The sequence below is a fragment of the Pinus tabuliformis genome, chromosome Q (assembly GCF_031772625.1).
Source record: "Pinus tabuliformis cultivar Carrire ecotype Pingquan chromosome Q, CPIR1, whole genome shotgun sequence".
In the NCBI taxonomy this organism is placed as follows: domain Eukaryota; kingdom Viridiplantae; phylum Streptophyta; class Pinopsida; order Pinales; family Pinaceae; genus Pinus; species Pinus tabuliformis.
In genome coordinates this window covers 624,453,994-624,598,172 of record NC_142296.1, presented here as the reverse complement: position 1 = coordinate 624,598,172, position 144,179 = coordinate 624,453,994, and the positions used below count along the sequence as shown (strand labels likewise).

General features: G+C 36.6%; 1 protein-coding gene across 1 annotated transcript; it reads right to left on the bottom strand.

Moving 5' to 3' along the window:
- Window positions 1-43,084: 43,084 nt before the first annotated feature.
- On the bottom strand, window positions 43,085-134,416 carry LOC149220992 (uncharacterized). The gene is made up of 6 exons (XM_089387282.1): window positions 133,655-134,416; window positions 133,487-133,558; window positions 132,418-132,516; window positions 43,845-44,573; window positions 43,668-43,739; window positions 43,085-43,305 (listed from the first exon to the last, which is right to left on the bottom strand). Exons 1-6 carry the CDS (start codon window positions 134,402-134,404, stop codon window positions 43,195-43,197), a joined length of 1,833 nt encoding a protein of 610 aa, XP_089243408.1. The 5' UTR covers window positions 134,405-134,416; the 3' UTR covers window positions 43,085-43,194.
- Between the last annotated feature and the right edge of the window lie 9,763 nt (window positions 134,417-144,179).

Sequence of the window (144,179 nt, the reverse complement as noted above, 5' to 3'; positions counted from 1 at the left end):
CAATATCTGTTTTACTAAGTTATATAGTCAAATCTTGGAGATAATCAAGTCACAAAACCAAGCATCCATTATATATTATTATATTACCTTTTCTCCTTCTCACGTCATTGGTTAGAAGAAAAAAATGATAATAACCTAGGATCTTCCTTGTAGACATGCTTGGAATATGAGGAGGAGTTACATTGCACTAGTCTTTTGTTTGAAGATTTATTAAATAAATTTGACCTATCTCCTATTCTTCAACTCATCCAAGACATGCATAATAGATTGATTTATTTTTAGAAGAAATTTATGACACAACCTCTTGTTGAAGCTTCTACTTCAACAACCATTAGAAACCCCCCCAAACATAATATCCTAATGCCCTTCTGTCACGACCATGGTGCAACTTTCTTGAAAAGTACCATGAAGAAAAGACTTGTGCGGTTAAGAAGAGTGCACAAGAGAGAATCTTTGGGAAAACACCAATCCCATGGTTATTACCTTATATTGGGCAGATGACACCAAAGTCTTAATGGTTGAAACTAAGAGAATTTCTAGAGCTTGTAACACCAAAAATAATCCATCCAGGTAGGCTAATATCCCAAAAACCTAAAATTTCACTTCATCACATATGAATGTAAATATTCCACCTCATCCTCTTAAATTTATTTTCATTTTAATATTTTAAAGTAGATGGCCAGTATCAAGGCCGATGCTACATTTCTTGACATGTAAATAATTCCCAAGTATCAACGACAATTGGAAAAATTTCTTGAAGGGGAAATTCCTGCTCCTATGAATTTCCTCAAGAACTACCTCGAACATGAACCTATAGAAGGTAAAATATTCACTTTAAATAATTCTCAAAACTTTGTTAAAACCACCTTTTTTACATCTTGATGAGAGTATGTGATAAAATTTGCCATTGTTGTCTTATTGATGGTGGGTCAGGGCCCAATGTCATGCCTAAAGTAATTATGGGGGAATTAGGTGTACATTATTCTCATGAGAAGCCCAAAAAGATGGTGACTTAAAATAATTATTAGTAGACAACTATAGGTGAGATTAAAATTGTTACATTAGTATTATGTGATCGACTTGAAATTTGGATGACTTGTAACATCTAAGTTATGGATATACTAGTGATCAATTATTTGGTTATCCTTGGTAGGGATTGATAGACCAGGATAGGAGGATACTTCTCATTAGATGGTAAGCACATGATCCTCCCCAAGGAGGGAAAGAACATCATTAAAATTTTCCTCAGCCCCGTTTCAATTATATAGAAGAATATTTGGGTGTTTATTCTCTTTTTACTTAAAAAGAGTCTCCTCCCTTTTCCGCTGTAAACCAAGATAATCAAGTATGGCATATACACTTCGATGGTGCATCCTCCAATGAAGGAAATTGTTATGGTGTCATTTTTTATTTGCCTCTTGGTATGATACACCAATTTTCCTTTAAACTTGAGTTTGTACACAATAAGAACATAATTGAATTTGAAGGTCTACCTTTAGGCATTAAGTAGGCCGTAAAATTGGGTTGTAAGCATTTGACTTGTTTTGGTGATTCTCAAGTAATTTTTAACTTGATTAAAAGGGTCTAATCTCCTTATAAAAACTTATTCAAGAGATAATCTCAAGTTGTCTAGATTTTTTTTTATGAATTATTCTCATTTAATATCATCACTCATACTCATAGAGAATTAAACACTTTGTCAAATCGCTTAGCTATGTATGCCTCTAATCCCAAAAGGAAACATTTAATTGAGAGACTTGATTGTATTTTACAATTTCTATACCAACCTCATTTTACTAATAGCAAAGAAGATTGACAAGTTTTTTGAGATGATAGTATTTTATCTTTCGTTCAGGGGTACCCTACTGCTAAGAAGGGAAACATTTCTCCTAAGGACAATAAATATCTAATAGGGATTTCTCCTCTAGATAATTTTTTTCCCCTAGCGATGTATCTAATACAAAGAGAGACCTTAGAAGTAATAAAAAATAAAAATAGGGGAAAATGTGTTTGTGAATATTGGGACGATTGAAGAACCAAATATCTTACAAATTGGTCCGCAATGTTTAGAAAAGGAAAAGGAAAATTTCTCCAACCATTTCTGCAAGTTTTGTCGTCTTTTCTTGGTCATACAAGGATCTACGTGGTTTTGATCCTGGTGTGATTCAACAAGCTATTCCAATTAAGGAAGATGCCAAGCTTGTCAGGAAAAGTCTGAGACGAGTTAACCCAACTCTTGAATCTACAATTAGAAATGGGTTTGAGAAGCTTCTATCTGCCCATATGTTTTCCTTGTTAAATATTCCACGTGGGTGGAAAACTTTGTCCTAGTCCGAAAGAAAATGGGAAAATTTTGATTATGTGTCAACTATCACTTTTTGAATAAATCAAGCATGAAATATAAATTTTTACTTCCCAACATGGATTTGATTTTGTAGAAAGTTGTGGGGTCTCAGATTATTTCCCTTTTAGATGGGCTATCTAACTATAACCATACATGCCTAGAAAAATATGGACAAATATAAAACCACATTTACTATGAGGTGGTGTACCTTATGAACACATGTCCTTTGGTCTTATGAATGTAGGTGCCACATATTAGATGGATAAAGAAAAACCCTTCAACGATCTGGTCAAGAAAATCATCCATATTTATTTGGAGAATTTAACCATTTATTTGAAATGTTGAAAAGAGAACTTTGATCATCTTCGATAGGTTTTTCATATGTGTATGGAATATGGTATGCCATTAAACCCAAAGAATTCTATTTTCAATGTTACCTCAGCTAAACATCTTTGGTGTATTGTTTCTGAAAATGGAATCAACATTGAAGAGAAAGAATCAAGGAAATTAAGAATTTTCCATTCCACACATCTAAAAATGAAATCCATTTTTTATGGGAGCAATTAACTTTGTCTGAGGGCTTATTAACATTTTTTCCAAAATAGTCAAGCCCATTCATAATATATTAAAGCATGATGTAGAAATTTAATGGGGTGATGTAGCCCATAAGGCTTCAATAGCCATTAAAGAAGCTATATATTCAACCCATATCTTGGAAAAAATAGTTTTCGCCAAAGATTTCATCATATATACTAACGCTACAAAAGAAGCAATTTCAAGGATTTTTCTACTAAAAAATGATGAAGGTGAAGAGCACCCTATATCATTCATGATTCAAAACTTATCAAATGATTAATTAAAGTACTCCTTGATTGAAAATGACATCTATTAATTAGTGAAAGCTATAGATAAATATAGACATTACATTATTGGCAAAAACACAAAGATAATGGTCCCATTACTTGCTATTAAGTTTCTACTTTCTTAAACATTCTTATATGGGAAATTGGCACATTTGTTTGCAAAAATAGTAAAGCATAGTATAACTATCATAACATCAAAACAATTAAGGGGATTTCTCTTTCACTTCATTTGGACTAACATCCTGAGCCTGTAACACCCTCCTCCCACATCTACCCAAGTAACTGGCCAACCGGGGTAAACATGTGATGAGAGCCTACTATGATTGGATTTAATGTCCTATGTGACCTTAAGGAAGCGGAATCAACGGAAACAAAACATACATACCTTCCACATCAACTACAAGACTCGTAGGAATCATTCCAACCACTCAGGTAGCTAGCCCTTGGGTCCCACTGAAGCTTTTCACCAATTGACCTCTGGAAGCTCTCATGCTATTGGCCTGATAGCATCCAAGAGTCTCTAGAACCTCTCATGAAAAGGCATGTCAGTGTCCAAGGACTATTTTTCTCAGTCTTGTGCCAATGTCCCTGGGATTTGAGCCACTTTTTCAAGCTGAGAGCCCAGGTCACTTCCTAGAATGGAATGTGCTATCACCAAAAAATTGATCATCTAGCCTAATTTACTAGATGGATCAAAGTACACCTTGTAAGGCCATTTTTACCATAGTAAAATTGCTTTCATTGTGAGAAATTACTTAATAAACCACCATTGTTAAGTAATTTATAATTAAACCCATGAATAATAATTAAATGAATCACTATTTATTTATTTTTCTTCTAGGAATAATTAATTAAACCATAGTTCAATTAATATTCCTTGTCATATTTGACCCAATTATGAAAAACCAAGAGATAAATTACTAATTATCTTATTTTTCTCTAGGAATAATTAATTAATCACCAAGTAATTATTATTCCTTGTCAAATTTGACTAAATCCCTTAGGAATAATTAAATAAATCATTATTTGTTTATTATTCCTTAACCAATTTCTTGAGATGATAAATAAATAATTTATTTCTTTATTATTTCTAAATAAAAGTTTAAATACTTTTTCCCTCCTAACCAAATATAATAAAATATTCCAAGTGGTTATTCCAAAAATGGGGTTAATAATATTTTATTATTGCTCATTATTCAAGGATAACTCAATATTCATTATAAATAGAAAGGTTTTCTATTCATTATTCACTTTTGATTATTTTCATTGTTGCATCCACTGTTGTAACTCTAATTATTATCACTGTCATGCACCATTTTTCTTCCATTTGAGTTCCCATTGAGCTCAAACATTTTATTTGTTGGGTTTACATATTATAGAGGAGAGAGACTCTACATAAGCTGAAGACGTTGGAGGATAGCCAAGACCCCATCCCATAGAGGGGGACTAGTAACATTTATTTGTTCCCTTCACAGGTGTTATAATAAAATCTATTCTTTGTATATCCGGTTTCCATTGGATGATTAGAGTTATTACTATTTCATTTCGTTGTTTAACTATGATTGTGGCATAGATCAGGACTTTGGCATGTTTTGTTTCTATTAGATGTTGCATATGTACAATGTTTAATAGCCATTCATATTGTTGAGATTGTTTATCATCCACAATCTTAAGTGTTTTCTTTTCATATGTCTTTGAGAAGAAAACACTACAACAAAATTGGTGACTCCACTGGTTTTTTACTTCAGATCCAAAAACCTGGGTGACCTTCAGTTTTCAGCTTATGGTTTCTCCTTTTTCAGTCTCTTAATGTTGTTTACTAGTTTTTAAACCCTAGATCTTTGAGACAGAAGCCTCAATTCAATACCCCTAGATCTGTCAAATTTTTGACTTCTGAAAGTTTTCTGGTCTTTTCCGCAGGTCACAGGAACCAACCACGACAGAGATGACAATTTTTTTTAGACTTACCAACTGGGAATCAAGGAGAAGAATTCACACTTTTCTGCACAAAAATTGTGATCTGGAGGTCCAGAGCATACCTTTCAGCCCAAAAAGTGTGACCCCCCTTGAAATTAGGTCAGCACCTGCGATTTTTAGGGTTTTTGAGTTTTTGTCGGATCTATTTTTGGGTTTTTCCGAGAGCTATTTGCTAGGTTGTTTGACCTCTATCTCATCCCTCTTAGGCCTTTATCTATGCAAATTTACTCATCGAAATCGAATTTACTTCCTTAGCGCTTCTAGTACACTTCCACCTTTATAGGAGGTGTTCAGCTGAGTAAGAAGTCTGAGTTTCTATAGCGCTTTCAGCCATATTTTCCAAATATCTACCCTTGTGTTTCAGATCTTCAAAGATAGGTTGTTTCCATACATAGTTTCATATTAAACCTTGTTTGGTCATTGGCCTTAGGATCCCATCAGTTGCCCTAGGTCTTACACCCATCTTCCTATCTTTTTACATCGATCATCTTCTCTGGTTTTTTGTTGTAGCTGCACCAATTTCCAGTAGTCAAGTGTCATTTGATCCCAATCACATCAACACTTAGATTTCTTGACCTTTTTAGTGTGTTTTTAGTTGATTTCTCCACCAACGAGCACAGTGTTTGCAAACCCAGTTTGGGTGGGGTTTAGTCAATTGATTTGCTGTTCATTTTCAGCAATATTTTTTCTTTTTTCAAACACAATCTAATCTTAATTAATAAACACACTTGCACACAAAAGCACACCTTAAGCAAAGTGTGCTTGGTTTACTCCACCAAGCCAAGACTTAAGATAATAAATTTATCTCCCCTCACAGAGACAAGGGCATATTGTTGATCTCCCTTCACCATTTCCACGTCACTTGTGTCTTACCACCATTGTGCCACCAAGGTGTTTGTCACATAGACTCTTAAGCCTTCATCCCAAGTTTCCACTTGGGCATATTACTCCTCCTTAGAGGGTTCAAGTTGATAGTCCCCTGAGTCCCCATACAGACTCTTCTCCTAGATCATTCGATTCCTCATTTGATTCTGAGCCTCCTTCACTGCATATCATCACCATGTCTGGACCCACAGCTGGTGCAGGAACCCAACCTGGTGTTGGCTCTGGTTCTACTCCAGTGGTCACATCTAGTGGAACAGTCTCAAGAACCATTCCGGCAGCCCCCATGCTCCCTTTTATGGTTGGGTTAAGTCTACCGGATTTTAGCCAGTTGGTAAATGATCCAATACACCACGATGTTGGTTGGCCTGCTATGCCGACTAAGCTTCCCTTAGACATCCCACAGTTTGAAGGTAATTTTGGAGAGGGCCCTACCAATCATGTCTGCTCCTTCCACATGTGGTGTTCATCCAATTTCATTACTGATGACTCCATTCGTCTTCGGCTGTTCCAATGCACACTCACTGGAGATGCTGAAAAATGGTATGTAAACAAGCCCACTGCATCTCATTCCATTTTCGTGATGCTTGCTAAAGTGTTCCTCTCATATTTTCAGTTACCTCTATGATGTGACACTGGTATGAAGCTCTTGACCTCATTCCATCTGTCCTCTGCCACTAGCCTTTCTGATCATGTTCAGGAGTGGCATAGAATGAGGAGCACATGTCATGCCCCACCCTTCGAAGACCATGTATATCTAGATTGGTTTGTTAGGAGCCTTTTATCAGCCATTGGAAAAGATGTCGTGTCATAGTTTCCTTAGATAGAGGAAGAAGCTCTCCAAACTGCTCTTAGATATGACCTGGTTTATGCGCAATCTGGTTATGTCTATACCATCATTCTAGACCTCCCCTGTCCTAGAGGTGCCAATGCACTGGGGACATCTCATGCCACCAATGGTATCATTGGAACCCTTTCACATCGTTCACTATATACTCAACAAAGTTATGGCTATCTGCAGGGGGGCACCAGTTCCTCCAAAACTGATGCCTCTCCTACTAGAAACATGTGTTTAGGGCCAACAAATGCTCAACCTGTCTACCAAACCATTGCTCCACCCTATGCATAACCGAGTGATCCAAACCCTCAAGAATTAGCACCACAGCCTCCCATGCATCCTCAGCCCCAGCAGCCATCGCCCCCTCAGGGTCAAGTGTTTGCACAACATAGTGCGACCAATCCCCAAAATTTGAAGAAAAAGAATAAGGGGAAAGGTAACAAGGGTAAATAGGGTAATCAAGATAAGCAACCTAGAGAACCCTAGGGGAACCAACCTAATACCAACAACTAGCAACAGGGCAGCCAACCCAAGTAGAACAAGGCTATTTGTATGAATAAGCCTTGTGCATGTTGTGGTGTACATGACCATTATACACATGAGTGTCCTCTCTTACCCTAGATGCGCCAAATGTGGGAAGCTCAAGAAACTTCTAGAGGTCAACAATCACCTTAGAATCCTAAGCCATCTCAACTGGAAATGCTCACAAATCCTTTCCCTGAGCAAGGATTTGTTGTTGCTCAACCTCAGCTAGGTCAAGCAACCCATCGCCCCAACCTTCTAGTCCCAGTGACTACTAGATCCTCATGATGAATTTTGATGAGGTTAACCCCTTCGATATCAACCTGCAAACTCGGTTATGCCAATATGACAAGTCATCAACTTAGTCTTCTACTGAGTCCAAAACCAAAGAATATACTGAGCCTCTTATGATACCAAATGGTCTATTACAGATACCTCAACCCAAAGTTGAGGCAATTCCCAAGATCCAAAAGGGACCATTACGCCATAAGGTGACCTCTAACCAAGCTGCCCATAGATATAGTATAGTAGACGACTTGGCACAATCACCTACTACCATGTCCACAATGGAAGTCCTCCAGTCGTGCCCATCTCAAAATAAAGCTCTACTAACTTCTTTGGGCACAGTATATCCTTTCTACGATCGTTTGATTGTCTTCCGAGTTGATACATCAGAACATCCCCCATTACCTTCATATGTTGCTTTCTAGATACCAGTCAGAGTCCATAATGCCATCCTCTCCTAATGCATTATTGACGAAGGTGCATGCACCTGTGTGATGTCTGCTCTTGTTTGTAAAAAGCTTAAGTAACTTGAGTTGTCCCCATCCACCATCACTTTGCATGCTTAGGACGGACACTCCTCCAAACCTCTTGGCATATACCGCAATTGTCCAGTGACTCTTGTGGGCAAGACTGTCCATGTAGAAATCAAGGTTATCGATGCTCCTTTAGATTACAACATTCTCTTGGGTTGTGGTTACACACATGCCATGTTAATTGTCACATCTGTGGTTTTCCACAAGATGTGCCACCCCCATGAAGGGAAGATCGTTACCATCAATTAGTTGACATACTATGAGCTGGCATTTGTGACCTCCCCCAAGCCCATTATCTCGTCAATGTCAGATAAGTAGTCTTCAACTCCTCTTATCAGTGTTTCACCTAGAGTATATAAATATTCCTCATTGTTGGGTGATTTCCCTAGTCCTCCCACTCTTATCTTAGAGCCTAACTCTTTGAGTGTTTGCATATTACAAGCGTCATGGGTTTCTCTCAAGTAGTATGGTACATATGGTCAACAACCAGCTCCTCAGTACACTTTTGTTACCCTCACAGCCAAGCTATTTGGATCCACCCCCCAGGACCTCCTCCATTTGTGCGTTCCTCTCCTATGTTCCCACAAGGAACTATTCCTCCAGGTCTCAACCATCCAGGAGCTATTTCACTGGGACACTACCCTGAAGGAAAAATACCTTTCTTATTTCCTCCTCTGGGAATCTTTTTTGTCGTTGTCATGGCTTCGCTGGTCCTTCCTAACATGACTTCGGGGATCCTAGTATGGTACATTAATCCCCCTACAAGCATTCTGCCTGGTTAGCTAAGACCTTATTGACCTAGGTTCAACCGGTCCGTACAACCCTTGTCACTGCTCCAGTTCCATCACAACCTCAACAGGACCCCACTCTTGTTGCGAAAGAATCAGGAAAGGGGGTTAAAGCTAAGAGGAAAGAAACTAAGGACAAGGTTCCCCAAGCTCCTCCAGCCCCCATGGCCCCAAAGCTGTCATCTTCATGCGCTTTGTGTAAAGTGGTTGGGCATGCCACCAATAATTGTCCTGAACTTCCTCATCTAAAAACTTTGGTTCATGAAATGTTCCCTGAGTCAAATATCCTAGAGGTCCATGTTACCTTAGTGGGTCCAGCCAAGAAACTCAGAACATTACACACAAATCACCCTTGTGCCTTGTGCGATCATCATGGTCACTATTCCCATTGTTTCCCTCATCTTAATGAATTTCGTGATTGCCTTGAGGCACTTCGCGAATACGAGGCCACTCATAGTGGATCACCTACTCCTATACCCATGGATTCTTGTACCACTAGTAAACTAGAACAAGGGGTCTCTAGTCTCACCATCATGATCCCTCCCCCTCATTTTGAGATGACGAACTCCACGGGCCATGTCCTTTACCTGTCTTCATCCTTGAGTTCCTCACAGACAAACTTTTTTGAGGTTTCTGGGCATCCTTTTATCGAACCTCTTTCGACAGAATCCTAGGTCTCAACATCTGTAGATGCTCCATCTACTAACTCGTGATCTACCATTCCATATGATGTGCATGTGAACCTTCTCTCTCAGTTTGATGCATTGGGTACCACTGCTGCATTATGTAGTCAGTCTTCCTCCCGTCTTCAAATAGCTCCACCATTGTAGAGTGATGCGAGAGATTAGGGACACACATATGTTCAACTGTCACATTCTCCTAACATCACTTCACTTAATTTTCGCGCAGACATGGTTGTGAGTCCATCAAGTTATCATATGCATTTTATACCACAATCTCCGTCTTCGTACTCAGATGATTCTTGAGATGATTGTGTCTTGTGTTGTTCCATTCCAAACTCTGCACTTGTTGTGAACAAGGATCGAGCCATCAATGAAGTTGGTGTTACACAACCAACATTCGCTGTCATTCATGAAGAGTATGATTGGGAGCTTGAGCATCAACACTCGGTGAAGGATGACTCCCTTCTGTCCGAGCCTCCTTGATCTGAATTGGATCCTAGAAACTCTCTAAGTTTTCATGACTGTTTCAAATTATGCTAAAAGATTCAAGTCCTAGAAAAGATCGAAGTTATCAGAAGGAATCCTCATAACAATTGCAGTTGTGGCCATAGTGGAGAAACGAGGACCCTCGGTCAAGCGAGCAGACTGTTGGCCCATGGTAAAGTGCAATGGCACAAAATTGGCAAAACCAGAGGCTAATTCGGGAAACAGAGGTGGATTCAGATACACGATTAACACTAATCGCGTATCGCAAGGCATCCCACTCAGTGAAGGAAAGCCCTGAAGCACCTAGACCCGAAATCACTATAAAATTAAGAAAAGTAACTATTTCAGTTCCATAGCACGGGATTCCCCAAAACTGACAAGATATCGGAAGGCTTCGAGGCGGTAAGCAGTTTTGACTGAGTCCCGCCCGATGCCACACATCGAGTGACACGTGTCCAGTGAATGAGAGAGAAAACCACCCGCATTGGATGGGTAAACACTGTGTGACTTGTCCGCCTGATATGAAGGATGACCGTAGGATCTGGGAGGCCCAGATTGACGAAGAAGATATGTCCCGATGACTGACCGGATTTGACAGGTTAAAAAGAAAGATGACAGGGGATTTGAAGTCCGACGTGGATGATAAGTTGGCAAACGATTCGTGTTCGTGGGTGATCTTGAAGCAAACAGATTTAATGGCCATTTGAATATGATTCAGGGAATCTGACACCTAGTTCGTTAGCAAACAAGTGGCCACCTCCCTACGAGGCATTACCCAGTGATGATGATGCAGAGCAAGGGAATTCGAACGAACAGAGGAAAAGAAACCAGAAGGCTGGGAAGCAGAAATGAACAGTAAAAAAGAATAGACTGGCTTTAAAGCCATAAACTGACAGAAGCAGAGAAGGAAGCATACAGAGAGGCAGACAAGAGTTAGCTAGATGCAGGAAGCTAATAGCAGAGAATAGAGAGTAGAAGCCGAGCTGACCTGAAGGTAGCATCGAGCCAGACAGAGCCAGAGAGAGTTAGAGAGAGTCTGTGTACTCCATTGAAGGCTTGAGAGGTTCAAGAAAACTCCTCGACATAGGCCTATCATACTACTGTGACCCTTAGAGGTTGAGTTTTAGTAAGGAGAGTCTATGCGCTCCATTCCTACCGACTCCATTCTATTTAATGAGTCTCAAATCGAGCTCACTATTGCAAAAACTTTGCTTGAAAACATAATAGAGAGGCCACCACTGAAAGGCTGGACTAGGAGACGTAGCTCAGGAGCATTGGGTGAACTCCTTATTAAAATTGTTTTGTTTACATGTTTGACTGTTATGTTTTCTCTAATTGCCTCAGTGTCTATGTATTCTAGCAATCTTATCGATCCGTTGTATAAGTAACATAGGCACATCCATGCACATGAGTCTGTAGTACCTTTAATTCTTTGTCCTGGATAAATTCCAAATCAAGTGGTATCAAAGCTCTAGGTTACTAATGTTAGAAAAGCTTGTGCTAGATCTTGTTGTTAAATGCTAACTAGAACAAAGCTCAAATTAGGAGAAGGAGAATTGGCTAAAACTAACCCAGAAATTGGAAGAGTCTATTCTAAAAGGAAAATGTTAGAAGAAAATCCCTTGGAATTAGACCCCTAGTTCATGGATAGTTTTATGACCCTGAGATCCATGGTGGAGGAAATGTATAGGGACTTTAAGAAACATAGAGATGAAGATTCATCAAGCTCCAAACAAGACAAAGGAGTAGAAGAACCTCTCCTCCATGACCATTCTAAAGGCAAAGGGAAATAAGAAAAATTTCTCACATCTCCTAATAGCCCTGAAAATAAAAAGAAGACATCTTTGATTAAATTAGATGTTAAATTCGATTTACCAATATATGATGGAGAGTTGAATGCAGAGAAGCTGGATAATTGGATCAGACAGATTGATGTTTATTGCAGAGTGCAGAGCATTGACTCAGACAAGAGTAAGATTCAGCTAGCCAGCCTATGCCTGGGAGGCACTGCCTTGGTATGGTGGGAAGGCAGGACACAAGCTGACATGAAGAAACATGGTAAGATTCTTTCTATCTGGAGTGAATTTGTTTCTACGATTAAAAAGAAATTCTATCCACTAGCCTACATGTAGCAAGCCATGATGAGCTGGCAAACTCTTTGACAACTAAAAGGTAAAAGTGTACAAGGTTACACCCAAGAATTTAGGAAAAGAGGTTTGATTATAGGAATTTCTCTAGACTCACCTGAGACTCTGTGGAAGTATATAGGTGGTCTACACAGCTACATGAGGCACACTATCCTCATGTTTAATCCCACTAGCATACATGAGGTATCCATTTAGGATACGCATCTTGAAGCTATAGGTAAGAATGGGAACCCAGAAGTTGGGGGATCATCCAAACCCACTACAAGCAAAAATAAGGATAAAAGAAAACAGAAATAGAAAGATAGGAAGACAAACACTGTATAGAAAAACAAGTCTTCATGCACTTAGTGTAAGAAGGATGGGCATGATGATGAACACTGCTGGATTTTGCATCTGGAGCTCAAAACCTAAGAAGTTTGAGGGAAAGAAGAAGAAGACTGTTGCAGCTATTCAAAAGGATTTGGGGTCAGACTTAGGAGATGAAGCAACAATTGCAGCCACAGGTATAAAAGGTTGTCGGCTGTAGAGAATGCAGAAATCAAGAAGCAGGTACAGGAGCTGCTTGAGAAAAGGGTTCATCAGAACTAGCACATCACCATGTGGGTCTCCAATTGTTTTGGTGAAGAGGAAAGATGGCTCGTGGAGAATGTGAATTGATTACCAAGAATTGAATAAGATAACAATAAAAAATCGTTATCCCCTTCCTTGCATAGATGATCTATTAGATCAGTTGAAAGAGGCTATTTATTTTTCCAAGTTAGACTTGCATAGTGGCTATCATTAGGTTAGAGTTGCAGAGAAAAATGCATGGAAGACTGCTTTCAAAACAAAGCAAGGATTGTATGAGTGGCTGGTTATGCCTTTTGGCTTAACTAATGCTCCTGCTACTTTCATGAGAGTAATGAATGATGTACTCAGACCTTTTCTTGATGATTTTTTTATTGTATATCTGGATGACATTCTTATATTTAGCAAAATGTGGGAAGAACATTTAAAGCATGTTAAGTAGACATTGGATGTTTTGAAAAGAGAAAAACTCTATGTTAAACTCTCAAAATGTGAATTTGGAAAAACATCTTTGAATTATTTGGGACATATAGTAGGGGGTGGTGAATTGAAGATAGATCCCTCTAAGGTTGCAGTCATTGTAAACTGGCCTAAACCCAAATCTGCTACAGAAGTTAGAAGCTTCTTAAGAGCAACACAATATTGGAGAAAGTTTATTTCTAACTTTTCCTTAATTGCAGCTCCCTTACATGCTTTAACAGGATTGAACAAGGTGTTTTAGTGGGGAGGCAAACAGCAGAAAGCCTTCGACACCTTGAAAGAAAAGATTAGTACATCAACAGTGCTAGCACTGCCTGATCTTCAAAGACCATTTGGGATTGAAACAGATGCCAATGACTATGCCATGGGAGCAGTGTTGATGCAGCACAGTAAACCCATATGCTATCATTCTGAGACATTTAATTCTGCAGTAGTTAACTATCCCACATATGATAAAGAATTGTATGCATTAGTACAAAGTGTGAAAAAGTGGAAACATTACTTAATGGGAAAAGAGACAGTTATACATACTGATCATCAACCACTTCAATATCTACACTCCCAAACTAAGTTGCAGCAATCAAGACACTATAGATGGATGGGTTTTCTACAACAGTTTCATTTAGTCATCAGATATAAAAAGGGCATACACAATAAAGTTGTAGACATGTTATCTAGACCAATTATAAATGCATCTACTATACTTAAGCATAATTCAGTATTGCATGAGAGCTACATTGAACAATATGCTCAAGATATATATTTTAAAGATGTATATTAAACTTTAAGTCAAGGGAAACAAGTAGAAGAATGGGATTATCATATTAAGGACCAACTCTTGTATCATTGTGGGAAGCTATGCATTCCAAAAACTGAAAGAGTAAAGATAATTTGAGAAGCACACACCTCTCTAATATCATATCACTTTGGGGTAAGTAAAACGGTTGCACAGCTGCAAAGATTTTGTTATTGGCCAAAGATGAATGAGACAGTTTCTAGATATGTAAGAGGGTGTACCATGTGTGCTAAAAGAAAGCCCAACAATAGAAAACTAGGCTTGTACACACCACTACCAGTTCCTTCTCATCCTTGGGACAGTGTTTCCATGGACTTTGTTGGAGGACTACCTAAATCGAGGAAAGGTCATGACTATTTATATGTTATTGTGGATAGGTTCAGCAAAATGTGTATTTTAATACCTTGTAACAAACAGATTACAGCTAAACAAATTGCAAAGTTTTTCTTCCAGCATGTATGGGTTCATTTTGGATTACCCACTTCCATAATATCTGATTGAGATACCCGATTTGTTGGGAAATTTTGGTCAAGTTTGTGGGAATTGATGGACACCAGGTTGAAGAAAAGCACAGCTTTCATCCACAAACAGATGGTCAAACAGAAGTGGTCAACAGGAAAGTGATCCAGTTACTCAGAGGCTATTGCAGCAAGCATCCCAAACTTTGGGATGAACATTTATGTTATGTGCAGCATGCTTACAACCAAGCTAAACATTCTTGTACACAGAAATCTCCTTTTGAGACCTATTTTGGTTTCACACCAAGGTCTCCCTTGGATTTTGTCTTTGGTAAAGACATAGCAGTTGATGGACATAGTGATGTGGACAAGGCAACCAAGTTCATTGAAAAAATCTAAGAGATTCACCAAGTTGGTGATCAAGTCTGGCTGTATATTAGCAAAGACTGAATGCAAGGAGAAGGTAAGTAGCTGAAGCCAATAAGGTATGGACCTTTCAAGATACTTGAGAAAATTGGTGAGAATGATTTTTGCCTTGACTTACTAGCTTACATGCACATCTACTAAGTTGTTAATGCAGAAATCTTGAGACTATTTGAACCTTCATTAATTGAAGATCCCGAAGAGCAGAGTCAATTGCCTTCTATTGATGATCTGTTACCTGAATATCTTAATGAGTTGCAGGAAGATACAGTTATGGATAGGAAGGTAAGAACTACATGCAGAGGGGATGTTGAGTACCTCAGAATCGGACTCAAAGGTTCAAAGCCAAGCAGTGCGAAATGGATAGAAATTGAGCAAGCGAGGAAGCAATACCCTCACTTGATTGATGCTTGAAAGAAAACCAAATTTTGGTGGTCCAAAAGCTTTTTTAGTGGGAAGGCCGTGATCCGAATTAGATCCTAGAAACTCTCTAAGTTTTCATGATTGTTTCAAATTATGCTAAAAGATTCAAGTCCTAGAAAAGATCGAAGCTATCAGAAGGAATGCTCATAACAATTGCAGTTGTGGGTAGAGTGGAGCAACGAGGACCCTCGGTCAAGCGCGCAAACCATTGGCCCATGGTAAAGCACAATGGCACAAAACTGGAAAAACTGGAGGCTAATTCAGGAAACAGAGGTGGATTCTGATACGTGACTATGGGATTCTGATAAGCGCTAATCACATATCGCAGGGCGTCGCCCTCAGTGAAGGAAAGCCCCGAAGCGCCTGGACCTGAAATCGCTATCAAATTCGTAAAAGTAACTGTTTCGGTTTCGTAGCGCAGGATTCCCCAAAACTGGCAAGATATCAGAAGGCTTCGAGGTGGTAAGAAGTTTTGACTGAGTCTCGCCCGATGCCACACATTGAGCGACACACATCCGGCGGATGAGAGAGAAAATCACCCGCATCGGATGGGTAAACACCGTGTGACTTGTCTGCCCGATATGAAGGACGACTGTAGGATCTGGGGGGCCCGGATCGATGGCAGATATACGTCCCAATGACTGACTGAATTTGACAGGTTAAAAAGCAAGATGACAGGGGATTTGAAGTTCAACGTGGATGATGAGTTAGTAAACGATTTGTGTTCGTGGGCGATCTTGAAGTAAATAGATTTAATGGCCATTCGAATATGATTCAGGGAATCTGACACCTAGTTCGTTAGCAAACAGGTGGCCACCTCCCTGTGAGGCATTACCTAGTGATGATGATGCAGAGCAGAGGAATTCAAACAAACAGAGGAAAGGAAACCAGAAGGCCGGGAAGTGGAAACGAACAGTCAAAAAGAACAGACTGGCTTTAAAGCCATAAACTGACAGAAGCAAAGAAGGAAGCATACGAAGAGACAGACAAGAGTTAGCTAGACGCAGGAAGCTAATAGCATAGAACAGAGAGTAGAAGCTGAGCTGACCTCAAGGTAGCATCGAGCCAGATAGAGCTAGAGAGAGTTAGAGAGAGTCTGTGTACTCCATTGAAGGCTTGAGAGGTTCAAGCAAACTCCTCGACATAGGCCTGTCATACTACTGTGACCCTCAGAGGTCGAGTTTCAGTAAGGAGAGTTTGTGCACTCCATTCCTGCTGACTCCATTCTGTTAAGTGAGTCTCGAATCAAGCTCACTGTTGTAAAAACTCTACTTGAAAACATAATAGAGAGGTCACCACTGAAAGGCTGGACCAGGATACGTAGCCCAGGAGCATTAGGTGAACTCCTTATTAAACTTGTTTTGTTTACATGTTTGACTATTATGTTTTCTTTGATTACCTCAGTGTCTATGTATTCTAGAAATCTTATCGATCCGTTGTATAAGTAACATAGGCACATCCATGCACATGAGTCTATAATACCTTTAATTCTTTGTCCTCGATAAATTCCAGATCACTCCTCCATTCTTTCTTAACATCTTTGGTGAACCTACCATCCATGATTTCGCATGTGTATCTTCATCTACGGATGCACCCTTTGTTGATCACTCGCAGGACACACCAGATGTCCGTCCATCGTCCAACAATGGAGAGGATAAATTATTCATTGAAAATCCACTTCACATTTCATCTTCCTTTTTCAGAAACATAGAGGATGAATTTGTCCGCTTCTCACCTACCCCTCTGTTTGATTTATCAGATCATGAGGATGTGATGAAATCATTGATTTTTCAGATCGTAACTGTAGTGATCTATTTACTCCCATATTTAGTCATGATCCTGATTCTATTGCAGTTGATTTTTTGAAGTCACCTAGTTATGATGATCTATCTGATGATGAAGTCAAAACCCCACAGAATGTCGAGGCACTTCAACCCGAGCTGATGGTTATGTCAGGCCCTTGCTATCCTGAGGTTGGTTTCACTTCCGATCAAGGAATTGTTGAAACAACCAAGGCTCCTCATCACTCATATGTTGGAGGAATCTCACACACAGATCATGCTTCCTCCACTCGAACTGCACGATCCCATTGCTCATGTGTTGGAGGAATCTTCCATTATAAGCACACATGTACGATGCAAGTTGTCTTTGTTTCTTTCATTTTCTTTCATGTCAAAGTCAAGAGTATACGTATGCTTCACAACTGCATGCAGTGTCGCACAATAGCAAGATAATTCCATGGACTACATGTCATCTACTTTCACTCACTTATGTCCTGTGGACACTTTTAAACATGAAGTGTGTTTGTCTTCAGTGTTATATCTTTCTTGTTTGCTCATTTGCACAACTGGTTTGCTCATGGACCAAGCCTTCACCAACATGGGTCAACCAATGTGCTAGTGGATACATTGGAAATATCACTTCACGTGATTAGGCCCATGCACCGTTAGCTTAAGAGTAGGAGTAGTGTTTGCTTTCAATTTGTTTGCTTGTATGCCTATTTGCTTTCTTGCTTTGCATGTTTGGTTGTTTGCTTGCTTGTTTTATTACTCACTTTTCTTTCACATTTAATTTTGCTTCTACTTTTATTTGTTGTTTGTTCTCTTGTTTTGTTCGTAGGTTAGTTTCGCATGAAAATGTGCACGACTGTTGAAACAAGTTGGGTAAAGTACAAGAGGCCTTGTGAAACTATCACTACTTGGTTATCTTTCAACCTACCTCTATGTGAAGAACTTGTTACTTTTGGTCCATGATACCTTGATGGAAAATACGTATTGTTCGAAGTGAACCTTGGTGAATACACAATGCTTGCACACTAACTAGTGTCACCTACTCTAGTCGGTTTTTTTCGGGTTAACCCTTGGCAGCTCAGTCAAGTAGAGTAAGGTGAGGGGGAAAACCTTAACAAGCACATTAGAGGTATATATTAAACTACTTCTCTAAAGGAGAAACCTCTTCTGCTCTCAATAAGTTGGGATCCCTCTTCTGCCTCTGAAATGAATAAGTGTTATGCACAGTTATGAAAATGAAAAAATGAAAGAAATGGAAAGTGAAAAAATAAAAAATTTCAAAATGAATAAGGCGGAAGAAGAGAAAGGCTTCCTGCATAGAGAGTTGATGCAAGTAGCTCTGCAGGGGTACTGACCAGGCTTGTTGGAAGCATAGCAATGCTTGTGTTCCTGCGTGACTCTGTCGGGGTACTGTCTAGGCCTGTTGGCAATGGAGCAACACTAGAGATGAAACTAAGACTCTGACGACTATACTGCTTGTGGACCAGTATACCCCTCAACCCCAATGAAACAACAGTGTTTACTTGTCTTGGAATGTGTGTCAACTGACCAAGAGCTTGACAGATGCTACATCTTACAATCAAGCAAGTGTGGAAACCAAGATGAACTGAGAATTGAACAATACTTCTGGAGGTGTTAGACTTGTTTTTCATGAACAAGGTCCATTCAGAGAGCTGGAGTTCTACTAGTGTGTTTCCAAGTGTTGTAGCGGCTACAACCACCCTCCAAATCTTTTCCTTAGCTTCGTTTCGGAGCGTCCCTACCAACCTTCCTCAACAGCATGTCTCACCTTGTCAAGTACACAAGCTTCAGTGATTTTCTAGCAGATTGCCAACCTATGCATGATAGATTGTTGCATCCCCCTCATAGGCTATTTTTTCAGACTTCGTCTAGTTGCAGGTTGAGCAACTCCCTCAAGAAATTGTGCAATTCTGGCAGGGAACCAACCTTCCCTCCAAAAATTGCGCAATCCAGTCTATTATCCTACTGGGCTCCAGAATTGCGCAAATCTGCCTATCACCCTTCACTGAGAAAATTGCGCAATCTCTCCAAGTAGGACTACTCAGCCCAGAAATTGCGTAATTCTAGGCAACAATCAGTTGGTTAGCCCAGAAATTTCACAATCCTTCTTGGCATCTAGCTCGACTCCCTCCCAAAAATGCACAGATTTTCCCCTCAGCTGAGCAGGTTGTTGCATTTTCCATTGAGTTGATCAGTTCCACCTAGGACTGAGAAAACTTGACTTGCATGCATGGGATGCTTTTTCTTGGAATATCAAAAGCGACATGCAAAAAGCATCCCTATATTTTAGGGAGCTATTTTTGGCAGTTGGAGGTTACATGAAAATATCGTTTTAGAGTCTTTCCTCCAAGTGTCACTTTTTCCTAGATTTGTGGCATGTGCGTCATGAGACTCGAACTTATTTATTTGACGCTTCAAAACTCATTTGTTCACATCGATCTTGGAGCTCTGACATCCCACAACACATCTAGGAGCCTTTGACACATCCAACTCAGCTATTTCTGGGTAAGTAAGCTTAACTTGTCTTTTGCATCACTTTTGTCACTTTTTGTGTTTTGGCTTGTGTGAGTGTTGTTTGCCTGAAATCTATGAACGTTTGCTATTGTTTACATGCATACTAACTTGTACTAGCACCGTTTTAGTTTTAATTAGCTTCTGACTGATGTCACATGCATGAAATTGTTTTGCACGAACAGTCACCAATTCGGTGATTCGCTTCACCCACATGCATGTTGTTTCATTTTCTGACTCTTTCATTCACTATTTGCATGTACAATCATTCACTCTTACTTACATTCAGTATCATCATGCATTTACATTCACATTTTCTTTCAGTTTTCGGTCGGCTGGTCTGGGTAGCCTTGGCTCAGACTCTACCTCACATAGATAACATTGTGCAATCCTTAGAGGGAAGGCTTTGTCTTCCTCTCAAGAAATGTGCATTTCTTCCCAGTGACTATCCTCTAGTCTTGCATTGTGAAATTATGAGGGACAACAACTGTTGTCCCAGAAAATTGCACAATGCAGTCACTGGGCCTGCAACCGTTGCCAGCTAAAATTGTGCATTGCGCACTTCCATTAGCCAGTAGGCCAATATGGATTGCGTACTGCACAATTCTAGACAATGTTTTGCACAGTTCTGGCAGCCAATTTGCTAGCCCCCCAGAAAAAATTGTGCAATCCTTACTAGCCAATCCCCAAGTATGTTGCATGTCATCCCTCAAGTTTGCTTTGGTTTTAACTAACAAATTTCTTACCATGCATGTTGCTATGTATCCAAATCTAGCAGGTGTTCGTCTCCCTCTTATCATTTTAGGATCAATGGCCTCCAAGAGAGAAGGATCCAAGGACACTGACAGAAGTGCAACTGGAGTAGTAGTTGAGGGAGTGTTTACAAGTTTGCTGATCTATGAAGACACCAAGTTGATTGTAGACAAGGAAATCAAGATGAAATGGAAAGAGGTCAATGATGCATTTGTAGGAACATTTTGGGAAGACCTTGAAGAATGCCAAGTCGATGTGAACATCCACAAGTCCATCTTGTATCGGATTTCATACAGGTATCCTGTGCTCCCATGCATGGACATGATACATTGGGTCATCTTGCACACTGATCCTAAGATGATGACATCGAGCAGTGTCAATAGGAGGGAGATTTCTACCTTTAGGGCACAGGATTATGAACAAATGTATCATATGTCAAAGCCCATGATCACCATGGAGACTCCCTTCAACCTACCCAACAACAATGCCAACTCGAGAGATATCTTGACAGGCTGGGTGAAGGAGCCGACCAAATTTAGGATGCCACCCAAACAAGTCTACAAGATGAAGATATTGCAAAAGGCATATCAATGATTGGTCATCTTTGCATGTCGTCTGTATGGCCAAGAAATCACGGAAACCTTCCCATAGAGTTGGGTGATCGCATTGGACCAACTGGCCAGAGAAGGCAAAGCATGCAACTGGTCTGACATGTTGGCTCACCAGCTAAATGAATATGTAACAAGGGCTTGGTATCTGCCCAAATGTATGCAAGCATAAATCTACATGTCCACCTACATCTTTGATGCAATCTATGCCCATCAGGAGTACCCAGGCTTGAAGTGGGGATGGACATCGGTGAAGACTTATGTGAACACTTATTGTAAGATGTTGTTTGAATGCATATTAAGAGGAGTAATCACAGAGTGGTACGATCATTTTGTCACCCCGATTTACAAGATGTATTCAAACAGGATCCACCCTGCATGTTGAAGGCAACAATGGAGGCACTGATTGACATAGCTGATTGGTATGCCTCACCGTCCAACACCTTCATATAGATGTACAACGTGAAGAAGCCTCTACATGTTCTACCGAAGTTTTCCTTGGACAAACTCGTCATGCAGGAAGCATCATATCACATCTCGACAGGATTATCAACTAGGCTGCATCGGAAGAATAAGGCACCTTAGCCCGCTCTTCTGTTGCGCATCAGGTTATACGAGATAGAGAGCTTCAAGCACACGGATGTCGAAGTAGAGGAGATGAATTAATATCCATTCGACACTCGAAGTTATAATCTATGTGGCCCACATTTTCTTATGAAAGACCACTACACAAGAGTACAGTTTAACAGGATCCACGGGGCATGTCATGGGTGGAGGAAGACCCATGGAGATATTGTTACAACTTCTCCAGATTCAATGAACTAGTCAGCCTTGGTGTGGAATGGGTAGTGAAGCAACATTAAGCAACATCCTAGAGAGCACCAGAAGCAGCAATAGTAGAGGTAAACATACGAGTGCATGACAAGGGCAAGAGGAAGATTGTTAATATCATGGAGGAAGAGAAAAGTTTCAAGTTCCAAGCAGACCCAATTGTGCAGAAAGAAGCTTTGGCCATAGAGGCAAAGAGGAAACAACGTGACAAGAGAAATGCGCATAGGCAGAGAGAGAAACAAAGAATGGAGGAAACAAAGAAGGAGTTGCATGTGTTGAAGGAGCAACTCCGGAAGGAACAGGCACTGCGCAAATAGGAGAAGGAAGCACTCCTCATGTTTGCTTTAGTTTTATGTGACATATTTCTTGCCATGCATGTCACTATGTCTCCAGATCAAGAAGGTGTTCGTCTACCTCTTAGTAGTACAGGATCAATCGCCTCCAAGAGAGTAGGATCCAAGGACACTTACAGAAGTGCAACTGGAGTAGCCATTAAGCTAGTGTCTACAAGTATGCTGATCCATGAAGGCACTAAGCTGATTGTGGACAAGGAAATCAAGTTGAAATGGCAAGAGGTCAATGATGCATTTGTAGGAACTTTTGGGGAAGACCTCAAAGACCACCAAGTCTATGTGAACATCCACAAGTCTAGCTTGTACCAGATTGCATGTAGGTATCTCGTGCTCCCATGCACAGACATGATACATTGGGTTGTCTCGTACGCTGATCTTGAGACGATGACATTGAGCAGTGTTAGCGTGAGGGAGATTGCTACCTTTAGGGCACATGATTATGAATAGATGTATTATATGTTGAAGCCCGTGATCACCATGGAGACTCCCTTCAGCCTACCCAACAATAATGCCAACTTTAGAGATATCTTGAAGGGTTGGGTGAAGGAGGTGACCAAATTCAAGATGACACCCAACCAGGTCTACAAGGCGAAGATAATGCAAAAGGTGTATCAATAATTGGTCATCTTTACATGTTGTCGGTATGGCCAAGAAAACATGGAAACCTTCCCACAGAGTTGGGTGATTGCGTTGGACCAACTGCCCAAAGAAGGAAAAGCATGAAACTAGTCTCACATGTTGGATCACCAGCTGAAGGAACAGGTAATAAGGGCTCGACAACCACCCAAAGGTATGCAAGCAGAAATCTACAAGTCCGCTTACATCTTGGATGCAATCTGTGCCCATAAGGAGTTCGCGGGCTTGAAGTGGGTATGGACATCGTTGGAGACCCGTGTGAACACTTTTTGTAAGATGTTGTTTGAATGCAACTCCAGAGGAGTTATCACACAAATGTCTGATCATTTTGTCACCCCATTTTTACAAGATGATATTTGAACAAGATCCACCCAGCATGTCGAAGGAAGCAATGGAGAGGCACTGATCGACATAGCTAATTGGTACGGCTCACCGTCCAGCACCTTCATATGGATGTACAACACGAAGAATCCTCTACATGTTCTACTGAAGTTTTCCTTGAACAAACTCATCATGTAGGAAGTATCATATCAACTCTAGGCAGGATTATTAGCTAGGCTGCACCAGAAGAAGAAGGAACCTTGTCCTACTCTTCTGTTGCACATCGGTTTATACGAGATACAAAGTTTCAAGCACGCGGATGCCGAAGCAGAGGAGATGAAGTAATATCCATTCGATGACCGAAGTTACAATCCATATGACCAACATTGTCTTGTGAAAGACCACTACATGAGAGTACAGTTTAACTAGATCCACAGGGCATGTCATTGGGTGGAGGAAGACCCATGGAGATATTGTTACAACTTCTCTAGACTCAATGAACCAGTTAGCCTCATTGTGGAATGGGTAAAGAAGCAGCGAAGTAGCATCCCGGAGAGCACCAGAAGTAGCAGCAATAGAGGTAAACATACTAGTAAGTGACAAGGGCAAGAGGAAGATTATTGACAACATGCAGGAAGAGCAAAGCTGTAAGTTTTGAGTATACCCACTTGTGCAAAAGGTAGCTTTGTTCATAGAGGCAAAGAGGCAACAACGCGAGAAGAGAAATGTGCAAATGTAGAGAGAGAAAAGAGAATGGAGGAAACAAAGAAGGAGTTACATGAGTTGAAGGAGAAACTCCAGAAAGAGCAACTCCAGAAGGAATAGGAGCTGCGTATTTAGGAGAAGGAAGCGTAACAAGAACAAGTACAATAGAGGGTGCAACTTCTACAAACAGATGAAGTTGTGCCCATACAGGTAGTAGACTAGTCAAAACAACTGGCATCAGGCAGACAGGGTGAACCATCACAGGAGCAGGACTTCGCTTAGGAGATAGAGCAAGCACTTCAACAAAGGGATATGGATAAGTAGCAACAGGTGTTAGAGAAAGACATCGACCTCATGCCTCACCACCAAGAGGTCAACTCACCAGCTTCACCGCATCTAGAAGAGTAGCAAGCCCCAAGCGACCAAGGAGACACTGAGATCCTTGTAGATCAGTCGGAAGGATAGATGCACAACATCTCATTCGATGAGTCTCAACATAGAGTTATGCAATCTCATAGAGTGTCGACTCCAGATGATCATAAATCTCCTGCATAGTTTGAGGAACGAGTGATCATGTCTGACATGTACAAACATCCAATAGCATTGGCCGATGCTACCAGAACATATGTTGAAGCCACTAGCTTGAGTGTTTGCTTCCTAATAGCTGAGAGCGAGTGAATGAATAAGGAACTACAGACGGCCAAGCAAGGAGGAGAATTGGTTATAGCATCTTCCCAAGCAGAATTGAAGAAGGAAATACTGGATGAAGTAATGTCCCTTGACACAGTCATGCGGGCGTTGTATTCCATGTCTGGTACTGTGCATAAGGAAGTTGTCCATCTCAATGGTTGGTAGCAGCGATGTGCTAGGAAAGCACGTATCTTGTTGAAAGTGCATGATTCTGTTGATTACATGCAAACATGGATGATGAGATACAAGGGAGCCTCATTACACTTGATTAAGACAATGAAAAACAAAGCAATCGAGGTGAAGGCACGCATCCAGAGTCAGATCCAGAACTATGAAGATCTCTTGCAGCCCATCACTAGTTTGCCAGCTTCCCATGCACGGTTATTCAAGAGTATGGATGTTGTTATGCATGCACATGCAATCCCATCTATTGGGACACTCACCCAAGTGAAGACAAAGGCACAGGTCCGACTGGAGCTTGACTCGTACTTTGACGAGTTGATGCGCATAGCCACCAGCCCAGACTTGGTGATTAGTGCAAACACCATGCACAAGTATGTTGCTGGTATGGCCGCACTCAAGGCAATGATGCGCATGATATCAGACGAGTTGGATAGAAGAGCTCGAGCAATGTACCCAAATGTTGTGGAAGCAAGAGTTCATTTCCAGAAAGATGTCACCTTAGAGTACACAGACGCCATCGTAGACTACTAAGCTTAGCATCAGTTCGCTATTGTCAACCACCATGAGGATGTCGAAGAGATGGTTTTCCAATAGTTGTATGACTCATAATGATGTCTTGCATGGCTTGATCAAGCATATTTTTTCTCTCATGGGTACATGCATAGATTGTATGTAATTTCTTGTCAAGTGTAAGTTCAAGTGTTAATAGTTGGATGTAACAATCATAGAGTAGATGAAGAGTCATGAGGGTAGTTGAATTGTCACAAAGGGGAATATCAAGGGCCACCCCACCCTTTGCTATATATAGTCCCTCATAGCTCATTGTATTGGATTTTGGTCAGCCAAGCTATCGATAGGACTATCTTAGAGAGAGCTCGAAAAATATTGTAACGAGTCTTGGCTTCTCCACTGCATAGATCTAATATATCTCTTTGGAGGAGCAGGTGGCAGTGACTATAACGTTCCACTGTCGGAACTAGTGGTTGGACATGGATGTATTGTATGACTCGAACTTAAACTTCTTAATATAACAAAGCCAACACGTTTCATTGGTATGTCATATTATATTTCAACTCTCTTGTTTACTCTAAATGATATATGTATCGGTTTGCTTACGCATGCATGTGTAGCTATTTTCTATATATGCATGTATGAGTCTATTTGAAACGTATAGTTGGTTTAACCATCACTTTGGATTTCTAGCTTACTTGCCTTCCATGTTGTGATGCATCTTTGCTCGTGTGTTCCCTGCTTAACTGCGTGCTTTCATAGGTTTCGAAGGGGCGCACTCACCTCACTCTTCGTGTGTTAGGACCACTCATGCACATTCCTTGACTTACTACATATGCCACACCCTTGCTACCAATAGGGACATCTTACTTGCCTCTGTGCGAAACGTGGTCAAGGAGATATCGTATGACCCACTGTTGGGACTCGTACACCAAACAGTCTAAGGTATAATTAGGACTTCTTACTGGCGAGATCCCTTGACATGTTGGCGGGCCTAGGACTGTCAACAGATTCCTAGGCCCACCGAGGCAACACAATCTTGGATTTACCGCAACCCACAGTCTGGCTCAGGGGTTACTAGGCCAGTGGATTTACCATGATCCACAGTCCAGTTTAGGGACCACTAGGCCATGTGCTCTATCATTCAAATAACCAACTCACTCAGCTTTGAATACATGCATCAATCCATCTCAACCAAAACATGATAATCCCATCAAACGATGGTTATCCATAAATGGCAAGGCTAGGCTAAAAACACTATCACATATGGCAAAACCGATGCCATAAGAAGAAAAGAACCACATGCAATACCATGCATGCCAAATCTAGCAAGGAAAATACACATGCAAATTGATAGCTGCAAATAATATTGTTGTAGCTGCTTGATCCTCTTCTTCCTTTCTTGATCTATGCTCCCTCTTTCCTTCTTTTCCTTTCTTGATCCAATGCCAAAATTTTCCAAGAAACTGTAAGTGTCAAAGAATGAGAGAGAGAGAGAGAGAGAGAAGAATGAGAGGGCTCGAAAACTGAACTGACAAAATGTTACAAACTGATCCTTAGAAGCCTTTTTATCAATTGGGCCTCCATTTTCTTCATTTTCCATTATTTTCCTTCAATTTCCTCTTCACATGCAACCTGTGACCTTTCACCTTCCTTTTCACCTAATTTCCATTATTTTCATAAATAATTGTGCCAGAAATGCCATTTTTCCTTTCCAAAGCCTTAGTCGTTTCCTTTCCCAATTTATTTAGCCATAATAAACTAAATGAACACTCCCTAGGCTGTCTTTCCCAACATTAATCTTGGAATAAGTGTCTCATCAACCATGGTTATTATTTTTTCCTTTATTAACTTTTATTACATGGAATTTTCGCCAGGTTTGTTGCAGAGCCTAATGAAGGAGATAATAACAATGACTCTTTATCAACCCTTTTTCTTATCAATGAGGGTAAAATTGACCTTTCAGATCATACTTAGTACAAAAATATCATTTTCTATCAGAAAAAATGAAATCTTTCCCAATAATTTAGATAAATCCTAATGAAGGAGACTACATATTGAATCTTATAAGTACTTAATTCTCAATAGTATGATTTTCCATAGATATTTTGATAGATTCATTTTTCATTGTGTAGATAACAAAGTAGTCAACAAATTATTGTAGGTCTTACATGGGTCTACTTTTTCTGATATGCATATTGGTGGCCATTTTTCTACTAAATACACAACACAAAAGATAGTAAGGGTTGATTTCTACTGGCCATCTATGTTAAGGGATAGAGAGAAGTATGTTTAAGGCTATGATGAATATCAAAAAGCTATCAGAAGGGAGAAATTATATGCATTACCTCTGTAACTAATCATTCTAGACATTCCTTTTTCTAAATTAGGATTAGAGTTTAGAGATCCTATTAATCTACCTTCATCTTCCAAGCACACCTTCATCCTACTACTAATTATTTCATTAAATTTATAGAAGTAGTACATTTAAAGAATGCTAAAGATGACTAGGTGATTAACTTTCTTGAAACAACATTTTTTATAGATTCAACCTTCCCCTAGAAATAGTTTCATATAATGGAACATCCTTCATTTGTGCGAAATTTACCAAATTTTGTAGAAAATGCACAATTAAACACTCTACTTCATTAACCTATTACCCACACAATAATGGTCATGTTGAGTCCACCAACAAAAATTTGATCAAGTTCCTCAAGAAAATCATCAATGATAAGCCAAGAACTTAGTGTACTCTATTGAAATATTCTTTGTGGGCAGATAGGACAATCGACAAATCAAGTAATCAACTATGTCCTTTCCAACTTGTGTATGTCCAAGAGAGTGTTATGCCTATGGAACTTGAATTAACCTCCTTACGATTAACTCTATAGGCTGAATAGTTGAATTCAGTTGACATTCCTCAAAGATTCCTTGCTTTGTTGGCATTGGAAGATACAAGAAATTACTCAACAATCTGAAATGAAGGAAAAAAACTGTTAACAAATATCTTGAAAAAAATGTCCAAAAATGTTGACTTTCAAGCTAGTAAAAGATCCCTACTATGGAATTCTACTCATACTGAAAAGGGAAAGCATTCTAAATTCCAAAAGTTGTGGATTGGTCCCTTTGTGATTGCTACTAATGTTGGAAGAAATTCCTGCATGCTCAAGTATAATAATAATCTCCTCTTTTCTTACACAACTAATGGGTCACACCTCAAACCCTCCATTGAGGATGATAAGGGATTAAAAAACACCATTATATTGTATTTTTGTTTATATATTTTTTCTTTTTATTCAATTGTTTTTCTTCTCATTTGTTTCCTTTCCATTTTTTGTGTTTTTCTATTTTAGTCCTTTAAAAAAAAATCCTACTTGCACAAGTCATGTTTGAGTGTAGCTATATCTTTCTTGCATCTAGACCTATCTCTCATATGATGAATTTATTTTTCAATATCCATAAATTTTATTTTTGCACCTTTTGAATAGAAAAATTATTTTCAAACAGGAAAACAAGATAACTCTTTGTCTGTGTGCAAGATGATTTTTCCATACTAGTGATCATTACCTCATCCTTTCTCTAGATAAAAGAATCATAAGTTATGCCTTATCCCTAGTTCTAGCATCCCTTGCTTCCTAACCCATATTAGAAGTTTCCTACCCTCTCTCATTGTTGAAATTTTTATTCACTAATTAATCCTAAAGATCCTAAGTTCTAGCATGTTACATACATCTCTCCTTGTGAATTCTCCAAAATGTTTAGTAACCTTCACAAAAAGACACAAGCCACTGCGATATCCTATGATTCCTCTCTTGAAAGTAAAGAGTAAAAGTTTAAAAATGAAATTCTAATTTATATACATTAGGTGTGGTCTCCTCTGTGTAATAACGAGATCAATATGTGACTCTTTCTTATTTTCATATGCAAAGGTTTCTATAAGGGGTTTCAAATTGCATATATATGTGTTATGGTTCTTCTTATGATTGGTTTATTTAAGAGAATTCGATACAAAGAATGGAAGAATCACATTGAAAGTGGCATCAAGTTGAAATGACACCCTTTCAAATAAAACTATAATTTGACTATCAAAATGAGAATGATTTCATTTACGATTTCTTAGTGTATAGTGATATCTTTGACATGTTCACCAGCATACGAAAAGTTTTATGTTACTCTTTATTTTATTTATTCTTTAAAAGTACTTATGAGATGTTTATGAATGGTAAAGTATGTGAAAATTTTGGATAATATAATGTTTGAAGTGTAAGTTGTTTTTGGCTAAGCCATCCTCATCGAACTCAGTTATAATGATAGTTGACTACAAGCACATTACACATCAAAAATATTACAATGTATGAGTTATAACCTTGCATTCAATATATGGGAAATCTCGATAAAATGTTTTTGATTAACCATGAGACAAGGTTAAATATATGGTAATGGACCATCAACCATATAATGCATGTGGCATAAGCTAAGCCATACACCAATATCACACATCCCAAAGGTGGTAAAGTTTCAATGTAATAACATTCAGTATGTGGAAACATAAGATTAAGGCTTGCTTAAATGGTGCTCCATATATGGTATTATGTCTTGAATACAACAACCTAACCAATTTAATAGATGTGACGTGCTCTGAGAGTTGAGCTATGTAACACTGTGAAATATGGAGGATAGTTATCCAACCTCATTCCTTTACTGAAGCATGTTTTGGTACTGCATGGTTTGATGGGAGCTTAGAACACCTGTTAAAACCTTTATTAGATGTGTCAAGAAATCATTTCCTAGCACAAACTTATTGTGACCTCACTTCCATGCCATTTAAGCTCTTGGAATGAGTTATGTTTTGTTACAATTGTGATAAGGAGAGTTTGATGTCTATCTACAACAAGTATTATTACTTTGTTGGTCTATTTATTGTTCTTGTGAGGGTTTAACCCCACTCCCACTACTCATTCTAGTTAACAGTCCCCTTGTGGTAATCAATTTTAGCTTTGCATGGAAAAGAAAATATGTTGTCCATAGATGTCACATTTCTGAGTCTTATTGCTAAGGTAAATCTATACAACGATGGCCATTTTGTAGCTTTGTTTTGACCCATGTTTTCAACAAAATCGCCCCTCCAAATTTTAGTTTGTATGGTTTAGTTTCATATTCCTGTGAAGATTGTTAAGCTAAATCCTTCTACGCCATATGACTATATCTCGCAAACCCATTCATAAAATAAATATGTATTTATGTAGATTGACTCTCTGGAATACTTCAAAATTGAACGAAAGCCCCACTTCCCTTTAGAGAGTTCATTGTCACTATATTTTCAATGGGATTTTGAATCCTCAGTGCCCTCCCACATCGACAATATGTTAGTATCCCTATTCAATAACTCTTTACATATTCTACCTCTATTGGCTCACGTTATAAAAAGGGATGGATCATGCACAATTTTTTGATAAAAACCCCATCCTATATGACAAGCCACTAGCCACCAAGTATGGTGCCTCCTCTAGTGAGAAATTTGTATCTTATTATAGCTCATGGTCTAGGATATGCAAGTAGAGTTCATATCATGATATTAATAAATTCTTCAATTATTTAGAGAATGCAATGGCTTACCTCCCTAATGTTCATACTCCATCCAGTATCTCTCTCCGACACTATTTTCGTTTACTCCACTAAGTGCACAAATCCATTTAACAATATAGTTTAAAAGTACACATGCATATATGTCAATGATTTTGTTGACATGATTTGTAATGCTTCTTTTACTTTCATTACATGGTTGACCATTATACGCTATGCACTCTTTTGACACATTATGTTATCATGACTTTATCTAAACTTTACATAGTGGCCAATTTTTTTTTGGCACAACAAATTATCGAAGATATACTTGACAAATCATTATAGGGCTTTTCATTATTACACAAAAAATATAACTACCAATATTCTAAGTAATTTTTCACCATATGGTTTGTAAAAAGAACATACATAATGTGTTTGGTTTTGTTATATTCTTTCCATGACTAGTCCTAGTATTTTTGGACCCTATATTAGGTGGGCGGACCTACCTATGGTTTTGTGCATGGTTTTCGCACATGGTTTTGGGCGCGATGGTTTTTGGTCTATGGTATTTTGTAGATTCAGTCAAAGGAACTACGGTTATGTTCTAATCCGGGGTTAATGGATTGGGGTTTATGGATGCTTCAACATGTATATATATGTATTGTAGCACTGAAAGAAACATAATGAAAAATCAATCTGGTAGTCTCGTTTTTGGGATGCAGGGGAAAATCTCTACGTATATTTGTTTTCTGTGTTATGCTCTCGCCATTGTTTATTTTATGTTTTTAGAGTTTGTATGCAGGTAATTTCTGTACGGGGTTAAAACCTACATTTGGTATAAGAGTTGTTTATGCTTCAAGGGGACGCTTTTGCTGCTAAGGGGTTTTTCTCGGGCCTGTGGTAGACCCTGTTCAGTGGGAGATATGTGGGATTGATTCTTGTGGTGAAAGAAGATGGTGAGTAGTGGAAAGATAAAGATCGAGAAATTGAATGGTCAGAGTTTTGAGTCGTGAAAACTCAAGATGGAGGATCTGTTGGTGGATAAAGATCAGTGGATCGTAGTATATCCAAGTACTAAACCAACGAGAGTGTCTAATGAAGAATGGAAGAAGTTGGATCGGAAGGCAAAATGCACAATACGATCGTGTGTCTTAGATTCAGTATTTCTAAATGTATCAGGGGAAGCTACGACGAAGGCTTTGTGGGAAAAGTAGGAACTTTTTACCAATCTATGTCTTTGGTGAATAAAGTGTTCCTACGAAAAAAGTTGTTTAACTTGAGGATGAAAGATGGAGACTCGGTGAAAGAGCATCTGAACGCATTTAATACTATGGTAAGCCAGTTATTATCTGTTGATATTAAAATTTCAAATGAAGATAAGTGCATTAGTTTGGTGTGTTCTCTATGACATTCGTGGGATAGTCTAGTTGTTGTAATAGGTAGTAATGCAACTGCCTTGCAATTTGATGAAATAGTCTCAGCCTTGCTGATGGAGGAGATGAGATGGAAAAATATGGAGAGGCAGAATGGTGATTCCTTGTCTGTAAGAGGATGGTCCCAAAAAAGAAACAAAATAAGTCCTCGAGTGGGAGATCTAAATCTAGAGGGAGATCTAAATCTCCAGGAGAATCTATAAAGGTGTGCTAGAAATGCATAAAGGAAGGGCACTACAAAAGGGACTGTAAATATAAATCTCCCGAGAAAGGAAATGGATCCGATGATGCTCCTTCTGCAAAGGCAAAAACCACCTCAGATGAAGGTGGGTATGTGTACTTGGCATCTTCTTCAAGTACATGTGTAGATCATGAGGCATGGTTGATTGACTCAAGTGCATCCTTTCACTTCATTCCCCATAGAGAGTAGTTCTGTGAGTATGAGAAATATGATGGTGGTGATGTATTCTTAGGGGATGAAAGGAAGGCTAGTATTATTGGTCATGGAAAATTCAAGTTGAAGTTGCAAGGTGGAAGGATTAGAACACTTCCGGGTGTTCTACATATTCCTGCATTAGCCAGAAATTTGATTTCTGTAAGCAAGCTCGATGATGCAAGTGTAAAAACAATGTTCGAGAAAGATACCTGCAAGATAGTTCGGGGAGCACTGGTATTGATGTGGGGAGTTCAGATTGGAACTCTATACAAGCTTCAAGGTAGCACTGTTATTGATGGGTACAACAGTTCTATGGTTCCTGAAAGTAGATCAAAAAACCTAGTGGGCTTTGGAGAAAAGACCATGTTATGGCATCAAAGGCTTGGACAATTGAAGAGAAGGGCTTTAGAATACTTCATGGTAAAGGTATGGTAGAATATATGACTAATAGATCTCTGGATTTTTATTTCTGTGAAAATTGTGTATATGGTAAGCAGAATCGGGTGAGTTCCCCCTCTGGTGGTAAGAGTGTGAAACATATATTAGAGCTTGTGCACAGTGATGTGTTTGGACATGTGAAGGTTCCATCACTGGGTAAGTCTGTGTACTATGTATCATTTATAGATGAATTCTCAAGGAATACATGGATATATTTCCTCAAGAAGAATTCTGAAGTCTTTGACAGGTTTAAAGAATTTAAGGCTCTAGTGGAAAACCAGACAAAGAAGAAGAAAAAGGTGCTAAGGATAGATAACGGTGGAGAGTTTTACAAGAAGGAATTTGAAGAGTTCTGTAAGAAGTGTGGTATAGCATGACAAAAGAGTACTCGATACACACCTAAGAAGATGGAGTTACAGAAAGAATGAACAAGACGTTGATGGAAAGGGTAAGAAGCATGCTCAGTGGTGTCGGGTTAGGACAGGAATTTTGGGTAGAGGTGGTGGAGATAGCATGTTACTTGGTCAATAGATCACTTTCATCAGTATTGGAGGATAAGACTCCACAAGAGGCATGTACTTCTAAGAAACCCTCTCTTTCACATTTGAGGGTATTTGGATGTGATGCATATGTGCATGTTCCAAAGGAGAAAACAACAAAGTTGGATAGTAAATCTGAAAAGTGTATCTTTACTGGGTTTAAGGATGGTTTAAAAGGCTATATGCTTTGGAACCCAGTAACAAGGAAGGTTGTGTACAACCGATATGTGGTGTTTAGAGAGGTGAAAGATGTTATTAAACATGAAGTCCCATGAAAGGAACCTAAGAAAATAGAGTTTGAGCTAGAGGAGGAAGAATTAGACTCTACAACAGAAGATGAATCAAAAGATGAAGTGCCATGAACTTCGGTTCTAAGAAGATCAGTTCGAGAAGGAAGGCAGCCAGAAAGGTATTGTCCATCTACTTTCTATTCAAATTTTTCTTTATCTATTATTGATGATAATCCTAGAATTGTGAAGGAAGCAATAGATTCAGAGGATGGAAAACTCTAGAAAGAGGACATGGTTAATGAAATGACATCTTTGCACAAAAATGAGGCTTGGGATCTGGTGGAGTTGTTAGATGGAAGGAAACCCATTAGCAGAAAATGGGTTTTCAAGAAGAAGATGAATGTAGAAGGAAAGGTGGAGAAATACAAAGTTCGATTGGTAGCAAAAGGTTATTCCTAGGTGCTGGGAATTGATTTTTGTGATATTTTTTCTCTTGTTGCCAAGGTAGCTTCTATTAGATTCTTTTATCTATTGCTACTACTTTTGATTTTTAGGTATAACAGATGGGTGTGAAGACATCATTGCTTCACGGGGATTTGGAAGAATAGATCTACATGAATCAACCTGAAGGCTTTACGGTGAAGGGTAAGAAAGAACTGGTATGCAAGTTAAAAAAGTCTATGTATGGGTTAAAACAACCACCAAGGATGTGGTATCAGAAATTTGATACATTTATACGGGGACTTGGCTTCACCAAAAGCAAAGCAGATCACTGTGTGTATTTTAAATTAATTGGTGACCGTGTTATTTATCTAGTCTTGTATGTGGATGATATGTTACTGGTTGGAAACGACAAAGAAATTATCTAGGATTTGAGGACCCAATTGTCCTCCAAATTCAACATGAAATATCTTGGTGCTGCCAGCTATATTTTGGGCATGGAAATTAAAACAGAGTGGGCAAAGAGGAAGCTCTGGTTAAACCAGAGGAAGTATGTCGAGACAATACTACAGAGATTTAATATGCATGATAGTAAACCGGTGAAGGTTCCTATTCCTGTAGGTGTAAAGTTATCTGCTAAATAGTGTCCCAAGACACAAGAAGAGGAAGATGACATGTCTTGTGTTCCATATGCAAGTGCAGTCGGTAGCCTGATGTATGCGATGGTCTATACTAGACCAGACATTGCACATGCAGTGGGATTATTGAGCAGGTTTATGTCAAAACTAGGGAAGGAGCATTGGAAAACAATGAAGTAGGTTTTTAGGTATTTGCGTAGCACTAGTGATTATGGTTTATGCTACCAAGGAAGCCCAGGATTGAACAGAGTTTTGGACATCCGTGGCTTTGTTGATGTAGACTGGGCTAGAGATCTAGATCATAGAAGATTGACAAGTGGGTATGTGTTTAACCTATTTGGAGGTGCAGTCAGTTGGATGAGTAAGAGACAATCTGTAGTGGCACTGTCAACTACAAAGGCATAATATATGGAAGCCACTCATGCAAGCAAGGAAGCAAGTTGGTTGCAGAGATTATGTTGAAGTATGGGGTTAATACAGTGAGTTATAAGGATAGACTGTCACAACCAAAGTGAAAATTTCTTGGCAAAGAACCTTGCTTATCATTAAAAGAAAAAGCACATTGATGTTCAGTATCACTTTGTGAGGGACATGGTAGAAGACAAAAAGGTGTTGCTGGTAAAGGTGGACACTTTGAAGAATACTGTAGATGCATTGACAAAGTCTATGAGCTCTAAAAAGTTTTGTTGGTGTAGAGAAATAATGGGCATTGTAGGGCTAGATCAATGACTAAGCTCTCCCGCAGCCCCCTATGGAAAGAAAACAACAAGTGGGATAATGTTGGGTTGTGTTACATTATTTCCACGAGAATGTTGTGTTGTGTTATATTAGGTGGGAGGACCTACTTATCATTTTGTGCATGGTTTTCACACATGGTTTTGGGTGCGATGGTTTTTGGTCCATGGTATTTTGTAGATCCGGTCAAGGGAACTACAGTTATGTTCTAATCTAGGGTTAATGGATTGGGGTTTATGGATGCTTCGACACACACACACACATATATATATTGTAACATTGAAAGGAACATAATGAAAAATCAATCTGGTAGTCCTGGTTTGGGGATCTAGGGGAAAATCTATGTGTAAATTTGTTTGATGTGTTATGCTCTTGCCATTGTTTATTTTCTGTTTTTAGAATTCATATGCAGATAATTTCTATATGGGGTTAAAACCTACAAAATGGAAAAAATTATACATCCATCATAATATTACTTCCCACCACCCTGCAATAGTATAGTGTCCTCTGCGTTGCATGCAAGGTGTATATTGCTTATCATGATGCATAGCAAGGGAATGCATAATATTAATTATTTAGGGAACATATTTGGTCCCATTTTAAAGATTTTTATCATGATAAATGCATATCCCTATGGAAACCACTTTACCAACCATCCATGATAGCTCACTTCAAGTATGAATATCCCTTAATCTCTTAGTTGTTATCAAACCACATTTATAAAGTTTATGAAATCCATTCTTATTACATCAAGCAAGCTCGTTATGCATTAATAGTTTGTTTAACCTTCTTATGGTCATATTTTTGTCCATGATTCTCAATGATAATTCCTTGTTGCACTTAAAAGACGAGTCTTATTTTAGGTCTTTTGTATGTGAAATAATTCCTACTTTAATAGTTGTCATTTTTTTTACATTATCATCATATCCCATGTAAATTCAAGGTTCATTTTTCCCTTGTGAAGTTTTGGGAACAAAGGTGCAACAACTATTCACATGGATATTGGTACTAATGCTATGAGTTTACTCTCATCCATGATATATGTTACCCATTTGTTAGTTTGTATTCTTTGAAATGCATGAGCCCAATCCTTCCCTTCACATCATGTTTTTCCTATGAACGTATTATCATGCACACTAACAATTACATAAACATGATTCTAGACATGATATACTTTTCATTTCATACATTCATGCTCTGCGACTTTACACAAATATTTGTTTAGTTGTTGAATATGTTGAGATTTTTTAGTAGAGGCTCTCATGATAATATGAGAGGCCATGGTAGAAGTGGGAATCATGGAGAGAAAACAAGAACAAGAGAATCAAATTCTTGATTCATTTCAATGTTGCTTCAGAGGACCTTAACCAACTCACTCAGACCAATCATCTTTACCTTGGAAGTCCTCCACCACATCCACCTACCTCACAAGCTTCTCAAACATACCACCACCTCATCCTAGTATAGTAGAGATCCAACAACAACCCCTTCAGTTTGACAGATGGGATGCTAATCCCATTGGACCTCCATCTAGACACTCGTGCCAACATTCTCTTTTGCATCACTCAGTGCGTCCTATCATCATTGCTCATCCTACACGCTAAAATTTCTTATAGGCCATGTATGATCACCCTAACCAACATGTACATTCACCTACTCACATAGTTGTAGGAAAAATTCATCCACCTACAACTCTTGCATGCTCCTCTCCAGAGGCCACTTCTTTCCATACCCATAATAGTGCATCAAGGACATAGTGCATAAGGTACGATGAGGAAGAGAAGAGAATTTTAAAAGAAAAGAACAAGACACCAACTACAATAGATGTCTAAAGTGAACATGATACCACAACTTTATTTCAATATTTATTCTACTTTCTTCAGACTTTTATTTACAACATGACTTTTTTTCAACCTACTTTTATTTTGATACAACACTTTATTTTGGACATGATACATATATATTTTGATGGTATGTATTTCGAAAGACAAAAGGTATTTTATAAATTTTATGTGATGGATGACATGGTATTTTCATATATTTATTCTTTCATTTTGTGATATTATGGTCATATATGCTATTTTACTAGAGTCCTAGAAGTGATTTTTTAATATTTTATAATATATAGGACGGGTAGCCTACAAAACTAATTAAAAATTTAATTGTAACTCCTTCTACGTCCCTCTTCCTAAACAACGAAATATATTAGAAAACAATTAGTCTAATAAATAAACTAATTACAAAGATAGTTGTGTTCTCAATCTGTCCAAAGAGAGTACAAAATTGGAAGAAGGCAATGAAAAAGGGGTGTGAGGAGATAACTTTTTAAAAAGTGACAAAGAGAAAAGTGAGCTCATCTCTTTCTTAATAGGTTTTTTCATAGCATTTTGTTTGATTTTATCATATCAGAAAAATTCCATAAAAAATGCACAAACACATACTATTTTACTAATTTACTTGATTTCTGTCGCTTGAGTGTCTATGTACAAGTCTTTTTCCACTTTAAACATTTCTAAATTGAATCCTGGTAAAAGAATTCTCGCAAGAATGGACCAAACAATAAGTTATACTCATTGTTCATTAATAAAATCAGTTTTTTACAACCATCTTTTAGTGCACATTTTTTCTAAAATTTTTAGTTATATTCCATATAGGTCATGAATAACGTTTGCTAAAAAGTTTAACCATATTTGTGAGTCATATATTTCAGTCAATTACATACCTTCCTAGTGCTCTAGCTGTTGAGGTATTTTCTCAAGTTTACTCATAAAATGATTATTTATTTCAATTTGTTTTTGTTGATTTGAATTTTGTTCAATATTATGCATACGGTAGATTCCTCACTCTTTCTTAAATTTGTAACATATTTTTTTTTTCAAGTTTCTATGCATGTGAGTAGAAATTTCCTACGTCTCTAAACATTGAGCCTTATCCCATTACCTCACCAGGGTTTTAGCAACCCAGCTTAGAAAACTCCTCCTCCTCAACAATAGGTGAAGAGGAGGACAAACCTAACCAATTTATAAAGAGATCGTAGAAAGAGAGACGTCAGGAGAAAATATTAATATAAACCAGAAAAAATTAATGAAATAAATGACGAAAATTTATTTGAAGAAATGTGATATAATATAATAATTTAATAATATTATTAACCAGATTGGTTAATATTGTTATTATTGGAGAATTAATTATCATGATTATAAATTATAATATTTAATAAAATATCTTAATAATTATTGTACTTTTAATATTATTTGAAATGTAATTAATTGAAAAGACATTATCAAAATCATAATTATTTTTATTTTGAATCTGTTAAAAATGATAATTCTAAATAATATTAATAATTATTAATCATAATATAATGTTGTTGTATTATTAACATATATTAGTTAGTACTAACATTGTTAATAAAAATTATAATTATTTTTATTTTAAAGCTTCTAAAAATGATAATTCTAAATATTATTAATCATAATATAATATTGTTATATTATTAACATATATTAGTTAGTAATAATATTGTTAATAACATATTTAGAAATAAGATGTAAATTTAGAGATATTTAGAAATAGTTTTTTTAATGACATTTTTAATGGTTAATTTCTTGAGTTTAAGTAGTTTAATCAGTAAAATTGGAGTGGTGTGCTTAATCTATTTATGCATTCAAAAATGCATTTTAAACAACAAAATTTCAAGTTATTTCTTAAAATTGTTTTGTCGATTTTGATGAATTTCGTCATATGTTAGACCCAATACCAATTATAATATTAATAACGATAATACTATTATAATAATAGTTATTATTATTATTATGAGTACATAAAGTAACAAATCTAAACTAGCACAACCACATTAATAAATGTTGTTGATATACAAATTTAATATTATTATTAATATTGATATTAATAAATATATAAATATAATAATAATACAATAGTCACATTATAAAATATTATTATCATTATATTATAAATACGATAATAATTATAACAATTATAATGACAATTTATAATTATTATTATTATATTATAATAATTTAATATTATTGATGTTATCAATAAAATAATAAATATTAATATTATTAATCAAATAGATTATTAGTATTATAAACCTAAAAAATTATAAACCCCAAGAAATAATACTGAACACATGATTAATATTATAAATCTTTTGGATTAATATTATTATTAATAAAATTATAACATTAATCATGACAATATTATTATAATAACAATTATTATTATTATTTATAATGATAATAATTATTAAAATATTTATTATAATAATATAATGTAATGATTATTGGTATAAAAGATTTTTATATTTATAATAATATAATATTAATATTAATTATTAATATAGATATTTGTATTATAAGCAATATAGTGTTGTTGTTATTTTAATTAAATAGGATATTAGAGAGTAAGAAATGTTAATATTTAATTAAATATATTAATTAAATAAATTATTACTCGAGCCAAAAAGTTTAGAAGAGAAAAAAAGAAGGAAAAAAAAGGTGAAGAAAGGGAGAAAGGAAGGAGGCAAAGGAAAGTGTTGGGAGACGAAGAATGAAAGGAGGGTTTATGAGAGAGACATGGATAGTGGGTTTCTATGACTGACTAAATTTAAATCTATCTTCCTAGTTAAAATTTTTGAGATTCTTCTCAATTTTGATGGCTTCTTTCATGAGACAAATAGTTTGGAAATGAACAAATGCAAGAATTCTAGCTTTGTCAAAGCAAATGAGGTGCTTGGTATTGTGAGAATGCTCGATAATAGATGATTTAGATACACGGTTATGGATATTATCAACTATGTGCTCTCTCAAATGGGCCTTAAAGGATCTTTCTATTTGGCTTATGTAGTATTTTCCACAGGAGCAAGGGATTTCATATAATCCAGGGGCAAGTACAGGGTTGAATTGTATTCAACAAACCTAAATACAATTTATCTTTAGTATCTAAACTTCCTAATAGCTCCCTCTCCTATTAAATTTACTAAAAAATACTCGTACTCATAGATACCTTCATGCTTATTCCCATCACTAGCCTCATAAAAAAGCTACCATCCTTAAGACCTTAGGGACTTGAGCCATTCATATCTAACAAGATCTCTCCAAACCAATAATTACTTTTCTTTGCAAATCATAAAATATTTTCACTTATAAATAATAATAACGAGTGTTATTATAACAATGTCATTATTATTAGTAATTTTTATAATAATTTTATTATTAATATTAAATATTATTACTATAACAATATTATAATATTATTTAGAGTTATTTCTTTAGAGTATTCATAATAGTTATAGTAATTTTAATAATAATATTATTAAAAATTTATATTAATTAAATAAAACTAATATATTAGTATTGTATTCTTAGATAATTAAATTTTTTTAATCAATTTTTTTTATTAGTTTTACATGAGGTTAATAATAAAAATTATAATAATAATAATAATAATAATTGTTGTTATTATTATTTATAACAATATTATCAAGTGAAGTTTTACTAGCACAACCAGTTGAGGATGGGCCTCATCAGCAAGGTGACCCACGATCAAACCTCGTGGATGTGCCCTATGCTAGGGGGAGGAGACATGCTAAAAAATTCAATCAGATAAGGGTTGGTGTGGCCCAAGCCGGTGCGCTGGGTGACTTTGACGGTTTAGATGGTGACTTGGGTGACTATGATGGCTGAGATGCCCCTGGTTTGCCACTCCTCAAGCCATAGGTCAAGTCTGAAGGATCATAAACAAACAACTTTACAAACAAATAAAAAAACAACTTACAAAAAAAATAACCATATTATCAATAAATAGAATTGTTGTTACTCTAACAATATTATTATTATTATTTTGAGAAAGGCTCTATGGCCTTAGGCTAATAGAAATGTTGTAATGTTTAACATTTTGTCTTAATCAAAATAAAACAAGATAAAATAAAATAAAATAAAACAAAAAAACATAAAATTCTCCAACCATGGTATTCTTAACCCAAGGCTTTTCCCCATGGTATTTCTCTAATGTGAGCTATTTAAAGGGTGATAATTAAATTAGCCTAGATCAAATTTCTCTTTTGAGATACAAACCTTTTTAGAATGAACAAAGATTTGATACTCTTGTCATTATAGAGTTAAGATGAATCAATACTAATTAATATTGTAATACTAATAATAATATAACCATTAAAATATTTTATCATTAACAATAATAATATAATTTATAGTAATGATTAGTAATTATTTTCTTTACAACTCACTTCTAATTAATAATATTAATTCTAACTAATGTAGATTAACAATAATAATAATTATTAATATTATGTAGATTTATTATTTTAGGACTCTAGGGACTTAAATAAAAATAATCCTTTATAATATTTTTAATACAATAATTATTATTATTTCTTCAATAATAACAATATTAAGCAATCAATGTTATTAATAATATTGTTCAATTATTATATTCTACTAAACTTCTTCAAATAATTTCTTGCCATTTATTTTATTAGTTTTTAGTTTTTTCTGATTTATTTTAATATTTTTCCTAAAGTATTTTTCTCATTACTCTTTTTATAAATTGATTAGTTTTTCCTCGACTCTATGGTCATTACTTCTTGCCCCTCATCATAGATGAAGTGTTCACCCCTAAGTTTAAACTCTTCATCAAACATTTTTCATCCAAAAATAACTTCTACACTAAAAAAAATTATTTAATTTATTTATATATTTATTTTTTTGTTATAAAATATGTAATTTCAATCTATAAACTTTTTTGTATTTTTATATAATTTTAAAATAAAAAATTAAATTTAAAAAATAAATAAATAAAATTTATTATAAATTAATTTTAAATATAAAATAAATATATGCTAAACATCAAACCTTAAACATCAGATAAACCTGCCATATGACATGATATGAGCATGTATCAAGCCGGATTTTTGACTTTTTGAAAGCCAACTTTGGAATGCACAAGAGTGTATAACAAGAATACAATTTCCATGGGTATAATGAAAATTATGATTATCTTTGTTTGGAAAAAAAAATATCTCTTATATTAATCATTAAATTGTTTTTTAGACTAATCATTCAAACTATCTAATATAGTTATAGTTCATCTAATACCTGCCATATTATCATAATTATTGAAACAGATATTTATTCATATATGCCTATAAACATATACTGATTATCAATCCATTGCACACATGAGAATAATGTATTTATTCATTTATTGAAATGGTACTAGCGATTAACATATAAGACCATTGAAATTGCGTTCAAGTGCGAATTCCAGCTTATTTATGCTTTCCTGAGTTTATCAATCTATAACCTTGCTGCTGCTACGATTCTTCTGGCCTTCAGTCAGCAATTTTATCAGAAGCTCCTGCACCGAGATTCCAGTAGTGTCCCTCTCCATTGCAGCCGAATACTTTATACAGAGGAATAACAATTTCAGTTAGTTATAGTGTGTTAGTTACACTATGTGAAGAAAAGTAAATTGGATTATATAAATTTGAATAGGTTTAATGATTAAAAGTATGCGTTTTTTTCTAAAAATTTAGAGGTTCAAAAATCAAGAAATTAGAATATATATATATCTTACTAAATTTAATTGTCAAATAACTACTAAAAAATATAGAAACAGTTAATTTTAACTATCATACTATAATAGTTAATTTTCAATAAAAAAATCTAAGTGTTAAAACATAACCTTTAATTTTAAATAAAGAAATAAAATTTCAAGAATTAGGAGTAATTGCTGGCCATTTAAACCTTCTACTTATAACTAACCTTGGGCTGAGCTTTGAAAACGTCATTTAATGCCGTGTTAGAAGTCATGGAGGCTTTTAGCAAACCCATCACCTGTCACCAAATATTAACACAAAAATCCATATTAATTTCACTGTGCTTAATTCCCAAACATTGAATATGATTTGTGAGAAAAATTTCCATAAGAAAATTGATTACCTCGTTAGGACCAACTGTAACATTCCGCTCTTCCAGTTCCGTGGGCTCCTTGACGTCAAGTTTATTCCACAGCTGAACAATCGTGGCAGTGGAATTAACTGGAATTACAGTCAAGTCGTCTGTGACGACAAAGTTGGCACTTTTCTTCACATATCCCGTTGTACGTACTGTATCCTTGGCGGCTACAGGGGGCGGTTTGGACTCCACTAACTTCACTTCACGGTTTACATAATTGCCGCAGGCACACGTTGAAGCTCCACTTTGGGTGCTGAGACTGTGCGTATAGGAGGTGGAGCCAGCGCTGTTACACACATAGTACCTGGGAGGGGCTGCATAGAGAGGAGGAGGAGGAGGAGAAGGAGATTGAATGTGCAAAATATCAGTGGTGTAGGTTGTGGAAACCACCTTTGGGTCTAACAAAACCGCTTTGTCACCTTTCATGAGCGATGCAGACAGACTCTCCACGCTCTTATAAAGATTTGTAATGCAACAAGCTTTTGCCTGATCCTCCTCCTTAGTAACTTTGGAGAGCAGTGACTGCTTCGCAATGGAGCCAGTTGGAAGTATGAGAAAACTGAATAGCAGATCGACAAAATCCTTCCCTGCTTCTGCGTACAAGATCTTACGACTTTTCTTGCTGACCATCAGTTTTATGGTCATTGAATTAGCAGCATTCGGCTTAGGTGTAGTTTGAGACGGGGGAGCTGCCATGGTAACCCTCTGTGGCTTCTATTCCTGATGAATGTGTGTCACAATATTAAGACCACTGGGTAAGGTCATGTATTTAAAGAAGCAGCCCGCCATATACAAGGCATGCAGAATATTAGAATAAAATTTCTAATCAATATTACACAATCACAGTCACTGTCACTCGTTAGCCATATTGATTGGCAAATTCTGCGTGTGAATCACGCATATATTATTTGTTGTTACTCTTTTGAACCTGATTCTGGTCTCTTTTATTTGTTCTACATTACCGCTCGTGATACTCTCCATGAACCCAACCCTAACCCTAATCCCAACCGAGTTGCAGGGTCCCACGGAGTCCACCACGTGATTTGATCGATTCGGACTAACGTTTTGACGGTGGACATTCAATGGACTTTTTGCTTTCCAGCAGCACATTTCAAATGAATTGACCTATACGGGCAACCTCATTCGGAAACAGTACATCGTAAGCTTTATTCGCCCACTGTAAACGAATGTGGCAGTACCCGAGGATGGGATTCTGAGGAACACAATGGCATTGGTGGTTTTGGAGTATAGTGTATAGGGCAAAATTTAATTTGAGTGGGATTCTGAGGAACACAATGGCATTGGTGGTTTTGGAGTATACACCCTCATTCGGAAACAGTACATCGTAAGCTTTATTCGCCTTCTGTAAACGAATCTGGCAGTACCCGAGGATAGGATTCTGAGGAACACAATGGCATTGTTGGTTTTGGAGTATCTGTGTATAGGGCAAAATTTTATTTGAGTGGGCATTTATATTCAGTGGCGGTCATCGAATATATGGTATAGGGTGGTGTTTTACATGTAAATTTAATTTGAGTGGGAAAGAATTTAATGGATAGGAATGAGTTTCACAAAGCATCCTACAATATTCTTATAATTTGCGGTAGAATGTCACATTTTTAAATATTCTTATAATGGAATGACCACCATTTTGTTAAATGACAATATTGATTAAATGTTTTAAGAATATATTTAAGAGTTCTACCAATTGGAAAATGGGATTCTGAGGAACACAATGGCATTGGTGGTTTTGGAGTATATGTGTAGAGGGCAAAATTTAATTTGAGTGGGCATTTATATTCAGTGGCGGTCATCGAATATATGGTATAGGGTGCTGTTTTATATGTAAATTTAATTTGATTGGGAAACATTTAAGAATTTAATGGATAGGAATAAGTTTCACAAAGCATTCTACAATATTCTTACAATTTGCGGTAAAATGTCACATTTTTAAATATTCTTATAATGGAATGACCACCATTTTGTTAAATGACAGTATTGATAAATGTTTTAAGAATATATTTAAGAGTTCTACCAATTGGAAAATGAACGGAAGGTTATTTCATGTTATATTGAAGTAAAACCTATTCTAATAAGTTTAGTTGATATAGTAACTTTAATATTGGGGTGTGTTGGGGGCACAAAATTTATTATACTAATTTTATGTTGAGTTGGGGGCATAAAATTTATATAGTATATGTTGAGGTTAATTGATAATAATGATACATATATTTGTGATTTTTTTGGTGGATTTATTATAAATATTGATAATTTGTAATATTTTTATTTTTTTTTTAAATTTGAGAATATGATTTTTTTAAATTTTATTTTGATTATAAATAATTATTAAATGGAGAATGGAAGGTAAAGATTTGGTTTTTATGGAATATCTTTTTAGAACTAATCTAAAAGAGAATGTTAAGATTTATTTTAAAAATAGAGTGTTAAAATTTATTTTAAAAGTGATTTTGCTATTTATGTTTTTCAATTTAATTAAAAGAAATGTTATATATTGTGTTTCTTTTTGTTATATGATTTTTTCTTTTAAGATATATATTTTTAACATTTATATTTATTTTAATAATAATAATAATTATTATTATTAATATTATTATTATTATTATTATTATTATCATTTTAAGTCCTTGAGAGGGTGATAAAAAGAGAGGAGACATGCTGCCACCAACCCACATGCTAATAAAACATGGCAACACGCCCACTTAAAATATTATTTCTCACCATGGGAAACACATGGGCTTGTGTTATGGTCCACAACCCAATGATCCGGTTGGTTATTTTCCACAGAGTCTATATGGTTGGGTGGATGGAAAAAAATATAGGAAAATCTCAAATGGTTAATGAAGCATGTACCGAATCATCAAATGAGCAAGCCAAGTCGTGTCGTCAAACTAATTCAACATTCAATTGGCACCAAGAGGTAGGAAATCAGTATCATACCTTGACCTTAAGAGATAAATTTAATCATTGTGCTTGGTACAAGGTCTAGTCATGGTGCATTATCTCCAAGATGAGGGTCTTCAAACACTCCCAAGCTTGCCATTTCATTTTAATAATCTTATAGTGCATTAAGTTTAGTCATCATACATAAGGTTTGGTTCAATGGTGGGGTATATGGGAATACTAGACTCCATCATCGGACAAAAGAAGGAAAAGTCATCCAAGCTAGGTTGTTTCCCTTGCCATCTGCATGGTTCACGTCCACTCCATACGTTTACATAAGGCGTATGTTGTTTGCATTGACTTAAGGAAGAAATTGTTATCCCAAATAAAAAAATTTAAGGCTTCTATTTACTTTAGGCCTCCCTAGCAAGTAACCTCTATGTAGTTGTAGCTTAAGGTGGCAAAGCTTTGATCCATATCTCCATTCCTTTATGAAAAAATTTGATCACTTTCTTATGGCATGCTTTATGTTTCTTTTTCTTCCAAGAATTTTTAGGGTTTGTTGATCATTCAACATGACCAAGTCATCAAAGGTCGTGTGTGAATGGTAATTCAAGTTGGAGAAAGGGATCTCATCACACATTTGCATGTCAAGCTTTGGAACATACCAATCTCACTAAATTCTCTAGTATAAAATTACTAGTCAGTAAGAGGATAAGATGGAAATTTATCAACACATTGCTCTAACCATTTCTATTGATGTACAACATGTCCCGATAGAGAGCAAGGGTGCATTAAGGCACAAAATATTTTCAGGAAAGGGGATATTTAAGAGAGAAGTGAGAGATGAGAGCTTCACTACCATATATAGGGAGCTTACCCTTTAACCAGTTCAAGAGGAAATCACCCTAGTAGAGAGGTGCACTCTCATAGATCCAGAAGTTATGGATGAGGTGCTAGAATGGGTTACAAATACTAGGCGCAATTGAGGCCACCACAATTAGTATATATACATGGTATTTCCATTTAATGTTTCTCTTGGGTAGAGTATTTATGGACAAAAATTAAATCAAGGAGGACATCCTCCAAACCTTGAATAAGATGCAGAGGCACATGATAGTGATGGATCGAATGCTAGAACATCTCGAGAGGCACATGGGAATTCCTCCTAATCGTGGATGCTCCCTAGGGAGCAACAATGAGCCCATTTAATGGAAGCTATCGATTCAAATAAATATGTTTAAATGTCTTTTAGTTAGTTTGTTCTTAAAAATTTTATGGTTCAATTATGTAGTTTTTTATTTCAAAATGACCCTTGAGACCCAATATTTATTCTTAGCATTTTGGCTTTTAGAACTCTGAACAACACTCTATTTTTTGGAATTTTGAAGCAACTAAAGTTTTTTCTGGTCTTGTTTCATGGTAGAATAGAAAAAGCCTCAAAAGGCGTGGTTGGTAGAACAGAAAAAGCCTCAAAAGACATGGTTGTAAACCTTTAATTTTAAGGATGAAAAATTTTATTTTACAAAAATAATTGTAATATAGTTATTATATATATATATTTAATTTTGGTAAAATGTTAGTGCCGGTATAGATGTTTAATAACCATTTAATTTATATAATTACCATTGATAATATATAAAGTTATATTTTTGTGTGGTTGATGATCCATTTTTACGTAATTTATTCGTAATTTGTAAAGATATATTTTTTTTGTTAGATATATTTTTGAATGTTTATGAAAATAATATCTTAATTATTTAAATGTACTATATTTTCTTAACTATTTTAATGTAGTTTTAGGTTTTATTTTAAAATTAAAAGAAAAAATTAAAATAAACAATATATGCACGAAAATAAATATCTTTATATATTATATGTTTTTATAATAATATCTAATGTTAATTATGTTTATATGTTTTTATTAAATGTTGATAGATTAACATTTTCTTTAATGTAAATTTTCTATCTTTATAGTTATAAATGAGAAATATGGTCTTATTTATATCAATGAACAAAATTTCAAATATTAACTGCCTTGTGTTTCTAAATCTATATTTACATTTCACATTTACAATATACAATTATGAAAGTATCATACACATTATAAAATAACAAATAATAACAATAACAAATAGATATGTAAATTTATAAAAAAAACTACTCATCAATATCAATATATGTAAACAATATCTACTAATATATAATTGTGTCATTTTTATATATAGAACCAGATATTACAAATTCAATTTTAAAAAATCTAATTTCAAATAAGATAATTCAATATCCGATTTCATATGAACTTGTTGGGATTACGGCCCTCATAGCTCTTTAGAGAGATGAAGCAAGGAAGCCAATATATATAGGATATATACTCTTATATTTATGTCTAATGTTAATATAAATATTAATCATGAACAGAAATAGAAACAATCGGGCATAAAGAACACCAATAATTATTTTTGGAAAACCCCAACTTTACAACAAAATTCTATTAGATTTATTTAAAACCCTCACCCCCTCACGAAGCGTGCCACAGAGCTTTGTTAAACCCTTCGTGAAGAATTACCCTGGAAAACCCCAACTCCATGGAAGAACCCAGCCTAATAAAATTCTATTAGATTTAGCCAAAACCCTCACCAAGGGTGTTATGGAACCTTGTTCAACCCTTGGTCCCATACACTGACTAGAAAGACCCTTCTCAATCCTTAGGCCCTCACACTAGCTGAGAAGACCTTGCTCAACCCTTGACACCTTTATGCTTGGCACATTTACAATGGAAACAAATAAACTTATTTATAAACTTCATTACAACCAAATACAACTCACATAAAATCACAGACCACAAAACCATTAATGATACATTATCATTCTCAAATCAAAATTCATCGTAACAAAAACCACCTTTCAAAAAATACATCTACCCATATCTTCTTACATTGGAAAATTGATCAAACTCCCACGGACTAGGTTATTCAATGCCTACGTTAGAATATTTCCACATAGACATATAGTTAACGTACATTAACATCTAAACACACTACCTTTGGTGGTTGACAAAATCATTCAAAGTTTACCATGAATTGACTCGATTTCATTTTCGAAATTGCCCCATTAACAACATAAATATTTATCCGCATCACTTCTTGGCACTGCTCAACAGTCTCGTGGTATTTTCTAACCATTATATATTTTAGAATTTTTGGTTGGAATTTTGTGAAATTTATTTTGGTCAAATTTTGATTTTTACAATGGTCTTTTTATTGTATATATGGATTTAATATCCTAAAAACATAGAGACTTTCTAATTGTAGAGAGTTCACAACTCAATTTTTCTGTTAAATCTTGATATTTGTTGTTTAAAATCAGCTTTTTACTACATAAATAGATTCAATACCCTAAAAAATATTGAAGCACTCAAACTATAAATAACTCACAACTCAAATTTGTGATTCTGACAAATCACTACCAAATTTTAAGAAAATTAAACAAAAAAATATTGAAAAAACCTCCAAAAATATATAACAAATAAACTACAGCATCTCTTCATCCATATCTTTCCAAATGTTAACGCAATGAGACAAATCATGGAGGTCGATACAATCTCATAGTCCAACACAATGAGTGTTCTATGGCATGGAACAAAACTATTGCGAAGTCAATTAACGACGGAACAATTGTCTGCGTAAGAAGCCGCTGTTGTACACTCACGAGGAGGGTGCATTTCTAATTTTGTATCATCTACGTGAAGTCAAATGGCCCAACAATATAATATTTATTGCGTTAAAATATGTGGATAAGTTTTTTTTAGCACTGATAATACAATGCGGTGGGAAAATATTAAGCACATTGGGTGAGTTAATGATTAGTGTATTGTTTTTTTTATCATATCTATTAAATATTATTTTATTATTTTTTTTAATTAGCATTTAACAAGTAATATGTAAAAAAAGTGAGTTAATTATTATTTCATTTAATGGTATTTAGTATTTTCTTACTATATAAATAAATTATTTTTTACTATTAAGAAAATTATTATTGAAAATATAACACAAGTGTGATTTTTTAATCATATTTTTTTTATTTATACATTCTCCAACAACATATTCATCCGTGCAACTTACCATATCTTATAATTATCTTGTCATTTCAAGATGGCTGGGTTGTATCCAACCTTTTATTCTTTATTTCTTTTTATGATTTGTTTTAATATTTAAATGTCTTCTCATGGGAGGAGGTTGGCACAATGAGATGTTATCCTCTCCACCTTATTTCAAATCCTAGAAGGGACACCTTTGGCCCTTTGTAATAAGGCTCAAAGAGTGTACTACCCGTCATAAATTATTGGTATTTACAACTTACTATTGGTGTTATAGTTGTCACCACTAGGTTCGATCTTGGGCTTGGTGTTATAGTTGTTGCTACTAGGTTTGATCTTGAGCTTTACTCAAATTACTCTTGTTGTTACTTACTTCAAAATGTGATTTCTGTTGTCCAAGGAGTAAATGAGAAGAGAAGTTTGTAGTCATTTTCCAAGCAACAAAAGGACTCAAAGCCTACATGGGACCCTCTCCAATGGAAATTGTTCTGAATAAGCTTTCCAACAATATGTGGAAGTCCAAAAATGGACTCCTGGATCAAAAGATACGGTCTTTTGAAGTTTCAAGGATTGAAGCCTTGGGAAGGCATATCAGAATATCGATGATCACATATTAGAGGTTAGAGATATCAACAGTCATATTATTGACTCATTGCAATATTGAAGGTCAAGATGTCAGAGGTTGCATTACCGGCACATTGCATTATCTTTAGTGGCAATGTCGAAGGTCCAATACATCAGAGCATACATCATGAGAGCTCGGAGGAGATCAGAACATTGACAATCGAAGGATTAGAACTTCTAGAAGTGCAAACCTTTAAAAGGTGACAATATTGTTAAAAGTTTCGATAATGTTAAAAATCATTGAGGAGCACCGATAAGGATTAAAAAAGGATTTGATCACAAAACCAAAGGAGGATGGGTCCTTTTCTCTCTCCTCTAACATGACACATGGCAACGTATGATTGGTTTCGATAAGCTACACATGGCAGCATATGATTGGATCCGATAAAGAAACGTGGTAGCATATGACTAGTCCCGATAAAGCTATAGTGGCATTTGACATTAGCATGATGTGGCATGAAGTTTTGGCATTTTAAGCAGCCTAGGGGGCATATTTGAGTGACATGTGTCACCACTTAAGAAGTGCCACGTGGAGCGATGATGTCATATCAGAGGTTGAGGATGTCTGTACTTTATAACAGTTGGCAATTGAAAAAGTGTTGATAAGGGGGTTTTGATATTAGGGTTGGCACATGGTTGAGAAGAACTTATAGAACCAAGGGCACTAAGCTCTTAACAAAGGAAAAATGGCCCCCAAGCAGGAACAAAATTCCCTAGCACCTTAAGGCTAAGCCTCCGATCACCATACCCGGTCGCATGGTGGAAAATAGAAAGTGGTTAAACAAAAGGGGCCAAGGACATCAGAACCCTCTTTTCATAGTTTCTTTCAAGAATAAAGTTCCGATAAGGCAAAAATCCAATATAACACTATTGTAATAATACAGGACATATTGGGCTTCGATAGTGTAATACAGAGAGTTATGCGATCACAACTATTTGCTCCCAACTCTAGAAAGTGGGAAATTCAAGTTGTTAAGGGGAAAGCAATAGGCGAACCGACTGAATAACTAAAGAGGAACATTGTGGTAGAAACGTGGCCTGATCAGAGGCCATCATAGGAATGGCAAGGAGATATTTTCCTCAACCATAATTCAATTTTCCATATTTCTTTTATTTTGTAATTTCTTCATTTTAAAGAAAGGAATCAAATCCTTTGCAACAATTTGGGAAGAAAATCTTCACATGCGGAGATAGCTAGTCGATTAGACATTTGGAGCTCAGATGAGATATTTTGTAACTTATTTCAAAGCTCCCCTCCTTATAAAAAGAGGGAAGAAAAACTTAACATTGGTTCCAGAATTCTGCACGCAAGAGGCCTGAATTTTATGGTTCCACTTTGGTTCAATTTTCTTGTTCATGTGGTCCTTGGGCTGATACAATTGCTAAAAGTAATGGACTAGTGATTTGGACTCCATCTTCAAGGATTAATGAAACTGTTTTGTTGATTGCAATCAAAGAAATGCACAGTATGTTTCTCCTTTGTTTATCACTCCATGTACATCTTTCCTCCTCTAAAATATTGTAATGAAGCTACTAGTATCACTCTCCTTATCGTTGTATGTTTGTTGCTAAGTAGTAAAAAGTATATGTGTTAACTACAAATTTAGTAGTGTTATTTAATAGGCTACAATACATGTATGTGCACAGATTTACTTATTTTTGTTTGGTGACAAATGTATTCATGAGACATAGAGTTTGAGACCTTAATTTGCGCTCCACTCTTTCTGCATTTTCATCTCCTCACTCTTCCATATTTCTGTTGGATATTATTGCTTAGGATTCTGTGTTCTGTCTAACCGTTTGCATTAATTCCCCTCCTTTCCCACCTCTTGTTCATCTATACTACAACACAAATGTTAAACTACTTATTTTTGTGTGTCGGCCACCATAAGCGAGACATTTTTCTTTGAGATTAGCCATATTTACCCCCTGGGTATTTAGATCTATCTATTTGGCTGAGTTGACCTTGATGAAGAACTATTGAACCAAGCCCCTGAATTATCTCTTTTCAAACTATGTGACATATGGAGTGCAGAAAAATACCCCACTGATAATATTCAAAATCACTCCTCTCAAATTCCCTAAGCACTGACCCCCTTCTCTCAACCTAGGGGTTGTCTCTAGGAGGCTTCTACATCTTCTGAAGAAATCATGTGATAGGATATAGAAAAAACAACAACATCTTTCTGGCGTTGTTGTCGGGAAATGAATCAGAATATTTTTCCCTGGGTACAACAATTTTTACATTCCCTCTATCGGGTGAGCAAGGCAAGTGTGGGTTGAAGATCTCTCACCTTGGCGACTCCACTATTTGAACATTATTGTAAACATCTTGGCGACTCTACTGTTCGAATATTATTGTAAACACCCTGGCTATTGTAAACACCCTGGCCACTCCACGTCTATATCTTTATTTGGCCATTATGGATTTCGAGGAGCCTCATACTGACTATGATGCTAAACAACATAAAGCTTCCCCTACATTTGAACTTGTGATCACTCACCTAAAGGGGCTTTCAAAATTGCCCTTCTCGCATTCTTGGCCAACAAATTTTGTCCACTGGATTTTTCTTCTATTGATGATTATCCCCATCATGTCCCTTCAATTCATGAATGGTATACCTATTTTCCTTAGATTCAGTGGAAAAGCGGATAGAAGACCAGACCAACACCTCAAGGATTTTCATGAATGCATGGAACAACACGGTATTGTTCTTGAAGATGTCAAAATGATATTGTTCATGTATTCTTTAGATGAAGATGTTATACTTTGGTACAAAACAATACCTCATGGCATCATATCTTCCTTAAAGAGATTTCACATATTGTTTAATCATTTTTACAAAAGATTATATCCACTAGGTGGTCCGTTTGAAGATTGTTGTGCACATTTTAATGTTGATTTTTTTTTTTAGATTAATGATCCCGTTGAAGATGTTTGTCAGGCTCAACTCTAAGAAAACAAATACTTGCCTCAATAAGCACTACCCAACACTCAAGAAATGGAAGAAGGACACAGTATCAAGCTGCAAATAAACCCTTAGAGATCTTATTGTGCCGAATTTAATGATTCTCCTTCATATGATCCGTATGACTTCGATGGGATATTAAACAATATAGGAGTACAACAGTCCCAGTCATGGGAAGCTACACAAAAATGGGAGGCCCACTAGGAGGTTAATTAAGAGGACCCACTTTATGATCCACATCCTCAAAAGGAGAACAAGTTCAAGAAATTGGTATTAAAGTCGATAAATATTCTCTAATCTATGATTCATATGACTCAGAGGAGGATGATATTGTTGCAAACTTTCAAGGAGATTTGCTTACAAGAAAGTGGGGAGAATATTACCAACAACAACTCCTTCGAGAGGAGCCCATAGTTGAAGAGCCAAGCACTGTCGATGGTTGTTTGTTGCAAAAATATTCCTACCAGGAAATTGTTCAATAAAAGGAGAGAACTATAAATGTTTCTCATCAGTTCCACGATCCAGTAGTTGACTACATGGCATGTTTCTTTAGCCTGTAACAATATACATCAATTCCATGGTATGTGTCAAATTTTTGGTCTGAAGTTATTATGAGGTGCATGCCTATTTTAGTCACTGATTTTCAACAACACAACCCAATTAGAAGGTTAATGAAGGATATTAAAAGAGTTGAGCATCAACTATCAAGTTGGGGGAACATATCAAAATTTTTGTCCAAAGATTTTATGTGGTACATGCCTATTTTAATTGCTGAATTTCTAGAAAACGATGGCATAAGGTCGAGTACTCTTATGTTGAGATGGTATCATTGGAAAGTTGACTTCACTTGGGTGAATTGAACCTTGTACATAAGTAGGAGTTGTACATAAATAAGCTCACCAGGTGAGCATTTAATTTCTAGTTTCTAGAAGTGATAGTTTTGCATTTTAGTATTATGAGGAAATGACTCCCAATAAATAAAGTTCCATGGAGTTTTTTTGGTTTTATAGTTTCAATGTATTTTTTTACTCCATGCCCAATGGTGAAAGCTACAAGTTTGTAGGTTCTCAACACCTTGCCAGTAAGGCACTGTCCCCAATTGGAGCCAATGTTGTTACTTACTACAAAATGTGTTTTCAACTGTCCAGAGAGTAAATTAGAAAAGATGTTTGAAGTCATTTTGCAAGTAGAAGAAGGACTCAAAGCCTACATCGGACCCTCTCCATTGGAAATTTCCCTAAACAAGCTTTTTCACGATATGTGGAAGTCGAAAAGTGGACTCCTGGATTAAAAGATGTGGTCTTCTGAAGTTTCAAGGATTGAAGCCTTGGGAACGCATATCAGAATATCAATGATCACATATTAAAGGTCAGAGATATCAGTGATTGCATTATCAGCGCATCGCAATATTAGAGGTCAAGATGTCAGAGGTCGCATTATTGGTGCATTGCATTATCAGTGGTCACAATGAAGGAGGTCCAATACATCAGAGCAGGCAGCATTGGACCTCAAAGGAGATCAGAACATCGGTAATTAGAAGATCAAATTTTGAAAGTGAAAACCTTAAAAAATATGGAATATTGTTAAAAGTTTCGATAACGTTAAAAACCATCAGGGAGCGCCGATAAGGATTAACAAAGGATTTCATCGCAAAACCAAAGGTGGACAGACCCTTTTCTTTGTTCTCTAGCAGGACATGTGGCAATATATGATTGGTTCCAATAAGCTACACGTGGCAACATATGATTAGCTTTGATAAAAACACGTGGCAATATATGATTGGTTCTGATAAAGCTACAATGGCATTTGACGTCAACTTGACGTGGAGGTATAGTAGGACACATGGCTAAGAGTTTTGGCATTTTGAGGGGCCTAGGGGGAAAATATCAGTGACACGTGTCACCACTCAAGAAGTGCCACGTGGAGTGATGACATCATATCATAGGTTGAGGATGTCGACACTTTATAATAGTTGGCAATTGATAAAGTGCCGATAAGGGGGCTCCTATATTAGGTATGACACATGGTCGAGAAGAATATATAGAACCAAGGGTGCTAAGCTCTTAACAAAGGAAAAATGGCCCCTGGGTAGGAACACAATGCCCTAACATCTTAAGGCTAAACCTCCAGTCACCATACTTAGTCCCATGGAGGAAAATAGAAAGGGGCTAAACAAAAGGAGCTAATGACATCGGAACTCTGTTTTCGTAATGTATTTAAAGAATAAAGTTCTGATAAGGCAAAGCTATGATATAACACTATTGCAATAATACAGGACATATTGGGCTCCAATAGTGTAATATAAAGATTTATGATATGGATGAGTCGACAAGTGTGATTCTGCGACACCACTATGGACACCACAACTAATCACTCCTAGCTCTAGAAAGTGGGAAATTCAAGCTATTAAGGGGAAAGAGACAAGTGAACCAACCAATTAACTAAAGAGGAATAGAGTGGCAGAGACATGGCCTGATTAGAGGCCATCACAAGAATGGCAAGGAGATATTTTCCTCAACCATCATTCAATTTTCCTTATTTCTTTTATTCTATAATTTATGCATTTTAAAGAAAGGAATTAAATCCTTTGTAATGATTTGGGAAGCATACCTTGACATGCCAAGACATTTAGTCGATAAAATAGCTAGAGCTCAGCTAACATATTTTGTAACTAATTTCAAAGCTCCCCCTCTCCTCATAAAAATATTCCAAAACACTTAACATGGATTTCAGAATTCTGCACCCTAGAGGCCCAAATTTTGTGGTTCCACTTTGGTTAAATTTTCTTGTTCATAAGGTCCTTAGAATGATACAATTGCTAAATGTAATGGACTAGTGATCTGGACTCCATATTCAAGGATTAATGAAACTATTTTGTTCATTCCAATAAGAGAAATGTACAATATTTTTCCCCTTTCTTTATCACTTCATGTATGCATTTCATCCTCTGAAATAGTGTAATGAAGCTGCTCGTATCACTCTCCTTATGGTGCTATGTTTGCCACTAAGTAGTAAAAAGTACCTATAGTAACTACATATTTACTTGTTTTATTTAATAGCCTACAATACATGTATGTGCACAGATTTACTTATTGTTGTTTGGTGAAAAATGTATTCATGAGGCATAGAATTTGAGACATTAATTCATGCTTCACTCTTTGTGCATTTTCATCTCCTCACTCTTCCATATTTATGCTGGATGTTGTTTCTTAGGATTTGGTGTTTTGTCTAGCCCTCTATCAATTCCCCATATTTTCCTTCCTCTTGTTCATCTATACTAAAAAAATAATGTTAAGCTTCCTATTGTTGTGTGTAGGCCACCAGAACTAAGACATTTCTCTTTGAGATTAGCCATATTTATCCTTTAAGTATTTAGATCTATGTGTTTTCTTGAGTTTACCTTGATGAAGGACTATTGAAACAAGCCCTTGGATTGTCTCTTTTCAAACTACGTGACATATGGAGTGCAGCAAAAAACCCTACTGGGAAACTTCAAAAGAACTTCTCTCGGATGCCCTAGGCACTGACTCCTTTCATTCAACCCAGGGGTTGTCTCTAGGAGGCTTCTACATCTTTTGAGGCGATTGTGTGATAGGAGATAGAAAAAGCTACAACAACTCCAACAAGAGTGATTTACTGATTCACCATAGTAAATAAATAAATAAAAAGTTATTTAAATTTTTTCTAAGCTTTAACATTGAATGGTGAAAATTAAAAGAGAGGATGATGATTAAATACATTCTTACTATAAGTGAAAATACGATTGAGTATATAAAACATAAATAAAATAAATATATGAAATTTAAATAATTTAAATTTATATTACATAATTGTTACTGCTTTTCTTAATATTTAGTTGATTTGATTTTTACATTAAAAAAATTATATTTATATGATAACATTTTAATGTTTAATTTTCTTTATTCAAGACGTCATATATATATATATATATATATATATATATATATATATATATATATATATATATATATATAATTTGTTAATAAAAATACAAAATGTAAATGTGTGTGTTAGTTGGTCATATCCTTGGTGATTGGGAGGTAGAAATGGAATCCTCCCCACTCATATTCAATTTCCGCAAGTGACATTATAGATGTTTATAACAACAACATAATACATATGTTCCGCATATATGTGTGTGTGTGTGTGTGTGTGTGTGTATGTTTTTATTAAAAAATATATTTGCAAATGTAAAAAATTAATATTATTAATATTTTGATTTAAGTAATGTATCTATCACAAAGAGTTATGTGACACATGTTAGCAACTTGGAATAGGCTTCCCTATGGAAGCCTTAGCACTCTAACCTTGGCTCCTTGAGTCTGCCTCTACGAAGGGAGGTAGTCCTCCCCCGGACCCCGATGGAATTGACAATGTTTTAGGCTTTGGTCGTTGCATCAAACAAGATTGCAAAAAAAAATCCAATTTTCCTCATCAATAAAATTGATGGGCATCCTATCATTTTGTTACCATTGGAATCATGCCAAATGACTATAACTTTGGCCAGTGAGGGACTGATTGGAAAATTCATCAGACTATGGTCCTAATCAAAGCCCATGGTTGTTTAGGTCTGAAAGAACTGTGAACATCTCGTACAAGGAAAAATATCATTTGATGTTCGTGGTCATGGAGATTTCTAGCTCAAGTAAGATAATGACATAACTTTTCAAAGTGAACCTTATTTCCATGGGACGCAAGGTGTGTATCTAAATCACTAAACTCCTGATTTTTATCCTAAAAATGAAATTTATTTTGTATTACTAGTTTTGTTTCATCTAACCCATATTCCTATCCATTGTTGGAATGAGAAAAGCACGAAAACCATTGGAAATGCCCTAGGAAAGTATATTGACTATGTTATTCCCAAAGATAAAATATTCTTTATAACACCCATGGTCTACTCATGGAATGTAAATAACATGTATATGTCAATCTAAACTGGTGAGTTGGGGCACACTAAGAGTATGGTGAGGCATGAACATCTTTTTAGGGCAATCATGTCTAGGTGCATGTGTATAAAAGTGTTATGTGGGTTTTTTGCCCATGTGCATGATTTTTTTGTGTTGAGGAATAGTATGCACATGTGCACATGTTTCATATTTTGAGATCAGAAGGCCTAGTAATGTAATTATGACAACACATGCATATTAATAAAAAGATAATGACTACAAATTTTAAAGACAAAATAAGTATGGGGTTCTAAGTTTGCATGAAAAGTAAAAAGAAGCACATATGATTTAATAATCATAAAAATTTCGCATGCAAAATAACCAAGGTCCATTAAGTTGCTTGGAGAAGTTCCAAGTAGCATAAGAAAGACATGCATATAAAATAGGCATGCTAACACTATGAAGTGGATGTCTGCACTATGACGAATGAAAATTCCTACTCACGACTTCTAACATAAGGCAATAGAAGCATGGATACAAACATGTAATGAGAGCCTATAAGGGTATTTTGAATACCCATGAGGGTAGTGGAACTCATCAAAGCTACATGATTATCAGTTGTAGTCTGTATGGTTTGGTAACTTGGCTATGTGAAGGATTAGAAGGATACCTGGAAGAACCATGAGGTTAGTGGAACTCCAAGAAGCTATGATACTACTAGTTGGAGGTTGTCAAATTTGGTACCCTGGATGTGTGAGGGCATGGAAGGGAACCTGGAAAACCTGTGAGACCAGTATAACTCCTAGAAGTTTCAGGATATAGTAAGATATCCTAGAAGGTGGTGCCGCATATTGATGGAAAAAAAGTGCAGAGAAAGGTGTGCACCACTTGGGTATAGGATGATAGGTAATGTGAGTCTGCTAGTTGGAGGTTGGTGGGTTTGGTACCTTGGTTGGTTGTTGGTATTGGGCATGTACTAGGATTTTGGTGAGCTAAGCCCCATGGAGTGAAATCCCTAGCTAGGGGTGACCAGTTGTTGAAAGAAAATGAACAATGTAGTCTATGGTTTGGTGGAACATCAAAGGCCTGCAACCAATTGGCACAAATTAAAAGATAAGCATGTATCTTCTATATTTATTTTCACTACAATGTTTATATATTATATGTTAATGAAATATATCTAAAGGTTAATTGAAGGAAGATAATTAAGTAAAAATGCATGTGCCTATGTTTTTCATTTTAGTATGCATGTAGAATATGCATTACATTACACCAAAATTTCCTAGTAGAAAAGGGAAAATTTTCAATTACAGTTGACAGTGTTATCTGGCATGGAATTTGGACTTAAACAAGGATGGAACAAGCAGACAGTGGGTTGCAGGTATGTTACAGGTGGTATCAGAGCTGAGGCTGCAACACTAGGATTTTATGGGCCAATCATTAATATGGTGTTTAGGTTATAGGTAAAGTATCTGACAAAGTGTTGGTAGGAGGATGCTTGGCAAGTGTTTGTCAAAATTCCCTAAATATAATTTGGGTATTTTATGATAAATTCAAGGAAATTGAAGCCCAAGGTTACATTTGAGGAAATTCGAAGTATGATAGGAAAAATCATAGGTTCCTAGCAGGGACCAAAGACAACACTGGCCATGGAAGAATTTGGGGAAAAATTGGGAATAATCCCCAAAATTTTGACCATTTTTTGAAAATTCTATGCAAATTGGTAAAAGGGGATTAAAATTCAAGTTATATGGGATAATAGTTGTTAATATACAGTGGAACCGAATATGATAACCAAGATCAACTACAGGGCTCTCGTCATGGTCAAATTTTAATGGGGGGGACATTATTGGTGGTATCATTCTAGTGTTTTCATCCCAAGCCTAAAATGGGTTAGAATTCCTTGAAAATGTGGAAAAAAAATCTCATTTCACTACACACATGACGAGCGGTTTCACCTTTTCATGTGGGAAGTTGTTTCAAGACAACATACAATTAGGCGATGAAATTTATATAGTCGAGATTGATGGTGTGGGGCGGAAAGTTTTTCCCATTGACCACTTTATATCAACTGATTTTCGTAGATAGATGGTCGAGAGTAATTATTGGGTCTCTTTTATGGTTGATGTTTAATGCGAAGGGCACTGACATGCTGTCTTGCATGGATAACTAAGGTGGCATTCCATCTTAGCATGATGTTATTATGACATCATCAGAATATGATGTATGTTGGGTCTTAAACCTTAGACCTCGACACTCCTAACCAAAGTTGGAATAGAGGAAGTAAGGAAACCTTGAGGGGGAGGCACCAAGATGATGTGGACCGGTTTCCACAACAAAACTAGGTGGGCATTAGAGACAATGAAATGACAACTTGCATGAAATCTTATGTGGAATTCCATGTTAGTATGATATTATTATGGTGTCATCATAATGTGACAAATTTCAGGTCTAGGATCTCAAGCATGGATGCTTAAAAATAATGTTGGGATTAAAGGAAGGTGAGGAAACCCTAAGGGAATGGTGTTGAGATGAGGTGGATTGGTGGGCTCAACCTCGAGCAGACAATACAATGGATGGATGTCATTTGGCCTTAGACCTTGGACCTTGACATTTTTTGGAGGTTGGAATGAAGTGAAGCAACGGAATCCCAATGGCAAATCACCAAGATGACATCACATGAGGGAGGACCCCACAATATCTTAAGCCTTCATATCATGGGAATTTTCAATTGAGTAGGAAGAAATCCATGGAGGCTGATGCTGAGATGTTGGCGTCAATATGCTGAGATGACATGGCATGGGAGAGGCCCCCAAAAGAGCTCAGCTTGGGGGAACCTCATGTTGAGGTTTTGGTCAGTGACATCACCTTGGAGGGTATTTTTTTTGAAATTGGTGCCGAAAAGTATAAAAATGCCTTGATGAATGTGAAGGAGAAGGTCACATGCATGCCAAGTGTTAAGGAAGATGACATTAATAACGAAACCCAACTTACCCCATGGGGTGGATACTACTACTAATCTGACTCCTCCTTTTTCTATCAAAGTAATGGGATTTTAGGTTATTATTTTTTTTCTTCTTATTTTCCTTACTCTATATATATATATATATATCCAAAACTCACTTGTGCCCATCCAAATCCAATGACCATGATAAGAGAAGGAGGATTGACTATCATCATCCTTTATGCTCCAAATCAATGGATTGAACCATACTAACTTGCTTGCAAATTAATTTGTCAATGGGGTGTCACAATCACAGTTTTATGTCATGTTTTCAGGTCCCACATTGGACGATCTACGATGTCTCCACCCATCCAATGGCTTAGCTTCATTACGCTATCTCTCCCTACCTTCGTGTTGACGTCACAAGGGGAGGGTGTCAGAATCAGGCTCCATCATTTGATTTCTAGCAATCTCCGTTGTTCATTAACATGGTGGCCCCACTACATCCTCCCGACATTTTATCCTCGCGCTTCCTTTGGCTGCCCCTTTCTAATCAATTGTGGTGGGTCCCTCAAGGACATGTCATCTTATCTTACCCATCCCGATGATTCATTGGTGCACTCCTTTCTATCTATCAAGGCCTTATTACCGGGATTGTGTGTATGGTGGGGCCACTCGACCTCCCCTTCCTATTGGTCCACCGCTCCAGCTTCCAATCACTACCACAACTTGTGCCAAGTCACCCTAGTCTCCTTACCCCAATGCCTTCCTTATTGCACTCCTTTATACTTCTAGGGTCACTCTGTCAGGCTGACCTATCATTCTGACCAACTCCGACCAACTCGCCACTGGAATCAACAACCAACTCCGTGGGCAGTGACCTAGACTTTATGCTTGATAGAAAATTATTGGACTTATGGACCCTTACCATCCAGAAGCCATCTAACTCTCCTACCCCCCACATCAACCCTACTTCTGCGGGTAACATCACTATCTAGAGGAAACAAAACCATGGAAGTCGACATTTCAGAGGATGTCCTAGGCCTAATCCTCTGACCTTCCCAATGGACTTATTTTTGGTAAATGTGCCTATTGTTGACATCCGCCCCGCCACAGGCCCTTAGAGCATGGCTTCCTGAGCAGGAATCTCCATGACTTTCATTCTATCATTAAAAATACGGGGTTTTGGGGCTACCCTGAAATATCGGGCCATCAAGAGTCTCTTCTCCTCTCTTCAACCTTATATCATTCTTCTGCGAGTATCCATGCACTCTATTCCATAGGTTGTACTATATTTCAGGAAAATGCACCCGCAATGGCATATATTTGCTACTACAACTGTGGGTCTCTCTGGTGGTTTAGTGGCAATTTGGGACCCTATATGGGTCATGTTTAAAGCATAGAGATCTTTCATGGGCATCCTCCTTGAAGGACATGTCCGAGGAATGGGCGGTCACATTCATATTTTAAACACCTATGCTCCTTATAGAGATAGGACTATGTTCTAGAACCATTTGTTTTCTTCTGGTATAATGGAGTTGACCTCCCTCATCATTGCTGGTGATTTAAACTATACTATTGCTTTGGAAGAAGTTTGGGGATGATCCAGAAGGATTGACAACTTGGCGAGGATGTTTTGTGACACTCTTCTTGCACACAACTTTGTGGACATTTGCCTAGAGGAAATGGCTCCCACTTGGGACAATGAACGCACTGGCGAGGCATATGTCGCCAAGAGACTGGATCATTTTTTAATGCATGAATAGTTGATTGCTTGATTTGGAGATGTACAGACGGGTATTATCAACAATTTCTTATCAAATCACAAACCTATTACACTTGTTTGGAAGAATTTGATGGTGCACCTGGGTATACCATTTAAATTCAACAGAATATGGATGGATGATCTAGGGTTTAACACTCTAGTGAGCGATACATGGTGCCCCTTTGGGGATATTGAATCTTCCCCTATGGATCATATACTAGACAAACTGGAGACTCTCCGTAGGGAAATGAAAAACTCGCAGAAGAGAAAAAATCAATCCATGAGAAAAGAGATTAAGGACATTCAATGCGAGCTGGACCTCATCCTCCCATTGATGGCCATGAACAATCTTCTAGATGCTACCAGCTCACACATTCTAGAGTTGGAATTAAAAATGAAATGACTCTTAGACTTTGAAGAAGCCACTTGGCACCTTAGGAGCTGCAATATCTGGATTAAAGAGGGAGATAGAAATACAAATTTTTTTCCATTGTTATGCAAACCATAGAGCTAATACAAATTCTATATGGGGGATTAAATATGCTGAGGGAAATCATCTCCAGTCATAGGAGGAAATCTTTAAAGCTGTGACCACACATTTCAAAGTGGCATATGAGCCCAATGAAAACAATGATGTCGAAGATCTCATATGGGGGATTGGGCACTACCTGACTATGTTTAACCAAGAATCAAATGATACACTATATAGATGCATCACTAAGGAGGAATTACTGAGTTTCCTTAAATCATTCAAGGGCGATAAAAGTCTGGGACAGGATGGGTGGACTATAGAGCTATTCACGCATTTTTTGATCTTCTCAAAAAATATCTTCTGCAAATGGTGGAGGAGTCTAGAATTACTGGGAATATACACCATTAGATTAAATCTACTTATATTGCCCTTATCCTAAAGTGATATTATCTTACCTGTTTTGAGGACTACAAACAAATTTCGCTGTGCAACCTTATCTACAAAGTCATCTCAAAAACCACTGATGGGCGACTGTGAAGTACTCTTTCGTGCCATATATCTCTTGAACAACACAGGTTTCTACATGGTAGACAAATACATGATGTCGTTGCAAATGCACAAGAATGCATGCATTTGATACATACAAAAGATATAAATACTATCGTTCTGCAAGTTGATCTAAAGAAGGCCTTCGACTGCCTGGATTGGCGTTACCTTAGGCTGGTCCTATTCAAAATTGGCTTACATCTCCAATGTGTGGAATGGATTATGGCGTGCGTGATTAATGTTGATTATTCTGTGATCATTAATGGATACCTTACAAATTTCTTCCGTGCAGGGCGTGGTCTAAGACAGGGATTCTCTTTGTCGTCGCTGTTATTTATCCTAGCTATGGATGGTTTGAGCCTGCATATTTCAAAAGCGGTGGAACAAGATAATTTCCAAGCTTTGAAGATGGGTGACAACATCAACATATCACATGGTTTCTTTGATGATGTGCTCATTATGGGTATGTTGAATCGTTTTTCATGGTTATGCCTTTTCCATATTTTCAAGAAATTTGCAAATGCTACTGGTTTATATATGAATGCTCACAAATCTATTATTTATCATGGGAATTATGAATTGGACATCATTGCATATATAAAAAATTTGTTTGGAATTGAAGTTGAGTTGATGGGTCATGGTATGAAGTACTTGGGATACCATATCAAACCATGTGAATATAGGAATGCTGATTGGCTATGGCTTATAGATAGATTTTTCAAGAATATCTATGGGTGAGAATATAGGAATCTATCCCTGGAGAGTCGTGTCATCCTTACACAAGCAATCCTTAATCAATTAGGGGTATAATGGGCCCATCTTTATCATATTCCTGATGCCATCATTCACTCTCTCAACCGTGTTTTGGCTAATTTTATTTGGGGTGGTATTCATGAATATCAGAAATTTCACCTGTCTAAATTATCCAAGATCACTCTGCCAAAGGTCATGGGGGGATGGGGAATTCTTGACCTCTGTCATTTTAGATGGGCTTTATTAATCAAGTCACTATGGAGAGGTATTTTTGGGATGGGAACATTGAGTCTGGTCATCAAACAAAAATACTTGAAGAATCTTGATTTCATATATTGGTTCGAAAGGGGTTCCATTGGGGCCTCAAATGGATCGGCTATTTGGCTCAGCTTCAAGAAAGTCACTGAGATCTTCCTACAACACCTGGCTTGGAACATTAGCTCTAGCCACAACATTCTCATTGGCATCCACCACATTCTGGGTAATGGGAATATGGATATGATCCCAGAGAAGCTCTTAAATTCTCTTAATAGAAGAGGCATATACTTCTAGTGTAAATTCGTTTCGCTATGGAGGGGTCGATATCTAGTCTAGAAGAATGCACAAGAATTGGGTTTATCTAGGCACTGGGTCCTGGAATGGGACCGCATTGTAGCCAGGATGAAACAAATCAAAATTTATGTGCTGGAAATCATGATAAATTAATCTGGTTAGGGTAGATGAAGAATGATAACATCAAAATTGCATATATATACCTCCCTCGCTGGTCAAAAATAGTTGTTTTCATCTGACCGTTAGGTTGACCTTTCTTCTTATTTAGCCTGCTTGTGAGATATGTCTCTTCATCTTGTCCTGAAGATGAACCACACTGGTTGGTTTGAAATGTGTTGACCAAATATTTTAGTGTGATTTTTTCTAAAAATCTTCATATATTAACATAAACCTCTTTCTCTGTTACGTGGATACATAACTGATCGAGAAACATGTGTTATTTGCTTTTTGGAAAACTAATATCCCAAATAAAATCATTCTCTTTAATCCAATGACCATGATGAGAGAAGGAGGATCGACTATCATCATCCTCTATGCTCCAAATCAATGGATTGAACCATACTAACTTGGTTGCAAATTAATTTGGCAATGGGGTATTACAATCACGGTTTTATGTCATGTTTTTAGGTCCCACATTGGATGATCTATGATGTCTCCACCCATCCAATGGCTTAGATTCATTACGCCACCCCCCCCTACCTTCATGTTGATGTCACAAGGGGAGGGTGTCGTAATCAGGCTCCATCATTTGATTTCCAGCAATCTCCATTGTTCATTAACATGGTGGCCCCACTACATCCTCCCGACATTTTATCCTTGCGCTTCCTTTGGCTGCTCCTTTCTAATCAACTGAGGTGGGTCCCTCGAGGACACGCCATCTTATCTTACCCATCCCGACGATTCATTGGTGCACTCCTTTCTATCTATCAAGGCCTTATTACCAAGATTGTGTGTATGGTGGGGCCACACGACCTCCCCTTCGTATTGGTCCACCACTCTAGCTTCCAATCACTAGTGCAACTTGTGCCAAGTCACCCTAGTCTCCTTACCCCAACGCCTTCCTTGTTGCACTCCTTTATACTTCTTGGGTCACTCTGTCGAACTGACCTATCATTTCAACCAACTCCGACCAACTCGCCACTGGACTCACCAACCAACTCCATGGGCAGTGACCTGGACTTTATGCTCGATAGAAAATTATTGGACTTGAAGACCCTTACCATCCACAAGCCATCTAACTCTCCTACCCCCCACATTAGCCCTACCTCTACAGGTAACATCACTGTCTGGAGGAAACAAAACCATGGAATTCGGCATTTCAGAGGACGTCCTAGGCCTAATCCTTTTACCCCCACAATGGACCGATTTTTGGTTGATGTGCCTATTGCTGACATACCCCCCTCACGGGCCCTTAGAGCATGGTTGCCTGAGTAGGCGTCCCCATGACTTTCATTATGTCATTAAACATATGGGGTTTTGGGGCTACCTCGAAATATCAGGCCCTCAAGAGTCTCTTCTCTTCTCTTCACCCTTATATCATTATTCTGCAAGTACTCATGCACTTCGTTCCACAGGTTGTACAATATTTCAGGAAAATTCTCCCGCAATGGCATATATCTGCTACTGCAGCTGTGGGTCTCTCTAGTGGTTTAGTGGCAATTTGGGACCCTAGATCGGTCATTTTTAAAGCATACAGATGCTTCATGGGCATCCTCCTTGAAGGACATGTCAGAGGAATGGGCGATTGCATTCGTATTTTAAACACATATGCTCCTTACAGAGATAGGACTATTTTTCTGAACCGTTTGTTTTCTTCTGGTATAATGGACTTGGCCTCCCTCATCATTGTTGATGATTTAAACTATACTATTACTTTGGAAGAAGTTTGTGGACGATCTAGAAGGATTGACCCTTTGGTGGAGATGTTTCGTGATGCTCTTCTTGCACACAAATTTGTGGACATTTGCCTAGAGGAAATGGCTCCCACTTGGGACAATGAACGTGTTGGCGAGGCATATGTCACCAAGAGACTTGATCATTTTTTAATGCATGAATAGTTTATTGCTCGCTTTGGAGATGTACAGATAGATATTATCAATAGTTTCTTATTAGATCACAAATCTATTACACTTGTTTGGAAGAAGTCAATGGTGCACCTGGGTATGCCATTTAAATTCAACAAAATATGGATGGATGATCCAGGGTTTAACACTCTGGTGAGGGATACATGGCACCAAAATGGGGATATTGAATCCTCCCCTATGGATCATATACTAGACAAACTGGAGACTCTCCGCAGGGAAGTGAAAAATTGGCAGAAGAGAAAAAATCAATCCATGAGAAAAGAGATTAAGAACATTCAATGTGAGCTAGACCTCCTCCTCCCATTGATGGCCATGAACAATCTTCTAGATGCTATCCACTCACACGTTCTGGAGTTGGAATTAAAAAGGAAATGGCTCTTAGACTTTGAAGAAGCCACTTGGTGCCTTAAGAGCCGAGCTATCTGGATTAAAGAGGGAGACAAAAATACAAATTTTTTTCCATTGTTATGAAAACCATAGATGTAATACAAATTCTATTTGGGGGTTTAAATATGCTGAGGGAAATCATCTCCAATCATAGGAGGAAATCTCTAAAGTTGCGACCACACATTTCAAAGCGACATATGAGCCCAGCGAAAACATTGATGTCGAAGATCTCATATGGGGGATTGAGAACTACCTGACTATGTTTGACCAAGAATCAAATGATGCACTATACAGAAGCATCACTAAGGAGGAATTATTGAGTGTCCTTAAATCATTCAAGGGCGATAAAAGTCCGGGACGGGATGGGTGGACTATAGAGCTGTTCATGCATTTCTTTGATCTTTTCAAAAAATATCTTCTGCAAATGGTGGAGGAGTCTAGAATTACTGGGAATATACACCATTGCATTAAATCTACTTATATTGCCCTTATCCCGAAGTGATATCCTCCTACCTATTTTGAGGACTATAGACCAATTTCGTTGTGCAACCTTATCTACAAAGTTATCTCAAAAACCACTGTTGGGCGACTGCGAAGTACTCTTTCGCACCATATATCTCCTAAACAGCACGGGTTTCTACATGGTAGACAAATACATGACGTCATTGCAAATGCACAAGAATGCATGCATTTGATACATACAAAAAATCTAAATACTGCCATTCTGCAAGTTGATCTAAAGAAGGCTTTTGATTGCCTGGATTGGCGTTACCTCGGGCTGGTCCTATTCAAAATTGGCTTACATCTCCAATGTGTGGAATGGATTATGGTCTGCATGATTAATGTTGATTATTTTGTGATCATTACTAGATACCCTACAAATTTCTTCCGTGCAGGGCGTGGTCTGAGACAGGGATTGTCTTTGTCGCCATTGTTATTTATCCTAGCTATGGACGGTTTTATCTTGCATATTTCAAAAGTGGTGGAACGAGATAATTTCCAAGCTCTGAAGATGGGTGACAACATCAACATATCACATAGTTTCTTTGTCGATGATGTGCTCATTATGGGTATATTGAATCGTTTTTCATGGTTATGCCTTTTCCATATTTTCAAGAAATTTGCAAATGCTACTAGTTTGTATATGAATGCTCACAAATCTATTCTTTATCATGGGAATTGTGAATTGAACATCATTGAATATATAAAAAATCTATTTGGAATTGAAGTTGAGTTGATGGGTCATGGTATGATGTACTTGGGATACCATATCAAACCCTGTAAATATAGGAATGTCGATTGGCTATGTCTTATAGATAGATTTTTCAAGAATATCTATGGGTGGGAATATAGGAATCTATCCGTGGGGAACCGTGTCATCCTTGCACAAGCAATCCTTAATCAATTAGGGGTATAATGGGCCCATCTTTATCATATTCCTGCTGCCATCATTCACTCTTTCAACTGTGTTATGGCTAATCTTATTTGGGGAGGTATTCATGAACATCAGAAATTTCACTTGTCTAAATTATCCAAGATCACTCTGCCAAAGGTCATGGGGGGATGGGGAATTCTTGACCTCCGTCATTTTGGATGGGCTTTATTAATCAAGTCATTATGGAGAGGTATTTTTGGGAGAGGAACATGGAGTCTGGTCATTAAACAAAAATACTTGAAGAATCTTGATTTCATATACTGGTTCGGAAGGGGTTTCATTGGGGTCTCAAATGGATTGGCTAACTGGCTCAGCTTCAAAAAAGTCACTAAGATCTTCCTACAACACCTGGCTTGGAACATTGGCTCTGGCCACAACATTCTCATTGGCATCCACCACATTCTGGGTGTTGGCAATAATGATATGATTCTGGAGCAGCTCTTAAATTCTCTTAATAGAAGAGGCATATACTACTAGTGTCAAGTCATTTCACTATGGAGGGGTCCATATCCAATCCGGAAGAATGGACAGGAATTGGTTTTATCTAGGAACTGGGTCCTGGAATGGGACTGCATTGTAGCTGGGATGAAACAAATCAGAATTTATGTGCTGGAATTCATGATAAATTAATTTGGTTAGGGAAGATGAAGAATGATAACATTAAAATCATAGATATATACCTCCCTTCCTGATAAAAAATAGTGGTTTTCATCTGACCATTAGGTTGACCTTTCTTCTTATTTAGCCTTCTTGTGAGATCTACCTCTTCATCGTGTCCTAAAGATGAACCACACTGGTTGGTTCGAAACATGTCAACCAAATATTTTCAATGTGATTTTTTCTAAAAATATTCATATATTAACATATACCTCTCTCTCTATTTCGTGGATACACAACTGACCAAGAAACATGTTTTATTTGCTTTTTGGAAAACTAATATCCTAAATAAAATCATTCTCTTTACCTGGTTGGTTTTCCATAACAAAAATCTTACTTGGGAAAACTTGCAAAAGCGACAATGGCAAGGACCTGGCATCTGTCCTATCTGCAAAGAGGAATTGGAAAATAAAAGTCATATCTTCCTTACATGTCAACATACAATTCATGTATGGAAAATACTTTCTTCATACATTGATTTTCCATACATTCAACATGCAGGCATTGTAGATTTTTTATGGTGGTGGAGCTCTCAAAAGTCTGTTTGGAGAATCATTCTGCCTATTGTCTTTTGGGAAAATTGGAAGTGGAGAAACAGCTGCATCTTTCATAATTTCATTGGAAATTTCTATAAGATCATTCAAAATATTTTAATCAGCCACACACTATATACATCCAATAATATTTACTCCAAAACACCTCGTCAAAAGAGGACTGTGTTATCACCTGGATTGAACCTCAGGCTGAAGGAAGGCAATGCCAAGGTAACCACAAACCAAGATTAGCCAAGTAGCTACCCTACTAGGCCGAGAGAGGGCTCTCTCCATAAGGATCTCAGTCAATATGACTAGATCAGGTAAAGGATTTTAGGCTAGGTATAGTAGCATGAAAGTTTTGATTGGATTTTGTAGGGGTTTTGCTTGATCAGGAGGAGCTGGGCAGTTTAGGTCTGGGAAATTAGGTCACAAATCCAGGGTGTTTTATGGGGCAAGGTAGGCATAGGCTTTATCACTCTTGGGCGTGATGGGGTGAGATGTTTTAGACTAGTGAGAAGCTAAGAAGGGCATGTGACAATCATGGTTCCTTCCTGGACTGCAGAAAACATGAAATGTTGAATGATTTCCCAAGGCAGAGCATTAATACAATGGATTCTACCTATCAAACTTGAAAACATTCAACTAGAAGCAATGAAATGATTGGTAACATATATAAAACATATAAAAATATATCACAGAAGAAGAAACTGTACTAAAACTCCATACCATAGGGATCCCATAAAAATCGCTGCAATTCTTATTAATCTCCTTGCCAAACTGCTTACAATGATGTACAATCGAGCTCTAAGCATCCAACTGAGTCCAACCTCTTATAAAGAGAAATAAGAAGAAGATATAGGCATTATTTCAACCTCCTCCCATCCTCAGGGGTCGAATCCCCAAGATGAGGAGCTAATCTAACTAATACTGAACAAGAAACAAGAATATACGCATCATCAACAACTTGCCTCTAAAAGTGAAAAACTAATTCATTTGGGCTCAAAATAACTCCTAAGAAATGAATATACCTTATATTACTATTTATCCATCATATTTACACGCCATGATATCATTTACATAGTTAAAGCATCCACCATGAGAGAGAATCCATGATTATAGTCAAAAATTGGAAAAACGGCAACCTTGAGCAAAAACTGTGAAAAGCGGAGTGCCACTTGCAGGTCCTGTTTGGAGATCTTCCCAGAATCCACATTAAGCCCATGATATCTCACTGGAAAGGTCTTCAAGTCTAATTTCCAGAACACCTATAATTTCTGCATTTGGAACTCATTTGACCCGTCAAAACTTGATTCTCCCAAGACTGCTTCTGTGTGTCCAAAAAGTGGCAGAAAGGTCTTTTTTAGGGTGGTTTTTGACCTTTTGGTGGACCAGTTCTTCCAAAAAACTTCTGAAACTTGCTAGGGTGATTGTCCTCATCATTCTAAATCCAAAAATGCAAGCCATTTCTACAATGGGTGCCCCTAGGAAAAGCGCAGCGCCGGTGGTGCTGCGCTTTTAGGAATTTTTTTTGTGTAATGAAATTCAAAATTGCAAATGACAAAATATGTTCAAAACTTGCCCAAAATTGGTGTGAAGCACCACCATCATGTGCTTTGATGAGCCAATGAGGCTTCAGCTAGAATCCTAAGTCTATCCTCCTCCCTTTTTGCCTTTCAAGGCTTGCCTTAGCCTAGCTTTCATTCTTTTGACCCTCATATTGCAAATCTTGTAATGATAAGCTATGTGTCTGATCATCTGATTGTCTCTATTGGCCTTCTGTAATAGCTTCTCAAGGTGAAAGTTGAATCTCTCAAGCCAAGTATCCCTATCATTTTCAATCTCCTGCTCAATAGGGGTCAAAGTGACCTGTGCCTTTTTGCCACTTTGTCATTTAATCTTTAGCATTTCTAGCTCCATGAGGACTTGTTTGTCAGTCAATATCTTGTTTTCTTCCTCCAAATATGTGACGACATATTTGGACCTCTCCAAATTTTCCACCAAAGCTTGCACTTGGGCTCCCCTTTCCCGTATGATGATGTCTTTGATGGTTTCTTCATCCTGAGCCTCCAGGTCAGTGATATCAACACCATGATGAGTATAATTCTCTGACTCATCATGCTCAGTCAAGACAAAATCTCTTTCCTCCTCATCATCATCTAGCATCTTTTCCTTTCCTTTGTGCAACTGTTGCACCTGTACCTACTGCGTTGAAGAAGAAGGCAAAGCCCCTTCCACATCCTGTGGAGAAAACATTTGCCTATCTACTACAAATAATCTCCTAGTGCCCCTCTGATATGTCATGAAAACAGGCACTTTAGTAGTTCTTGTCTCCTTGGCCTTCTCATCTGTTTTAGCTGGGCTATAAGGTCCTCCTACTTCTTCAGGCAATGGTGGAGGAATTTGAGGACCCCTGAAGATCTCATGAGAAATGAAGGTCTCCGAAGGGATGTTAAGGACACTGAGATGATGACGCACAATGACCTTGATCAGGGAGTAATGATAAAGGATGCTCATCTACTGATGGTAAGGCTTCCTTTGGACAATAAAATCCATCTTCTCAATACTCCTGAAAAAGTAATAAGGGATTTTTAACATCCTTGGCCTGGTAAAATGCATTAGGAGCTTGATATGATAAGTATACAACCTGGAGAACCAACCCTCACAAGTGAAATACTTCATGATGATTTTCATCACGGGGACATACTTGTTCTCAAGAAACTTGAAAGGAAATAGTCTCTTCACCTGATATCTGTACTGGGGTTTGATATAAGGTTCATAATAGTACTCATCTAGATCCTGGTGCTTGAACCACTTCTCCCCTACATTAGGAATCCTAGTGACAACTGAAATAATGGAAGAAGAAATGGTGAAAGTTACCCCAGCAAGAGTCACCCTTTTGTCATGAAGATGTGGTGCAAAAAGCCTAGTGGTCTCCAGGTGATATTGCACTCTCTCAACCTAGTCACAGAATTCATAGCAGCCAAGGTACTTGAAGCATGTGACAGCCAACTCTGAGGCCTGTAATTCCCTAAGGTTTGATGGCTCTTCTCTAATAATCCTGCCTCCCTTGTGTGGTTTTATCGGTTGCATGGCTTCATCAGCTGAGGTATCACTGACTGTGTTCTTCTCCTCATAGTCTTAGTCTTCCAGGTCCATTTGTGCAAGGTTGAGGTGTGTGGAAATCATAAATGAGGGGATGGAAAATGGGCTTGCAACTAGGAAATGAATGGAAGTGAGAAGAAGGGTTTTGTGCTTTGAGCTCTTGGGAAAGAGAGAAAAAAGGGAATGTGAAGGAAAAGTGGGAAAAAGGGGGAAGTGACAGGGTGATTTTAGGACTGTAGGGATGGGTGTTGAGAGGAGTAGGAAGAAATTAGGGTTTAGGTAGAATTAGGGAGAATTTTAGGGTTTCAAGATTACAAATGACCATTGATGCTTGTAACTTAGATTTAGCAACCCAAAATCAAGATGAAGGAAATGTACCTACCTGTAATAAGGGAGAGAAAAAAAAATCTGAAGCCTACTGGAAGATTTGGAGGTTTTTGGTCACTTCTAGGAAAAGCGCAGCGCCTTTGCTTAGAAGCACAGCGCCATGACAAAAGCACATCGCCTGTGTTAATTTGCACTAATAAAATTGGGCAAAAGCACAGCGCCATTTCCAGCTCACTTTTGACTACCTGCCCTATGTCAAAATTGAGCCTGGGATAGCTCGTTGGAAATCTTGTCGAGTCTACTTTCCAGAACATCTTGAATTTTTCAATTTGGAGTTCATTTTCCCTATCAAAAGCTCAATCTCACAAGACTGGTCAAAATGTGCAGAATGAGGCTGCCAAAATGTAGAGTGATGTTGAAGTCAACTTTTGAAGGTCTTCCTTAACTCCAAATTAAGATCATGATAGCTCATTGGAACGATCTCTATTTCTAGTTATCATTTGACTCATCAAGCTAGTCATTGGTCACTCCAGCTAGGACAAATATTGATTTTCACAAAATCACTCCAGAAGTGCAATAACTTTCCTGAGGAAAATGATGTTTTGGAAATTTCGCCCAAACCATGAGACTTGTGTAAAAACTGAAGGAGGTTTTTCTTCTTGAGTCTATTATGGACAAAAACCTCTCTCAAGTTTGTCAAACTCATCTTTCCTTGCTCAAAAAAATCATTTGAATAAAACCTATCCCGATGTGTGGAACAGGGGATTTGTAGAAATGAAGGGAAATGAAGGGGATGAGGGGCTTCTAATTTCTTGAGAAAAATTTGGGAAGTAGGGAGGGATGTTAGGAAGTAGGGGAAAGTATAATTTCAAGGATTTAGTGAGTGGAAGGGGTCCAAAAGAGCAAAACACAGGCCTGACCTAGAAAAGTGTCAAATTGTAGCAATAGGCTAGGGTTTGTGGGAAAATGATGAATTTGAGAGATATCAGTGATGGGAAGTGTTTAAGAAGGTATTTTAAGGGTAGGGGAAGGTGTATGAGCATCAAGATATAAGTTTTGTGGATTATTTGACCATCCAAAGAAAATTACCTTCAAAACCCTAAGAGAGGGAAATGAGCCTTACCTAAGCACAACTGAAGCACAAACAAGGTGTAAAATGACCTATTGGAACTTAAAATAATGATGAAAACTCTTTGAATGATGGTACACTCAGCCAAATGGTGACATGGACCAATACTTGGAAAACGTTGGACGGAGGGAAAACAATCCTAGACCTAATACCTAGTGACCAAATTTTACTTGAAGACTCACTGAAATGACAAAATTTGACTTTGACACCCTAAGACCACTTTGTAAGAGCATGTTTGATCATTGGTGGAAGGCTGCAAAGACTAACTCTAACAGACTAAACTTCATATGGAATACCTTGTGGGATTTTTAGATGGTGTTGCTCAGTGACACACATATGGTTGTGGGTTTTGGCTTGCCATCTCAGAGGCACTAACATACAGAACATTCCAGCATGGAGGTAATGGCATTAACACGAAAGTTGAAGCAATGCCCTTATGGGGCCTCTTATTGTTCACTAATTTCCTTGATATCCTTCTTATTCATATTCATGGGGATTCAAAAATTATAATTGATTAATTAATGGGCAATGCAAACATTACCAACCCATTATTACATGGATGTCTGAGGAGAATTGAACTACTATGGAATCAACACAGAAACTCCACTATCAGGCATGTTGGTAGGGAATAGAATATGGATGTTGATGAACTACCGAAGACGGGTTTAAATGGTAACACTAGAAAAATGCACTTAGAAATTATCTTGAATCAGAAAGTCATAGACATAGGAGACTTCCCATTACCTGGCTAGTTTCTTCATCCCCTCTTCTTTTTTGTATAATTTTTTGTAACTCTACTTGTCTTATAACTGTTTTGCTTTCAATTCATTTGGAGGGATGGACTTGCTGTTAATTAACACTGTACAACTGACTAGAAGAAGTAGTTGACATGCTGAATGCTTTCTATTTTCTTTTTGGTACTAAACTACATACAACCTTATCATGCTAGTTTATAACTCTAGATATGTATGAGGTCTATGGACTATTATTTCTCCTTTCATGTTTGTATTTGGTAGTACTTGGATAGAATGCTGATATGGCATCCCCACTATTGAAACTTTTATGATGTGAGACTTTTTGAATGTCATTGTAAACTCCTAATTCCGAGTTATTAATATATAAATATGCTTTTTTCATACTGAAAAAGAAAGAAAAGAAAAGAAAAAAAAAAGAAAAAAAAAAAAAAACATTAATTATTAATTTATATCTTCTTTGAATATTCCATGGCTTAAAGATAATAGCAACTTCTTCTCCTAGCTCAAGTGGATACTAAACCTTTTTATGTTTTTGCAATACTAGTTGTCATGGACATGAATCATTCTACACTAAATATCATATACATTATAATATCAATAAATTAGTCAATATGAATAAAGAGAAAAGTTGATATTTTAATAATAAATTAGTTTTCACTGACGTTAAAGGACTTTACAATACCAAAATCAATGAAAATGCCTAAAAACAAGGTAGGAAAGGTTTCAAAGCCACAAAATACATATCCTTCATCTTTGATACTTGTTATTATATTGCATTCTTATGTTTATAGTCCATCTCATAAAATAAGACATTCCATTATCATCTTAAGTTGAGGACTTTTCTTTCCTTCACAATACATAAAAATAATATGCATTACAAAGGTTGTTTTTTGCATCGATAATTATAAAATAGTCCTGAAAAAGAAACAACATCCATATTTTGCGTTAAATCATATTTTATGTGAGAATAAGAAAAGCCTAAATTATTATTATTTTTTAAAAGTAATGAAATTTTTTAGATGAATAGTAACTCATTACATTAGATATAATTATTTATAAATGTTATTAATGGGCTAGTTACAATATGTTTCTTTAACCTTGGATAAATGGGTACCAAAATAGAAGTTAACATAACATAAACAGGTACTAAAATAGAATTTAACATAACATAAGGATGTGTCACTTCCATGTGATTCCTCATCCTTGAGGGAAACGTTTCTATGTTTTAATCTTAGGCAAAAACGTTTCTATCATTGTTTTAATCTTAGGCATAAACTTCAAGGCAGTTAACTTTCCACCTCAAATGATTTAATTTCGTTGGAACATTTTCCTATTTGGAAAACAAGTACATAAAGTTCTAGGGTACATCACGCTTAAACTCAAAATAATGTCGATGGTCTCCACAAAACAACAATACAAGATGGTCTCCACCAAACAACAATACATTCAATTGCTGGTACCGTCACCACCAAACATCAATACATTCCACTGCTACTACCATCACTAAGTTGATAGAGATATTTTTAAAATTGTCATAATTTAATGTAAATAGTAAATGTAACTACATTAGAGTTAGAAGTAAGATAATCTACTTAACCACAAAATATTTGATATTAGTTATATGATCCATGTAATGAATTTTCAAACAAAATGCACACTTAAATGTAATGAATTTGAAAACGAGAAAAAACAAAATACCAAAAGTTTGGATAGAGAAAACAATCATAGTGAATGTATATGGTACCCTAAAACTCATTCCACAAAAGGAGACACAAGGTGATAAGTTATTTGTAAGAAGAAACTTATTAATTGATTTTTTTTTTCCTCTTGGAGTAAAATTAGACTACAAGCTAGATCAATTCCTATTTAACGATAAAAATAGGGCATTACTTAATAAAAAAATGAAGAAAATTATAGCCAATATTGAACCATTTGTAACTTAAAACCTTCGTGCCTTGATGTTTCACTGGCCATCATAGCAATTGAACTCAACAAGATAGTTGAACCTGACAAGATAGAGGATGTGTGAAAACTCATGATTTAAACTAAAAACACTATAATCTAGAAGGTTGAACTATGTAAACTTTGAAACGGGAACTATAAACTCAAAACGAGAACTCTGGCCAAAAAACCTTGAAAAAACATAAAAAACAGTGCTAAAAATGAAAAGTGTGTATACTGGAACAATGATTTTATTTTTTAGGGGTCAATTTTGAACATGTTTTAAAAATGGCAGTGACTACGAAATTTACTATGAAATTTTCATGCAAAATATAGCTTCAAAACGAAAGTGATGATACTGGAACAATGATTTTTTTTTTTAGGGTCAATTTTCAAACCTTTTAAAAAATGCTAGTAAAACCAAATTTTTATGTGCCAAACAAAGTTGTTTATGAGGAAAAGAACACATTAATGTTTTTGGTAGAATATTATTTTTCTTTCCTAAGTATAAATTCAACATGTTTTCAACCATAACATACTAGATACAAAAGAAATTGAATTTTTTTCAACTATAAAATTAAAAAACCATGACATTATGAACGAATTACATCACTAAATGAATTCAAAAGTCATTATTTGTATATTGAATAAAACAGACATTATATCTCTAATTTAATATTGCATTGTAGATATTTTAAACAATAAAAATTATCATAATTAAGACATATAATCCAAAAACATAAAAATGCTTCATAACTTCTCATTTAACACCATATGGAAATCATTAATTTTATTTTAAGATACGATGCATAAATTAGTTATATAAACTTTCTTAAACAATTATTCAAAATCACTCATATTTTCTTGCACACCATCAGAATTCACATCTTCAGATGAGTGACTGGATGCTGACAAAGATGTTCCATATTCTTCTCTTTCATCAACTAGTGCCCCATCTGAGTCCAAATGCATGCCCAACACTTCAGGTTTCAAAATTCTTCTAGATCTACGACTGGTTTCAGCAGACTCCCATCTCAACATTGTTCCTTCTGGTAACAACCTTTTCAAAATCTCTATCGTCTTGAAGCGAAGAGTTCCTCTCTTTGTTAAATTGAAGTCATAAACAAGTATGTCAACATACTCCAATTTTAATATGTCTGTGCGGCATCGATTTATATTTGTACCCTTTCTTTTTCTCTTTCCGCCATTTTTTTTGTCAACTACCATCTCTGGCTTATACACACCATTGAATGGGTGTGTATTTGTGGCATACCAATGTACTTCAACACTTGTAAAATCCTCATTTTCTATAAAGACCTTTATAACTTTAGCAACCCAGAATGGATAGCCATTGGGATCTCCATCTGCTAGCACTACAATCATGCAACCCTACTTAATATCCTGTACTGAATCCCTGTAAAGGTCTTCCATGGCTTCACGTTGTGCACAAGATCTTCTGGAACCAATATACATCTCTCTTTCCTCTGCCTGTGAAGAATTAATAATACCTTGAGATTATTGTTGTTCAACAATGTTTATTTCCTCATGTTCATTCAACACATTTTGTGGCCAAATAAATGGATTTTTCAAAGGTATATCTTCATTTGTTGTTGTTGAAATGATATCACTTTGATTATTGAAAAATAACTCCCACCAAACTGAATCAGCAATGTCAAAGTATTCATATCTATATATAATACATTTTTTAATTTTTTCCAGGCAATCAGAATAATTTATATCTCTATTTTGTCTGCGTGCATTCTGAACTTCACCAACTGATTGTAATAACAATATTTTTATGTAAATATTGGATGATCTGGAATGAACTTAAAAAATTGCAAACCTGATGATGGTGCCCATTCTGCAGTAGTTGAATATTTCTTGCCCCATATTAGTGTTTTCCCATCAATTTTTTTGATACGAAATTGATGTGGGAAGCTAATGTCATTAAGTTGTTCAATGCATTTCCCCTCACCATATGATCCCAGAATAAACCTTCGCATGTCAACAGTTTCTTCCAACACATCAAAAGTAGGCTCTTTTAAGACAGTCAATTAGTGATGGTAAGCTCCCAACTTGCTTCCTCCTCAATATGATTGAAAAACCACTGAACATCTGATCAATATGGTCATGAGTGTGCCCAACAAGAAGGAAATCAACCTTTACCTTTTGAAAAATTCTCAATTCAACAAGCATGTTTAGATATCCAAAAACAAACTGATTTTTGTTTTCAAGGCAAGTGTTGTCCAATTGTAGATACAAAACTTCAGGAAGATTACTAGACCAATGAGAAATCACATCATGAATTATGGTTATGGTCAGATTTGCATCATTATGAATATTTGGAGCTGTGAAGTACACCCTTGGCAACATTTTCCCATTGAAGACCATACAACCGACCAAGTGAAACTAAATAAAATTTTCCTCCTGCAAATTTTTGGGTGTGCAAACAAAATGTGGTAAAAGTGTTTTCTTCTGGTCCATACCATCAATTATCAAACCCAAATATTTATTTGGATTATCATAACACTTATTTCGATGCTTGTACAACTTCTTCCTTTCGTTTGTTTGTTGTTCGCGATGATCCTGAAGTTCTTTGACAATTAAATCTACACAACATAAAAGAAATTCATTAAGAAATATGTTTTCATAGTTGATGACTATACAATTTTTAAAGTTAAAGTTAGGAATGCTTACCTCTTTCTGACCCTTCACATTTGTCCCTTTTTTATTTAAGAGAAGCACATGTACTGCAAATCCCCATCCTTGTCTTCTTAGGAATACAGACATTGTTGAATTCTTTCTTCCATACTTTCACAAAATATTGATATGTAATAAACCGGCCATGTCCCTCAGCACCTTTTGCATATTCTTTGTATAAGTTGTAGATTTTCGTCTTGAAAAATTATCTGGAATATGTATTGTCTCTCTATTTGGCATACACTCTCCATGCCTTGAAAAGAAATCTTTCATCCATGACATTGCAGTATTTGATAATGGCCCAAACTATCTTTTATGACATACTTCTGAATAAAATGTGGGATCCTTTTCCAAATTTTCTTGAATTCTCGAGAGGCGAAAATTCCCAATCAAATGAAACATTTTGAAAGATTTTCTACAGATAAATAAAGTCCCAATATGATAATCATAACCTGACAATGTAAATTGCATGCACCCAACTAAATATGAATTTTGCATGCTTTTATTCATTGACAAATATCTCTTCCTACTTTCTAATGCAAATTTGAAATCCATATGTTTCAAGTAATATTTTTGGCAACATTCACTTGAAATGAGAGTGCTGATAGAACTTCTTCTCGTCAGATATTCTTCTTTACCCCTTGTATAACTGGAACAACTTGCATTGATATGAAAAGCTCTGCTCCTACTCCTCGATACAATATTTCTTGGCAACATCTCCATCATTGGATCATCATTTGTATAAGGATTTTCATCATCATTAAGAGGAATGTTATCCACACTATGATCAGCTCTGCTTTTCAAATATTGACTTGGAGGATATTCTTCATCTTCCCCTTCTTCAGTGTTACTGTCGTAGTCCTTAGAATCCGGACTGAATGGAAAATATGACTCGATGTTTAATGGATATTCTTCCTCATGTGCATTTTCAGTGCTACTCTCATAGTCCATAGAATTAGGACTATGTCGAAAATGTGACTATTTACTTATTGAAGATGCTACATCTTGTCCTTTGTCACTGCTACCTTTATACTCATTAGAATTAGGACTAAGTGCATCATCCTGTCGTTCATCACTGTTGCTCTCATAGTCCTTAGAATTAGGACTAAGAGGACACTGTGACACTCCATTCTTTTGAAATTCATCATCACGCTCTTCATAACTATTGCTCTCATAGTCCTTAGAATTAGGACTAAGTGGACACCATGACACTCCAATCTTTTGAAATTCATCATCCCGCTCTTCATCACTGCTGCTTTCATAGTCCTTAGAATTAGGACTAACTGGACACCATGACACTACATACTTTTGAAATTCATCATCATTCTCTTCATCACTACTACTCTCATAGTCCTTAGAATTAGGACTAAGTGGACACTTTGACACTCCATTATTTTGAAATTCGTTATCATGCTCTTCATCACTGCTGCTCTCATTGTCCTTAGAATTAGGACTATGTGGACACCGTGACACACCATTCTTTTGAAATTTGCCATCACGCTCTTCAAAACTGCTGCTTCCATAGTCCTCAGAATTAGGACTAAGTGGACACCGTGACACTCCATTCTTTTGAACTTCACCATCATGCTCTTCAAAATTACTACTCTCATAGTCCTCAGAATTAGGACTAAGTGGACATCGTGACACTCCATTCTTTTGAACTTCACCATCATGCTCTTCATCACTGCTACTTTCATAGTCCTTAGAAGTAGGACTAAGTGGAATCTGTGATTCTTTATTTATTTGAAATTTTCCATCCCCTCTTTCATCAGTGCTGCTCTCATAGTCCTTAGAATCAGGACTAAGTGGGAGAATTGAATTTCTATTCATAGTGGAAGAATTCCCGCTATATTCATCAATATGAATAGAGTTATTACGCGATGAAGATGTTGATGGTGTATAAATTGAAACTTCACTATCAGAACAATCCATCCCTTTCAAATAGAAGATGTTGAATGATACAAATGGAGAGTCTCCTAAAGATATTATATAGCTTAAAGAATGAAATTTTCCCTCCAAAAAGTTTCGCGAAAATATTTCCCTCCAAAAATTTTCGCAAAAATATTTCCCTCCAAAAAGTTTGTTAGATTTATTTACCTTCATTATTTTATTCTACAATTTATTGAAAAATGTAAACTAATTTTTTTTATGAAATAAATCATTAAAATTAAAATTGTAAACTACAACTTCTACATTAATTATTTTAATAGTTAAAGTATATAATATTTACTAAACAATTGATTTTTTTTTTTAATTTTTATAATATATTATAAAACAAATTAATCCCACATTCAACCTGTTTTAAAATAATTCTACAATATTCACTTTATAATATTTTAAAACAAATTATCCCACATTAACCGTATGATAAAACATCTCCGTAATTTCACTTATATATTAAAATTTCATTATCACTATTACTCACATCACATCCAGGTTTTCTAAAAATCATTGAAAGACTCGTGAATTTGTGGAGCAATTACATTACTATCAACAACATGTTCAAGTAAGTTAAATTTTTTTCCTTGAAAATTTTCTTATTAAATTTGTTTAATGAAATATATATATATATATATATATATATATATATATATATATATATATATATATATATATATATATATATATATATATATATATATATATATATATATATTTAAATTAATAATTTTTCTGAGCCAAAATAACAATTACGTCCATCGTGAGCATGGTGGGCCCGATCAAACTCAATCACCCAATAGTTGTGGGTGGGCCACCGTGGTGTCGCAGGGTGGGCGGGGAGGTCGGGCGAGCGGGTGGGGTGTGAGGGCACGGGGCGATGGTAGGGGGTGTGGGGGCAGCTTGGTGGCTCGCCTGCTTGTCACGGGGTTTGGACGATTCTGAGAATCACCCAACCCCCGTAGTGGGTGGGCGAGCTGCCGGGGTGGGCGCCGCAGCCCGACTCGCCCCCTACCTCCACCCCCCTTCCTACACCCTCACCCCCTTCACCCACACCCCATGCCCCTGCCCCCTTAACCCCCCCTCCACATTTCACCCCCTCAACGCCACCCTCATCCCCTACCACCAACCCCCCAGACCCCTCACCCCCACATCCCCACATGATTCGCCAACCCTCCGATCCCCACCCGCACCCCCCCCTTCCACCTCCACGTGCCCACGCCACCCCTATCCCCTCACCCACACCCACTTGCCCTCCCCATCACCCTCACCCCCCCAAACCCACCCGACCGCACCCCACATCGACCCCCCTACCTATGCCCCCTCACTCACACGCCCTCCCCCTCATGCACCCTCCCCACCCATGCTCTCCCCACCACTTGACCTGCACGCCCTCCCCCTCACCTGCCCTCTGCACACCCTCCCCCTCACCTCCTCCCCCTCACGCGCCCATCCCACCCATGTGCCCTCCCCCTAACGCATCCTCCCCACCCCCTCACCTGCAAGCCCTTCCCCTCACGCCCTGCCCTCTCGCATCCCACCCTCCCTCCCTGCCCACGCCCCATCCTCCCCCTCACCTACCCTCCCCCTCACCCACGCTCCCTCTCCCTCTCCCCCTCACCCTCCCACCTCCCGCACCCTTCCCCTCACTCATGCTCCCCCACCCCATCTCCCTCACCCTCCCTCTCACCCACGCTCCCACTCCCTGCCCACCCTCCCTCCCCCTCCCTGCCCACCCTCCCTCCCCACCCCCACCCCGCCCTCCCTCCCTCACCACCCATGCCCCGCCCTCACCCAAGCCTCGGCCACGCCACCCCGTCAACCTGCCCCACAGGCCCCCCCCCCCCCCCCCCCCCCCAACCCGACCAATGGTCGAGCGATTCTGGGAATTGCCAGGCCATTGGTCGGGCGAGGGGGTGGGCCACCGGGGTGGTGCTGGCCAAGGCCTGGGTGAGGGCAGGGCGTGGGCGGGGAGGGAGGGAGGGCGGCACATGGGCAGGGAGGGGGAGCGTGGGTGAGGGGGAGGGTGAAGGGGAGGGGGAAGGGGGAGCGTGGGGGGGGGGGGGGGGGGGGGGGGGGAAGGGGGAGTGTGGGTGAGGAGGAGGACGCGGGGGGAGGGTAGGTGAGGGGGAGGGTAGCACGTGGGCGAGGAGGGAGGTAGGGAGGGTGGGTGAGGGGGAGAGCGGGGCATGGGCAGGGAGGGACGTAGGGCGAGGAGAGCTTGGGTGAGGGGGAGGGCATGGGGGAGGCGGTGTGCGGGTGAGGGGGAGGGCGTGGGCAGGTGGAAGGGTGCACAGAGGGCGTGCGGGTAAGGGGGCTGGCATTGGCAGGTGTGGGCAAGGAGGGCGTGCAGGTGAGGGGGCGGGTAGAGAAGGGGAGGGCAAGGGAGGGCGAGAGTGGGTGGAAGGGTGGGTAGGGAGAGGGAGGTCGTTTGTGGGGCTGTGTGGGGATGTCGGGTGGGTGAGGGTGCACAGGAGTGCCTAGTGTGTGAGGGGGTGTGTGAGGGGGTGGGAGGTGTGAGGGGGTGTGGGAGGGGTCGGGTAGGTGGGGGGGCGAGAGGGGTGGTGGAGAGGCGGGTTTGTGTGAGGGGGTGAGGGAGTGTGTGAGGGGGGGCGAGAGGGGTGGGGGAGAGGTAGGTGGGTGTGAGGGAAGAGGGTCAGCGTGGGCGCATGGGGGTGGAAGGGGGCCGGGTGCAGGTGGGGATTAGGAGGTTGGCGGGTCAAGGGGGCCAAGTGCGGGTGAGGATGGGGAGGTTGGGGGCCGGCCCATCCCACCCAACCCCCCCCCCCCCCCCTTCCCACCCGCACGCTCGCCCCCACCCACCGCCCGCCTGCCCACACCCACGCACCCCTCTCGCCCACACCCACCTGGCCCGCTAGCCGACCCCGCCCGCCCTCATCCGCCTGGTTGCCCACCCTGTCCCCCCATCCCTCACCTGACCTCCCGCCTGCTCGTTAGGGGTGGCTGGGCGATTCTGATTATACAAATAAAAAATTTATGATATATTTTTGTTGTTAATTTAAGTTAATATGTTTTTGTTATTTACTGATTTATGTGTTTCTATTTTTCAGGAAAATGGCATCAAAGAAAATTTCTGTGAATTTTTCTGGACCAAAGACTCTTAAAGGTGCATCTTCAAGAAACATCGGTGAACAAACTCCACCTTAGCTCATGGCTACAAATCTTTCAAGTGCCTTAAGTGATAAGAAGATGATTTCAGACTAGAAGAATTCAAAAGAGGTGAAATTTCCATCAAGAATCTAGTATGTGAAAGAAAGAGAAAGCACAAATGTGAATATATATCTATATAATGATATACTGAATGATAATGGAATTTTTGAGGTGATGGGAAGAGTCATAGATATGTGTTCGGTACCGGACACTGAAATTGTTTACATACTTACAAAAGCTCCCAAGTCACATGAAAGGATTAAATACCGACTATCATATTCATTGTATGACACGAGAGAGGTATCTACAAAGTTGTGTAAACAAATCGTAAATGAGATGACACAAAACATCGTAAGTATTGTTATTTATATTTGTATTTTTCGTTCTTCAAAGTGTCTCGCTATATTTTTTTGACTTTGTTTTTTATTGACATATGATATTTTGTTTGGTGGAATTTTGTTGAAAGTTGTTCAATTAGGTTGGGAGGCATTCATTTCATAAAGCATGATATCATGAAAGTTGTTAGCATTTTTTACTCAGTGCTAGAAGAAGATATAGAAAACAAGCAAAATGTAGTAATTGATGATGCTACAAAACTACATCCAAAGAATCAGAAAAAAAAGGCCTCTGGTGGATAAATCTAGCATGGGTAAACAAGTTACTTTTGAGGACAATGAAGTTGAAACTGACAGTGAAGCATATGTTGCCATTACTAAAGATGACATTGGAATTGAGAAGAGCCATAAAAGACCAAAAGTAACAATGCCCAAGAATAAATCTGTTGGGAATGTTATCACGAAGAAAAGTAAAGTTGAAGATTTTGAAGCAGTCATTACTACTAGTCAAGAACCTAGTGAAACTTCAAAAGAAAGCAGAGAAATCATTACACCAGGAGCTGATTTAGAGGATGGCATTATCAAAACAAAACAAAATTCCATTCGAGAGAATTTGACAAAGAGAAACTTAATTGATGGTGGTTGTACATTTCAGCTTAATGTCAGGCAAACCTATAAGGCAAGTGAAGGACAATGTCAATATTAAGTTGGAAAGCCACATCATCTGCATGTTCACAACTTGAAGACATTGATGAGGTACAATCCATATGCTCATGTGGTTATTTATGTGCTTCTTGTTGATCCACTTCAAGTTCCCAACAAAGAAGCATTTAATAAGTCAAAATTTTTTGAATACAATTATTATGTGCTTGGGGGGAACCATTCTGTAGAAGCTCAAAGACAATTGATGGAGGAATATCCTAATAACCCACATTTTGAAACAATGAAATGTATCATTTGCGTTGGTTTATTAGATACAGAAGCAAAGTTAGTGGCATGGGATCATAATTTATATAATGAATATAGGATGTCTATGACTTTCATCCAAAGGGTTAGATTTATTCATAGTGAATTTTAAGAAAAATGTGGTGGGGATAGGATAAATGTTACCGCAGATTTCCAAAAGGAATGTTGTATGGAAATAGGCTATCAAATTGAAGAGAAAACTAATTCAAAAGGTGGAAAAGGCAAGAAAAATAATGATTTATTCAGAGGTGTTGATAACATTTTCCAATTGGCATTTAGAACTAGAGATGTTTGGAAGTTGATTGATAAGATTTTTAGCATGTGGGAAGACATTGCCATTAAAAACCAGAGGGTCAAAAAGTCTAAACCATTGACATGTAGCAACAGTAAATTGGCTCCTGAAATGAAGCAGCTTCCAGATGATATGACTATCACACCTTGGAGGGAGATGCAAGGAGTGAAAGAGGAAAAATTTGTCAAAACAATATTATCTCGTGTCAGGTCAGGGGAATTATAATTGGAGGAAATGTTTGAAGAATTTCAAAAGTAATTTTGTTGAATTATTTTTATTTATTTCTAAATTATAATTATATTTTAAATAAAACATGTTGGTCTTGGTAGTATTTGTTATACATATCATTATATTAACTTTTTGTTACTTTATCTATGCGGTCACAAAGTTTACATGAAAATTCAAGAACAAATGGTTAGATTGTGGAATGAAGATAGTTGGGATGGTGTTGTACGCAACTATCTAGATTCAAGTTCTACATCAACATTAAAAGCTTTTTATCTTACATTTAAAAAGATATCTTGATTTATACATTCATTTTTATTCACTTGTGTACTATTTTTAATTTATAACTTACACATATATTTGTTTATTTTATAAAAGATGAGGAAGGATGATAATGGAGTGCCAGATAGTTTCAAAACCTTTATTGAAAAATTAAAGATCGAAAGACTGAGGAAGCAACATATTAAGAATGTTCAACTTGATCCAACTCTTAATCATTTCATTTGGAATGGGCTAGACACTATTCAATATTAAGTAATACAAGGCGACTATGAAGACATTGCTAAACTCATACCTAAAAGGGATTATGACCTAGTCATTGCAGATATTCCCCATGGTTTCAATATTCCAAACATTGACTATGATAGTGACCCTTACACTTATCAAGCTCTTAGTAAAGTGGTTTCGGGATTTGTAGAAGTCACGTCATCAACATAATGGAGATTTGTGACATTTCATTCAGACACACAATTGGAAATGATATTATCAAGCTTTAAGAGGAAAACAAATTCAAGGATGCAGCTTAAATGGTAAGACATTTATAATGTATATTTGATTAATGTTGAAAAATTTATTTATGTACAAGTTAATTGAACTTTTACTATTTCATGTTACAGGAAAAAGTCAAATCTTCTTAACAATGAAGATCAACAATTTATAAATGATTGTGAGTTCATTCATATTGACAGTTGGGAAAAAGATGATAGCCATATGTCTATGATTTTTAATTGGGTAGATGGAAAGAATCATAGCCAAATACTGACTTATGATGATGTTGTGAGAAAACTAACATATGAAGACAAAAAAGCAAAAGGAGAGATAGTTAACATTTATCAAAAACTACAATTATTGACTAACTATCTTATAGACATATTGTCAGGCCAGGAAGTAACTCCATTAGGCAGAAAACTAATTCGTATTATTCCATTAGGTAGGTCTTTGTTATATACAATAGGGAGTGACTGTTCAGTTCATCTCCCGATGACTGTTCACATTCCTAATTTAATTATTTACATAAATTCACCCAATCATGAAGATTAGGTGTCAACATTCCCCCCCTTAATATGAAGGGATGTTGGTGAGTCCAAGCATCATTCTGAATCATTCAAGCTTTTCCCTTCCGAGCGCTTTGGTGAAGATGTCTGCAATTTGCTCATTTGTGGAACAATGATGGAGATGGATTGTTTTGGCCTCAACATGATGTCGAATTAGATGATATTTAGTATTGATGTGCTTTGCTCGATCATGGAACTTTGGGTTCTTGGACAACTTTATTGCAGAGGTGTTGTCAATCATGAGTGGAGTTGATTGTACTTGTTTTACCTACAAATCTTCAAGAATTTTCCTTAGCCACACAATTTCTTTTATTGCTTCAGCTGCTACCACGTATTCTGCTTCTGTTGTGGAATCTGCTGGAACTGATTGCTTGCGTGATCTCCAGGAGACAACTCCTGATCCAAGACTCATAGCATATCCTGAAGTAGATACCCCAGTTTCTTTGTCTCCATCGAAGTCTGAATCAGAGTATCCGATCAAGCTGAAGTCATCCACCTGTGTGTACTTGATTCCAAAGTCTTGAGTTCCCTTCAAGTACTTTAGAACTCTTTTTGCAGCAGACCAATGTCCCTCACAAGGCTTTTGCATAAACTTGGAGAGGATTCCAATAGCAAATGAAATGTCTGGTCCGGTAGTAGTAGGTAGTTGAGACTTCCTACAAGCTGTCTATACTTTGTTGCATCCTCAAATTCATTTCCTTCAATAGATGTGAGCTTTAAGTTTTGTTCCATTGGAGTAGTAAGAGGATTGCACTCTGTCATGCCAAACCTGTTCAACAAATCTCCAATGTATTTCTTTTGAGAAAGAAATATGGACTTTGGATGTTGGGTTACTTCAATGCCAAGATAGTAATGAACATAGCCCAAATAGGTCATTTCAAAACTTTTCCCCAATTCCTTCTTTATGGATGCTATGTAGCTTCCATTGTTCCTTGTCATTAAAAGATCATCTACATATACCACAAGATATACAACTGTTTTTCCAACTTTCTTGACAAATAAAGTTGCATCGTTAAGATCAAAATGATTGAAATTGAGTTTCAAAATATACTCAGTTAGTTTTTCATACCAGGCTCGCGGTGCTTGTTTGAGGCCATACAGGAACTTCACAAGTTTGCATACTTTATGTTCATGTCCTTTCACAACAAATCCTTCAGGCTGGGTCATAAAAACATTCTCTTTTAGATCTCCATTCACGAAAGTAGTTTTTACATCCATTTGATGGACTTTCCAACCGTTCTGAGCTGCTAGTGCAAAGAGTGTCCGGATGGTAGCCCATTTTGCTGTGGGAGCAAAAGTCTCCTCATAATCGACCCCTTCCTTCTATGCAAAACCTTTTGTCACAAGCCTAGCTTTGTGCTGGTCAAGTGAGCCATTAGCTTTATACTTGTTCTTGTAGACCCACTTGCAGCCAATTGGTTTGGTTCCTAATGGAGGATCAATCAGCTTCCAAGTGCCGTTCTTTGTGACGGAATCATACTCCTTTTGCATCGCTTCTTTCCATTCATCACGAGAAGCAGCTTCTTTGAAGGAAGTTGGTTCAAAATCTGTAGACAAGTTCAATTCATAATCATAGGAAACATCCATATCAACAGGTGAATTAGAGTCATCTACATCACCTCCATTTTGCCGGTTTGAATTTCTGGTTCCTGTCTTTCCAACTTCATCAGGATGAACACTTTCAAGTGTCTTTGTCAGCCACTTTGGGGGACCTTTCTGAGATGGTCCAGGCTGCTCTGTTGATTGAGTTGGGACTGAATCAAAATTGAGTCTCCCAATTCTATCAATTACATCACTTAAAGCATCATCCGTTTTTGGAGTTTCATGCGAGGGAGAGTGTTCTTCAGAAGAAGATTCCACATGTTGATCTAGTATAGGAATTCCCCCTTCAAGATGTGGAATCTGATTATCAAATTCTTGAAATGATTTTGCTTTTGCGAATCTATCCAAGCGATCAAGTTGTTGCTCAACAACATTGTCAGTTTTGGATGATTCAAGAAAAATTACATCTCGAGATACAACAAACTTTTTATTTACTTCATCAGAGGTGGTATGGTTTGGAGGTGTTTGAGTACCCCAGGAAGATACATTTATGACTTCTAGCACCAAGTTTGTTTCTATGTACCTTTGGTATCAAAGCATAACAGGTGGAACCAAAGACCCTGAGATGTTTTACCGGAGGAACATTTCCATACCACAATTCATAAGGAGTCTTGTTTCTTATAGCACTAGATGGACATCTATTCTTTATATATGCAGCACATAGAACAACATCAGCCCAAAACATTATCTTTACATTTTTAAAGAAAAGCATGGATCATACCATATTCAAGATTGTTCTATTCATTCTTTCAGCTACACCATTCTGTTGGGGATTATAAGGCATAGTTGTTTGATGCTTGATCCCATGTTGACGAAGATAGTTTTCAAATTCATTTGATGTGTATTCTTTTCCATTATCAGTGCGAATAGACCTAATATGAGATTGTGCATCATTTTCAATCCATTTATGAAAATTCTTGAATGTTTGAAAAGCATCAGATTTGTTCTTCAATAAATAAACCCAGCACATTTTGGTGTAGTCATCAATAAATGTCATGATACATTTATTTCCATTTGCAGAAGGAACAGGCATTGGACCACATAAATCTGAATGAATGAGTTCAAGTTTCCTATGTGCTCTTGAATGTGAATCATGAAAAGACTATTTGCTATGCTTTGCTAGAATGCAAGCATCACATTGCTTAAGTTTTCTAGGAATTGTAGGCAAACCAGCAACACCATTTTTCTTCAACAAGCGGAGACTGTCATAGTTCAAATGTCCAAATCTAGCATGCCATCATGAACTTGATGGAAGTGTACCTTCTTCATGATGAGCATTGTATGAGAAATGTTGTGCATGAGCAGAGGTTCCTTGCAGTTTGAGAAGCCTTTCTTCTTCTATTCCCCTCATGACAAGTGAGTGGTCAGATGCTTTTCTTACCTCAAGCTTGCCATCAAACATATGAATGGAGTGACCTTGCTGGCAGATGTGGACCAAGGACATCAAGTTTCTCTTGAGCTATGGGAGATATAGAACATGATCCAGAAGAAAGTCTGGAAGACTAGGCATTTTAAGCCTAATTGTGCCAAGCCCTGATGGCTTGATTTTTGATTGATCTGCAAAGTATACTGCTCCATCAACATTGTCAGGGAATTTATGAGTCATGTGACAGGTTGCTCCTGAATCAAGAAACCAATCATTTTTCCATGAAGCAAGTGAAGCATTAAACAAATCTTCATTTACTCCAATGTTACATTGTGCCTCAACATATTGAGCGGATTCAGGTTCTTTACCTTTGTCTGTATCATCAGTTTTACCTTTCTGTTGGTTTCTTTTCTGCTCAATTTTGTCCCATGGTAGCTTGCATGTAGAGGCATCATGTGATCCATTTCTTTTGTAGCGAATGCATTACAAATCTACCTTTTCTCCTTGAGAATGTCTGCCCCCCTTGCCTCTAAAATATCTTCCTCTTCCTCTTCATCCACCTCTTCCTCTTGTAGAATCTTGAGTAGGATGCTTTTCTTTATGAACAAGGCACACAGTCTCTTCAGAAGATTTAGGGGCTGTCTTATTTCCAAAATCTTTCTCTCTTTCAGCAAACTTTTTCACAAGAGAGTCAAAGGTTATATCTTTGAGATTTCCATTTGCTTGCAATGACTCAAGATAAATGGAGTAAGTAGGATAAAGTGCCTTGAGAAAAGCAATAAGAGGAATATCCAATTCAACCTTAGTAGATTTGATATCATGCATTATAGACTTTATTTCTGATGCAAGAGCAAGAGGATCATTATTTTGCAATTCAAGAGTGAAGAATTTAATCATTAGTTGAACAACTTCAAGTGCAGAATGTGAGTCATAGAGTTCTTTTAGCTTTTGTAAGGCTTCAAAGGCAGTTGAATATGACGAAATATGGTGACTCACCTCTTCATTTACAGATGCTGCGATTAATGCATAAGCTTTGCTGTTCTTGTTTTCCCAAATGACAAGTTCTTTGTCTGAGGTAGGCTATACTGGGTCATTGTCTCCTTCTCCGACACACACTCCTTTCCACGACTCATTGAAAATGAGGGTGTGTTTTATCATCCGGGACCATTCAGGATAGTTCTCCTTGCCAATGAGAACTATTCCCACCATAGATATGATTGAATGCATTGTAAAATCCAAGAGCTGTAAAAAATGCTTCTGTTGCTAAAAGAAAATTGATTCTGATATCAAAATGTATTCTGGCCTCAAACAATATATTAAACACAGTCAAACACAGGAGCATTAACTATGTTAGTCACTTTGAAAACAGCTTTATGAAAACAACACTATGGTAGCCCAAACAACACTAAGGTATAATACATATGTATGTATTATCAAATACAAACATTATACCTCGCTGCCTTAAAAATCTTTACTGCATATAACATTTTAATGCATTATATGCCATGTCCATCATATAAAAGGAAAACATGCATATAAAAGGCAAACTCCATGTCCATGCATCGGTCTCCATGTCCACTTCAAACACTCATCGGTCTCCATGTCCACGCATCAGCAACATTACAAAGGTATAAAACACTTAATGGTTCATATTAGTGTCCACGCATCACAGGTATTATGACCACAATAACCATGCATATCAAGTGTTATAACCACAATAACCACGCAAATCCATTAATAAAACATGACCACGCATATCAGGTCTATTCATAAAACATGACCACGCATACGCATATCAGGTGTATGTTGCAACAGGACAGCGTTCCATCTTCTCACAAAAAATGCAGTAACAACAGTGAATCTGGGCCAATCGACTGCGTTCAGCTCTTCCAGCGTTCAACTCTTCAGCGTCCAGCTTAACTCTTCCAGTGCAACTCTTCAGCGTCCAGCGTTCAACTCTTTAGCATCCAGCTTAACTCTTCCAGCACAACTCTTCAGCGTCCAGCGTTCAAATGTGATAACGGAGAAGAAAATAAAGCCAGCGGTAGCAGATGCAAGCCTTGAACAACATGCTGAAGAACAGAAGACTACTAGGAAAAGAAGGCATGAGGATACGGAACAAGCTGAAGCTGTCCACACAGAAGTAACAGCAGGAGAGCCTGAAAATATTTGATGTGATACCTCGGTTTCTTACAATAATCGATGAAACCTGCATAGGCCACCAGAGAATAGAGGAATGTTTCAGGCTACCAGGACAGTGCTAATAATTACCATGAAATGCTAGGACAGTCAGGACAGTATGGAGGGGCAGCGTTGGCAGTGTCAGGCAGAGGAGCGTTTGCAATGTCAGGTGCAGGTTTGTATAAACAGAATATGGCAGACAGGTAGAGGAGTTACAAGGAGCATGAGAGCTAAAAAGGAGCTGGCTCTGATACCATGTCAGGCCAGGCAGTAACTCCATTAGGCAGAAAACTGATTCGTATTATTCGATTAGGTAGGTCTTTGTTATATACAATAGGGAGTGACTGTTCAGTTCATCTCCCAATGACTGTTCACATTCCTAATTTAATTATTTACATAAATTCACCCAATCATGAAGATTAGGTGTCAACACATATGTTCAAATGAAAGAGATTGGGTTCTGGATTTATTTTCTGGCTCAGGTAAGTTTTATTATATGGAATTGAATTTCAATATTTTATTTTTTAATTAATATGTCATTGTACTAATTTAGTTCATTATTTCTTTTGTGCTTGATAATTAAGTACAACACTAGCATGTTGCCTTCAAAAAGGAAGAAATTGCATTGTAATTGAAAAAGATCCAGTACAGTGCAATTTCATTCAGCAACGAATTAATGCTCTTCAATTTCTTCCAGATGCAATGCAAGAAATTGGGTTGAAGAAAGGGGACTTTAGTGAATCACATGTGGCAAAAAAGGCAAAGGAACCCCAACCACCATTACATGGCATGTTTGGAAAGACATACATTGGGAGATTCACAGACATCAAAGATCCATTAGAAGAGGAAAATGAGCAAAAGGAAACAGTAAATATTGTGGAAGAAGACAATGATAAAACTCTAGAGGACGAAGAGTTTGGATTACGTGACATTGTTGATTAAATTTAAGTTATGCTTGGAAATAAAGCTTTGCAATGTTTTGACTTTGACATTTTATGAGAAGAATAAATAGTCAATTAGGGTTGTTATGCATTCAATATTTGTAATATGTGATTTTCGCATTGATTTTTAAGTTAATCATTATTTTTTTGACATGAAATTGATAAAAAAAACTATTATTTGACCATTTTTAGTTAAAATTTTCGTATAAAAATTGTGATTTTGACATGTCAATTATAGCAAAAAATGATCAAAACGTGTAGTTTTTTAGTTATATTTATGTTAAAAATGGTTATTTTTATGTCCATTGTTAAAAAATATTATTTTTTTAGAAACAATTATTTCATGTGGATTGAAAAATTGATTAAGGATGTATAAATATGTAGAATATCGAAAATTCAAAATATTGACTTTCTAATTTAAAAATGCAAAACAATAAAAACTCACTACAAAAAAATTAAAATTGAAATAAGAAACAAGAAAATATGAAGAAAACGACCACTTCAAAAATTATTAAATTTACAAAATAATTATTTACATTTTATACATTAGAAAATTTAAAGTCAAAAAACAGGTCTTTTAAAAAAAGGGTCTGATGCAGAATACCCACTTTTTCAAATCAGCGTGAAAATCACTACCATTCTAAAATGTAATGTATATAAAAAAAACTAAAGTGCCAAAAACTATGCTCTAAAAAAAACATGTGTGTTCTGCATCACCCCTTTTCGAAATCAGGTCACTTTTTTGCTATCTCTACGAAACGGGTAACAGTATCAGTTCCCATTTCAAAGTTTACATTAATGTTGGCTACATACCTATAAAATACAAAGAGATCTTAAACCATAGTAGGACTTAGGAATAAATGAATCAAGTCGCAACTATACAGAGTCAAAATCCCCATTCAAGAAAGCCATCAAAATATATGTAACCCCATCCTTTGCTACATTTTCAAAAAATTAGAAGGTGAAGGTCAAAATCCAAACCAAAAATCACATGTGTGACTTTCATCCTCCCTAATACATCAACAATTCTATTTCCCTTCAACTATGATGCCTTTTGTGCCCCTATTTTGGTTTCCCTTCAACTATGTTTCCCTTTGAGACCCTCTTCTGAAGCTCTTCGATAGAAGAATATCAATGGAAATATTCATTATTGATACGATACATTTTGGCTCCATAACGTTATCTCTCTATTCTAGTCACCCAATGTTTATGATTTGAAAGCTAGAATGGGGAAGGTAAAATATTAAGAGTTCTAAGTATTAAATCCTTTTCATAGGTTTCAAGAAACCTTATGACCTAATATGACTCATGATGGAAACTTAACTAAACTAAGGGGGAGGGAGGGTTGAATCAGTTTAGTACATTCATGGACATAAATTATTTTTCTCTACAATGGTTAACTGAATTATTAAATGAGCATCTTAGCACATTATCAACAACATATTTAATATGCGAACAACAAGTAATATGTAAATCAAAACATCACATCATCACATAACAACAACACATATGGACACCAAACATAAGTGGAAACCCATAATGGAAGAAAACCATGATTTGTTATTTTTGTAATTCAAATTCAAGCTTCTATTCCTTTATTACATCTAATTTTCTATAGGATCCAACCTACAGGAGGTTGCTACCTCAATTTCTTCTGCAAGGTACATGCAAGGAAGCTCCAAATCCCATATTTTTATTGTAGACTACAACCCACAGGAGGCTCCTACCTCAACAAGATACAACTTGTTTTTCATCAAGCTACAACTTGAAAGGAAACTACAATCCCATGATACATACAAGAAACAACATGTTGGTTTATGTGGTCTTCAATTATGCATACCTCCATATCTATCTTTGCCTCTTCTCCTCTTCATATCTGCTTCACATCAGCTTCATATGTGTTAGGTAAATATTGAACAATAACTTAATTAGATCTCACATGCTCTCTAACTCTCTAAGCATATCGCCTTCCAACCTCATAAACTTTTATAATCAAACTTTGATGGTTGGTAGTGTTGAGCGATGGAAAAGGTATGCATTTGCCATTTATTTCTTTATATTTTTCTTTGGATCATCACTCCTTTACATTCTAAAATGGTAATATGTTAAAGAATTATGGTAAAATTAAGGAGATTTGTGATTGATACAAAATAACTGATTATTGTCTTTTTTCTATACAGAAAATGAAAGAAATGGAAAACTACTATTTGGAAGACAAAGACAAAGCAGAAGCAATTGATGTCCCTTCCCCAAGAAGCCGTATCCAGACAAGGAGATCAAGATCAGAGCGCATAATCTAGGAGAAGAAAGGGAAAGTGCGGCATCAGCACAAAAAGACAAAACGATAAACTAAAAATTAAAGATAGAGCAAATCCCTCAGGATCCTTTGATCCTGAGGGATCGCTGCTTCAGAGCTTATCTACACTCTTGATATATCCGCCTGGCCATTATAAAAAGGCACAACGCTTGTAGCCTGGGGGGCATGTATTATCATTTTTCAGAAATTTCTGTTGTAATCTCAACTTTTATCATCAACTCTCTTTGAAGAGCGATAGTTGTAAACCTTGCCATACATGATTAATATATAACTCAGTTGCTGTTTCATTATCTGATCCTGGAGTAAACTTAGTGGTGCTTCCTTGGTGGCTAAGGGCTCGACCCTGGTGGATTCACCTGCTTCTTGTATCACTATTTTACAATTATAGTCTTGTGTGGTTTGATTTCCTTTACATTTCCTTAATTCACTTTATTCGGTAATTTCTTGTTTATGAGCATTTAGCATAATTACTTTGTTATCTCGAAATCATAATTGGATTGCATTGGTGAAAAAATTATTAATTATAACTTGAAATGTCCTGTTGTTCATTTTGATCTAATACTGCACTGTCTAATTCAGATTGTTGTTCATCTAATTGCTACTCACTTATAATTGTGGTCACTGTTCAATTAAGTTACTGTTCAATTATAACTGCGATTGTCGTTCCTTTAATACCTGCGATTAATGTTCATGCTGATAGAATAAGGTTGCTGATTCAATTTAACTTATAGTCGCCGTGTGTTTCTAGTTGATTTGCTTTGTTGTTCCGTTGGATTAAGATTGTTGTTAAATTCATTTATGTTGGGATAAACTTTGTTGTTTAATTCATTTCTGATAAGTCAAGCTTTGCTATTCAGTTTTTCAATAGACTTAGTTGTTGTTCCTTTTCTATCAATTGAATTGTTATTTCTAGTTATTTTTTTTAGTGTGGATTGAAGGATCTACAACTATAAAGGACACTGACTACCACTGTCTAAGTTCTTAGATTAGAGATCTTGCCTATGATTGATTTTCATTTGCATCAGTTTACAGGGGAGAGAGTTATCATTACTGAGTCCTCGACTGATGATTGTTTGAGTGAATGATTTAGTTACAGAACATTTCAGTTTCTTGTTGTTCCAATTAGATTTTGTTTCCAGCATTCATTTATCTTTGCATTTTAAAGCACTATACTGCAAAACATTACTCTTGAGCAAGTGACCGCCTTAGACTGAGTACACTCTTGAGATAAAAAATCGTCCCTGGGTTGATAATTAATGTAGGATAAATAGGGGTTAAAAAGACACCTTTTATCGCTCAACATTTTGGCGCCGTTGTTGGGGAGAGTGTAGCCAATTGTTTTAAGAAGAGTAGTGTGCATTTGATAAGTGCCTTCTAGGAGAGAATTGGGTATTAAAAACGAAAGGTAAGAACCTGCGTATGGAGCATGTAACAACCCTGCTCCCCCGTCCACTTTCCTGCAGATTTGTTGATTACTTTGGGTAGAAATAAGTATTTGAGTTGTGTGCATGACTAAGCAGAAAAAGCCTGAAAAGAATCCAAAACCACTACCCAAACCTGACAAAGCTAAGGGGCCAGTGACCCTTGGCCGATCAACCTTTATAGATGATATCATCAAGAAAGAAGAATCTCAGCCATCAGTAGGTCCTAGAAAAGTTGCTTCTAGACAACCTACTAGCTCCCTTCGGGCCACAGAATCACCATCTATAGCCTTTGCTGAGGTGCATAGCCAAATAGAAGAAACCGAGCAAGATTTTCAAGAAATTAAGAATTCTCGCCCAATTTATTTACAAGAAGGGAACTCTAGTAATCTCTGTGAAGGAGGGGGAGCAACAAGGGATTAGAAGAACCAAGATCCCCTCTTGGATTAGTTCAAACACTAAGCAGCCCAGATAAGAGAAGTGATGTCAAGATCATCCAAAACAAAGCTGAAGAACCTGAAAAGCGAAAATCCCCCAGATAATAGTTCAGCAAGGAACATTCTTCATCCCAGACCAAGGAAGTGTTGTTAAGGCCATTCCTACTCCTTCTATTCAACCTAGGAATAATTCCCTAGAAATCCCAAAAGGATATTGGCATATATTCGATCAAATGGCCCAAAATCAGCAAACACCTCAAACCTCCACACTGCAATATCCCATTGTGGACACTGCAGTAAACACACCTATGAAAGCCATACCTCTGCAACATATCCCTACATTCCATGGTTTAACATCGGAAGACCCAGATGCGTTTCTATTCGAATTCGATGTGTTATGCCGGGGGTATGACTACACAACAAACCCCCAAAAACTAAAACTATTTCCCTCCACACTAAAAGGAGCGGCTCTACGATGGTTTATGGGGTTGGGTGGAGGCGTTGTAAATGAATGAAAGGGGCTTTTCTAAAGAAATATCAGGATTATTGTAGGTCTAGAGAATTAAAGGATGAAATATTTCAAATGACAGCCAGACCTAATGAAACATTGGACGAATATGTAGAACACTTTCAATACAATCTCCAGAGATCTCCTTATGCATCTTTACCCTTACCTAACAATGTGTTAAAAACTACATTGATTAAAGGGATGACGGAACAATGGGTGGAAACATTAAACATTATGGGAAAAGGTGACATATATCAGGAAAGTTTTGCTGACATTATTGATTTATGTATCAGGAGTTCAAGAGGCAGTACAAGGTTAAAACCAGTAGAACATGACTAATCACAAGGGACAACAATATGTCCAGTGGAGGTGTAACGCACGCAGAAATTTGGAATATACTAGAAGACTTCAAAACCGATATTCTAGGGACTCTAACAATGTAGCTCGACATTATGCAAGCTAAACAAAAGAAAGCAGAAGCAAAACAAAATTTGGCAATATTTTGCCCAAGATGAAGAAAGAAGCACAACCATAAAGAGTGCTCGCTAGATACAGTCCAAGTCCGCGCCATCTGAACGAAAGACCACACCACAAAAAACTGTCCCTCACTCTCAGGCCTGAAAGCAGTCTACAAGGAAGCTGAAGAAGAAACAGAACCAGTGTACCTACTCAATCAACGCCATCAATGGCAGCCATGACAAATAGGTGTGCCTGTTGATCCATCCTCTTCTTTTCAGTCTCCTCAGTATAATGCTCAACAATATAATACAATGTGGCAAAATCAGCCACCTTTCCCCAGCTGGTCACAATAGCCATTTTCTACATCACCATGGCCAAATCAAACAAATCAAACCAATTGGTAAAACTTCCCTTACTGTCCACCATTCTGGCAAAATAATGCATATCCAACACAATGGTCACCCTCCACCTCGCAGAGTTAAACCTGGCAGTCAAACTGGTAGAGACCTATGAATCATCCAGCCGGAACAATTCCTCTCCCTCAACCTACACTGCCAGCACCATATACATTGCAAAAAAATCCTCAGACCAACTTAAGACCACAACTCCCAGCCCAACCCAACCCAAACCCTAATAATAGACTAGTTCAATCCGTTCAAATAATTGAAGCACCAAAACTAGAAACTGAGCTAAGGGAGTGCAACGACCTTCAATTAAGGTCTAGGTGAATAATAGAAACAGAGGGAGACAAAAATGCTCAAGTTGAAAATCTGTTACCTTTAAAACAACCATTACAAGAAGAGGATGTGGTTAGACAACAAACTCACGACCAAGCGACCATTTCTTCTCCTCCATTCCCAGAACAACTAATCATACTGTGCCTAATAGAACATCGAGACTTTGATCTTCTGGGAGAACTAGGAAATTTGTGTATAAAGATCCCACTCCTCCAAGCTATCCAAGATATCCCTATCTATGCAAAAACCATCAAAGAGTTATGTATAAAAAATCCAAAGAGGAGAATAACAACTAACCCAACCGTCCAAGTAGTCAGCACCCTATCTGACTTACTATCAGGAAGAGAGGCACCTATAAAATATGATGACCCAGGGAATCCTATAGTTACGGTGCAAATCAATGGACACTCCTTTCCAAATGCCTTAGTTGATTTAGGAGCTGCAATTAATATTTTGACAACCACCACGTGTTAAAAACTTGGCATTACATCATTAGATCCAACTACAACCCTACTGGAACTAGCTGACTGATTAGTAGTCAGACCAGAGGGTACACTACATGATGTAATGGTATCTGTGGACTCCTGGGAATACCCTGCCAACTTTCTGATAATTAACCCCAAAAACTAGCTAGATGGACACCCCTTAATCTTAGGAAGACCTTGGCTAGCAACTGTTGACGCTTACATTGGCTGCCAACAAGGCAGTATGACTATAACTAGAGGGAGTAATGTCAAGAATTTAGCTCTATACCCTCTAGCACAGCCAAGCTTAACAATAATGAAAACTAACAAACAACTTGTATCATATCTCACAGAAAACATTAGATCACCATTAACTATAGAAGATGACCCCCAGAATTTAAAGACCAAACAGAGGATGACATCATTAACAACTTCATTAACCAATCCGAATCTAGATCCCATGTACAATGCCATATGATAGAAGCAGCATTCGATAACGAACTAGAAGAAGATCCCCTCAAAGACACCCATGATCAATCTATACCGACTACCTCTGTTTACAATAGAAAAACTATAGAAATTGAACCGGGAAAAACTCTGAACATTAACAAAAATCTGATAGTTGAACAAGAGGAAAAATTGGTCCAACTTCTGAGAAAATATAAGGAAGCCTTTGCATGGGACTACCCATACATGAAACAAATTGACCCCCAGCTATGCACACACCACATATATACGGAAAAAGATGCTAGGTCCATTTGCCAACCTCAAAGGAGATTGAATCCTCACCTGAAAGACATTGTGAAAGCTGAGTTACAAAAACTTTTAGATGTAAACTTTATTTATCCAATCTTCGATAACAAGTGGGTCTCCCCACTAGTAGTGGTGCCAAAGAAGAATGGAAAATGGAGGATATGTGTAGACTACAGAGAATTGAACAAAGCAACACAAAAAGATCACTTTCCCCTTCCATTCATTGATCAGGTATTAGATTCATTAGCAGGAAAGAAATTCTTTTCTTTCCTAGATGGATTCAATGGATACAATTAGATTTAGATTGCCCCTGAAGACCAAGATAAAACTACTTTTACCTATCCATGGGGAACATTCGCTTACAGAGTCTTACCCTTTGGCCTATGCAATGCCCCTGCCACATTTCAAAGGGCTATCTTAAGCATTTTTTCAGACTTAATAAATGAAGGGCTCAAAGTATATATGGATGATTTTGAGCTAGCACTAGACACATTAGAAAAGGTGCTGCAAATATGTATTGCCACTAGGCTTTGCTTGATCCATGAAAAGTGTCATATGATGATAACTAAGGGACTCATCCTAGGTCATTATATCTCAGTAGTTGGGATACAGGTAGACCCAGCTAAAATTCAGATAATCTTGTTAATACCTACACCTACTACACAAACAGAGGTATGTAGTTTTTTGGGATTCTTTGGTTATTATAGAAGATTCATATAACATTTTTCTCAGATTGTTGCACCTTTATATGCACTAACAGGCAATGTTGATTTTATTTGGATAGATAAGTGTGACCGTGCTTTTCAGGATCTAAAGAAGCTTGTATCAACAGCCTCAGTGCTAAGGGGCCCAAATTGGGATTTGCCATTCCAAGTTTCATCTGATGCTTCTGACACAGCTATTGCAGCAGTCCTTGGGCAGGAAGAAGATAAAAAGCCATATGCAATTTATTATATTAGCAAAAATCTATCTCCTGCTGAACTAAACTATACTGTAACTGAAAAAGAGTTTTTAGCTGTAATACATGCTGTAAATAAATTTAGGCATTATATCACTGGATATCCTGTTGTCTTATATAAAGATCACTCTCCCATAAAATATTTAGCAAATAAACCTATTACAAATGGTAGAGTAACAAGATGGCTGATTTTATTGCAGGAATTTAACATCACAATAAAAGATCGACCTGGAAAAGAGAATCTTATAGTTGATTTTCTCTCACGAATACCAAAACCAGTGGACGTAGCAGCAGTCGAAGATCAATTCCCAGATGAACATTTGTTTGTTTTTACTGTCAAAACACCATGGTATGCTAATGTTGCAAATTATTTAGCAGTAGGTAAATTACCCAAGCATCTAACCCCCAATGAACGAAAATAGATAGTACAGCGCAGCACCCGATTCTCATGGATTGGGGGCTACCTATTTCATACAAGGGAAAATATGCACATTAGAAGATGTGTCCGTGAAGACAAATATTTGACATTCTGAAAGCTTGTCATGATGGACCATGTGGTGGACATTTCGCAGACTGCAGAACTGGTCACAAGGTTTTACAAATAGGCTATTACTGGCCTACAATCTTTAAAGATGCTAAGAGGTTTGTATATGCCTGTGATAGTTTCCAAAGGGCAGGATGCCCTGGGCAATTCGATGAAATGCCTTTGCAGCCGCAGTTAGTAATTGAGCCATTCGAGCGCTGGGCACTCGACTTTATTGGTCTGATTAACCCATCATCAAATCAGAAAACATACATATTGGTAGCAACATAATATGTTACCAAATGGGTTGAAGCAGAGGCATTACCAAGAGCTACAGAGGACTCTGTGATTCATTTCCTGTTCCAAATATTTGTGTGATATGGCCTCCCAAGGGACATAATTACAGATGGAGGGCCGCAATTTGTAGGTAATAAAATTGCTTCAACATTAAAAAATTACCACATTCAGCACAAAATTACAACCCCTTACCACCTGCAGGCAAATGGCCAAGTAGAGAGCATGAATAAGGTGATAGAGGCAATACTTACAAAAATGGTTGCATCGCACAGACATGACTGGGCTTCAAGATTGTCAGAAGTCTTATGGGCATACCGAACAATGTGGAGAAATACCACCAGCCATTCGCCATATCAGCTAGTATTTGGGAAAGAACCCATCTTTCTGATAGAATTCGAGATACAAACATTAAGAACAGCACAGGAGGTGGGTTTGAATTTAGATGAGGCCCAGACTAACAGATTACAACAAATTAACAAGCTAGATGAAATTAGGCTCTCGGCTCTTCAACACACTGCATTAATTCAACAACAGAGAGCAAAATAGCACGATGCCCTTATCAAAAAGAAAATCTTCCACGAAGGAGACTGGGCACTCCTATATGATTCCAAGTTTTAGGATTTTCTGGGAAAACTCCAGACTCGATGGCTTGGATCGTATGAAATATAGAAAGTGCATGACAATGGCACCACTACTTTGACTAATATTGACAGATCTCGGCATTCATTTAAAGCAAATGGTCACCGAGTGCGACTGTAACATAAACCAATCTCTTGGGAATCCTTTTACTAGCAGCTACGGGAAGATTCTGATATACAGATTCTTGCTAAGGAAAATAATCCTTCCTCAGCATTAGTTCACTGAATAACTCTTTTGCTTCCAAATTTTGTATATAAGTTTTTCTTTCCTGCTTGTATAAACTACTTTCTATACAAACTTTTTTTTCGTGTTGTTCCTTTTCAAAGGAATGGCACTTCTGAATTTTTGCTATTCCTTTTCAAAGGAACAACATTTTTGTATTTTTGTTGTTCCTTTTCAAAGGAATGACATTCCCACATGTTTGCTATTCCTTTTTCAAAGGAACAACACTTTCACATTTTTGATATTCCTTTTCAAAGGAACAACATTTTCGCATTTTTTCTGTTCATTTTCAAAGGAACAACATTTCTACATTTTTGTTGTTCATTTTCAAAGGAACGACACTTTTGCATTTTTGTTGTTCATTTTCAAAGGGACAACATTTTCGCATTTTTGCTATTCCTTTTCAAAAGAACACCATTTCCGCATTTTTACTGTTCCTTTTAAAAGGAACGACATTTTCACATTTTTGCTGTTCCTTTTTAAAGGAACGACACTTTCGCATTTTTGCTGTTCCTTTTCAAAGGAACAACACTTTCGCTTTTTTGCTGTTCCTTTCCAAAGGAACGACATTTCTGCATTTATGCTATTCCTTTTCAAAGGAATAACACTTTCACATTTTTGCTATTCCTTTTCAAAGGAACAACACTTTCGCCTTTTTTTGTTGTTCCTTTTCAAAGGAACAACGTTTCCGCTAGATTGCATTTTTGTTGTTCCTTTTAAAGGAATAGCACCTCCGCTAGATTGCATCTTTACTATTCCTCTTAAGGAACAACAGCTGTTCCATCTAAGGAACAACACTTTTTGAGTGCATTTTTGTATGAACATCATTCTGAGAATTTCTTGTGAATAATGGTTCATTTGTCATGATCCCTTCATGGCATAAATTTAAATTCATGTAAGAACGCAAAACTAGAGGATACTGAAATCAGCAAACAAAAGAAAAATCGCTATCCTTAGAGAAACTGCTTGGTATTGATAAGAAAAAGGGGGGAAAGGATACAACTATTTATATCACTTTGCTGTTTTTATTTCCACTCAAACTAAGTGATTGATTATTTTTATCATGTTGGTTCTTCCCTACTCCTCATAACTCTCTTTGATTATTATTATCAAATAAGAATAAGGGTATAATTTTCTCTATTGAGATGTTCAGACTTCTTCCACCATCCCTACTCTTAAGGAGTGATGAGCCATCCTCTATATATAAATAGGAAGTGCTATATAAAAGAAAAAGAAATATGTATATATATATATATATATATATATATATATATATATATATATATATAACTAACAATTCTATGATTTGGTAGATGGAGGATAGGGGGTCTCATCAAGAGCCAGCCTACCATGTTCATAAGGAAGCAATGAAGTGGCATTCCCATTATGGCCACCACACCAGGGAAATGATCCAAGAGGCACATAAGAACAATAAAAGCCCTTGGAACAGGAGGTCTCATCACGAGCCAGCCTACCCACCTTTCATTCCTTCCTGGTGAATGGCATTGAGACTCATCTGGTTACCAAGCCAGCTCAATGGCCTCCATTCTCTCAAAAAGCACTTTCCTAGGCATACATAAAGGATTATGGTTCCAAGGGTGAAAAAAGCAACTTTGTCAAGGTTATGAACACCTATGGGCAATAGAGCTTTGTTGATGGTATTGAAGTCATATTACTACACATCAATAGTCATTATAAACCCTCTTCTTATATCTTTATCTTGATCTCAAATGAGAGTATGTTCTAAAATCCTTTCGAACCTATTACACATGAAATATTGTTTAAAAATCAATCATAATGGTTAAGTGGATAATGACCGCATAAGCAGTTTTACTGACGTCAGTTGTCTTCTCCCCTATTTTTCTCATCATTTCATAGCATTTCTATATCTATTTGCGATTTTCATCATAAGCCTTGATTTCAGTAATTTGCTACTTTTGCAATCATGCCATGAATATATACACCATTCCTTTTTTCTGTACAGTTGTCGTCTAGTACACCGCTCCTCCATTTGCCAGTCGAGGACGACCTATAATATTTCAGGGGGGCGCGGGTGATCTCCAAAATACACTGGCAGACATGTCAATTCCTTATTTGGAGGTACTATGACTCCATCAGATCTCGGAAATAGCAAGTTTAACAATATTGACATTTTCCAATATGCATAGCTATGCCGTTCCATTGTCATTTTTGTGTTTTGAAAAAAATTAGCAGTGTGCTAAGCTTAGATGAAATGGGAGGTAGAGAAATATGCAGCGAACCACAAGTGCTGATAATTTCCGACGCTGCACGAGAAATTCTAGAAAGAGCAGGATGGATTAATTACCTTACACAGCTACATCAGTCCCATGAAACTGTGGCCATTGAATTTCTACAAAATTTGTAGGAAGATTATTCCATGGTGAGGGGAAGGTGAATAACAGTAACAGAGGCAGTAATTGCCAAAATATCTGGACTACCGGCAGTCGGACCAGTATGGACCAAGAAAAAAGTGAGACTTTGAGAACCATAGCCATCTTCCAGGATGAATGACATAACCTTACCGTCAAAGGAAAAGGAGTCCTTCCTGCAACCTTGGGAGAACCATGGGCAGAATTAGCCAGAATAGTGAGAAGCGACATCACAAGGTGATGGGAGAAAGCATGTGGTAAGACCACGCCATCTCAAATTATTAGAAGTATTAAGACAAAAATGTGCTGAAAAATTGCCTGCATATTTAATTTCTTTATTGCATGACGCCACTTAGAGCATAAGGAAATCACGTCATACAGAAATGGTAGTAAGTCATCATGGTTTAATTCGATTAATAGTCAATCATAGTCTTGCTCAGCAGCAGTCTAGTTGGGAAGAATTGGTACTTTTAATAGACGGGGGATTGGCCTTACCAGCCCCGAAAAGAAAAAGAACCCCCAGCACATCAACTAGACCACAGAAATGCAAGCAGTCCCTTAGATCGAGGAAAAGCAGGGGAATGTTGGGAAATATCGAAGATAATAGTAGCCAACCCTTAGAAATACTGGACTCCGAGGATGAGCAACCCCCACAAGTTGAAGGAGGGGAAAATGTGGAAGAAGAATGGGAAGAAGAATTGGAAGAAGAGTTGGAGGAAGAAACTAAGTGCTCTGGTGCAACTCCACTACAAAGTCGAATGTAGGAAGACGAATTGGCCCAAATTTTGGCCAATGTGGGTGAGCATATTCAACCATAGAGCTCGCTCAACCTCAATATTGAGGCAACACAATCACAAGAACACTCTACTCACAGGGAGAGTGCATCCGATGAAATGAGTGATGAGGAAGAAGAAGAAGCACAGTCACAGGAACACTCTGCTCACAGTAAGAGTGCATCTGAGGAAATGAATGATGAGGAAGAAGAAGAAGCACAGTCATAAGAACACTCTGCTCATAGTAAGAGTGCATCCGAGGAAATGAATGATGAGGAAGAAGAAGAAGCAGAAGCCACTTGGGAAGTGGCAGATCAAACCAGGGTTACCTCCCCTGAGGAACCAAATCGTGATGATAAGAACACTAAAGAAGTGTTCCAAACAGAAAATATGGAAACAAGTCAGGGCGAGGGCACAGTCCCTGAAGAACAAAACCCATCTAAGCAACCAAGTCTAGTCGAGGAAACAATTGTTCCTCCTAAGAAAAACAATAAGATGAATGAAATCAAGAGGCTGTGAAAGGAACAACAAAGGCTACTAAATGTAATAAAACAACTGAAACAGTAGCTAAGGGCCCTAAAAATGGCGAATATCTCAAAAAGAACCCCAAGAATAAGAGATGCAGCCACCCGAACGAAACCCCATAAAATAAATGCCACGGGGACTCAAACAAAGCCCATATCCATTCATGACAGCAAGGAATAGCATGTGGTTGTTACAGATGCAGCGGCCCAAACAGAGGATACACCAGTCTGTAATAAGGATGTCCAAATAGAGGCACTATCCTCTAGCGTCACGACTGACCAGACAATTTATGATAAATGGACACAGACTGTAGGAACCAGATGTCGCAATAAGAAGATCCAAGTAAATATTTAGCCCAAAAGTGTTTTGACGGACAATGATCCTAGGATAGTGAAACTCCAAGAGGATCTGGCATAGGCTCAACAGATGAGAGGAAAACTCATAGAAGAGATTGTTCCTCAAGAGAAATAGCAAAAGTTACAGTAGCAATTTAAGAACATCAATGCATTAGAGAGTGAGGCCTTTGATAAATGTCGGAAGGTAGAGGAAAAATTTGAAAAGGTAACAAATATGCTAAACTCAGTCATAAGCCGAATGGATACCCTCTGTTCTCTGTATACTGATGTTCTAGCCTGTAGGGAACCTGTGAAAAATTATGCTTTGTTTTTGTTAGAAAGGTATTTACAATTAAAAATTAAGGCTGTCAAGGCAGGGGTACCTACAGAGTTAAAAACTATTGACGATTTCATAAACTACTGTAAACATTATGGAGTGAAAGTCCAACGATTGCTATGTGAATTTTATTTGCATAATTTTGTGTTGGAGGAGGAAATGGAAAAGAATCCCAGTCCTTTTGTGGGTGATATCCAGTTTTAGGCATTCATCTCATTTGCTATTAACCAGATAAAGTGGCTCAAGGTCCATAATACTTTTCAGAGACAGGAAAATAGGATGGACCTCTGGGTTAGAGGTGAACTGAAAAACCCATCACAATTGTGGGCTAAGCATAGAATCTTAATGAAAAAGGACAGTGTGATGCAGATCTTGGGACCCATCCATAAAGAAATTGTCCAGAGAGGAGTAGAATACTTCCTTTCAATCAAAGACCCTGCCATAGCAGCAGCTAAACTCCGATGGAAGAATTCCAATCGAAATATACAGGACAAAGAACCCTTCAATTATAAAAATTTTAAATTAGCTGCTGATCGCCTGGTTATCTATAGTAACCTCATCTTAAGAGAAGGCCCACTTTGGCTAGGTTGTAGATTTCGAAGCCCCATTATCTGGTGTCCTATAGTAGGATATAAGGCTATATATGAATTGCCTGAGGGGTAGACAACAACCATTTTTGAAGTTTTAGCTGGAAATCATGGTTTTAGACCACTTCATGAAAATCCCTTTCCAACTTGCCATTTATTTATTTATCTTTTCCTTTGGATCATAACTCCTTTATATTCTAAAATGGTAATATGTTAAAGAATTATGGTAGAAATAAGGAGATTTGTAATTGATACAAAATAACTGATTATTGTCTTTTTTCTATAAGGAAAATGAAGGAAATGGAAAACAATTATTTGGAAGAAAAAGACAAAGCAAAAGCAATTACTGTCCCTTCCCCAGGAAGCCATATCCAGACAAAAAGATCAAGATCGGAGTGCATAATCTAGGAAAAGAAAGGGAAAGCGTGGCATCAACGCAAGAAGACAAAATTATAAACTGGAAATTAAAGATAGAGCGAATCCCTCAGGATCCTTTGATCCTGAGGGATCACTGCTTCAGAGCTTATCCACACTCTTGATATATCTGCCTGGCCATTATAAAAAGGGACAGAGCTTGTAGCCCTGGGGCATGTATTATAATTTTGCAGAAATTACTGTTGTAATCTCAACTTTGATCATCGACTCTCTTTGAAAAGCAATCGCTGTAAACCTTGCCATACATGATTAATATATAACTCAGTTGTTGTTCCATTATCTGATCCTGGAGTAAACTTAGCAGTGCTTCCCTGGTGGCTAAGGGCCCAGCCCTGGTGGATTCACCTGCTTCTTGTATCACTATTTTACAATTACAGTCTTGTGTGGTTTGATTTCCTTTGCATTTCCTTAATTCGCTTTATTTGGTAATCTCTTGTTTATGAACATTTCGCAGAATTGCTCTGTTATATCGAAATCATAATTGGATTGCGTTGGTGACAAAATTATTAATTATAACTTGAAATGTCCTGCTGTTCATTCTGATCTAATACTGCGCTGTCTAATTCAGATTGTTGTTCATCTAATTGCTACTCACTTATAATTGCAGTTGCTGTTCAATTAAGTTACTGTTCAATTATAATTGCGATTGTCGTTCCTTTAATACCTACGATTAATGTTCATGCTGATAGAATAAGGTTGCTGATTCAGTTTAACTTATAGTCATCGTGTGTTTCCATTTGATTTGCTTTACTGTTCCGTTGGATTACGATTGCTATTCAATTCATTTATGTTAGGATAAACTATGTTGTTTAATTCATTTCTGATAAGTCAAGATTTGTTGTTCAGTTTTTCAATAGACTTAGTTGTTGTTCCTTTTCTATCAATTGAATTGCTATTTCCAGTTATTTGCTTTAGTGTGGATTGAAGGATCTACAACTGTAAAGGACACTGACTATCGTTATCTAAGTTCTCAGATTGGAGATCTTGCTTATGATTGATTTTCATTTGCATCAGTTTACAGGGGAGAGAGTTATCATTACTGAGTCCTCGACTGATGATTGTTTGAGTGAATGATTTAGTTATACAACATTTTAGTTACTTGTTGTTCCAATTAGATTTTGTTTCTAGCATTCATTTATCTTTTCATTTTAAAGCACTATACTGCAAAAGCAAGTGACCGCCTCAGACTGAGTACACTCTTGAGATAAAAAATTGTCCCTAGGTTGATAATTAATGTAGGATAAATAGGGGTTAAAAAGACACCTTTTATCGCTCAACAGTTAGTATTCCACACATGAATCTAAAATGACAAGTTTTATCTCTTTGCATTCCAAAGGTGTCTCTTAAATTCGAAAAATGTTTCAACTCTTTGGATATTAAAAATACATAAAATGAATTCAAACGTATCTAAATAGCATGCATTAGTATTCTTCATGCCAATAAAACGGATTTCGACTATTTAAAATAGCATGCATTCTTTTGAATAACAACACCTTCTTTTTTTATCATAACAACTCAACAAAAATCACCAAGTATCTCCAAGGCCATGCCTCTATAACTAAAATCACCATGCCTCTATAGTTGAACTTACTATCATCACTTCTATCTTGGAAGACCACATATTTATTCTACAAGACAACATACTACTATCATTGCCTTTCCTTTACATTTTCCTTGCATCATGTATTTTCCTTGCATCACAACAATCTATGCAACATACTGCTTCTCATAGAACCATAATACATCAAGCCATACCAAGAATCAACATCATACATCTATCAACTCCTTTATCAACAACACCTACAATGCACAATCAACCTTTCAATACAATGTACATATTAGCCTTTAAATTAGCCTCACATATAAAACATATGCAAGTGTTAAACATAAAGCATTCACTCTCCAATGCCATATCTCTATTCGTTGCAGCATTCATCTCAACAAGATATCCCTAGAATCAATGCATTAACGTCTCCATAAGCTATTCTTTGGTGAGAAATATGTTTAGATGCACTTCCTCACATACATATGGTGGCCACACTTCTTTTTACTCCTTTTCCATAACTGACAACAATGCCAACAATATCCCCATTTGGCATTGATGGCAACATAATGATCATCCCCCTTTTGTCCTAAGAAGCATTTATCCTCAGCTTACCTCCCCCTTTAACATGAATGGCAAGGGGTATGGTTCTTAATGCAAGTTATCCAAGGGATATCCAATGATTATATAAATACTCCACTCCATTTGTACAAATTGATTATTAACTTTGCAACAAGCTACTATTAGATTGCATGGTTCAACTCTAGAAGGTTTAGAAAATCTCTTCTAGATAAAATAACCAACATTTACAATTCTATTTGAAATAAATCTTACCCATAGAGACACCTAAAATAATATTTTTTTCACTTCCTATGCACCAATTGAATTTAGCCAATAAAATGCATACACATATTATAGATTTCTTATTTGAATTCTAGTCATTGTCATGATTATGGCCATCCATTGATCGAATCACTTAGATTGACTAGCTAGTTTTTCTCTCTATTTCTTTCTACATATTGAAGAAATTAACATGTCCAAGTAGGCAAGCAAAGAGCAAGGTAAAAAAAATAACAGTCATCCATTCTTTAAAACTCTAATTGTGTTATCAACAGAGGATGTGGTCATACAATTTCCCTTCACATGATTCCATATGCTTGTTATCACTACTTTAAGAGATTTTAAATGATGAAACAACCAAACCTTCTACTAGATCAAAGAAAAATGTGAGTATCTCAGAACAAGTAGCAACATGTGCATCTGTATTCTTTAGGAAAGTATCCATATGGTCTTAGTAAGAATTTCCAACTCCTATCCATTTCTTGGGTTCTAACCTTTATGACTTTGTTTTTAGAAACTATAGAGACAACATTTAATTTATTATTTCATGGATGAATTGATAGGTGAAAACATATCTCACTTTCTTACTTGTTTCTGTGATCACTGAGGTGGAATGTGATCTACACTCCATTTTGCAGGGAAATTCTTAATATTAAGAGAATCCAATATTTTAATCCATATGACTTTTGCAAGCTTGAGGTTGTTGAGGGAATCAATGTTTGCTTTGTCACCGAAATCATAAACATATTGGGGACATTCCAATAACTGAGGTGGAATGTGATCTATACTCCATTTTGTAGGGCAATTCTTGATATTAAGAGAATCCAAGATTTTAATCCATATGCCTTTTGCAAGCTTGGGGTTGTTGAGGGAATCAATGTTTTCTTTGTCACCGAAATCATAAACATATTGGGGACATTCCAATAATATAATTAAGTTAGAAATTAGGGCTTCTTTTGTCATTTCCCAACAACACCTAGACATGAAGCTAATAGAACTACATATGTCCAGATCATATGACAAAGGTATTTGTTGATGGCATTAAATCCTTTATCAAAGGGAGAAAACGTTTGTTCATATGGATCTTTTTCCACCAATGTCTTATACATTGGATGGTAATGTCCTTTTATGACCATAAACACATAAAAATTGACCAACATGTCCAAATACACAATAAGTCACCTGATTCAAAGACAAAAAATTTAAAAAAATTGAGCCACCATTTTCAATGAACTTTTATTGTTGAGATGCTATATGAATGTATTAAATAGGTAACCAATGTTACATGATTCAATGGTGAAAATAAACCATTCATGAATCCCATCCATAGAAATAGAATAAACAATGTGTACAATAATCTGCATCTTAGTAGCCTTAATTCGATAAAATAAGATGCTGCACTAATCATCAAGTCGTGGGTATTGTTGATTAATATTCATATTCCATATTTTCGCTCCTCTCTTCAATCACACTCATCTCTATCGATTGTTTTTGGTGTTAATAACTTTCCTTTTGATGTATCAGGTGGAGCCGATTAGGGCGACACGTACCCACTGTTACTTTTGCCAATGTATTATAACTGCCAAATATAACTTTATAAAGCCAATATTTTATAACACAAATATGTATGTCATATATATTATAGCCGTCAGAACATTGTTAAGTTGCCACCATTACCAAATGATGGATGAATGAATATATATTAATTTATAACACAACAACCCCAATATACACCAACAATATGCATCGATGCCACCGTATCATTGCCATAATATTTATAACGCACAACATTCGAATGCGTTTTTTTTAACCTCACTAAAATTAGTGTAGAAATTATCATGGTAATAAGGATATTCATATAGATAGTCTAAATTATGATGACAACAATTTTTTATTAGATTATGATAACACTTCATGAAATTCATTATATATAATAATAATAATGGTGGGAAACAACATAGAAGTGTGTTCTGATACATTTACTACAGTTGTTTGTCACGATACATTTAATAGTGAGGACTATATGCGGTTATGGGTGGCCACGAAAAAATATTTAAAAAAATACCACTTATGAATTCAAGTGAATAGAAAGGAAACCAATCATGAAATCCTTTGACCTGTTATTTAATTTCATTGTTTTGCATGGGCAAAGGCATTTTAACATTCTCACACTATTTTCTACATAGTTTGCATGTCGTTTTTCAACAACTTACAACGATGTTGGTAATTTAGCTTTCCATTTAAAATTGAATTCTCCCTTGGATAATCCAAACAAATTCAAGCGGAAGTTATTATTCCAAACGGGTAATGTACTGTCAACCACTGAGAAGTCAAACCAATAACGCACAACAATTATAAGTCATTTATAACGCAACAATCATGTAATATAACACCAATATTTACAATTATATATCAACACCAATCAATATTAACACCATATCTATCAATGTCAATTAATAGTAACACCATATCAATGCCATATCAATATTAACGCCATATATATAAACGCTACCAAATAATATTATAACGCATTTTTAACCTAATTATTGTCACCTCCTAGCACAACCTTCTCTCTCTTTCGTGACATTCCAACTAAGTAACATTCAATTTGATAGTGTAACATATGACAGCTTTGTTTGTCAACCATAACGTGTTTGATTTGCCATTGCTATTCAATAATGCTAATGCTCTCACTATAATGTCTATTCCATTGAAACAACACATTATTCTATTGTGACAAATGTTACAATCACTCTCAAGTCCTCTGTATGCCCGTTTTAATTTCCAGTCCATTTAACACTTTTTGTATTGCATTTTCATAATTGGTGCACTTCAGGGATGCTTAAGTCGTTTGTCATCTCACAATATGTTACCTATTAAATGTCTTCCTTAGCATGTTTATTACATGCCATTTTGTCACATCATTCCAAAAGGTTTAAAAATGTTATGAAACTAGCTAACAAAAAGATAGAAAAGATAGATAAACGCCTTAGAATTTAGTCTCTTCGAAGGGGAAACCTCCTTTACATTACACAAATGAACAATTCTTGGATGATACAAATGACAATACCTCCTTTCTATATATAGGAGTTTAAGGGGTCATAATATAATTAGAGTCGACATAACAATAATAATGTAAGGTCACAATAATAACAATAGTGGGCTTCTATGGGGCACAATAATAACAATATGGGGACTACATGGACACAACAATATAATGAGGTTGTACTAATAACAATAAGGGGTTACACTAGTAGTATAGGGACCTAAGATGCCCCTCCTTCAAAAAATGTTTTCCTCAATGCTTGAGTAGTTCTTAATGCTTTCGTATAAAAATTCTTGTCCTCCCATGTGGAATCTTCAGCGGGTAAGTTCTTCCACTTTATGAGATACTTTGAAATTGATCGATTTCATAGCTGTTGGGTTCTTGTTTTTGTGACTACTCTAGGTTCCAATATGATTTTTCCTTCCTCGTCAAGTTTTAGCAATATTGTTTGAACCAGGATCTTCTGCAACTTTTGAATGAGTGGCCACACTTCTTCATCCTTCTTCCATTCATCCCTTGCTTTGTTTATCCAATTTGGTTGGATAATAGAAAGAGCACAAAACAATGCTTCTACATCCTCATCCTTTCTTGAGAGTGCATCTGCAACAACATTTTTCTTCCTTTTTTTGTAGATGATTTCAAGGTCATAACCCAACATATTTGTGACCCATTTTTTTTTCTTCTAAAGATAATGTTTGTTCTAAATGGCATTTAAGACTATCATGATCCATTTTTACCCTGAAGTGTCTTCCTATTAGGTAAGGTCATCATTTCTTAATTGCATGTAGTATTGCCAACATTTCCTTCTCATAAATAGCTTGCTTGAGATGTACCTGTAAAAATACCCAATCGCCTATATCAAAACTTCTTTCACTATGATGTTGATATACCTGTTGTTTCATTTGATTCTGCACCAAAGTGACGTTATCCTTTAAAAGTTGGAGAACTTGTTGTTGATGCTCGATGTGATCTTTAACTGCTTGAATCTTTTTCTTCTTGATATGTCCTTCTATCTTGACAGTTTGAGGAGTGGTAATTTCTTCCAATGCATTACAAGATATAGTCAGATTCATTTCTTAATGCTCGATGCAATCTTTCACTTCTTGAACATTTTTCTTCTTGATATGTCCTTCTATCTTGATAGTTTGAGGAGTGGTAATTATTTCCAATGCTCTACAAGATATGGTCGGATTCATTTCTTCTTTTTATGGGGTTGGTTCCTGGTGTATATCCTCTTCTTTTGATGTTTCTTGATCCTTTTCTTCCTCTTCTTCATAATCTATGTAAAATAATTTATTCTCAGCACACTTATGACCTTTAGTGTATTTGTTATCACAATTGTAATGAAGCCCTTTTTCTCTTTTTTCTTCCAATAGTTGTGGTGTAAACCTTGTAGGTTGTGGAAGGCTAGGAGAAAAAACACTTCCATAATTATAGTCGTGAGTGGTGGGATTCCTTGTTTCCATAATTTCGCTTTCAATTTTTCTTGCCAACCTGAATGCTTTCTCCAATGAATCAGGTTCCCAAAGACGAACCTCATGCTGAATGTTATCCTTTAAAGTCCCTATGAAGACATCAATCCTTTGCTTCTATGGAATATGATTTACCCTTATATCCAATTTTTGAAAGTCTTCAATGTGCTCTTCCATTGAACCCTTTTGTTTGAGATTTATCAATTGGCTAAAGAAGGTGTTGCTCTTTGTATCCTTATAATGTGCTATCATTTCCTCCATGAAAATTGATGACGTGAGAAGTAGTTTATGAGAACAAAGCCCTTTATACCATAAAAATTGATTCGGTTCTAAATATAAAGATGTTATATGTACCTTTTGTAACAGTTGCACCTCATGTAGATCAAAATATTGCTCCATCTGTAGTATCAAATTTACCAAATCTTTGCCATCAAACTTCCTCATATCATTTTTTTCTTGATTTTAGGAGCTCGATCTTCAAACAACTGTAACTATGTAATTTTTAATCTTTAAGTTCTAAAATATTGGTGTGTGATAGCCCTCTGAGTCCTATTTCTAACCCTGCAATTCTGATCACAATTAGATTCCCGAAGAAATAGTTATGCCCACTCTCTCGTGATGACCTAATTATAGACTAGTTTAGTAGAGTGAACGTGTACAACGTGCCACGTGTCACTGTTTGGACCTTAGGTTCTAAAACCGATACCCAAAAAACTACAGTCTGTCTTATTTCTTTCACTTTTTATGAAATTTGAATCAGATGCTTCGAGAGAGAGTAATGACGATTTTCCGAAGGTCACCTATTTGAGATGTAACTCGGGAGCTTGCAGAAACCCTAAATGTCTTGGACCCTATCTCTGAAAATATAGCAAAGAAAATCTGAAATTTGGGGTCGAGCTTCACCAAGATTTCGGCTCAAATGGGTTTTAATTTAAGAATCTAAAACTTCTTAGAAAAGAAATTATAGAAAAATTTCCACGATAGCCTGTTTTAGATGGAATTCTGGAGCTTGCAAAAACCCTTACTTCCTCAAATCATATCTCCAAAAATGTAGTGAGACAATATCTGAAATTCAGACCAAAGGCTTAGCGGGATGTCGTGTCAAATGGGTTTTGTTTTTAACTTCTAAAACGTTGCAGAAAAATGTTATAGCGAAACTACCACGATGACCTGTTTGGAGCAGCAAAACCCTAGAATATAAAGCTCTGATACCAAATGTTATGAAACTAGCTCACAAAAAGATAGAAAAGATATATAAACGCCTTAGAATTCATCCTCTTCGAGGGGGAAACCTCCTTTACATTACACAAATGAACAATTCTTGGGTGATACAAATGACAAGACTTCCTTTCTATATATATGATTCTAAGGGGTCATAATATAATCAGAGCCGACATAACAATAATAATGTAAGGGCACAATAATAACAATAGTGGGCTTCTATGAGGCACAATAATACAAATATGGGGACTACATGGGCACAAAAATATAATAAGGGGTTGTACTAATAACAATAAGGGGTTACACTAGTAGTATAGGGACCTAACATGAAAATCCAATGAATCAACATCCATGAAGACTTTTTCATAATCCCTCTACAAATATCTAAGCATAAATTCTCCAGGAAGTTTAAGTTTTTGGGTTTATCTGCTCAAAAACCATCTTTTTATGGTTGGCACACCATGTCCTCTTGTTTACCAGCATTGGGTGCAAGTTTCATACCTGAGCATTAGTGTTGGCCAGCGTAGGTTGCTTCATTCTGTAGGTGCACTGATTCTAGAAATTCAGGAACAAAATAAAATAAAATTCGAAAGCTCTTATTTCAGAAGGTTCTAGGGTGGTTTAACTATTTACCACGGATAAAGTTCTTGAATTCCTATTTGATCCTATCTTGGATATATCATCTCTTATCCCTTGAGTTCATCCTCCCATCATAAGTGGATCTCAAGCCTAGATTGGTAAATCCTAAACTACCATGTTTACCCTATAAATTTACTACCTCCCATGGAGTCTTGGTTGGATTTTGGAGATTTCTAGTGCCCTTATGCTACTGCTTTGAGCCTGATGAAATTATCATTCATTTGCATTATGCTTGAGTGTGAAGGTGTGATTTATGAAAAGGAAGGACAAGTCAAGTGGGGAGACACATCTACAAAGTCAACTTCTATTTATGGTTGTAGCTCTATCCTTTATTTTTAATACAAAAAGAATCATGTTTTCCTATACTTGTGTTATGCTTATGCTCTTGTATTTCAATGCCATGTTGACTCATTGAATGAAGATATAGAATTATTCTACATGGATGTTGTAGTTTATTTTCTTGTTTTAGTCATTGTTGCAGGTTCCATTAATAGCGCGTGGAGTTAGGATTGGAGCTTAGAAGAGAAGGAGAGAGAAGGACTTGCTATGAATTCTTGGTAGGTTCCTTTCCATATTCCAATCTCTTTAAGGAAATAATTGATTATTTTTGTCCTTGGTTGTTCTAGATAAGGCCACTAGATCTAGGAAATTCATTTTTTTTCATAGAAGTGAAAATTTGTATAACAAATTGGTGACCATACTACAGACTTCCAAAATATACCCGAATCTACGTGGAAGTACAATCCGTAGTAGTGCTATCTAATTCATCCTATATGATAGGAAGAATTCCCATATACTTTTCATGTGTGGAGTGCCATCTGATGTACCTGAATGTACATGGAGAATGATTTGATACACGTATGTAAGTGGAATACCGACTACCTCCAAACTGTAATGAAGACAAAGAACGAAAACTCTTACATTTAAAGACGTCGAAACACGTCTCTAGCCTAGACCTCTAGATGTTTGAGTTAATGTTCCAAATGCTCCTTAGGTTGATTTAGCAAATTTTAGAATTTATCTTTGATTATATTTCAATTTTCAAGGTTCACCACGAGTTCACATGAATTCCATGTAATGCAATCTAGCATGACAATAAGAAATCTTTTATTTTCAATGAAAATCTATCAATGAGATGAAATAAAAAAAGAGTAACGTAGCACAAAAATTCATCAAACAAAGCTTCCTAAGTATATTTTTCAAATGAAAATAATGTTTTTTTTCTTTTCTTTCCTCTTAATATTCAAATACAATGAAAACTAAGATGGAGCTAGATCACTGATAGAAGAAATCACACAGAATGGGACTATAATATTAATTTCTTCAAGCAAATAAATGACCAAGAAAAAAGTTTGTGAAACACCTAATTAATAAGAACAAAGAAAAATCCAAAGAAATTATCCTCAAAGGCTAATAAAATCAAAAGAAAACATAATTAAGGCTTTTCAGGGATAGAGACAAACTCAGAGACACAAGGAAAACTTGATGTACCAAAGAAGATCAAAGAGAAATGCAAAGGAATGCAAATTTTTTCATGCTACATGATCAATGCAGGTGCATAACAAGAACCAGTGCACTATAATGAAGGTACAGAGAAGGAACAGATGCGTTGGGGTGCTCTGTCTTAGAACAGGGAATGTGTTGGGGCTATTTTGGTCAAAACATGACATAAGAAACCAAACCAAGGTCATTTTTTTTCCTAAGGTCAATCACTCTCTAAATAGGTCAATTAAAGTTGGTTTAGGAGGTGAAAAGATTCTAAGGTCAAGGAAACCACTAAGAGAAAATATCGATTCCGAGTATGGTGTCCAATTTGTTTACCCTAAATCACTAAAAACTCCCAAAAATTTGCACAAAACCAAAAATGGAAACCATGAAAAGAAAGATAATGGATAGAGCTCCTACCTGGAACCGACCACACTTGAAATGGTCCATTGGATTGGCTACAGTCGCTTGGAAAAGATCGGTGGTAAAAAGTACTCAGATGTCACTCATAAGAGGTAAAAATGAAAATGGTAAAAATGAATTTACTTTTTGCCTATTTATGGACAATTTCATTATTTTATTATATTTTTATTATTTTGGCCTAATTTTACCATATTACATTTATTTTTTAATCTTTTGGTGATGTTATGAGCAAGTTTAAAGCTATTCCAAGTATCTTTTTATCATTTTACAGGTCATTTTTTGGGATCTATAAACTCACGAAAAAGGAACCCCTTGGATTCCTCTTTCAAATCTTTTCAGACTCCCTAAACATTAAAAAGATTATCGAGAACTTGTATTTTCAAACTCATTAAATTAAATTAAAAGATGTTCACCCTATATAAGTTTAAGCCTTTTCTGGACTAGGATCTACTATTTACGAAAAAAGAATACCTTAGTCAAACAGGGCTAAGAGGTCTTCCTGAGTATCATTTTCTGCCTTTCGGACTCAAGGGACAATTCTACAAAAAGGAACCTTTGGAGTTTTCTTTTTCACCCCTTTTTCAAACTCTCTAAACATAAAAAAGAAGCCAAGTTACATCTTCGAAGGACTCATAAAAGGATGAAATAGCATTGGACTCATCAAATATGATGAGGCCGAACCATTCCTTCTCAGGGTTCGTTAAAAATACTCAGAATGATTCATCTCAAGGATGAACTTATAGAACAAGCATATGTTATCCTCCTCAAGCTTGTCAAAAATAAAGAGGTACCAACCATAAATGGTTGGGGAAATTTCAGAAAACAACATATTTGACATATTAATGGAAGTGAGTTTCTCTTGAACATGACACTCTTTCACTTCATCTTCATGACTATTGGGTTGGGAAATCTGATTTCCTCTTTGGTTCATCACACCATATCAAAAGCCTCCATAACTTGTTTTGGGTCAATGCTGCCAACTCCATATAGTGTCACCGATATGTTCAAGAGAATTCCTTCAGTTGATATCTGCTACAATACTCCTAAGCCTTCATTCATGCATGTCATTATTGAACTATCTCTTCATCAACATCATTTTGTCTCAAATCTTGATACCCATTTTGTGTCGTTGATGGGGAATACATCAAGGCCCTCTTGTGATGGGTCGCTTCTTGTCGAAGTCAGCTCATTATCGAGGAAGTTGACTTAGAAAATCCCTTTGGTACCTTGAAGTGTGCATATATAAATGGAAATTTTCCTCACTCTCAATGATAGGTCTTCATCATTGGCCCTCGACCAGAAGATTTTGTGTGGTATTCAACTTCAGCTACTTTATTCACACCATATGGATTGTACTATTGTACCTTAAGGGTCATTAACATCATCAGTGGTTTCTCTTGTGTACGTTAATCACTTACATCATCGACCATTAATTATATGGTGTCTAAAATGTTTGACTTTTGTTGATTTATTGAGATGGTTAGACTCATACATTAAGAGATCAAGTAAACAATGTAGAAGAACTTGGACCTAGTTCCATGCATCAGGGTTGCGATTTGAGGATTAATAAAAGATTATAAACTATGATGGCTATGATTATTCAAATGCCATCTAGGAATGAGTTCACACATATGTCATTAGTGGACGAGATTATTTGATCATTATACATGTAATTTTGACTTATATGTTGAGTATGGGTATGCCTCCCTCAACAATGATATCATGATGATAATATGTATTGTAAATGATGATTATCTTGACAAATTTGTTCTTGATCCAGACTTGTCACAAGGTAAAGCACTTCAGTCTTCAGCCATTGCTTCTGACTTTGTACTTTAGGGGGAAATATGTTATAGGCCATTTTGTCACATCAGCCCAAAAGGCCTGAAAACTGGATCAATCAACATCCATGAACACTTTTTCATAATCCCTTTGCAAATCCCTAAGCATAAATTCTCCAAAAAGTCTCATTTTTTAGGTTTGCCTACTCAAAAACCATCTTTTTAGGGCCAGTACACCTATCCTCTTGTTCACTAGCATTGGGTGAAATTTGCATATCTTAGCATTAGTGTTGACTAGCATAGGTTGCTTGATTCTGCAAGTGCGTTGATTCTAGAAATTCGGAAAAAATAAAAAATAATTTCAAAGCCTCTTCTTCCAAAAGCTTTTAAGGTGGTTTTAACTATTTACCACAAATAGATATCTCGAATTCATATCTATTCTTATATTGGAGATCTCATTTATTATCCCTTCAATTCATCCTCCCATCATAAGTGGATCTCAAGCCTAGATTGATAAATCCTAAACTACCATGTTTACCTTATAAATTTACTACCTCCCATGGAGTCTCGGTTGGCTTTTGGAGATTGCTAGTGTCGTTATGCTAGTACTTTGAGCTTAAGGAAATTATCATTCATTTTCATTAGGGTTGAGTGTGAAGGTGCGCTTTGTGACAAGGAAGGACAATTTAATTGGGGGTACACATCTGTAAAGTCAGCTTCTACTTATGGTTGTAACTCTCTCCTTTATGTATTAATACAGAAAGAATCATGTTTTCCTATATTTTTTTTATGCTTATGCTCTTGTATTTCAATGCCATGTTGACTCATTGAATGGAGATATAGGATTATGCTACGTGGATGTTGTAGTTTCTTTGTTTTTTTTAGTAATTGTTGTAGTTTCCATTAATAGTGCATGGAGCTAGGATTGGAGCCTACAAGTGAAGAAGAGAGAAGGAATTGCTATGAATTCTAGGTAGCTTACTTTTCCATATTCCAATCTATTTAAGGAAAGCATTGATTCCTTTTGTCCTTTGTTGTTCTAGATCAAACCAATAGATCTAGGGAATTCATTTTTATCTACAGAAGTGTTATTTATATTTCATGTCAATTATTCACACATCAATTATTCTCCATTTTGAACTAAATTCTCTACGGTTGATTGTGGAAGAGCTGGAGCATATGTATTTATGGCATAAAATTAAACATCATGAATACTAGAGACAATTATTTTATTTACATCAATGCTCCTCCATTGGAAATGTCCATGACCCTTATGCGAGTTGACTCCATTTTCCTAAATGGTGAATATGAGCTTCTATACACTCTTAAGTATCCCCAAACCACGTCCACTTCCAAGCACAAAATATAAAACATATTATCAAGCAGGTATTGTTGTATTCAATATAAGGTCTAGGGAGGTAGTATCTACTCCTTTCTACCTTCATTAGAAGAAAAATAAAATATCTTTGCCAACGACAACAACAAATTCTTTTGCACATATTCCTTGTTTTCAAACCATTTGTCACTGACTTTTCATTTCAAATTCCATAGAAGTTTTCCAACATTCATACTTAATATAACAAGAAATACTTCTCACTTCCTAATGTTTTCCCTAGTTCATTCTTTCTCCTTTGTGATAATTTCTTATGTGTATAGCCTCCTCTTGTTTGTGATCCTCAAGCCCATCTCTCTCTTAGAAGTAACTACACTAACAATTCCACGATGAGCAACATACAATCTATGAACAACAAGTTTTGACTCTTTCTTAGTGCGTAGTCTTTCATTCATTCTTAGCTTTCAAGACAACGACTCTTCAACATTTGTAGCACCATATATTCTAGCCTTCTATGCAGTACTAGGTGGAACTCTTTTTCTCTCTTTGCAACAATAAGAAACTAATGAATCACAAACATGGATTATTTACAGCTCTGCCAGTTCCATCTTTACCATGGGAATCTTTATCAATGGATTTTGTTAGTGGATCGTTTCAAGTCTAAAGTTACTACAAGACGCTATGATGGCCGTGTGATTGATATATTCTTAGTCTTTTTTTTCCATTTGTCTCTTCTATGCTCTTTATTTATCCCTATGCATGCATGTGATTGATATATTTTCAGTGTTTTTTTTTTTCATTTCTCTCTTCTGCGCTCTTTATTTCTCCCTGTGCGCATGTGCACATGTGTGTGTGTGTGTGTGTGTGTGTGTGTGTGTATAGAGTAACCTCGAAATTGAGTTCCCTTATTAGATGTTGATCCCATCTTATAGAATAACCTTGATTCAATAGTGATTTGTCATTTTCTTCTTTCAATTCATCATCTTCAGCCAGTCTTACTTTCAATAGACATTGACTCTTTATTTGATGAGCATGCAATATCTCACATTGGTTATCTCTTTGATGATGAGCTTCTCTCCCCTTGAGATGATTTTGCTCTAATATAGACCAAGTTCTTCATTTCTTCCTTAAGTAACTCCCCATGAGGCCATGCTAACTTCACTTTGTTGTTGAAGTCATATGTTGTTCCTTTTTCTTGTTGTTCCATACTTTAGTGGGTTTCCTTCCGTTGACTACATTTTCTTTTGACTCACTATTTAGTTTGCTTGGAGTGGCCTACATCTTCTATCTAGTCTTCTTTAGGGTACATGGAAAATTGCATTCTTTGGCTTTGTGGCCAAGATTGCTACTTAAATATCACCTCATATGACCAAGAAATGTTGGAAATGGATTGTATCTTCTTGAGTTATTTCTACTCCTCTTTACATAAATTTTGCATTCAATGGTTTTATGTCCAAAACCAATACACAAACAATAGTAGCCATAGAAAGAGTTTGTGTACCTAGTTACTGATTGTCTTCTTTGTTTTCTTGCTTGAGGATATCTTCTTGTCTATTGCATCTTTTGTTGATAGGTCTTGGGTTGCTTTCTCTTACATTCTAGGGCTACATGTTCAGGTTCATGGCAAGAAAAACATTTGTTATCTTTATAGAGAACAAAGAATATCCTTTGGGATCTTCCAAATTTAATCAACTCATTCCTTTCATTTTGGTTCTTCTGCTTGCCTTTAATTGTTCCCTTACTAATCACACTACTTGTCATTTCTCCTACAAGTCTTTTTAGGGCTGCTACATTATCCTCTATGGTTGTCTTTGATATATTGCACTTTTATGAGTTATTCATGGAAACAACCTCCTTTTCTAGCTTTCTACACAATCTATTCTTTTTATCTAGTTCACTTCTAGCTGAAACAATCTCAACCTCTAATATTTCATATTTTTCTTCTCTCTCCTCCAGTTTACTGTTGAACACTTCTTCAATTATTTTTTCTTCCGCTAATTATGTCTTTAGGTTTGCAATTTTCTTGTTGAACTCATGTTCTCTTTCGTCACATATATGCAACGCCTTCTTTTGATCTCTGATTTCATTACTCAGTCTTTCTATTTCAACCAAAGTTGAGTCAATCTTAGATTTTCCTTTAATATTTTTCTCATGAAGATGAGATATACTCACACTAGTAGAACAAGTCTCATTTGATTAAACACATTCCTTTTTACATTCCTTTTTTTTCCTCCTTTTCTTCACCTTTTCTGTATTACTACTACTAGTATCCCTTTCGTGCATGAGCTGCAACCTATCCCATTTTTCTTTTGTATATTTAAGGTTTATAATGGTCTCATTGTTATACATTGAACATTTCTCCTTAGCATTACACTATTGTTCTTGAGTAAAGGGAGAATCATCTTTATTGTATCCATCTCATACAAGCTTCCATACACCAGGTCCATAAGTTATTAGTTTTTCTTTTACCTTATCTCTCTATTCATGAATGTTTTTTGTACTAAGCACATGTACACTTTGATAGTCCATGACTCAATCAAATCTACCTTCCAGTTGCTAGGCCTACACAGAAGGAACTGAATCTAATACTAATTCATGGAAACTTAACTAAACTGAGCAAGGGGGGTGAATCAGTTTAATATGTTCATGGACATAAATTACTTTTCTTTACAATGGTTAATTGAGATATTAAATGAACAACTTAACACATTATGATGAATAGGATTAATATGAGAACAACTAGTAATATGTAAATGAAAACATCACATCAACACATAACAAAAACAAATATGGAAATAAGATATAATTGGAAACTTAAAGGGAGAAAACCATGATTTGTTATTGCTGTGATGCAAAGTCAAGCTCCTATTACCTTATTACATTTAATTTTTTGTAGGCTCTAACCTATAGGAGGTTTCTACTTCAATTTATTTTTCAAGCTACAAAATTCAAGGAAGCTCCAAATCCCACCAGTTTTATGCAAGATACAACCCACAAGAGGGTCCTACCTCAACAATCTACAACCGGTTCTTTATCAAGCTACAACTTAAAATGAGTCTACAATTCCCTGATACATACAAGAAACAACCTACTGGTTTACCTGGTCTTCAATTATGCATACATCCATCTCTATCTCTACCTCTTCTCCTCTTGAAATATGCGCCATGTCAACTCCATATGTGTTAGGTAACTCACAAACAATAATTGAATCAACCCTCACATTCTCTCCAACTCTCTAATCATACAACCTTCCAACCTCATACACTTTTATATGCAAAATTTGATGGTTTTTAGTATAATTCCAAACACGAATATGAAATGACAAGTTTTGTCTCTTTGCATTCCAAAGGTGTCTCTTCAGCTCCAAAAATGTTTAACTCTTTGGATATTAAAAATACATAAAATTAATTCCAAAGTATTTAAATAACAAGCATTAATATTCTTCATGCTAATAAAATGAATTTCAACTAATTTAAATAACATGCATTCTTTTGCTTTACAACACCTCTATTTTGATCACAACATCTCAATCAAAATCACCAAACATTGCCAATGCCATGCCTCTGTAACCAAAATCACTATGGCTCTATATCTGAACTTACTGTCATCACTGTTACATTGGAATACCACATATTTATTCGATAGGATAACATAATATTGTCTTTGCCTTTGCCTTTACCTTTTCCTTGCATCACAAAAATATACGCAACATACTGCATCTCACAGAACCATAATGCATCAAGCCATACCAAGCATCAATATCATACATGAATCAACTCCTTTATCTACAACACCTACAATGCACAATCAATCTTGCAATACAATGTACACATTAGCCTTCAAATCATCCTCACACATAAAACGTTCACTCTCCAATGCCATATCTTTGTTCTCTGCAACATGCCAACTCAACAACATAGCCCTAACATCAATGCATCAACATCCCCATAAGCTATTCTCTGACAAGAAACATGCTCAGCTGCACCTCCTCACACACATATGGTGACCACACCTCTTGCTACTCCTTTGTTGTTCTGTTTCCATCATTGACAACAATGGAAACAAATCCTTACAGTAAGCGATTACCTCTCACATGGGGATAGAGATTTCCAATAAAAGAACATGCATCAAATATCAACTCAACTCTTTATATACATAATTCCAATTAATATTGAATTAGAGCAAACCATAAGTGATATACTGCTACCTAAAAATTCTAAGATTGGAGATTAAGTGTTGAATAGCCCTAATTATTTCCAGATTATCCTGGAGGGTTAATCAATTGGTGAGTACCTATTTTTAAAGCACATTTTCTATTGAAAGATTAGATCAATTGGTGAGTACCTATCGTTAAAGCGCATTTTCTATTGAAAGATTAAGCTGCCTAAAAGAAAAAAAGAACTATTATTGTTACAAATATTTTTATAACTGAAAAAGAAACAAAAATCTCATATATATATATATATATGTATATATATATATATATATATATATATATATATCTTAAAATAAATTTAAATAAATTTATTCAAGTTATATAATTTTTTATCAATAAAATATCATATATATATATATAGGCATAGTCTAACTTATAGACGAAATAACAAATGGTTTCAACACTACGAAAAACCCTTGGCACTAGAATTATGCAAATTAAACAACTTAAACTCAACATTTTTAAAATCTCTTTGATTAAAATTAATTAGAAAAATGTTGTGAAAAAAGCCATTTGTCTACAAGTTAGACTCTCTCTCTCTCTCTCTCTCTCTCTCTCTCTCTCTCTATATATATATATATAAGCATTTATGTTTAATTGGTAAATATGTATAAAGAATATATTATACAATAAGATATTTACTAATTATTTAGTCTAATGGTGGAGAAGCTTTTGAAATTTTTTTACTATAATTTTAAGTAAAATTTGTTCAAAATTAAGTAGAGATTTTTTGGAATGATAAATTTGAACTTTATGATTTGCATATTTCAAGTATTCTAAAAATTTATGAAAACAATGAGTCTATTTATACGATCAAAAATACATTTTAAATGACAAAAATATGCAATCCAGTCAATCTTTTTTTATTGTAAAATTCATTAAATAATTAACATATATTTTATAATTTTATAAATACATAATAAATAGATATAAATTAAATACAAATATATATTTATTTATATTAATATATCAATTTTATAATATAATTATATTTATCAAATAATAGTAAAATTTCATGACTTTTTAAATTTAATATATTTCCCCAATCGGGGTGACTAAGGCGGCGAAACGGGAGATTAATGTGAGGACAAGGGGGGGCTATGATAAGCCACCTTGCACAAGGAGAGCATTGCAGGTGGACAGGATGGTTGGCAGACTGGGCATAATTGCAAAGAGCAGCGGAGAGGGAACTATGAAGGCCAGAGGTGGTGGAAGTGACGGCGCTCCAGTGATGGGACAAGGGTCAGCTCGCACAAAGGCAAGCCAAGGAGGAGTGGGTTATTATGGCAAATGCAGGCGACAGAGGGAGGCGGTGCAGCAGCACAAGAAAGGGCGGCAAGAGAGAGGAAGCGGATACGGGTGGAGGCATAAGGGTAGGTATGCAGTTAACGCCCTCGGTGTGAGCAGAGACAAGGGTAAGAAGGTGGAAACCAGAGCAAGAGATAAAGCAGAGAGGGAACAACAGTGGGGTCGACCTCCCGTCCCTAGAAAAACTAAGTGCAAGATAATAGAGAGAAGAATGAGGATGACTGCGACAGTTAAGAGCAGGGGAGGAAGACCTTCGGGGACCGAAGGCAATATGGTAGACTCCTGGGAAGAAAAGGAACAAAACTGGGTGGGCATGGAGGAGGCGCACAACCCAGAACAGGACAGTGAAATGCAAAAAAGGAGGAGCGGAAGGGGGAAAGGGAGACCTTTGGAGGACATGCAACCAGAAGAGGCAAGCATTAGAGAAAAGAAAGCTAGAGGGAGAGGAGAGGAAGGTTGTATGGGATCCCCCTCAAGCGCAATTGGTCAGGGAAGTAAGGTAAAGGAGGGCAACAAAGTTGGCGCAGGACGTGGAAGGGGTCATAGAGGAAAAGGGAGAAGACGTCAAGCGGGAAACCAGCAGCGGACCTTACCTCCACCGGCAGGACAAAGACGAGGCAGGAAGACGATGAAGTGAAGGTTCAGTATGTGGAGAGGGCGTATAGTGAAGAAACGAATGCGAATATTAGGAAGATAATCCAGCAGTTGGAGGAGGAGGCAACTCAGGAACAATTGGAAATTGAAATGGAAAACTGGGAGTATCTGCTGCCAGACCCAGGAAATACTAAAGGACGTATGTCCCCGTACCAGCAGGCTCTCCATGTGTATTGGGTAATGAAGAGGCTGCTAGCAAAAGCTATGGAACAGGTGGCTATGGAGATGGCAGAATTGGCCCAAGGCATCCCAAACCTGAAGAAAGAGATGAAAAATCTCCAGATAACCCTTCTGATGCAGGATAGTAAGCTTGATGAGATACAACAACAGTTAAAGAAGCTTATTCCTGAAGCAAAGGAGGAAGATTATCAGCCGGGCGCCATGGCAGACTGATTTTTCAAGATATGTTAATTGTCTCCTTAGTTAGGAAGCTGAGAGCCTGCTCTCCCTTTTGTTATATTTTATAATGCAGATAGGAAACAGTGTTAGTCTCTTTGAATGTGTAGTATATTTAGCATGGACAAGTAGACTCAGCAAATTTTGTTTCTGGATGGCAATTAAAAACTTAAGACGGCCAACAGACCCAATTTCCCTTCGGGGCGAGTTGAGGCCACTGTATGTTTGTACAAGCTTTAACTTAATTTAATATGAATGATACCATGTTAACATAAAAAAAATTAATATATTTAATTTTATAATTTATATAATATTATGTAAAATTATAAATATGATTTAATTTAAATCAAGAAATATTGTTCTCTTTTACTTTTACATGAAAACAGTGATAAACATGAATGTTTTGACAAGTCCCTTTTTAAAGAATAGGTCAAGCTCCACTCTTCGGTGAATACATTTTTCATATTTTAATAAGGTATGATTGGTTATTGGTATGCGACGTTTTTAATATGTTTATGTTTTTTTAACTGTATAAATTGAGCAACTCTCCAATCTATAAAATTTTGTTGAGGATTTTATCACGAAAGGTGGAGATCAAATCACTCACTCAATTATAGGCGTCACATCCATAAATTTTTTAAATATTTTTATATATAATTAAATTGAGTATTTCAAATACATCAACATAATTTTATATTTGAAATTTCGAAAGGGAAAAATATATTTATAAGTTGATGAATTCAGTTGTTTAAACTTTATAGAAAATATTTCTTAGTTAAAATCTAAAAGGAAAAAATTTCAAAAAAAATTCTCATTATTATTAATTTAATTATAATTAATAATATATTGATTTATTTATTTATTATTATTATTTAAATCAAATATATGTGTATTGTATTTAACACGAAATATTTAACATCCACACCAGATGGAAACAAAACAAACAGTGCTTTGGCTATACGCATCAGAGAGATAAACGTTGATTTTCAATTAATATAGATACTGCATAATGTTTTATTTATTTATTTATTTCATGGGAGTGATTTACATGAAGGCAATGTGTGCCCATTGTCAAAGATTTATATCTTTCAGTATATTACGTAATTCAGCTTATTTAGGCTTCCTTCATTTTGTCAAACGGCCACCTTGCTGCTGCTACGAGACTTCTGGTCTTCAATCAGCAATTTTAGCAGAAGCTCCTGCAGCGAGAATCCAGTAGTCTCCATATTCCCCGGAGTCAAATACTTCATACAAAACAAACAACAACTTCAGTTAGTGAGTATGACAATATATATGTAAATAGTTAGTGAGTATGAAAATATATATGTAAATGGTTAGGGGATAGATTTTTAAATGGGTTTATAAGAATAAGCAGTTGGTACAATAAGAATAAGATGTTATTTTTTTTTTTTTTCACATTCCAAAGAAATATCTCTCTAACTTATTAAAAGGAAAAATAAATTTCTAAGCCAAAGAAAATAAGTAGAGTTTTTGATTATATTATTGATATTATAGTAATAACAACGTGCACATTAACTCATTATAATAAAATTCACAAAATAATAAATTCCCGAGTTTTTTCATTATACTATTGAGTTTTTTATTATATTATTGATGTCATAGTACTAAATTCTCAGCGCTTGTCCACAGGCAAGAACTCCTAATCGGAACAAGCAGCAATAGAGGAAGCCTAAAGGATGGGAAAACACAGTGTCATTGGAAGAAGAAGAAGACGTACACAGAATTCAAAACAGAAAGGATGAACAAGAAATCCAGCCCAATGTGCAAAAGAAAGAGGAAGCTCCTAGCAACCCTCTTCAAAAACAAGACCTCCAAATAACAGGAAAGGAAATATCCGGCAACAAGAGAACTCATGGATCCGAAGGATTTGAGTCAGACAAGGAATCTCCCACAACTATAACAAAAAATCAGCACTCCATAGTAACCATTACCCCCAACTCTGAAGGATGGCGAAAGAAGGAGAAAAAGAAAAGAAGTATAGTTTTTCACTTCATTTTTTTATTTTTTTGGTTTCTGCGAAAACCAGATCAATATTATTGCATATGCTTCTGCATCTACAAAATGTAATTTTATCTTTATGAATAAAATTACTACTTGTCCATGGAAAAAAAAATAGCAATGAACACATTATTCCAATAAATTACTTACCCAACAAATAGTAATAAAATAAAATATAATGTTCCACATACTAACCTTAGAGCCAGCCTTGAAGACATCATTTAAAGCAGTGGTAGAAACCATAGCAGCTCTGAGCAAACCTATCACCTGACTCAATAGATTGATTACACAAACATTCAATATTTATTCCACAGTAGATAAAGCTATTGTTTCAAGAAAGGTAGCAATAATAAATTTGATTACCTCGTTGGGGCCAACTGTAACATTCCGTTCTTCCAATTCCGTTGGCTCCTTGACATCAAGTTTATTCCACAACTGAACAATCGTGGCAGTGGAATTAACTGGAATTACGCTCAAGTCGTCTGTGATGACAAAATTCGCACTCTTCTTAACAAACCCCTTAGGCGCGGGGTCCTTGGCAGGTTCAGGGGGCTTGTCGATGAACTTCACTTCACGAGTTACTGAACTGCCGCAGGAGGAACATGCCACAGTTCCGTAGCTCGTGCTAATACTGTGTGGGTGGTTGTAACGGGAAGCAAAGTTACTGCACATAAAATACCTGGGAGGAGCTTCAGGTTTAGGTCGAGGAGGAGCTTGAATTCCGAAAGTGTCATTGGTGTAGGCTGTGGAGAAAACCTTTGGGTCTAATAGAATTTCTTTGTCGGCTTTCAGAAGCGAGGGTGCCAGGTTCTGCACGCTCTCATACAGATTTTTGATGCAGCAAGTCTTTGTCTGATCCTCGCCCTTGGTCCCTTTGGAGACCAGTGCCTGCTTGGCAATGGCCCCCGCTGGAATCATGAGAAAACTGAATAGCAGATCCACAAAATCTTTCCCGGCTTCTGCGTACATTATCTTACGACCTTTCTTGGCGACCATGAGTGTTATGGTCATGGGATTAGGCTTACTCTCAGACTGGCCACCGGCTGCCATGGCGATCCTCTGGTTCTTTTCTCTTTGTGATGTTGTTAAGAGTGAAGACACCAGTAAGGTCATGAATTTAAGGAACCATGGACAATGGGTAAAATTTATAATACCTCTTTGTTACAGTAGCGTGATTCGTTAACCGTACTGAATAACATATCAATCAAAGAGTATAACAGGGCATAACTAAGCATAGTATTCGATTCGCTGGTACAACATAATTAATATCGCAAGGAATTAATAAATAAGATGAAAATAAGTAGATTACTCTTTATCCTTATCTTTATATTTATATTTATATTTATATTTATTTATATTTATATATATATATATCGGATTAGATGTGTCATACAAAAATAAAGTAGTTAATAAATGTTTTTAAGGAAAAATTTGGGTGATAATTAAATCAAAATTTATTTCGTTACCTCTTTGGAACCAAGCATTGTAGTTCAATAGAAACACCAAATCAATTATTTCATTATATATTATAATTTATTTTAAAATTTTATTAATATTATATTATTAATGATAAAAAGTAGATAAATAAATAGGTGCAGTCTAATTTGCAGAGAAAATAGTTTTTTCACTGACCCTTGCAATACAATTTCCAGCTAGAATGTAATTTTTTTGCTGTTTATAATACATTTTTAAATGCATAAATGGATTTCAACACTTGGAAGGGAAGTCAAATTCTATAGTTAAACAACATAAATTCAAGTTTTTAAAATATATCGTGATAAATGTCATTTCATATATAAATTAGACTCTCTCTCTATATATAAACAAAAATTTTAATTTTTAATTTGTAAATAGGTTTTGTTACAATATCATGGTTCAGTGTTATGGCTTATCAACATCATATGCCTAAAACAACTATAACTGCTTTCATAAAACACTTGTTTATATATATATTTTTAATTAATTAAAAGAATAAAAAAAAGACATAACCACTTTAAAGATAAATTTATAATTCATTTTATTAGCATTTTTTATATAATAGTTTTTTTAATTAATAAATTTAATCAAAAAAAAAAAATATATATGACTAATTTAAAAATAAATTTCAATTATAGTATGAATTTTACTAAAAAAATATTCTGAAAAACTTTAACATCCCCAGATAATTATTGATAATTAAAATAAAATTATAAAATAAACTTATTTTATTATAATAAATAATAATAAAAACAATTGATTCCCAAAATGATGTTATTGATTAGGTTCTAAAATTGATTCCCGTTTTGCGTCTTAAACTGCGATCCTTGCCAACCTTTGCTGCCGTGCATTACTTAAGGCATAAAGAGAGAACCAAAAACGACATCCACTAACATTTCGATTCCCAACGCTTAGAAAAGTAGTAGTGGCTCAACGTAAAAGAAATAGATGCTCTCTTTCCGCCTGGGATATGTATGGATGGAAAGCTTTATTCGCTCGCTTAGGACACAACATATTCCTAGCGCTTCACTCCCATAATGCCATATGTCTTGTGAACCTGTCTACACTCTTCTATCATTTCTTTCCCTATGTTTTGTGAACCTGTCTACACTCTTCTATCATTTCTTTCTCTCTCCAAAATTATAAAGATACTTTCGAATATTTATAAATTTTATAAATATTTTAAAAATTAATTTTAATGATATTTTTTAATAAAATACATAATTTTTTATCTAATATTTAAATTTGTTTTTAGAATTTTTTTATTCATAATTATATTGATGGATGTATATGGAATAAAGTTTTAGGAAATTTATTTTAATTATTATTTATCAATAATTGAATGGTAAGATTTAATTTTTATAAAATATTTACAAAATATTTTTAGTAATAATCATAATAAAGTAAAGATTACTTCAATTGGTGGAGCTCCAAAGATTAGTTCAATTGGTCGAGCTCCAAAAGCTAAAGTATCTCGCTAATAAGAGCTCACACGTTCACATGGTTAATTCTCTTTGATGTCTGGATTGGATATGGTCATTCATATATATATATAGATAATGTGTTATAGTTCTTTTCCACATATAATATTAACAAGTCATAAAATTATTCCATTCTAAGAAAATTTATTTAGAAATAAATAATATCCAAAATAAAATGAAAACAAATTTCCATAATTAAAATTAATTTTATTACTCATATTTTTAAATATCTATATATTTAACTCACATATTAGTTTTTTATAATAATAATAATAATAAAATATAATTTTATTAAATTTTATGATTTTAAAAATCTTAATAAAATAAAATATATTATAAAATAAATATTAACCTCTTAAAATATATATTTTAATATTTATTATGAATTAATATCTATATATACTTACCCCTATTTAATTTATATTAACACCAAAAATCAAGTTTCCCTATCATATTAATTTTCAACTAATCACAATATTAATATGACAAATTAGATTCAATAAGGGGACACCCAAGATCTGTTAGGGATTGAGATGCACCAATGATATGCTATTTGATGTTTTGGAGTGATTTTAGCTTTTAACGCACTCAAAAAAATAAAATTGGTATTTTGTTAACTAAAGCGATTCCAATATGTGAGCCATTTGGTTTTTAACAAATATAAAATATATAAAAATAAAAATAATATTAAATTTATATTTATTTATAAAAAAATTATTAATTTATTTTTTATATATTGATATCATAAAAACAATAAATATATAAAAACAATAAATTTCAAGTAAATTGAATAAAGCAAATTTTAAATAAAAATATGTATAATGTATATGAATGTATTTATCAAATTTATTGTAAAAAAGTGATCGTTAAAATTATACGAATTTATTCTGAAATCCACCTTAACGTAAACTATGAAATTAGGTCATGTGATAGGTTATTGGGTATTGTTTCTAAGTCAATCAAATTTATAATATTTTTATTTTATTTTTAAAATAAAAATAAGTAAGTATATTGTATATAAATGTATTTATCAAAAATAAATAAATATATAGTATATAAATGTATTTACGTAAAAGAGTGATGATAAAAATTACAAAAAAATTATTCGGAAATCCACTTTAACATAAACTATGAAATTACAAGGTCATGTGATAGGCTTGAGTATTGTTTTTATTTCAATCCAATCCATAACATTTCTATTTTATTACAACTGAACACTTCCTCCAATGATTTCTCTATAAGCTCGCTTAACCTTTAAATAGTTATCTACAGATACCTTTTTGCCCAACACATTGAAATAATGTGATAACCTTCCTCTACTATATAGTTTGTTAGAAATCCTTCTGATTTAGTGTATGTTTAGAGTGTCTTTCTTCTTGATTTCTCTTTAGGAATATTTAGAATATACTTAGAATTCACATACCTTAGATTAATTTTTTTATTAATAATATTTTCAAGCAAGTAGGATGTGTAATTTCATTTATTTAGTATTTGTGCTCACTATACAAAGATGAATTCTCCCAAAAAAAAAAAAGTTTTGAATTTTTTTCTACTAGCTACTAAACATTTTTAGCTTATCATAAGCTTAATATAATTTTCATGTTTTAATAAATTTTCTAGTGCCTATTTTAGATAGTGGAAACAATCAAATAAAATATCAATTTTCTTTAAATGAAGGTGAATGGAACAAAGGGAGAAGAAAAAAAGAATATCCCCAAAGGGAAATGCCACATTATACATTTCATAATAAATGAGGCTACATGCCTTCCAAGGAGAGACCTAGTAAATTATTGAAAGGATATTTTTAAGTCAATGGCGAGATATCTTTAAAGCAACTTGGGAGAAGAGTATCACCTCTCCAAGAACATGGGTATCAATTTATATTGGGCTTCCTTTCTAGGTGCCCCTTTCCTCTTTCCTCTCATGGAATCATGCCCCCTCATTACTTCCTAACAACTTTTTTAGTGGACACTGTTTATATTTTAGATCAACCCTTGCCTTCTACAATACTTACCATGGAAATTCTAGGGACACTTAAACCTTAAAATTGAATAATAAACAAGATATTATATATCAAAATATCCCTAAGGTAGGGAAACATTGTATAGTGATTATTTTATGAAATTATCAACACTTGCCTAATCAAGGGGAAACCTACCAATGAGTTAAGTTCCAATCCAATATAATCCAACACATAGTTTCGTAAGAGTAATTCTTTCTCATTTATAACTAACTAAGAAACCCTAATTATAACCCCATACTAACTACCTAGTAGTCCTTTAATGAGGGCTACTATATTTATTCCATCTTAACTACCTAGTGAGTATTAATTAATAGTAAGAAGAATATTGGACTCATTCCACCTTAGATTAAACAACCACGACTAATATTACTCTAATGGGTTCTTTGACCATCCATTACACTCCCACTAAGGATCCCAACACTGCACCCTTAAGGAGGATTCCAACATTCTTTCCTCTTGAAAAAATGTTTCCCTCAATGGTTTTAGAAAGGACATGTTAGCTCTGCTATGCAGCGCTGACTTTCTAATGTCAGAGAGAAGCCTGGTCTATTTGGTTGTGTCCCAAAAGGGGCTTACATTGGTCACTTTTCCCTTTCTTCCCTCACCCCTCTCACCTTTAACCTTCCCCATTTCCTAAACGAACCTTCTAAATCCTACAAAATTCCCTTTGGCCTCAGCCCTAAGCGCAAAGCTAAACTAACCATAAAACCTTATCCATATGCCTTGCGCGCTCATAACCCAACACGCCACATCTCCACCATTGATCAGCCCCCGCCAATCCAACGGTTCACATCGCACCTAATAAAGGCGACCCGCTCAACCACTTTCCACCGTCAGATCATCCCCACTGAGATCTAACGGCCTTCGCACATATCGCGCAGACAGCTAGATTGAATGATAGCGCGCGATGAGGATGGTTTTTCTCTCTCATCCACTGCAACATGTCATTCATTGTGTGGAATCACGCTGCCCCGAGCAATTACCACTTAGCACTTGAAAGCGGTGCTATGAAAACCATTACTGCCCAAGTAAACCACCCTCACCCATTACCATTCGCATAACTCCATCACCCGATGACTATTCGATCTGCCCACTGAAGATCCAATGGCCCTAATGTACCCCGCTACCACTTCGGCCGATAGCCTTCACTGAGCCATCTCTGCCATTCATCTCCCCAATCCGACGATCATCTCTCTCACTCATCCCAACTGTCCACCTACCCATGCACCCTATGTCCTACGTCCATTCTGTTGCCCAAGGAAGGAGATGACCAGCTCTGCTTGACTGATAACAGTCGGATCCCCAACAACCACATTAAATAGAAAGCATGGCCAAAAGGATAAAAGGACATAGCACGGTTCTGTAATAGAATTTATCAGTCATGGACTTCACTACTGCGAGCATTCCAATCGCCTAAAGGACAACACAACAGTTGTACAGATCAAATTTACACAGTGAAGCAAGCAACCTCATTTAGAGACTCCATCAGGCAGTTAAATGCAGTTGGTGGTCAATTAAGACCCCTCCATACCTAAACGGCTAGGTGCCATTATGATGTAAACTTATAAATATTCAAAAAAAATATGTAATGGGGGTTGGCATTGGATGTAAGGTTCAACTTCTGGAGACTGTAGACACTTTGTCGCTTGCAGTGTCTCATCTTCATTTTCAGCAATACAAGATTCTTTTGTTGTTAATTACTCACTGTCCATTTTCCTCTGTTCTAAGCTTGTGCCTGATGTGTTGTGTTCTTGATCTCTTAATGTTTAACACTAGATAACTGTCATCTTATCTCTGTGTTAGAATGTTGAATGCATCACAGAATAGGTTACTCAGGTTTCTTTCTATCTAATGCAGGAGAGCTGTCATCCTGTCTTTGCATTAATAAATTAGATTTGCAGGTTTCTGTACTAGTTGCAGCTGGCCATCACATGGTATTGTGTATCTGCTGGTGTGGTTAGTATTCTCCATATTGACCTAATATCTAAACTGTGAGCATTGGTGGTCTAAATCCTTGTAGTCTAAGGGTGTTCATCCATGTCTGGAGTGAAACAGAGTAGAAGTGGTTATCTGGCTTGAACCAAACCATCATTCCTTCCATTAAACCTTGCAACAATAGTTGAATTTATATGTTACCAGGCATCTCTGAGCTACAACCTAGGAGAGTTTCTTGGAATCCTAACATAATTGGTGTCGTTGCCAGGGAGAGGAGATTGAAGCTCAGCTTCCCTGGGAGAGCGACACAGATCCAGCTTTGATGACAGACAAAATATTGACACATTTTTGGTTGTAATCATCTCTGTGGCGACTTTACTGGAGGTCGAAACTCTTTGCAACTCCACATCACAGTTTTGACTTAGTTTGTGAGGCATACTCGGAGAAATCCTCAAAAATCACTAGCTGACCCAGTACCTGACCCTAAGAAGATTGTTAAGCAAAGAAAGACATCACGAAAGGGAGCATCAGGATTAGGTAAGCCTAAACTTGCTTATGTATCTCTCCCAGAAGGGCTTGTAACAGAGCATGTATATGTTGAAAATATAGCCTCTAGTACTAGCAGTGAAGAAATATTTTCAGAGATTCATAAAGCTCCCTATTTAGTAAGGTCCCCTTTGGATCTTAGCCCAAAGGAAACCTCCCTTCCAGTCCATCAGTTTCCCTCAGCCCTGTCAATTATTTCTCAACTCCCTACCTTTCAAACTGCCAGCACTCTTCCATCCACCCCAGCCATGGCAGGTCCACAAGCACCCACTAAAATGGAAAGAATCATTGCTGCTAGGTATGGACCCCTAGTCATGCCTATTCCTTTGAATGCAATGCCTCTAACAGAATATCAGAAATTCATGCCTAAGTTCACTGGGACAGAGGGAGTAACAACTCAAGAACACCTTGAGTCTTTTTATAGCTATGCTGATAACCTAGATACCAATGAAGATGATGTGTGGATGAAAGTATTTGTCCAAAGCCTTGATGGAGAGGCTAGAAAGTGGTTCAGAGAGATGATCCCTAGGTCTATAGCAAACATTGAAGCATTACATGATGTGTTTTTAAAGCATTGGGGAGATAAGAAAGACTTGTTATACTACCATACTGAGTTTGGCAACTTGAAAAGGGAAAATGGGGAGTCATTGTTTGATTTCAATAAATGGTTCAATCATATGTATATCAAGATACTGGCTAAAGTGAAGCCTCCCCCCACCTCTTCCAAACTCACCTATGCCAATGCCTTTGACTCTGATTTCTACCTGTTGTTAAGAGAGAGAAGATGTGTCTCTCTAGCTTAAATGCAAGATGCAGCCTTGGAGGTGGAATCCAATATCATGGCTACAGAGAAACTCAAAGGAAATAATGATAGAAGGAGGCAGAGAGGTGAGTCTTCCTCTTCTTCTTCATCTTCAGATCCCAAAATGGACAAAATGTCTAAAATGATAAGAGTCATTGGCTGCTGAAATCTCCAAGTTCAAGGTTGAGCAGAGTCTTGGGAAAGCAATGCTTCCTAATTCATTTGCTCCAAGAAATCAAAATCCATACAGAAGAGCAAATGAACAATTATAGATCATTCAGAGGGGCAAAGAGGCTAATGAAGAACAAAGGGTTAAGACTCCTTTCCAGAACGTAGTCATGGAGGAGGAGCAGTTTGATGAAGAGGATGAGATTCACTGCATGGAAGACAAGGGCAGTGCTACCTTTTTGACATTAGCTGCATATGAGGAGTCATTACTCAGGGACCAGACTAGTCAAGAGTGGGATAGAGAAGTTGTTCTGCAGACTGAAGACCAACGGAGATATAACTTGAGGTCAAGAACGAGTTATGTAAAAGAGAATCTTGCCCAAAGAGCTGTTGTCCCCACAGAGCAGCAGATAATCAAGCAGAAGCGACTGACAGCTGATCCCACCATCCTGAAAGCACCAGCTCAAGAGGTAAGAGGCCCTGACAAGTCTCCTTCCCCTTTCAGTTTTGAATCAGAAGTCCAGAAGTTAAAAATATTTGTGCCTCTGATAGAATTAGCAAAGAGTGAGGCCTTTAAGAAGCCCATCTTTGATGCCCTTGAGCTGAAAGCCACATAAGCATCCAATGACTATGTGAATTTACAAGATGATAAACCTACAGTTGTGCTTAGCCCAATGACTGAACCTGCTGATGACAATTCCCCATCATTTTATGTCTCCTTGACCATTCATAACAAAATCCTCCACAACTGTCTGCTGCACACGGGTGCCAGCCATAATCTGATGCCCAAAGCTATCATGGAAGAGTTAGGCCTTGATATTACCAGACCTTATCATGACTTTTTCTCCTTTGATTCGAGGAAGGTGAAATGTCTGGGGTTAATCAAAGACATAGCCATCACCCTAACTCAGATGCCCATGAAAAGCATGATGATGGATATTGTGGTAGCAGATGTCCCCTGTAAGTTTGGTATGCTACTTTCCAGAGGGTGGATTAAGAGGTTGGGTGGGACATTGCAAAACGACTTGTCTTATGCCACCGTCCTAGTTTTTGGAGGAGAAAGCAGAAGACTATACAGGGAAGCCCAACTGGCTTATGTCATTAGTGATGAGAAGAATCCCACTAATCATCCCATTTATGCTGTGGACACTAATTTTGGAGCATGTATTCTCCAAATTGAAGAATCCTAGAGGGCCTCGGTGTAACTCAGGAAACCAGTATGCCAGGCCATGGAAGAAGAAGGGATGCAAGCTTGGGATATGTTCTTTGATGGAGCATGTTTAAAGGAAACTGCGGGAGCAAGAGTGGTGCTGGTGTCTCCAAAACAAGAAAGCACACATTTGTCTTTTAAGCTAACTTTTCAGGTCACCAACAATATAGCAGAGTATGAGGCTTTGATATTGGGCTTAAACGCTACCAAAGACATGGGAATCAGAGACATAAAGGTGTTTGGAGATGCTGATCTCATCATTCAACAAGTGAACAAAACATTCCAAGCAAGGCACCCAAGGCTGAAGGCATACAAAGATGAGGTATGGAGACTCAAAGACTCTTTTGACAACTTTTGTATCTCATATATCCCTAGAGTAAAAAATCAGCTTGCTGATTCCCTTGCTGTGTCTGCTAGCATGTTCATCCCTCCCATGCCCCCTAGATTGGCTTATCAAGTCCAGGTAAAATATAGACCATCCTTGCCTGATAATGTTCAACACTGGAAAGTTTTTGAGGATGATGATGAAGTAAATAGGTTTCTGCAAGTCATTGATGAATTCTCTGAAATGCAAATTGATCAAGAGAATGAAACCTTGGAGGAATGTCCCCAGCCCCAGCTAAGGAATAGAATTGGCCAAGACAACATTGTACAGTTGCCTAGCAATCATATACCTAAAGGGCTAGTGCCTCTAGAGAAGCTGTTTGACCATAATGATGTGCCTCATAAGATTGCCCAAAAAGAAAATCAGTCTGTAGTCCATAGGCATAACATAGGGAGTCCAGATCATCCAAAGTATATAAATCTGTCCACCCATTTGTCTGCTGCCCAAAGTTCTTAGTACTGCACCTTAATGAGGTAATTTGTTGATGTCTTTGCCTAGGAATACAGTGACCTTAAAACTTATGACAAAAATATCATCCAGCATAAGATCCCATTGGAGAAAGATACCATTCCTTTCAAACAGAAGCTGAGACCCATAAATCCTTTGCTCCTCCCTCTGATTGAAAAAGAAATGAAGAAGTTGTTGGCTGCCAAAATCATAGTTCTCTTGAGATATTCGAAGTGGGTAGCCAACTTGGTAGTGGTGAGGAAGAAAAGTGTAGAAATCAGGCCGTGTGTTGATTTCATGAACTTGAACAAATGCTCTAAGAAAGACAACTATCCCCTGCCCAAAATGGAACATTTGCTACAAAAAGTCTCAGGAGCTAAAGTTATGTCTTTCCTGGATGGATTTTCAGGGTATA

Bases quoted from the DNA above. Each gene is read 5' to 3' on its own strand.
- LOC149220992 (XM_089387282.1), bottom strand. From the start codon at position 134,404: ATGACCTTACTGGTGTCTTCACTCTTAACAACATCACAAAGAGAAAAG. The intron at 133,559-133,654 runs GTAATCAAATTT...CTATTGAGTCAG, and splicing joins TTACAGTTGGCCCCAACGAG to GTGATAGGTTTGCTCAGAGC. The intron at 132,517-133,486 runs GTTAGTATGTGG...TTTTGTATGAAG, and splicing joins TCTTCAAGGCTGGCTCTAAG to TATTTGACTCCGGGGAATAT.